The sequence below is a fragment of the Heteronotia binoei genome, chromosome 11, assembly GCF_032191835.1.
Source record: "Heteronotia binoei isolate CCM8104 ecotype False Entrance Well chromosome 11, APGP_CSIRO_Hbin_v1, whole genome shotgun sequence".
Classification (NCBI taxonomy): domain Eukaryota; kingdom Metazoa; phylum Chordata; class Lepidosauria; order Squamata; family Gekkonidae; genus Heteronotia; species Heteronotia binoei.
Window position 1 is genome coordinate 67376375 of NC_083233.1, and position 144179 is coordinate 67520553.

The following is a 144179-nucleotide window of genomic DNA, read 5'->3' on the forward strand; positions in this document are numbered from 1 at the left end:
CTCTGGACATTTAGCTATCAATAGGGTTGCCAGCCTCCAGGTGGGGCCTGGAGATCTCTGGTTTTTACAACAGATCTCCAGCAGGCAAAGATCAGCTCCCCTGGAGAAAATGGCTGCTTTGAAGGGTAGACTTTACAGCATTGTACCCAGCTGAGGCCCCTCTCCTCTCCTCTCCTCTCCTCCCCTCCCCAAACCCCACCCTCTCCCAGCTCCGCCCCCAAAGTCTCCAGATATTTCCAAACACAGACCTGGCAACCCTAGCTATCAAGGAGTTCAATGGACCTACCGAATCCACTTCCAGATTGATTATAGAGTACCTTGCCTCAGAGAGTTTGTTATTCCTGTCGTTCTCTAGTTCTGTAATCCGAGTCCTGTTGCATCGTTTGTGGGTTGTTTTATGCTGTCCGATTGCACTGCTTCTATATTCTGCACACTGCCTTGAGTCTCAGTGAGAAAGGCAGACTCGAAATAAAGTAAATACAAATAAATACTCAAACTGAGGGGCCATTGCCATGTCAGGTGTGACAAAGCATGAATTAGCATTGTGTGAAGAAGGTGCTTCCCACATCACTACCTCAATTTTTTTTCTGTTTGCAGAGCATTTAAAAAGTTAGAACGGCAAAATACATAGAACCAAGGAAACACATGCATATAAACTTGCCTGCTATATTATATGCCTGATCAGTGCCGGATTAAACCCTGTGGAGGCCCCTAGACAGAATTTTGGGGGCCCCCTTGTGAATTATCTCAGAGTCAGAGCACCTATCCATTGCCCATGGCCCCTGCTGCAGTCTGCAAGCACCTTCTCAACAGCCCCTTGGACAAAGCTGTGGGGGAGAGGCAGAGAGAGGCAAACTTGGCGACAACGCCAGCAGCAGCTGCACAAGGCAAGTTGGGCAAAGAGCGGCTCAGTTGCTGGCTGCATGTGCAGGCTCCGAGGGCTGCAAGCAGGGGGGGAAGCCATCCCAGGGTCCCTAAAGGCTTGGGGGCCTATAGGCCAGTGCCTACTTAGTCTAATTGTTAATTTGGCTCTGTGCATGAATGCATGAAGCTGCCTTGGTCCATCAAGGTCAGTATTGTCTACATAAACTGGAAGCTGCTCTCCAGGGTCTCGGGCAGAGATCTTTCACATCACCTCCTGCCTGGTCCTTTTTAATTGGAGATGGCAGGGACTGAAGCTGGGACCTTCTGCATGCTACGCAGATGCTTTGCCACGGAGTCACAGCTCCTCCCCCAGTCCTATCCCATCCTGATCACAACTTTTGTGCATGTGGAATAAGGCATCCCTTCATTCCAAAATGTTCAGGGGTCACATGCAATGTTCCCTCTAAGCTGCAGAGCCTTGTGAGCAAAAATTTTTACTTTGTGAGCTGCTGGCATTAAAGTTGTGAGCTACTGCATAAATGAGTGTGCTCTGGGGTCATCCTTCCTGAGCGAAGACAAAAATGTGTGAGCTGGAAGTTAAAAATCTGTGAGCTAGCTCACTCTTAACTCAGCTTAGAGGGAACACTGGTCGTGTGTAATAGAGACTTCCAGCTACGGCTGATATTTATCTGATATGCATCTCGCCTCTTGCTGATACACATCTCACCTCTTGTTGGTGAGAGATTTGCTGTAACCTTCCACCTGCATCCTCACCTTTGGGTGCATTGTAATTCAGTTTCTTCAGCTTCAGACACTGCTAATCCTTCTCCTAGATCAGATACATGGTAATCCTTCTTTGCAAGCGAAAACACAATAGCTATCCTCCGCCAAGGTGCTGTAATTCTGCTGTGTCTGTCTGGGTCCTTGCAAACATCGAGCCGGTGCTCTGACTTTACTCTGACTAGTGCTGGTCCAGGAATCCTTTCCCATAGTTAAAGCCCACAACTGCCCTGGAATTTGTGTACAGTTCTTCCCTTTTTATCACCTGCTCCACACTGACCCATCAGTTGTAGTGGTGGTGGTGAAAAGTGTCTTCAATTCACTGTCAACTTATTGTGAAAATGTCATCAATTCACCATCAATTTATGGTGAAAGTGTCATCGATTCACCGTCAACTTATGGTGAAAATGTCATTGATTCACCCGCAACTTATGGTGAAAACCATAAGGTTTTCAAGGCAAGAGATGAATGAAGGTGGCTTGCTAGTGATTGCCTCTGTGTAGCAACCCTGGACTTCCCTGGTGGTCTCCCATCCATCCAATCACTAACCAGAGCTGACCCTGCTTAGCTTCTGAGATCTGATAAGATCAGTCTATCTTGGGCTATCCTGGTCAGGGTGATCCATCAATAGCGTTACCAAATTTTGCCCAGAGCCAAGAAGCTTTATGCATGCATTTGTATGCATAAATGCATTTTTAAAGTGTGACTACTGCATTTTCAGCTTTATAACAAAGATTATGAATAGTTTAATAGGGGCATCGAAATCATTTGTTAGGAGGGCCAGATCTGACACAAATGGGACTGTGGGGCTGTGCCATGTGTGTCATAAAATGTAATGCCAGGTAGTAGAGATATAAACTTTATAAAAAACACAGACAAACACAAAGATTTTTTTAAAAACTTAAAAGATGCTTAACAGATTAGCACTCTTGCAATATTTTGTTTATTTAACAGTTTCTGATAACTGAAACCTCTTGCTCTGAATTATTGCATCAAAATCTGGAGACAATGTCTGGGGTGTAGCAATCTTGAGTATGCTGTTCAGGTGTGTATGTGTGCAAGCTGCAAACCTTTTGATTTATTGACATTCATTACAGATATATCATGGCTGGGCATTGTGAGCTTAAGCCTAAGACCCAGGGGAAGACATGAAATGGCTGGGCATTGTGAGCTTTTGTGCATAAGTTGCTTCATGTGCTGGTCAGCCAAAGGAGAAAATAGAGGTTTTGCTCTGTAGCTCCTGTGCAATTGAGCAAACCTGGCAAAGCAAGCTGTGATGCAAAAGGAAGCAAGAGAGAGAAAAGGAAGCAGATGACAGTGAGTTGCTCATGGGCCTGATAGGAGCTCTTTGGGGGCCTGATCCAGCCCTCGGACTGCATGATTGACACCTCTGGTCTACAAAAATAAAAAAGTCAAAGTCAAATAACAACGTCTGCATCTAAGACCAATGGCTCTTTAAAGACTAACACAACTTATTCCTGCATCAGCATCCTCTGATTCTTCCCCACCTTTGTTCTTGCTGTCCATGCTAGGATTAGGTACGAAGCAAACGACAGATGATGCAGAAGTGAAGGGGCTCGGTTTGTGCAATTAGCAAACTATTTGCATGATGTGCAAATTAGCTGGCTTGGATTTGGGGCTGGAACATGCCTGCCCTGCTGCTGTGGAAGGCCACACCAGGCTGCTTCTCATTCCCAGGAGCCTGGCCCTTCTTGGTTTGGCTCACAGCTTGGTATTGACAGATGCACAGAGTGGCGCATGAAGACACAGGGGAGCTGCCTTATACTGGATCAGACCACTGGCCCATCAAGTTCAGACCGGCAGCAGCTCTTCAGAGTCTCAGGTAGAGGTTTTTCATATCTTCTACTGCCTGGTACTTTTAACTGGAGATGCCAGGGATTGAACCTGGGACCTTCTACACTGCAAAACAGAGGCACCTCAACAGAGCTGCACCCCCTTCCACTGAATCAAACCGATAATCCAGTCCTGCTGGGAAAACTATTGTCACTACCTGACTTAGTCCTAAGGCAGCAGGAAAAGCTTAAAACACAAGCTAGCATCTGACCTTCGTATCTGCATGAGTTTGAAAGAGTGGCGATGCATTCTTCCTGATTCAATATCTTCTCCTCATTCAGTCTCTGGCTTCCGTTGCTCATTCATAAACAGACTAATCTGCTGTATCGCAGCGTACCTCAGGAGAAAACAAAGAAGAAGAGAGAGAACTCTTTAACTCAACTGTGGACTAGCCTGCTTTCCATCACATGCTATTTAAATATGCGCTCTGTGTGCCTGTCGTTGGCAAATACAATTCCAGTGGTGCAAGGAATTAATTGAGGGCATTCCAGAAGAGCTGCAGGCTGTGTGGCAAATGAAAGTGGTAATTAACAAATGCTTTCCCGGGAGGTGTGATTGGGGAGCTGATCGAACCTGCTGTTACTCTTCGATTGCATCCGTCCTATGGGCCAGAGGAGTCACTGATGCAGACTGGAACAGCCAGCAGCCTCCCCAGTTCACACAGGCTGCGGCAACTCCCAATTTCTGCTGTGTGGAAGTCCTCCAGCTGGCATATCCACTGCATGCTTTGAGAGAGCCAATGAGACAGAGAATGTAAAAAGGTGAACTTGATAACAACAAAGTAACTGTGTGCCGTCAGGTTTTGTTGCGTTAGTTTTATAACTGCTGTGTAAGCCACTTTGGGAATCCATGTTTGGAGGAAATGTAGGATAAAAAGACAAAGAATGGTAAGTTAGACTGTGATAGGCCCAAACTTTAGTGAGCCATGTCTGATCATTTCCCGTCCTATCAGGGAAGGGTTGTGGCTCAGTGGAAGAGCATCTGCTTGGCATGCAGAAGGTCTCAGGTTCAATCTCCAGCATTTCCAATTGAAAGGATCAGGTAGTAGGTGACCTCTGTCTGAGACCCTGCAGAGGTGCGGCTAGTCTTAGAAGACCAGGGCTTTTTTTGTAGCAGGAACTCCTATGCATATTAGGCCATATCTCCCTGATGTAGCCAATCCTCCAAGAGTTTACAGGGCTCTTAGTACAGGGCCTACCGTAAGCTCCTGGAGGATTGGCTACATCAGTGGTGTGTGGTCTAATATGCAAAGGAGTTCCTGCTACAAAAAAAGCCCTGTAGAAGACAATATTGAGTTCAATGAACCAAGGATCAGATTCCGTCTAAGGCGGCATCCTTTGATCACGTGTTCAACCCGGCTTACTCAGCTTTGGGTCTGGCACATCCTGGTTTACTCAGTTTTGAGTCTGTCTACCCATCTCATGCTGTGTCTCCGTTTCCTGCTGCCTTCATCTTTTCCTTGCATTATTGTCTTTTTCTGTGGCTCTTGTCTTCTCATAATGTGACCCAAGTAAGATAGCCTCAGTTTAGTCATGTTACCTTCTAGGGAGAGCCCCGGCTTGATTCAATCTAGAACCCACTAGTTTGTCTTTTTTTGGTGGCCCAAAATATCCATAAAACTCTCCTGCAACACCACATTTCTTTTTTTTTTTTTCCACTTATAGTTGTTTATTCAAGAAAAAACAATACAAACAAAAACCAAAAACACTACCAACAATTAACATTACAATAGAGAAGAGAAGAAAAGAAAAAACACATGTCCCACCCCCACCCATTTTCCACCACCACCTGTGAAAGGAGCTTTAGGAGCATATAAGAATATTAATCTACTGTCTCATGTCATATCCCATACCTTTTGCCCATGTGTATACTGGCTCCCAAGTCTTTATACATTCTTGCCAGTTTCCATCTCTCAACCTTATAGTTAAAACATCCATTTCGGCAGACTCCAGTAATTTAAACAAAAATTCTTCCTTACACGGAATTTGGGGGATTTCCAATATTTTGCAAAGAGAATTCTGGCTGTTGTAATCATATATATTACTAGTTTTTTCTCACCCTGTGTTAAGTTTTCTCTGCATATACTCAACAGATAAAGTTCGGGTGAGTGTTTTAACCTTTTCTTTAATACCTTTTGAATCCATATACTTATTTGTATCCAAATTTTTTTTGCAATCTCACAGTTCCACCAAATGTGGTAGAGTGATCCTCTAGCTTTTTTACATTTCCAACATTTATCATTATAGGTTGGGTTTATTCTGGCTAATCTCGCTGGGGTCAAATACCACCTATACATCATTTTATATAGGTTTTCCTTGAAGACTACCGATTTAGTCATTTTAATATTAAATTTCCACACCTTTTCCCATTCTTCCAATCCGATCGAATAGCCAAAGTCCTGTAACCATTTTATCCAGCTCTCTTTGACTGTTTCCGACTGCATTTCCATCTCCAATAACCAGCTGTACATTTTTGAAATAAGGTTTTTGGGTTCATGTATCATTGTGTCAAATTCATTTACTTTGTTCTCTTTAGGAAAGCCCACGCTTTTGTCAGATTGATATATTGACTTAATTTGGCATCTAACCCACCAATCCGGGATTACATTTCCTTCCAAATCTAGATTATTTTTAGTATCTAACAAAATTGAATAGTTTTGAGGATTTCTCCAATCATATAAATTAGGGTGGGTAGTTGCTTCCACTGGCGAGACCCACAATGGAGTATATGTATAAATTTTCTTTTTAATCTCAAACCAAGTCTTATAAATTGCTTTCCGGACTTCATGTGCCTGGAAGTTGGTGTTTTTTGTGGAGGTCTGATACCAAATGTATGCGTGCCAGCCTTTAGTTAGTCCTGCCCCCTCTAGAACTAGCAATCTTTTATTTTCTAACAAGCACCAATCTCTGGCCCAGGCTAAACAAGAGGCTTTATAATATAAGCGCCAGTTTGGTAAGGCCATACCCCCTCTTAGTTTACTCTCTTGAAGGATTTTTAACTTAATCCTTGGTTTCTTGTTTTGCCATATGAAAGTCAAGATCATCTTATTAAGTTTTTGAAAAAACGAATTGGGTAGTTGAACTGGGGTCATCTGGAATAGGAATAGGATTCTAGGCAGAATGTTCATCTTTATTGTAGCTACCCTTCCCAAAAGGGAAATTTGCAAGACTCGCCATTTCTCCAAATCTGTTTCCACTTCCTTTAAAATTTTTTCGTAATTATCACGATAGAGAGATTTCACATCATTTGTTAAATAAATTCCCAAATATCTAATTTTCTTCTCTTTTTTAAAGCCCGATTTATCTTCTAATTGTTTAATTTGTTCTTTATTCATATTTTTAGTTAGAAATTTGGTTTTCTGTATATTAACTTTGAATCCAGAAACTTCTCCAAACTGTTGCAGATTCAATTTTAGTTTATCAATCGAAGAGATCGGATCCTCCAAGAAAATCAACAGGTCATCTGCGAATGCTTGAATCTTGAATTCTTCATTCTTTATCTTCAGGCCTCTAATTTCAGTATCTTCTCTTATTTTTTGAATCAAAAATTCTATTGTAGTTACAAAAAGGAGAGGGGAAAGAGGACACCCTTGTCTGGTCCCCTGTTCTATTTCCACAAATCCAGAGTTGTTCCCATTTATATTAATTCTTGCCTTTTGCTTAGTGTATATAGCCTCAATCAGTTTCTTAAAGTTCTTACCGCAACCAATAGCTTCCAATACTTTGTTCATAAAGTTCCAATTCACGTTATCGAACGCTTTTTCAGCATCCAATGAAATTCCTGCAAATTGCTTGTCCGGATGGTCTCTATAGTATTCCAGGATGCTCAAGAAGTATCTTAAATTCTGCCGCATCATTCTTCCCGGTATAAAACCCGTTTGATCTTCTTGCACTATATTGGTTACTATTTTCTTGAATCTGTTTGTCAGTATCGTTGCGAAAATTTTGTAGTCTGCATTTAGGAGAGAAATTGGCCTATAGTTCTTGATTTCCTTAGACACTGTTCCTTCTTTATGAATTAGTGTGATCAACGCCTCTCTCCAGGATGTTGGAATTATTGCTGACTCCTGAATTTTCTCCATCAATTTTTTATAGGGAATTAAAAGTATATCTTCAAAGGTTTTATATACTTCCACCGGAAGACCATCCAGGCCAGGCGTTTTGTTAGGCTTCTGCTGCTTAATTGCTTCAATTATCTCATGGATTGTAATAGAACTATCCATTGCATCTTGTTGTTCTTTCGTAATTGGTTTCACATTAGTACTTTGAATATATTCTTCTTGCTGTTGTTCTTCAATTTCCTGTTTTTTGTATAGATTTTGATAAAAATTTTTGACTATTTGTTCCATTTGATCTTCTTTTGTAGTCTCTTCACCTTCTTGGTTAATAAGCGATCTTATGATTTTTTTTTTCCTTTCCCTTTTTAAGTTTATATGCTAGCCATCTGCTTGTTTTATTTGCATTTTCGAAAAAATTTTGCTTGGTCCATTTCATTTTCCTTTCCAGTTCTTCTGTTAGCCATAAATTTATTCTGTGTTGCGTAGCTTGTATTTTTGTTTTTATCTCTTTTGTGTTTTTAATTTTCTGTTGTCTTTCTTGCTCCTTTAAGTCTTTCACTAATTCGTTGTATAACTTCATCCGTTCCCGATTCCTTTTTGCCGTGAAACTAATAGCCATCCCCCTAAAGAATGCCTTGAAAGTGTCCCAAATATTCTGAATGCTGGTATCTTCTTCCACATTACGCTGAAAAAATTCTTTTATTTCTTTTTTCGCCCCTTCCAAAAATGCTGTTTCTTTTAAAATTTGAGTATTCAAAGTCCAGCGACTATTCCTTGATGGGCAATATATCATCACTTGCAATGGATTATGGTCGGCAAATGTTTTCGGGAGAATATTGGCTTGAGTAACTTGCGGAATCAGGCCTATCGTCATCCAACACATATCGATTCTGGACCAGCACCTGTGAGCTTGTGAGAAATGTGTAAAATCTTCTGTTTGTGGGTTCTTCACTCTCCAGATATCGATAAGGCTTAACTCTTCTACCATCTTAAGAAAGGCCTTTGGCAAGACACTACGTGATAGATTTTTCTTTAACTTTTCAAATTTTTTATCTTTTTGAGGATCAAATACGGCATTAAAATCTCCTATGATACAACAAGCTTCTGTTTGTAGTTCCACTAATTTCTCATGTATCTTTTTATAAAAAATTTCTTGCTTGTCGTTCGGAGCGTATATGTTTACAAGCAGTATCTTTTTTTTGTTAATTGTTATTTCTATTATCAGGATCCTTCCCATTTCATCTTTATAAATCAGTTTAGAATCTATATTATGATGAACATAAATGGCTACTCCTCTTCTTTTCCCTTCATCACACGAACAATATAACTGTCCCAATCTTTTATTTTGTAGAAACTTCCTATCTCTTTCCTTTATATGTGTTTCCTGAAGGCAAATAACTTGAGCTTTAGTTTTCTGAAGTTGTAAAAAGGTTCTCCTTCTCTTCTTTGGTTCATTTAAACCGTTCACATTTACCGATACAATCTGTAATCCCGTCTTTTTATTCATCCTAATATCGTTTTACTTCCTTCTGTTGCTCTTTGGTCTCTTTTAGTGAATTGTCTTGTTCTGACTCCTTCTCTTCTGAGTTTATAGGTGTCCTCTACTTCCTTTCCACGCAGGTCTGTTTCTTCCTCTTGGTCTTCCCCTATATCAGAACTCTGGTTACTTGAAGCCACAAAGCTGCACCAAAAGTCTTCCATTTTCTCCAGAGTGGTAATATTATATCTCTTGGCCTGGTACGTAAAAAAGATTCCTTCTGGCACCAGCCATCTAAATTGAATTGCCTGCTTCAATAGCCAACTAGTCAACTTCTTATATCCTTGTCTTCTTTGACGAACTGACCAGGGAACATCTTTCAAAACTTTGATATTACTGTTTTGCCAGGATAAACCTTCCTCTCTTGCCTTTCTTTGAATCTTCTCACAGATTGTTCTTCTAACAAACCTTACTAAAACTTCCCTTGGCAGGTTGTGTCTTCTAGAATAGGAGGAAGATATTCTTCTTACCCAGTCAATCTCACTCTTTCCTCCCTCCAATAATTTCTCTTCCTCTGTATTTAGTATCTCCAACATTTTCTCCTCCAGGTTCTCTCCCCTATCTTCTGGAATATTCTGGAACCTTAATACATATGCCGCCTTTTCCATTTCTAATTTTGCTACTTTGTCTTCCAACTCCATTAATTCGTCTTGATTCTCTCGCACCGTCACTGTGGTGACCTTATTTTGATCTTCCAGTCTTTCTACTTTAGCAACCAAACTATGCACTTGCTGTGTGTTTGCTAATAATTGTTTTTGGAAATCGTCCATTTTGTCATTGGTTTTTTTAATCTCCCCCATCAGGTCCATTTTCATCGCTTCCAGGGTTTCTTGGCTTTGCTTAAAATTTGCCACCATTATTGCTTGTAGTTTTTCTATGGCTTCCTGATTATCTGTTGGTGGTAAAGTTCTTTGACCTCCTGGTGAGGTGCCCTGACCCACTTTTTTAATTTTGGCCTCCATCTGCCTTTCTTTTTTCTCTTTATCTCCCATATTCTTAGTCTTCCTGGTCACTGAAAAAACATAAAATGACTTTCTCCTAGTTTCATATAGCTTCTGTTTCAATTATTACTCATAGTACAGAACCCAAAGCTTCTGTTTCACTTCTCACTTGCAGTACAAAACAATTACTTCAGAATATTACTTCAGGATATTAATATATATTGGCCATTCAGCAGTTATGAGCCCCTTTAACTGCTGCTACTAAGTACATAAGTCAAGTCAAACCCCCACCATTTCCTTTTATCGTATCTTCCCCAAAATCAATAAATCAATTTCACTGGTAAATCAAATCCTCATTTCATCAATACCTAAGCAAGTAATAAATTGTAAATCAATACCTCTTCCCCTAACCTTTCTTCACATTAGCCATTCATTATTTAGCATATAGTATAATATTCAAAGTTTATCAAACACAACTCACACTTCAATATAATCCTGACAGCTAAGATCCACTGTTAATTTTGAGTTCAGTCTTATTAATTTTACTTTATTTTCTTTCTTCTTTCTTCTTATTTTTAGCTTCTTATCTTCTTCTTTCTTTCTTCTGTCTTCTGTCTTCCGGAAAGATGGCGTGGTGAGACGCAGTGCAATCGCTGAGCTCCGGCGTGCACTGTGATTTGGAGTGCTCCAGAGAGGTCCCTTTTCGCAGGGGGTCTCTTAAGAAGCGTCTGAAAGACGCATCGAAGCTTGGGGGAGCTGGTTGGGGGTTTGGGAGGAACGCGGAGGCGTCCCTACCACCCCAGCCTGTCCCTCGCCTGGAGCTCTCTAACGCGCGCGCTGCGCAACAACCAGGCCTCCGGGAATAGGAGCGGAGGGGGCAACTGAACTCAAGCGAGCTGCCCTGAGCTGAGATTAAATTCGAAAACTTCTAATTGTCAGCATAAACGGAATATCAAAAGAGAGACCATTGAAAGAAAAAGTACCGTCCGGCGGAGAGCGGGGAAGCGAAAGTCGGAGTAGAGGCGGCCGGCGGCGCGGTGCGGCAACGGAGAGGTGGAAGGGACCGTATAACAGGTCTGTCTGGGCGAGAGCGGCGGTGGCGGTGGCGGCTGAGTAGCTTGGGTGGAGCGGTTTAGCCAGCTACTGGAGTCCGAGGCGTTGGTGGCCCTGACCTAGACGGAGACGGCCATAGCAGAGTGTGGAGAAAGTGCCGAGACGTCGGGGCGAGTTGACGGGGAGGCGGAATGAAAGCGGGCGGTGAAGCGGCGAAGCGGAGAAACGGCAACGGCTTTGCTGAATAGAGGTGGTGAACGGAAAGTCGGGGAGTAATGGCTGGGCGCATGGACTGGAGCGAAGCAGCATGGTGAAAGATGGCGCAGAGTGGTGAGTGAAAGAGGAAGCGGCGGCGGAGAGCGGGTTAAGAGCTAAAGACTGGTGACGGGACTTTAGAAGGTTGCGGGAAAGAGAAAAACGACTAATAAAACTGAAAAAGAAAGAGAAGGAGAGACAGAGAGAGAGAGAAAGAGAGATAAAATCAAGGCTTATCAAGAGAGGGAGAGGCAGTTCTTAGCAGGGAACACTGCGGCTGTCCCTCCCTTGAAGAAAGGGTGAGAAATAAAAGGATATAAAAACCAGAGAAATAGAGACAGAGACTAAGACTATATATAATAACTCTCCCAGAGTAGATTGTAAACGGCTAAATAAAAGGGGAGAAAGAAGCAACACCACATTTCAAATGAATAAACTTTCTTCCTGTCTGCTTTCTTCATTGTACAACTTTCACACCCAGACATAATAATGGGGGAATGCAGTGGCATGAATTGATTTGATCTTGGCCACCAGGAACACATCCTTAAAGATCTTTAAAGGTGGATGTGGAAATCCAGATCTCCATCTCAAACGATGTGGAAGTCCAGATTTTCTCCCCCAAGATTCTACAACGCCTGTGATCCTGAGATTTCTCCCCTTTCTGGTTTCCTGGACTTTGATTCTCAATGGCACTTAGCTTTAATGAGTCACTCAGAATATGCTTGTTCCTCCTTATGTTGGGGTCTCTCCCCTCCAGTGTTAATTTGCAAAATTTCAGATCCAGGGTGTGTGTGTGTATTTTAAGCAACAGCACTAACACCTCTTATCCAAAATCTGGAATGCCTCTTTCTGAAATCAGAATCTGCATTCCAACTTCTTCACCCAAAGGGTGATTAACATGTGGAATTCACTGCCACAGGAGGTGGTGGCGGCCACAAGTATAGCCACCTTCAAGAAGGGTTTAGATAATAATATGGAGCACAGGTCCATCAGTGGCTATTAGCCACAGTGTATGTGTGTATATAAAAATTTTTGCCACTGTGTGACACAGAGTGTTGGACTTGATGGGCCACTGGCCTGATCCAACAGGGCTTCTCTTATGTTCTTATGGAGGTAGTCTCTGTGTCAGCACCTGGCAGTTCTGCAGCGGAGACATGGGTGGTATTGGGGAGTGTGGCTATGACAGGCTTTGTTTGTTGCAGTAGTGGTAACAATGGGGAGCTTGACACCCCTGAGCATTAAGCATACTTGCTTGACATTGCCTCCATGATACTTTCGAGAAAAGCAATATTTCCAGTGCAGTAACAGAAAAAGTTGCATTGAGCTCAGACCATAGGGTACTGTAGCACACACAAATCTGACCCATAAAATGTAAGAGCAGCCATAATGCATTAAGCCAATGATGTATCTAGTCCACTGGAAAGTCTACAAAGCCCTCTCCCCCCATCTGTACCCCACACCATGGGGTCATTTTCTTGGAACATGGAGATTCCATTAAATCATCATGGCTAATAGCTAGTTGTTTAATCCTCTTTTAAAGCCAACAAAATTGCTGTCTGTTACCAGTGAATTCCACAAGTTAATTACTTTTAGAGAGAGAGAGACGTTTCCTTTCATCAGTCCTGAATTTACTGCCCATCAACTTGATTAGGTGCCTGTGACAAGTTCTAGGATCATGTGGGGATGTTTGAACACCCACCCCGCTTTGGCTTGCATCCTGTTTGCTGGTTGTCATATGGAAGGGGATTATGGAGTTGGAGCACCTTCTCTATAAGGAAAGGCTGAAGAGTCTGGATCTTTTCAGTTTATAAAATTATGCGTGGGATGGAGAGAGTTGACAAAGAGAAAATTTTTCTCCCTCTTCCAAACTACTAGAACTCAAGGGCATCCAATGAAGCTGATGGGCTGTAGATTCAGGAGAGACAAAATTAAGTACTTATTTACAGAACAAGTAATTAAAATGTGGAATTTCCTGTCAGACCATGTAGTTATGGCCTCAAGGATAAACAGCTTCAAAGGGGATTAGATAGATTCATTGAGGATAGGTAGGTCTATCAGTGGCTACTAGCCATGGTGAGTGAGGGGAACCTCCACATTCAGAGGCACTAAACCTCTGAATCACAGAACTAGGAGGCAGCATCAGGGGGCTCTATGGCCCTGTTGTTGGCCCTCCAGAGGAACTGGTTGGTTGCTGTGTAAGGCAGGATACTGGACTAGATGGACCACTGATCTGATCCAGCAGGGTTCTTCTTATGTTCTTACACCATGTCACTCTCTATGGGGTATCCTGGAGTAACACCTGCCACTTGAGGAATTCATAGTAAATCCATTCACTATAAATGCCAATGTAGATAGATCCCAGTAGGCAGCCATGTTGGTCTGAAGCAACAGAACAAAGCAGTAGACAAGTGCACCTTTAAGACCAACTAAGTTTTATTCAGAATGTAAACTTTCGTATGCTCTCAAGCAGACTTCATCAGACAAGTGGGAATGGAAGCAGCAATTCTTAATATAAGTGGGCAGTGTGGAATCATGGGAATGTTTTTAGCAGATTAAAAGAATCACAAATAAGGATCTGTGTTTGTTAGTTAGGACAAAACAGGGTTGAAAAAACACTGGAGGGTGATAAAAAAGCAGACTGCTGTCGTAGGGGTGCCATAAATCTAGGTAACATTCTGGCTTTGTTAGTTTAAATAGAGAGCATGGTTTCTCAAGAGACTGTAACATCCATATAGTTTGCCATAGGATGGGTTGGTATATGCAATAAGACAAACAGCCAATATCCTTCATTTGAGTATGTTACCTAGATTTATGAAACCCCTACGACAGCAGTCTGCTTTTTATCACCCTCCAGTGTTTTTTCAACCCTGTTTTGTCCTACACTAACAAACACAGATCCCTATTTGTGATTCTTTTAATCTGCTAAAAACATTCCCATGATTCCACACTGCCCACTTATATTAAGAATTGCTGCTTCCATTCCCATTTGTCTGATGAAGTCTGCTTAAGAGCATACGAAAGTTTACATTCTGAATAAAACTTAGTTGGTCTTAAAGGTGCGCTTGTCTACTGCTTTGTTATAAATGCCAATGTCACTGCAAGGGATTCTGTTCTTTAAAAGATATGTGTGTCTCAGGCTGTGTCCCTTAACTCACACATCTCAATCTGGTCATATAAATAGATATGTAGTCAAGGCATTGTGAGGACAGATCTCATGTTGCAACTAGGGTTGCCAGGTCCAGTCCAAGAAATATCTGGGGACTTTGGGGGTGGAGCCAGGAGACATGGAGGTGGAGGCAGGAGCAAGGCTGTGACAAGCATAATTGAACTCCAAAGGGAATTCTGGCCACCACATCTAAAGGGACCACGCATCTTTTAAATTTCTTCCCTCCATTGGAAATAATGAAGGATATGGGCACCTTCTTTTGGGGCTCATAGAATTGAACCCCCTAGTCCAAATCCTGTTGAAACTTGGAGGGTGTTTTGAGGAGAGGCATCAGATGCTATGCTAAAAATTTGGTGCCTCTACCTCAAAAAACAGTCTCCTCTAGAGCCCCAAATACCTGCAGTTCAAGTCTCCATTTTACCCTATGGGAATTGGTCTCCATAGGGAATAATGGAGTTCCCAGCAGACATTTCCTCCCCCCCCCCCGTCCCCTGCTTTCTGATTACTCTGAAGCAGTGAGGGGGGGGGGGAGGGCCTGTGAACCAGAGAACCATTCATGCATACTGATAAGATATGACTGTGAGCTGTTGCCTAAGCCCGGGTTCTGGAGGGTAAAAATAGCGGCCAGAGAAAGTGTAAAGGAAACACGAACTTGACCCTAGGACTCGTGTCGCTTCTACTACACCTGTTGAATTACTCTTCACAGAGGAGCAGCCGGGGCTATCTGCGTCTCTCGACAGAAAGATAAGAAGACAGCAGATTTTCACACCTGGCAACATTTAAAGTTTGAGTTTCTACGAAGGACCTTTTATTTGCTTTAAAGGACATTTAAGAATTACAGTGATAAAGCGTTTGAGTAAAAGAGTGCTTTCGCACTTATATTGCAACATTTGGTGCGCGGTGTTTTTCTTGTTTTGCCTAAACTCCACACTGCAAGTTTCCTTATTTATCTCCCACCTGGGGACTGGCAACCCTAGTTACAGGAAACACAGGGCTGCTGCTCAAAATGGCAGCCCTGTGTCAGGCGCTTCCCCCCTCCCCCCCCGTAATGTGAGGAACATGTGTCTTGACCTCATCATGCTGAGCATTTCTCTGCCTCCACCAGCTTTAGAACAAAGCAGTAAACAAGTTCACCTTTAAGACCAACTAAGTTTTACTTAGAATGTAAGCTTCCGTATGCTCTTTAAGAGCATACGGAAGCTTACATTCTAAATAAAACTTAGTTGGTCTTAAAGGTGAACTTGTCTACTGCTTTGTTCTGTTGCTTCAGACCAACACAGCTGCCCACTGGGATCTATCCACCAGCTTTAGCCAGTGAAGTGGAACAGGGCTGGAGAAACGCACAGAATAAAAATGTGCAGTACAGTCAGCGGCGTCACTAGGGCGGGGCCAAGGGGGCCATCGGCCCTCCCCCAGAGCATTCTCATTGGCCCCAGGCACTGACCCATGACCCCCCCCCCCCCAACAGGAAGGGGCTGGCCCTGGGACTAGAACGCTGCTGCTGTGTGTAGGCTGGCCGGGATTCTGAAACCGGGGCCGCGCTGCCGCCGGCTCAGCTAAAAGCGTGTGGGTGAGTGGGGGAAACTTAAATGCTGCAAAACTGGTATCTTGGATTACGGGGGCTGGTCATGTGACCAGAGGGTGGATGAGGGAGGGGCCATGTGAAGTGGGCGGGGTTGTGTGCAGAGGGGGTGACGCAGCCCTCCAAAAGGGGTGAAGCCCAATGGGGGGGGGGTGACTTGAATCAGTTACACCCCAGGGTGCAACCCACCCTAGTGACGCCTCTGAGTACAGTGAAAGGGAGACAGGGAACATAACACAGGGTTGCTCTTTTCAGTGGAAGGCATGTGTTGCTTCTTATAATATATAACGCTGCCCTCGGTTGCCAGCCCTCACTCTTTCCTCCATGCTGTAACGCTCCCATCAGCTTGTGTTCAGAGCTACCTTCCAGCATTCATAGTCTCTTTAACACCTTTTAAACCTGTCAATTGTGTGGCGCTTTAAAAAAACAAAACAAAACAAAAAAGACCTGCTTCTACTCGGAGGACCATAAACAGCTTCCTAAAGCAAGAGGGAGAGTGTTATTAATTACATTGCCTAATGAACTCATTTGGCTCTTTTCCCAGCTTCCAAAAGAACACTCATACCAGCTTGGGATACTGTTGTTTCCTTGTAATTATGTTTATATGGAAAGTTAATTTTTGTTTTCATAAATTGATTTGAGGCTTCTGGAAGCCATTTGGAGATAATTAACTCTTGCCCACACAGACCTGTAGGAAAACGGCTGTTTGTTCAGCTTATGAGGTTGTACTCAATGCAAAGAATTGGGGGTGGGGGACAGAAGTAGGCAAATATTGATGCATGCTGTGGGTTTTCTCCTGCCACAGTCAAACCTATATGTGCTGCTTTAGGAGAAGGGCTTTGACTTGAGCCGATTTTAACACTGGTTTAGATTCAGGGCTTCAGTTCTGGAATGAATGGATTATAACATAAGAAAAAAAATGCTTAATTGTGAGCGTAACTCACAGTTAAATTTCATAGCTGGTATTGCATGAATCCATTCGGCAATGCCTGAAGCCATCGTCCAACCTGAAGAATCTTCCACCAATTCCACCGTTGGCAGTGTATGGAAGTACAAATGTACATCTATTCTTGTAGGTTTCCAAGTGAGCCTTTGGGTCATAGAATCATAGAGTTGGAAGGGACCTCCAGGGTTATCTAGTCCAAGCCCCTGCACAATGCAGGAAAGTCAAATACTTCCCCCTTAGGGTTGTCAAGTCCAATTCAAGAAATATCTGGGGATTTTGAGGGTGGAGCCAGGAGATATTGGGGTGGAGCCAGGAGCAAGGGTGTGACAAGCATAATTGAACTTCAAGGGAGTTCTGGCCATCACATTTAAAGGGACCACACATCTTTTAAATCCCTTCCCTCCATAGGAAATAATGAAGAATAGGGGCACCTTCTTTTGGGGCTCATAGAATTGGACCCCGTGGTCCAATCTTTTTGATACTTGAGGGGTATTTTGGGAAGAGGTACTGGATGCTATGCTGCAAGTCTAGTGCCTCTACCTCAAAAAACAGCCCCCCGCAAAGCCCCAGATACCCACAGATCAATTCTCCATTATTTCCTATGACAATGTCTCCATAGGGAATAATAGAGTTCCCTCCCGTCCCCCCGCTTTCTCTCTCTCTCACTCACACACACGCTTAACTGTCTCTGGTGCAAGTGGGCAGCCGTGTTGGTCTGAAGCAGTGGAACAAAGCAGGAGTCTCTGGTGCCTCCACAACCAAGTCTGGAAAGTACAGGGGCTACGCTGCTCTTTTACACACACACCCACTTGTACGAAATGAAAGCAAAACAAACAGAGGGGCTGCACTCTGACAAGGTCTGCTGTTGCTAACCCTTCCCCATGAAGTACTTCCTGCTCCAATTTAAAGGCACACACACATTTTAAAACCGGACCTGTTTGCAGGTTCTGCCCGAGATCTAGAGGTACATGGTGGCTGTGGGGGAGGGGCTTCCCCTGCTGGCCAGCTGACTGGGGGAGGGGGGAAGCCTGTAAAACCGGGGAACCCCCCACTGGAACCTGGGGATTGGGAAGCCTACTTCCCCTAAATTCACAGGATCTTCAGTGCTGTCAGATGGCCATCCAGCCTATGTTTAAAAACCTCCAAGGAAGGAGAGCCCACCTTTCATCCTTTAACAAAAAAAAACAGTCCACAATACCATAATATCACTCCTGAATATTCCCTGTGGTTGTGTTGTGAGACAACTCTGATTTGTAAGCACTGGTTCTTGAACTCTGCATTCTAGTTCTCTTTGGCTGAGAACAGATGGGCATTCTCGGGCAGCTGTGAGGCATCCCGAATCGGGACGGCTTAAAAAGAGCTGTCCTGGAACCTCCAGACCATCCCCAGTGACGTGGCCCCATCCCATCCGTGAGGCGGCTAAGTGCCTCTACATTGGAAGGCGCCCTAGAGGCCAGATTCCCTCCCCCCCCCTTGCGGGGCAAGTGCTTGTGCGCACAAGCGCAACAGCGCTCTGATTGGTTTCCTTAAAAACAAAACTAACCCGGAACAGCTTGGGGTGGCTTGGCAGCTCCAGACCGCCAAGTCGCCTCGCTTCCTCCCTCTCCCGTCCAGACAGTGGGGAGGCGACTGACAGCTGGCTCAAATATTTGCTACCACTTTGGAAGTGGTAGCTTTTTGAGCCGGTCAAAGGAGTCTGGAGGACGGGGTGAGGACGGGAGAAGGACGGCCGGCAGATGTTGCCGTCTGCACAGATTTTTTGGGACAACTTCCGAGGCATGTCTGAGTTGATCCAAAGTGCTGGTCTGTAAGCAGCCTTTCTGTCTTTTATTTACTGGGTTTCTGGACCATTATCATATGAAAGAGATTCAACTCAATCTACACAATACATTAAATTGAACAAGTCACATTGAAAACAATCAACACAGGCAATTCCTAAATAACAAAGGCAGCATAACAAAACAGCCCTCCTACCACAGAACCATATGGTTAAACTATCAAACGAACTAATAATACAAGGACACTAATCTTGTGCAAAATGCACCCCTTCCCAGCCAGCTCGTTCTTGTAGCCTCGTATTTACTGTGAACACAGTCAAGCTTATGATGAAAATAACTCATATTTGCTACATCGTACTCAAAGTATTAACAGCATGCAGATATGCAAATTTAAATATATGTCTCTGGATTCAGGAGTACACTTTTCCAGGCTGGCTGTCCTCACAGAGGATAAAAGGAAGGAGGGAAAAACCATGTACGCTGCCCTCCTTGGAGTACAAATGGGATACAAAAAAGGGTCATCCGGAGCTCTTTTTTTTAGCAGGAATGCACAGGAATTCCAGCTGGCTTGGCATAAGGGGTGTGGTCTAATATGCAAATGAGTTCCAGCTGGGCTTTTCCTACAAAAAGCCCTGTGTGAAACAATGGTGATGTCAGGGGTGTGTGGCCTAATATGCAAATGAGTTTCTGCTGGGCTTTTTCTACTACAAAAGCCCTGAGGTACAATATTGTACAATAGATCATGGGCATTCAATGAAATTGCTGAGCAGTCAGGTTAAAACGGATAAAGGGAAGTACTTCTTCACCCAAAGGGTGATTAACATGTGGAATTCACTGCCACAGGAGGTGGTGGCGGCTACAAGCATAGCCAGCTTCAAGAGGGGATTGGATAAAAATATGGAGCAGAGGTCCATCAGTGGCTATTAGCCACAGTATGTGTGTATGTGTGTATATATATATATATGTGTGTGTGTGTGTGTGTGTGTATACACACACACACATATATTGGCCACTGTGTGACATAGAGTGTTGGACTGGATGGGCCACCGGCCTGATCCAATATAGCTTCTCTTATGTTCTATGTTCTTATTGTAGATGTCCCTTCTGGTCCAGCTTTCTAAACTTGTATCTGCATTGTTTATTGCAGCATTTCCCAGCCTGTGGGTCTGGACCCCAAAGAGGGTCATTCCTCCCTAATGGCGGCTCCTGCCTTTTGAATTATTTCTCTCATCTTCCTACCTGCCTACTTCTCACATTCTGATCTCCCACTCCCTTCGCTGCAACCATGACAAGAGAGTGGGGAGTGGGAAACGATCCATCCAGCAGATAGATCCAGGTGGACAGCCATGTTGATCTGAAGCAAAGGAGCAAAGCTGGAGTCCATAGCACCTTTGAGACCTACAGAGTTTTATTCAGAACATAAGCTTTCATGTCCGACGAAGTGTACATGCACATGAAAACTTACATTCTGAATCAAACTTTGCTGGTCTTAAAGGTGTTATGGACTCCAACTTTGTTCTCATTCATCCAGCAATCAGTAAATATATGGTAGTAACTGGAAGAAGAGGGGGAAAGGTGAAGAGTGAACAGAAGCTGTTCAGTGCATGGGGAAAACAGGAGATAAAAATGGCAGATGCACACATGGGCTTGGTCTTGGTGCTGTGTCTTCAGCAGCCTAACCACCAAGGCTGGAGTGTAACCTCCATCTGCCAGGGCTGTGTACTTTAGAATGCCATTGGTTTTTAGGGAGCAGCTGCACCCTTTGTGCAACATTTGTTGGTTTGTCTAAAACATCTAGCTGGCTACAGTGGAAACAGGAATGGTGGATTTGATGGTTGCCAAAGCAACAGGAGCAAAAAAAACCCCTTGAGCCAACCTTGGATGGGCCACCATGCCAATTAAATTTGACATTGTGGGCTGCTGTACTTCCCCAATTGAAACCATTGGTTTAGTCTACGAGAGGCTGTAGACAATACTGTTCCTAACAGAGAAGCTATAGCTGGCCGTGGCTCTCTGAAACATGTACCTGTAGGAAGTACACATGCTTGCATCTACTGTTATATTGTCAGATGTGTGGTGAAAGCATCTGAGGTGTGCACCTGATCGTTGCAAATGTGTGATGTGACCCTATGAGATTTAATTGGTGGTTCTGTCCCTCTAGGAACTAGCAAGGGCAGCTTCACTCAGCTGGGCTGTCATTAGCTTTATTAAACATGAATGGAATTCCCACATGTCCTCCCCTACATTTCGGAGAGGTCACAGCTGAGCTCCTGAACAGATTATGGGCTGCCGGCCAAAAAATCAGAGGAGCTTGTGAGTGCCGGCTTGCTTTTCAGTGGGCTGCAAGCAAAGGTGCTGGTTGGTATCCCAAGGTTATCATACATTTCCCTAATGGCTCCCCATGCATAATGAATTTGCTCATTAACAGATTGATTGGAAGGCAAGTAGTTCACTGCACAGGCCCAGAGCCTGTTTTCAGGGGCCTCGAGAGACCTATGATTGATGAGTTAATGGTACCCAGATCTGCAATGTGGACCTCAGCAGGGGTGCTTGAATGAAACCACCTTCTGGTGCTTGGACTTCCCTTGGAAATTGCTTTTCCCCTATTCATGAATTTTTCTGTGCTGAGTTCAGAGATATATGGATTATTCTGCAGTTTAGATGTTTATACAACCTTGCTCACTCCAGCCATTTACAGTATGTCACAGAAGTGAGCACACCCCCCTCACATTTTGTAAATATTTAAGTATATCTTTTCATGTGACAACACTGAAGAAATGACACTTGGCTACAATGTAAAGTAGTGAGTCTACAGCTTGTATAACAGTGTAAATGTGCTGTCCCCTCAAAATTACGCAACACACAGTCATTGATGTCTAAACTGCTGGCAACAAATGTGAGTACACCTCTAAGTGATAATGTCCAAATGGGGCCCAAGTAGCCGTTTTCCCTCCCTGGTATCATGTGACTCATTAGCGGTACAAGGTATCAGGTGTGGAGGGGGAGCAGGTTATCGCTCTCACTCCCTCATACTGGTCACTGGAAGTTCCACATGACACCTCATGGCAATGAACTCTCTGAGGATCTGAAAAAACGAATTGTTGCTCGACATAAAGATGGCCTAGGCTATTAGAAGATTGCCAAGACCCTGAAACTGAGCTGCAGCATGGTGGCCAAGATCATACAGCGGTTTAACAGGACAGGTTCCACTCAGAACAGGCCTTGCCAGGGTCGACCAAAGAAGTTGAGTGCCCGTGCTCAGCGTCATATCCAGAGGTTGGCTTTGGGAAATAGACGTATGAGTGCTGCCAGCATTGCTACAGAGGTTGAAGGGGTGGGGGGTCAGCCTGTCAGTGCTCAGACCATACACTGCACACTGCATTAAATTGGTCTGCAGGGCTATCATCCCAGAAGGAATCCTCTTCTAAAGATGATGCACAAGAAAGCCCGCAAACGGTTTGTTGCAGACAAGCAAACCAAGGACATGGATTTCTGGAACCATGTCCTATGGTCTGATGAGACCAAGATAAACTTATTTGGTTCAGATGGTGTCAAGCGTGTGTGGCGGCAACCAGGTGAGGAGTACAAAGACAAGTGTGTCTTGCCTACAGTCAAGCATGGTGGTGGGAATGTCATGGTCTGGGGCTGCATGAATGCTGCCGGCACTGGGGAGCTGCAGTTCATTGAGAGAACCATGAATGCCAACATGTACTGTGATATACTGAAGCAGAGCATGATCCCCTCTCTTCGGAGACTAGGCTGCAGGGCAGTATTCCAACACGATAATGACCCCAAACACACCTCCAAAACGACCACTGCCTTGCTAAAGAAGCTGAGGGTAAAGGTGATGGACTGGCCAAGCATGTCTCTAGACCTAAACCCTATTGAGCATCTGTTGGGCATCCTGAAATGGAAGTGGAGGTGCGCAAGGTCTCTAACACCCACCAGCTACGTGACGTTGTCATGGAGGAGTGGAAGAGGACTCCAGTGGCAACCTGTGAAGCTCTGGTGAACTCTATGCCTAAGAGGGTTAAGGCAGTGCTGGAAAATAATGGTGGCCACAAAAAATATTGACACTTTGGGCCCTATTTGGACATTATCACGTAGGGGTGTACTCACTTTTGTTGCCAGCAGTTTAGACATTAATGGCTGTGTGTTGCGTAATTTTGAGGGGACAGCACATTTACACTGTTATACAAGCTGTAGACTCACTATTTACATTATAGTCAAGTGTCATTTCTTCAGTGTTGTCACATGAAAAGATATACTTAAATATTTACAAAATGTGAGGGGGTGTACTCACTTCTGTGACATACTGTAGGTAAGGTAAAAATTTCTCCACCCCAAAGCATCAGATAAATGCAAATGTTCACCTTTTCATATCTTCTTTGTGGTGATGGTTCTTCTGGGTCATTCCACCACCTTCCACTGCATTTGCTTCTTTCTTTCTTGATTAATGATTGTACAAATGAATATACTGGATATTATTGTATACACCTCTGTTGTAAGCTGCCCTGAGCCCTGCAAAAGAAGAAATTGGATTTATACTCCGCCCTACATTCTGAATCAGAGTCTCAGAGTGGCTTACAATCTCCTTTACCTCTCCCCCCATCAACAAAAGACACCCTGTGAGGTAGGTGGGGATGAGAGAGCTCTTACAGCAACTGGCCTTTCAAGAACAACTCTTCTGAGAACTATGACTGACCCAAGGTCATTCCAGCAGTTGCATGTGAAGTAGTGGGGAATCAAACCCAGTTCTCCCAGATAAGAGTCTGCGCACTTAACCACTTCACCAAATTGGCAGGGAGCACCTGAGTTGGGGCAGCCAACTGGAAGTCAGGGGGCAGGGCCCCCACAGGCCCCCCTGTAACTACAGGCCTGTTTACTCTTCTCTAGTCTTACTTTGCCCTGATTTGGATGGCCCAGACTTGCCTGATCTCCTCAGATCTCAGAAGCTAAGCTGGGTTGGCCCTAGCTATTGTTTGGATGGGAAACCTCCAAGCCATACAAGGGTCACAACACGGAGGCAGGCAGTGGCTAACCACCTCTGAACATCTCTTGGCTTGAAACCCCCACATGGTCACCATAAGTCAGCTGTGACTTGATAGCAGTTTCTACCGTCAGTCTCCCTTCAAATCTCTTTGCCACACAGAGCAAAAGACTCTGGTAGCAGCATCGTGCTCGGAGGCCAAGCCAAGCATCTTGCAACCAGCCCGCGTACCACTCATCAATTTTAGAGTTGTCGATTTGCATTTTTACACTCCCCGTCTTCTGGGCGAATTCCCAGGTTTACTGTTCCATGAGTTACATCGAGTGCTTCAGTCGGAAAGGGGAGGAAATTTTTTTGCATATCAAAAGCGAACGTGCTGGAACAACAGCCCTGGATGAGATCAGAAACTGAACTTCCAGCAGACACTTGTAGTGTTTCATCAGCAATTCATGTCACTATAAAGCGGCGGTGTATGTTATTCAGAATGGGGCTGCTTATTTCAAAGACTGATTTTTCATTAAACCCCCCCCCCTTTGCCTTTATTCAGACATGAATGTAATACATCTAGCTCCACGCAAATGTATGCATTTTTTTTGGCTAGACTGCAACTGTGAACTACAGCTAGGCTTCCAACTTCTGTTTACAAACAACACCATCTCTTCTGTATCCAGCCATGAGTCTCTGCACACAGACGAGTTCGCTGATCTGTGGAGGGCAGGGCAGGTATCAGCATACGCTGAGGGGGAGCAGCTTGCCAGAGCCCAAAACTTCTGGTGGAGCCCATTGCTGCTGACCTTCACACACACACTTCTCCTGTCACCTATCTGCACCTGTGCTTTCAGCTGCCTGGAGTTGCTGAAGGAAGAAGATGGTATTGGATTTATACCCTGCCCTGCACTCTGAATCTCAGAGTCTCAGAGCGGCTTACAATCTCTTTTACCTCCCCCCCCCTACACACACAATAGACACACCCTGTGAGGTAAGTGGGGCTGAGAGAGCTCTCACAGAAGCTGTCATTTTCAAGGAGAACTCTGCAAGAGCTATGACTAACCCAAGGCCATGCTAGCAGCTGCAAGTGGAGGAGTGGGGAATCAAACCCGGTTCTCTCAGATAAGAGTCTGCAGTTGTTGAAGGAAGAAGAAGATGATATTGGATTTATACCCTGCCCTATACTCTGAATCTCAGAGCGGCTTACAATCTCTTTTACCTCCCCCCCACACACAATAGACACACCCTGTGAGGTCAGTGGGGCTGAGAGAGCTCCCACAGAAGCTGTCATTTTTAAGGACAACTCTGCAAGAGCTATGGCTGTCCCAAGACCATTCCAGCATCTGCAAGTGGAGGAGTTGGGAATCAGACCCGGTTCTCTCAGATAAGAGTCTGCACCCTTAACCACTACACCAAACTGGTACAGTATTCAAATCTACACAATATTCAAAGAAACACAGTTTGGAATGAAAAGGTTCAACTAATAAAAAGAGGGAAGGAGTACATTTTAAAAGTTAGCTAAAAATATCAGTATGCCTACTACAAGAATTAGACTGATGTCCTCAGAATCCATCAGTCAAGACAGTTTCAGGACTTGGTCACAGAGGGTGTTTTCGCACTCACGTTTTACTGGCGCCACGACCCTCCTGACGCCGGCGAATCTGCATGGATTTCGCACCAGAAGCGCCGGCGCACCCAGAAGCGCCGGCTACTTCCGTCGCTAAGCCAGCGCAAACGTTTTCCTGCATCTTTGCGATTTCCATTTGCGCTGGCTTAGCGACGGAAGTAGCCGGCGCTTCTGGGTGCGCCGGCACTTCTGGTGCGAAATCCATGCAGATTCGCCGGCGTCAGGAGGGTCGTGGCGCCAGTAAAACGTGAGTGCGAAAACGGCCAGAGTTTTAATGCCTTTGAGATAAATTTTGCCATTGTTTCTCCAAGGAGGAAGTTCAGTTAGAAGAATGGCTAGAGATTATGGCTTCCACTGCGGCAGTTGGAATGGTAGATGTCAAAGCAATTCAAGGACATGAAGATGGAGCACAGCGGTGGCACTCCTGATGGCAAGGGAGGCAGCATTGCCAGCTGCATACATTGGCTGGCACCTGCGTACATTGACCAGCACCTCTCAGTACTTTCTCATCCCCACCTCCCTCGCAAGGTGACTGCTGTGGGGAAAGGAAGGGAAGGCAACTGAGTGTGGGAGGGCTGGCAAGCAGGAGAGCCAGTTTGGTGTAGTGGTTAAGTGTGTGGACTCTAATCTGGAGAACTGTGTTTGATTCCCCGCGCCTCTGCATGCAGCTGCAGGGTGACCTTGGGTCAGTCACCATTCTCTCAGAGCTGTTCAGCTCGAGAGCAGTTCTCTCAGCCCCACCTACCTTACAGAGTGTTTGAGGATGCTCCATCTAAGCTGTGGAGTCTTGTTGTCTTCTGCATTTGGGCTTCGTGTGTGTGTGTGTGTGTGCATATTTGCTTCCTGCAACGATTGGCTCCACCTTCTGCAGTGGTCATTTTATGGTTGGCTCCACCTTCTGCAGTGGTCATTTTGTGGTTGGCTCCACCTTCTGCTGTGGCCATCTTTTTGTCAAAATTCCAAAGGTTGTCAGAATTTCAAAGGTGTTCACAGGCTCAAAAAAGTTTGGGCCCCCCGATCTATGCAGTACTTAGTAAGTCTAATGGCCTGTGATCACTTTGAATTGGCGCAGACTTTGTGCATGTGCAGTTTTGGAAAACCCAATGCCAACTGGCTCAACAGGTGTTTGTGTCTGCTTGGTATAAGTTGAACACATCAAACAATTGGTCCACATTTGATCACCACTTTTGAACATGCTAAGTGTGACAGTTGTACCGTGGAACGTGTTCATGGTGAAATTTGCAGAATACCTAGAGAACGTTGGACAGATACAAGACAGATTTTCAAATTCTGCAGGGCAACAACACAACACAAAATGCTAGCGTGACGTTCTGTGTTAAGCAAGAGAACCCTAGAACCTATCTGCAAATTGTCTACAAAACAGAAGCATTTGAGTCACTGCTCTGTGGAAGACAAAGGAATACAGAAAACCTTTTGGAAGTGTAGGAAGTTTGCAAATTGCCGGCTTAAGATGTAGAGCTCTGATGCAGTTGGATACTGTTGTGGCATCTACAGTAGGCTTAGAAAAATCGTTATTTTTCTCTTTGGTAGTTCACTCTATACATTCTTCTATCTTTCATCGCCAAAACGAAAGAAGTTATTCTCTCTGAAAAACAGTCTTTGACATGCTGCACCGACCTTATTGACAGATCTGATACAACTCAAGCAGTTTCTTCCAGTGGGTAGGTAGGTGAATGATCCATCCCTCCTGAGCATTGATTTTTCTGTCCTTGTATTTTTGAAATTTATGGAACCCGATGCCTGAAAGGGCAGATTCGATTTCCAGGCCCTTGAAAGACTTAAGTGGTTAGTATTTTACATCCCTTCCATCCACTGTCCACCATTTAAAAATAAATGACACTGGGCTCGACAAGGCGGTGGTAGCAAGTGAAAACTCTGTGGCTGAACGTGTAAGCTCTGGAAAGCATTTGTTAAGTGTTTGTCTTCTCATTAAAGGATATTTCTGAGATTGTCCTTTTTCAAATTTATTGCCAGCTTTTCTGAATTCCCTTTTTTTCCCAAAGTGGAAGCAATGCTTTACAAATTTCAGGGCTCATTTTGTAACAGGAGCGCCTTTGGATATTAGGCCACACCCCCTGATGTAGCCAATCCTCCAAGAGCTTACAAGGCTAGGGTTGCCAAGTCCAATTCAAGAAATATCTGGGGACTTTGGGGGTGGAGCCAGGAGACTTTGGGGGTGGGGCTAGGAGACATGGGGGTGGAGCCAGGAGCAAGGGTGTGACAAGCATAATTGAACTCCAAGGGAGTTCTGGCCATCACATTTAAAGGGACAGCACACCTTTTAAAATGCCTTCCTTCCATAGAAAATAATGAAGGATAAGGGCACCTTCTTTTGGGGCTCATAGAATTGGACCCCCGGGTCCAAACTTTTTGAAACTTGGGAGGTATTTTGGGGAGAGGCACTAGATGCTATATTGAAAATTTGGCGCCTCTACCTCAAAAAACAGCCCCCCCCCAGAGCCCCCAATACCCGCAGATCAATTCCCCATCATTCCCTATGGGAATCGTTCCAGGAGGTGCATAATGGCTGTGGGGGTGGGGCTTCCCCCGCCGGCCAGCTGGCTGGGGGAGGGGGGAAAGCTGTAAAACCGGGGGATCCCCCGCTCGGACCTGGGGATTGGGAAGCCTATACAAGGCTCTTTTTTTTGTAAGCTCTTGGAGGCTTGGCTACATCAGGGGTGTGTGGCCTAATAGGCAAAGGAACTCCTGCTAGAATTCCACCCTTGGCTGTGTGCAATGTGTGATGACTTTTTATTTCAGTAACCCTTTTCCATTTGGGTTACGGGACCTTGCCTTCTTTTCTTTTCTGGAAGGCAGCTTCCACTGCCTTAGATAAGAAAATCTATCCTTGCCTGTCATTTCAAATCGTGTTCAGCAGAAGGACAGATAACAAATACTGATTGCACATAAACGACTCCAGATTGCGGCTCAAAATCCTGATGTTCCAAGAAGCCCTGAAACTTGTTCTCATCAATTAATCACTACTCCGTCAAGCAGCAAGCAAGCAAGCCCTAGACACTAAGACAGGCACCCTCTCCTCCTTCTCTGTGTTTTGGCCAAGAGGGAATACGCAGTTCTTCCAAACAGAGCACATGAACACCAAGCAACCCATTCCTGTCTTCCTCCCGTTCAGCTCTGTAATGGTAGAGTTTGTACAGAAAGAAGAAGGGGGGGGGAACCTGTATAAAATTGAATTCTGCTTCAAGACCAAGAAGCTATTGGATGTCAACTAATGTCATTTGGAGTAGATTGATTCTTTTTCGAGAAATGAACTCCCTCGGCTATCTCAACGTGAATATTCCTGGAAGGCTACTGAAGGAAACAATCTTACCGGGCACAGTTCCAGACAATGTTTAAAAATTGGCTGGACTCTCTCATGGAAATAAACAGGACTTAAAAGCGGTGAACTTTGCCTAAATTGTATCTGTCATGTCTCTCCCTGCCTTTTCAGTAGAGTTGCCAACCTCTAGGGGATGGCTGGAGATGGTTTGGGATTAGCACTCATCTCCAGGAAACAGAGTACAGTTCCCCTGGAGAACAGGGCTGTCTTGGAGGGTGAGTTCAATAGCATTAAACCCCATTGAAGTCCCTCCCTTCCTTAAACCCCATCCGTCTCATGCTCTGCCCCCCAAATCTCCAAGAATTTCTCACCTCAGAGCTGGCAACCCTACATTTCAGTGGCTGCATTAGGGTTGCTTGCAGCAGTTTAGAACACTTTGAGGCAGGAGAGACCATTTTCAGTCGCAGTCACATTTGTACAATCTTCTAAAGCACTGACTCCCAACCTTTTTGGCACCAGGGACCGATTTCATGGAAGACAATTTTTCTACAGATCGTGGGTGGGGGGCAACGCTGGGGGTTTTGCAGCCCCAGGCTGCACCCATACCATGTCTCTGCCCCCTATGGTGGTCTTTAAAGGGGGGAGACTGGGGCTATTTCTGCCACCTTCCCGCTAGGTGGCCAGGCTACAGAAGACCAATCCTCCTCCCATTTAGATGAGAGGAAAGCTAAGGCTGCAGCAAGGCTGCCCCTTCTGCCGACCTGGGGGACCTGGGCGGATGAAAGAGGCAATGCGGCCTCGCTCTGAAGCTGCCTCCCTATGGAAGGAGCAGTGGGGCTGCTCTGCCTCGCTCCGAGGCTGTCTCCCTGCCTCAGAGTGAGGCCGCACTGCCTCTTTTGTCTGCCCAGGTCCCAGGCAGGAGGGAGCAGTGCTGTGCCTCTGCCTTGCTCCATGGCCCGGTTGCTAGCAAGCAATGGACCAGTATCGGTCTGTGGCCATGGTTGGGAACCCCTGTTCTAAAGGACACAGGAGTTGAACTAGTCCTCCTTTCTCCCACAATCTAGAAGCAGATACGTGTTCATGAGTGCTTACACATTCTAAGTTTTGCCTGGAGCCTGCAGGCAGGATTTTTCTCTCTTTTTTGGTAACTTGATATTTTATAGAGAAGAGCCACACCGTCTTCTATGGTCTTTCCCCATCATGATTGTGCTCATTTAAATCAAATCAGTTCTTTTATGATATTTTGTGGTGCCAAACTTTCTAAAGCTGTGGTTGAAAAATCAACTGTATCCCAAAATAGGAGGGTGCTTTTTATAAGGGAACATTATAGTCTTTATTGTATTTTGCTTTTACTGCACTACTAACTTTGTAGTATGTTCCTTACATTGTTGATGATATGCCATGCCTTAGACAGTTTTCTGTTGGCATTGCTTTCAAAGTCTGGAATCCTAGCAATGTTGCATTGACTGGATGTCTTATGCAGTTTGATGGAATTTTAAAAACTATTTTGTAATCTGCCTTGAGTCTCAGTGAGAAGCGTGGGTAGTAAAATAAGTAAATAAATACAATGCAAGCAAAACTACAGTGCATGTCTCAAGATTGCTTTTGTAATGCACTATCGGTGCATTCCTAAGAGAAGTTCACTTCTTTAAATTTTAAATTTTCAAATTTTAATGGGATGCCAAAAAATAGGGAAATTGAGAAAAGCATTATTAAGGAAGATTTATTATAATTACACAATATATGGGCAGTTTTACAAATACGAAGGATACTTCTTAATCAGTGTTGACAGTGCATAATGTCTAATAGGAGTATATAGCAATTAGTTTAACAAATACATGACATAACATAATGTATTAGCATATTAACATAACAGTATTTCATATTGATAAATCTGTCTGTCTGTCTGTCTGTCTGTCTGTCTGTCTATCTATCATCATCATCATCATCATCATCATCATCATCATCTGTCTAATATATGGATAGCATAATGTGATTGTTTAGAGCAGGGATGGCCAAGTGCAGCTTGGAAGCCACATGTGGTTCTTTCACACATATTGTGTGACTCTCAAAGCCCTCACTGCCTCATCGGTCAGCTTGGAGAATGCATTTAAAGTTAAAGTTGCTTCCTTCCTTCCTTCCTTCCTTCCTTCCTTCCTTCCTTCCTTCCTTCCTTCCTTCCTTCCTTCCTTCCTTCCTTCCTTCCTTCCTTCCTTCCTTCCTTCCTTCCTTCCTTCCTTCCTTCCTTCCTCCCTCCCTCCCTCCCTCCCTCCCTCCCTCCCTTCCTTCCTTCCTTCCTTCCTTCCTTCCTTCCTTCCTCTTGTGACTCTCAAACATCTGACATTTATTCTATGTGGCTCTTAGGTTAAGCAGAACAAAATAGGAGTCAAGTTGCACCTTTAAGACCAACTTAGTTTTATTCAGAACGTAAGCTTTCGTGTGCTCTCTAAGCACACTTCATCAGATGAGGAATCCGGTACAGTGAGCAAAGCCACACATAGCTGGTAGTCCGTGGCTCAGAATGTAAATTGGTACAAATTTAAGATCCAATCACAGTATAGTAAAATTATCTGTTAGGGAGCGGTTTAGAATGCAAATTTAAGATTCAATGACAGAATAGTAAAATTAACAAATTGAGCAAACCTTTGATCTGAAAAGCATGATTAACATGATAGCATGATTAAGCAAGTTAGCCACCTCCGGTTTAGAGGTCCAGAATAGCCATTTTAGAGCCGCTATAATCCATCATATTCTCATGCTTCTAGTTTACTCTACTGTATGATGTAATATACATGGAAGAAAGACCATTATAAAATTGTCATGCTAAAATTTGTTATAATAAAGAAAAAACCTTTATTACTGAGCCCATTTTTGGGATGAGTGGGCTAGAAATCCAATAAATCAAATCAACCAAATCACAACTAGGGTTGCCAAGTCCAATTCAGGAACTATCTGGGGACTTCGGGGGTGGAACCAGAAACAAGGTTGTGATAAGCAAAGTTGAACTCCAAAGGGAGTGCTGGCCATCATGTTTAAAGGGACCACACACCTTTTAAATGCCTTCCCTCCATTGGGGGGAAGGCATTTCTTGGGGGGCTCATAGAATTGGACCCCCTGGTCCAATCCTTTTGAAACTTGGAAGGTGTTTTGAGGAGAGGCATCAGGTGCTATGCTGCAAATCTGGTGCCTCTACATCAAAAAACAGTCCCCCGAGCCCCAGATACCCACAGATCAATTCTCCATTATACCTAATGGGAATCAGTCTCCTTAGGGAATAATGGAGTGTCCAGCACACATTTCCCTCCTTCCCACATTTTCGAATAACCCTGAAGTGGGGGGAGGGCCTCTAAACCGGGGGGTTCCCTGCCCCCACCTAGGGATTGGCAACCCTAATCACAACCAATGCTCATACTGTCTTGTGTTAAGTCTATCTGATATCTATCATATAATATTATCATATAACAAGAAACCATTCAGATATTTTACTATAAGACTTGACTATAGTAATGAAGGCATTTTTTGAACAGGAACACATAGGAATGCAGTTCCGGCTGTCTTGGTATCAGAGGATGTGGCCTAAAATGCAAAGGGCTTTTCTACAACAAATCCCTCTGTGAAACAATGTTGCCATCAGGGGGTGTGGCCTAATATGCAAATGATTTCCTGCTGGGCCTTTTCTACCAAAAAAGCCCTGATAGTAATAATAAAAGACTCTGCAGTTCAAGAAGTTCACTCTTGAAAGACCACTTCAATGGAGTCAGGAGAATGTAGCTCAGCTTAGGTTTCACTGAGTGTCTGTATAATCATCAGCCTATGCAAGTTCTTACAGGCCTAAGTCCGGAACAGAATAACATAGGTTTTTTAAAGAAAAAAAAATCCTCATATTATGTGACTGCCAGATGACGCCTGCTATTTCCACAATGGCAAAGACTTATATTTTAAATGCTGCTGATAGATTGCTGGAACACCCATTTCTGCCGCATCCTCCAGAGATGAGTAAGCACACACCCCACCCCCTGCTTTTAATAGATACGTTGTTGTTACTATATTTGACCTGGACGGGCCTTTTAGGCCTTTGTCCTCATTGTGGATGTCTGTGGGAAGTACATTCCTTCCTCCACAGCTGGATTTCCTTCTCTGGCTGGAAATATTCCAGAAATTCTCCCTCTTCCCTGCTAGGGTTGCAAGGTCTGTGCTGGAAAATACCTGAAAACTTTGGAGGTGGAGCTGGGAGAAGGTGGGATTTGAGGTGGAGAGGGGCCTCAGCAGGGTACGATGCCATAGAGTCTGCCCTTCCAAGCAGCCATTTTCTCCAAGAGAGCTGATCTTTGCCAGCTGGAGATCAGTTGTAAAAGTGGGAGATCTCCAGGCCTCACCTGGAGGCTGGCAACTGTATTCACTGCTGGCACTTCAAAGACTGGTTTAGGGGAAATGGGGGGCACCAGTGCTTGTTAAATCATAGCATTTTGTGTAGAGTTGTCAACCCCCAGTTTGGGGCAGGGGATCCCCCATCTTGGAGCCCCTCCCCTTGCTTCAGGGTCATCAGAAAATAGGGAGGGGTTTAAATGCCCCCTGGGCACTCAATTATATCCTATGGAGACCAGCTCCCATAGAATATAATGGAGAATCAATTCATGAGTATCTGGGACTCTGGGGGGATGTTTTTTGAGGTAGAGACACCAAACTTTCAGCATAGTGTTTGGTGCCCCTCCTCAAAACACGCCCCCCCCCCAAATTTAAAAAAGATTGGACCAAAGGGTCCAATTCTATAAGCTCCAAAATAAGGTGCCTTCATTATTTCCAAATGGAGGGAAGCCATTTAAAAGGTGTGCGGTCCCTTTACATGTGATGGCCAGAACTCCCTATGGAGTTCCATTGTGCTTGTCACACCCTTGCTCCTGGCTCCACCCCCAAAGTCTGTTGACTCCACCCCCAAAGTTCCCAGATATTTCTTGAATTGGACCTGGCAATTCTAAGGTGTCACCTCCCAGGTCCCAACATCAGGATGCCACTTCCATTGCTTCACAGGAAGTGACATTGCCAACAATTTCCCACAACTGTAGTACAAAGCTAATGCATCAAGAATTTGGGGGGGGGGGGGGGCGCGGGATCCTGAAATAACCATGTTCTTAAAAAAATACAAAGGGAACCTATCAACCTTGGCATCTACTCTCTCAACACTCTCCAATGGTACAACCCAGGAAGGAATATAGCATGTGCTTTCCCTGCATATTTCTATCCCCGTTCTTGCAAAATCTGTTTTTTATTGTGGTATAACTTATTTATCATGCAGACTCCCCCACTAGCATTCTGCCAGGGACTTGAGCCAGAAACTCTGTAGTGGAACATTCAAATACAGCCTAGTGCTAGAGCCAGCTGCAGAATTTTATGGATCTTGGGTACCAGGTGTTTATTTGGTTGTAACTATATCACAATTCCCTGCTGTCATGGGAAATGTCCTAACGGTAACAGTGCTTTGACAATGGAAACAATTAACTAGTGGGGCGGGTTACCCCTTGCCAAGCGTTTTCAAAGAGAGGAGGGGCAGCCAACTGGCAGGCGTGTCCCAGCTTTGGATTTCCAATATTGAGCAGGAGGTTGGAATAGATAGCCCCAGGGGTGGAATTCTAGCAGGAGCTCCTTTGCATATTAGGCCACACTCCCTGATGTAGCCAATCCTCCAAGAGTTTACAAGGCTCTTTTTTGTAAGCTCTTGGAGGATTGGCTACATCAGGGGTGTGTGGCCTAATATTCAAAGGAGCTCCTGCTAGAATTCCACCCCTGGATAGTCCTATACAAATCTAGGGGTCTATAATCTTTTCGACTGTGGCTTGATTTCTCCCTGCAGTTATAGTCCCCTTTCTCTTCCCCAATGACAGACCTTGTCTCCCTCCTCCAATTATGATGTGGGGTGGGGAACGAGAAGAGAATCGTGACTTTCTTGAATTACTTTTGGTTTCTCAAGTGTTTCTAAAGGGAGCAAATAAGACTGGCAGCTGAGCTGCAGGAATCTCTGAGCTGATGGCAAAGGGGGCTTGGGAAAAGGAACAAAATACCCTTCTCTTGAGCTCTGTTTCCTCAAAAGCCTGGGGGGAGGAGTTCTCCTGTTGGGAAATGGGAGATCATCTTTAATCAGGAGTAATCTCTCTGCTAAACTGTGGGCCTTCACGGGTCCTCAACCATGCCAGCTCTGCAGTTAGGGTTGCCAGGTCTTTCTTGCTCCCTTTCTCACCATCAGCAAGGGATGGGAGGCTAGGGTCACCAGATCCAGGTTGGAAAACTCTTGGGGATTTGGGGATGGAGCCTGGAAAGGACAGAGACCTCAGTGGGGTACAAGACCTTAGAGTCCATCCTTGCATAAATTTTCTCCAGAGAACTGAACTCTGTAGTCTGGAGATGAGCTGTAATTCCAGGGGATCCCCAGGTCCCACCTGGAGACTGACAACCCTAACTGCAGTAAACTTCTGAAACCAGTGCAAGCAGGCAGCATCAGAGGAAGGGCTCAGCCTCTATGCCTTATCGTTGAACCTGCAGAGGAACTGATAGACCTGTGCATGAGACAGAGTGCTAGACTAGATGGACCACTGGTCTGATCCAGCAGGGTTCTTCTTATGTTCTTGTGTTCTTGGGCCATGTTTTTGTAAGGCTGAGATCCCTCATTAGGCACAAAATAGGGGTCTGCAGTATAATGCTTTGTGCGGTGATTAGTTCACAGGATGAAGGCTCTGGATTAGCCAGGGTTTAGAGCAATACTAAGAGGAGTTTGGCCTTCTGCCATGATTGAGCTAAATAGAGCAATACAAAAGTCCTCATAGATAGAAATGGGCCCAAACTGAACCACAAATGAATTTTGCCCTGTTTGTGGTTTGCAAACTGTTCATGACTGATCTATGGTCATGAATTTCCATGAATTTTTAAAGCAGGTCATGGTGGTTCATGGATAGAGCAGAAAGCAAGGGCTTAAAAGGACTTTGAGCCCCTTTAAATCCCTGCTTTCTGATCCCTGTGAAAGATGCAAAACTGTACCCTGCCACTCAGTTGTTTCAGGCTTTCTTGCGTAGTCTCTTTAAAAATTTAAAGGCGTGCACAAAAAAGCTTGAAAAACAGCTGAGGGAGTGCCTGGCTTTCTTGAGCACTCCCTTTAAACTAATGTTTAAGCTTGAAATAGCTGGGCGGTGGGAAGCAGGCTGCTTTTCATCACTCAGCTGTTTTTTGGCTTTTCTGCAAACATAATTTCAACAGGTGTTGTAGGGTCACAAACTGGTTTGGTTTGTGAATGAACCTTCAATTTGCGGTTTGGTTCTTGGTTCAGCCATGAACTGCAAATGGACATGAAACACATTTTTTCCAGTTTGGGCCCATCCTTACTCACAGACAGCCGCAGCCCTGGACCTGGCCAATTTGTTTTCTTGCTAAAGAAGAAAACATTGTGTTAGAACTGGCTCTCAAACTAGTCCGCATCATTCCAATGTAGAGACAAGACCAGCCATTTCAAATTACAAGGAAGGTCAAAGCCCTGATTAGCTGTTGCTGTTTTCTTCAACACATTTTTTAATATTTCGGAAACAAATATTGGGGGTGGGGGGGATCCCAGTATAATCCTGCAATTAGTCATGCAATGGAAGCAGGATTCTTTTGGTATTTGCTAATGTGTGTTTTGCCCCCCACCCCCTGCTGAGAGTGAAGTGATAATGTGAGTGTTATGATTAAATTACGTTAATGTGCAAATATGTACTGATTTCATCTAAAGAGCACTTTACGGCTTCCTCGGTAAAGCTGTATAAACACCAGTAATCTGTACCGCAGTGGGCCTCGTTAGTCATCGGCCCCGTTTAAATCTATCAAGCTGGGAAGCTGAACTCACTCTGACATCTACGCTTTCAAAGTAAAGCATTCACCCGTGGGAATATGAAACTTGGATATTAACGCTTAACACAGGCCGAATGTTCTGTTTTGTGGGAGAAATCAGATTCGTGGAATCTTCCCTCTCCACATCGGCATTTGCTTGCAAACAGAATAAGCTTGTCTGTCCCAGATGAAATCACAAAAGATGACCTTGATTGTCTCAGGATAAAGTTGGGGTTGTTCAGGATCAGAACCCGGGAGGTAAAAATATACTTTTTTCTATTTTCATATATTTCCATTCTAAGCCTTTTTGATTATCCTGTTCTCATTATGGTTGTTCCCCGGTGGTTCTTTTAAAACTCTTTCTATGTCATGTATGTGCAACTGACACAAAAATAATGATTAAAATAGCATAAATCTGATAAGAAATATGCAGTATGAGGAAACAGAATAGGAACCTGTTTAAAAATTTTGTTCTTTGTATCAAAGAAAACAATGCAGAGTCAGATAACTCAGTGTCCCAGTACTCAATACATAATATCCAATTATTTACAAATCTATTTGATTGGTTTTCCATTACTCCTTTTTATAATAAACAAATTTATTTGAGAGTGCCACAGTCCAGAGACTTTTAATTTATTTTATTTTGCTATTGGGTTACAGCTGACTTATGGTGACCCCATAGGTTTTCAAGGCAAGAGATGTTCAGAGATGGTTCGCCATTGCCTGCTTCTGCATAGCAAGCCTAGACTTACTTAGAGGTCTCCCATCCAAATACTAAACAGGGCTGATGCTTCTTACCTGCTGAAATCTGATGTGTTTGGGCTATCCCATTATACCAATTACTTATTGATGGTAGGGTCATTGACGTTGGGAGGGAAGGCAGTATGGTATAGCCCAGGGGCAGTCAAACGGCAGCTCGGGAGCCACATGTGGCTCATTCACACATATTGTGTGGCTCCCAAAGCCCCCATCACCCCATTGGCTGTCTTGGAGAAGGCATTTCTTTCTTTAACTCACTCTCCAAGCCAAGCCAGATGGCGTCTTGGAGAATGTATTTAAAGTTAAAGTTGTTTTCTTTCCACCTCCCTCCCCCTGTCTATTTTCCTTCCTTCCTTCCTTCCTTCCTTCCTTCCTTCCTTCCTTCCTTCCTTCCTTCCTTCCTTCCTTCCTTCCTTCCTTCCTTCCTTCCTTCCTTCCTTCCTGCCTGCCTGCCTGCCGTCTTGTGGCTCTCAAACATCTGACAATCATGTCTCTGGCTCTCAAACATCTGATGTTCATGTCTTGAGACTCTCAAACATCTGGCGTTTATTCTATGTGGCTCTTACGTTAAGCAAGTTTGGCCTCTCCTAATATAGCCTGATGTCATCAGAATTCTGAAGCTAAGCAAGGTCAGAATTTTGGATGAGAGACCCTGTAGGAATACTCTGCAGAGAAAAGGCAATAGAAAACACCTCTATTTCTCACCTGTACAGGTCCTTACCGTAGACACCGAAACCATAAGCTCTCTGTCATCAGATCCAGCAGGATTCTTCAAGAGTCCTTACAGCAACAACTTAAGTTCCACTGACATCGCACATCCTCGGACATCCTCAACCAATGTCCAAACTTGTTCTCAAAAGGGCGTAAAATTGTGGATAGTTCCAATATTTTCCAGCTTTTCCTGCCTCCGTCCAAAAGAAAGTAAGCAATTATGGCATCCCTGAACTTTCTACTAGTGTTACTTCTGGTGTTGATAACCTGCAGGTATTTTATAAAGGGGGTGAGGGTCAAAAAGCATGGTGTTCTGAACTCAGTTCTGAATTTAATCTACCGAGGGGGTCGTCCATTGCTCCTTCTTTTCCCATGGAGACTTGGTGCTGGTGGAAAGGGCTGTCATGTCACAGCTGACTTATGTGACTCAGTGGAGTATCAGGGCAAAAGCTGAACAGAGGAGGTTTCCCTTTGTCTGCCTCTACATAATGATCCTGGTATTCCGTGGTGGTCTTCCATCCAAATACTAACAAGGGCTGCCCCATCTTAGCTTCCCAGATCTGATGAGATCAATCTAGCCTGGGCCATCCAGGTCACAGAACATGGGGACATGAGGAAAGCCAAACACTATCCATGAAATAAAAATGAGAGAGAGCCAGTTTGGTGTGGTGGCTAAGTGTGCAGACTCTTATCTGGGAGAACTGGGTTTGATTCCCCACTCCTCCACTTGCACCTGCTGGAATGGCCTTGGGCCAGACATAGCTCTGGCAGAGGTTGTCCTTGGAAGGGCAGCTGCTGTGAGAGTCCTCTCAGCCCCACCCACCTCACAGGGTATCTGTTGTGGGGGAGGAAGATAAAGGAGATTGTGAGCCGCTCTGAGACTCTGAGTGGATGGTGGAATATAAATCCAATGTCTTCTTCTTCTAATTATGCCCCCAAACCTTTTCATTAGCATCTTTTGCTTCTGAGAGAGGAATTATCCAATTTAACCACCTTCCCTCCCCCCCAAATCAAAACATCGCATACAAGAACAAAATAAAAATTATGATAATGAAGATACATACACACCCATATGTAATCTGGGTTAACACGTACACACTCACACCCACACACCCATCCAACACTTTAAAGACCTTTTGGGAACGTTCCTAACCTGAACTACTCAGAAGTAGGTCTCACTGTAGTCAGTGGAGGTCATACCCTGGAGAACGTAGGGTTGTAATGTTTGCTTCACATCTCTCAATATGATTATCTTAATGCAGACAACGTAACTGCTTTCCAAACTTTTAAAAATAGTTTAATATTTTAAGTTTTACACCTTTGCTGCCAATTCTTAGCAGTCATGCTTAGGGCTGCTGTAAGAAGTTTGAAAGTCATATTCCTGTTCAGTTTTTAAAGAAACATTCAGTAAAATAACTGTTGTCTTTTATAACCCCAGACCCTTTAGTACTCTAATTAACTAAACAGTTGAGAACGAGCTACTAAGCAAATGCTCTTCTAAAGAATCTAACTCTCCAAGATTTGGCATTTCTATATCTCTATGCTGGATAATATCCTCAGTGGAACGACTGTATGACAGCCAGATTTCCTCTGAAGGGGAAAGCAGATCATGGATCTCTCCTCTCCAGAATAAACTGGCTGTCAAAATTCAGGGCTGGCTTGCCAAGATCTGCTCCTCTGAGGCTCTGCTGACTGTCATTGCTGATAGTCTCGAAGCTGCCTAAAGAGCTGTGTTGGGGAAACAAGGGGATGAATGGTTTGTCTTTGTCTGAAGGGGGAGAACAAGAGAATCCCGACTCGAAGGGGTTCCTCTGACATGCACATGGTGTTTTATAGCCTGACATGGGATCAGCTTGGCACAGGAGGCCCTGACAATCTATGGGTTCTGTGCAGACACCATGGTAATAGGTATACAAAGCATTCATCATGCCTGCTGTCGAGTTTGCTGCCTGGAGAGGGACATCCTTGGGAGTTAGAAACAGGAGTTTTAGGAGTGTAGCTATGTCACTGCAGTAGAAGAGCATGGTTTGCGTCTAGTAGCATTTAAAAGACCACAAGATTTGCATGCAGGGCTTTTTTTGTAGCAGGAACTCATTTGCATTTTAGGCAAAACCCTCTTCTGTAGTCAATCCTCCAAGAGCTTGCAGGGCTCTTAGTGCAGGGCCTCCTGTAAGCTCTTGGAGGACCAAGATCTGATGAGATCGGGTTAGTCTGTCCAATACAGGTCATGCTGAATTGCAACACAGGCAGGGTTGCCTGGTCCTCACTGCCCACCAGCAGAGGATAGGGGTGTAGGGTTGCCAGACACAGGTTTGGAAACTCCTGGAGATTTGGGGATGGAGCATGGGTGGGGGGGAAGGGACCTCAGTGGGATACAATGGCATTTAGTCCACTCTCCAAAGCAGCCATTTTCTCTAGGGGAATGGATCTGTAGGCTGGAGAAGAGCTGTAATTCCAGTGGATCCTCAGGTCCCACCTGGAGGCTGGCATCCCTAGTGCCCTGTGCCTCCTTATGCCTACTACTTTAGAAATTTGGGTATGCAGAAAAGCTATTGGAACGCAGCTGGGACTGATTTCTTAGGTCTCATCCTTAAAAATCCCTGTTTGGATTATACTTCTCCCCCGAGTGAATCTGCCCTGTGCCTCTTTATTTTCACTCCAGGCACTTTTTCCTCATGTCATAAGAGAAGCCATGTTGGATCAGGCCAATGGCCCACTCTGTGTCACACAGTGGCCTATATATATATATATATATATGTATGTATGTATGTATATATACACACACAAACTGTGGCTAATAGCCACTGATGGACCTCTGCTCCATTAAAGCTGGCTATGCTTGTAGCCGCCGCCACCTCCTGTGGCAGTGAATTCCATGCGTTAATCACCCTTTGGGTGAACTTCCTTTTACCCATTTTAACCGGACTGCTCAGCCATTTCATTGAATGCCCACAAGTTCTTGTATTGTGAGAAAGGGAGAAAATGACTTCTCTCTCTACCCTCTCCATCTCATGCATAATCTTGTAAACCTCTATCATGTCACCCCACAGTCGACGTTTCTCCAAGCTAAAGAGCCCCAAGCGTTTTAACCTTTCTTTATTGGGAAAGTGTTCCAAACCTTTAATCATTCTAGTTGCCCTTTTCTGCACTTTTTCCAATGCTATAATATCCTTTTTGAGGTGCGGTGACCAGAATTGTACACAGCATTCCAAATGAAACCGCACCATCGATTTATACAGGGGTATGATACTGGCTGATTTGTTTTCAATTCCCTTCCTAATAATACCCAGCATGGCGTTGGCCTTTTTTAATGCAATCGCACACTGTCTTGACATTTTCAGTGAGTCCACTTTTGTCCTGTTACATTTACATGCTTTTAAACATTATATTTGCATTATCTTTGTGTATCAGTGGTTCGTAAGTGACATGGGCATGCCAATGGCAAAAATGCTTGAAACAATCATTTTCTGATGTTTTATGGCAGCAAATCCACCCCCCTGCATACCCATCACAAAATATTGGCAATAAGCTGCTACAATGATTTCCGAATGGCTGTATAAATCTTGGAATCCAGCCGAAATGGCTAAATGCACTGACGTGATTAATTCAGAGAGTGATGGACATTCTGTTTAGTCCTTTCAACAAGTCCTCCACCCATCCATTAATTATTTGAATACATGTTACGATATGGATAAATTGGTTTTTTTTTTTAAAAATGTCTAACAAAATTCTCTTGTACTTTCTGGTTGCTTAGAAAAAAGGTGAATAAGGCAGAAGGAGGCATAGTAGAGGTTTGTAAAATTATGCATGTGATAGAGAGAACTTTTTCTCCCTCACTAGAACTCAGGGCAACTGATGAAGTTGATGTTCAGCAAGCTCAAGATGAGCAAATGGAAGTAATTTTTCATCCAACAAGAAACTGGTGATAATCATAGACCTCACCTAGAGTACTGTGTTTAGTTTTGGGGTCTACTGTTTAAGAAAGATACAGACAAGCTGGAGCATGTCCAGAGGAGGGCAATGACAATGGTGAGGGGTCTGGAGGCCAAGTCCTATGAGGGAAGTCTGAAGGAGCTGGGTATGCTTAGCCTGCTGAGAGGTGATATGATCACCATCTTTAAGTACTTGAAGGGCTGTCATATAGAGGATAGTGCAAAGTTGTTTTCTGTTCCCCAGAAGGTCAAACCAGAACCAATGGGTTGAAATTAAAAGAGTTTTTGACTAAACGTTAGGAAGAACTTCCTGAGCAGTTCCTAAGTGGAACAGGTTTCTCGAAGGGTGGTGGGCTCTCTTATCTTTTGAGGTTTTTAAAGAAAAGGCTAGATAGCCATCTGACTACAATGCTGTTTTTGTGAATTTAGGCAGATCATGAGAAGGAGGGCAGGGGGTTGGACCAGATGACCCTGGAGATGCCTTCCAGCTCTATGATTCTAATTATTTGGTGGAATTTACTGTCAGTGGAGATAACGATGGCCACTACCCTTAGAAAGCTTCAAAAGGGGGGTGAGGAGATTCAAGGAAGAGGTCACAGCCTTTGTGACTGCTCTGAGACTCTGAGATTCAGAATATGGGGTGGGATATAAATCCAATATCACAGGGGTGGCCAATGATAGCTCTCCAGGTGTTTTTTGCCTACAACTACCAGCATGGCCAATGGCTGGGGCTGATGGAAGTTGTAGGCAAAAAGCATCTGGAGGGCTACCGTTGGCCACCCCTGCAATATCATCTTCTTCTTCTCCTCCTCTTCCTTCTCCTCCAAAAAAGCAAAAGGAAATTTTAAAAATGCATACTTATACATTGCCAACAATCAATGGGAAATTGAAGAGCTTCCGTAACGTACAGTTAAAGAAAACAAATATGCATGAGGCACATGTGTCATATGAAACCCCTTATCAGTGAGCCGAGACTGCAGCTTGCTGTGGGGCAGACATGCTGCGATAACCTCTGCTTTTCTACCCCATAATGTGTGAAAGGCTCCTCCATTTCCCCCCTTGCTTACCACCCCCTGTGCATAGACTGCAATTCATTTCTTGACGATCAATTGAACAGTGGGGAACATGACAGGAGTCACTGTGTGGGGAAAAGGGAAGTCCCACACCCATCTACTGTAATGGAACAATTTGGAACGTTTTTGAGAGGGGAAGACGTACTCTCAGAACGTTGAAAGACTGATGATATGATTGGAAGAGAGACAAATTAAGATATGTTTCTCCCAGGAGGTCTTTTTCAAATAGCTCCGAGGTGCACATTTAATAATGCCACGGAGTCCCCAGCCGGAGCAGACAATCTCGTCACTTTGAGTTAGCCTGGAATCCTTAATGCAGTGATCCAGGAATGCAGAAATCCTCCTTTCATTGCTGAAAAGGAAAAAAAAAAAAAGGCAGAGATGGAGGATGGCTAAATTCAGGAGAGGAGCAATCTGTGGCCCAGCCCACTTCTCATGAGCTAATCCAGCTCCACCATCAGTTTGTCCTTATTTTAGGAAAAATGGTTTCTTCTTAGATTCCAAACCTCCTCAAAGTGCAAGAGACTACTGCAAGGACTGGGTTTCTTCTGGTCCGTTCCTTTCTTGTGTCAGAATGTCACTTGCAGGGAAAGTGATGCCTGACAGAGAAAAAGGTGCAATGAACTCTCCTGTTTGCTGTAGTGGTTAAGAGTGCAGACTCTTATTTGGGAGAACCGGGTTTGATTCCCCACTCCTCCAGTTGCAGCTGCTGGAATGGCCTTGGGTCAGCCAGAGCTCTCGTAAGAGTTGTCCTCGAAAGAGCAGCTTCTCTGTGAGAACTCTCTCAGCCCCACCTACCTCACAGGGTGTCTGTTGTGGGGGAAGAAGATAAAGGAGATTGTAAGCCGCTCTGAGACTCTGATTCAGGGAGAAGGGTGGGGTATAAATCCACAGTCTTCTTCTTCTTCATGTGGGAGCTTTGTTGCCAGTGCATGCACCTCTGGATTTGCAGCACAGGGAGAGTCTTAGCCAGTGGACAACAGGAGCAACTGTGGCTCAATCTGCTCGGCTTGCATAAAGTCCCAGTTTCAGTCCTTGGCATCTCCAGTTAAGGATCAGGTTGTGTGTGTGTGTAAAGTGCTGTCAAGTCACAGCTGACTTATGGTGACCCTGGTGGGACTTCAGGGCAAGAGACTATCAGAGGTGGTTTGCTATTGCTTGCTTCTGCATAGCAATCCTGGAATTCCTTGATGGTCCAAGTACTAGCCAGGGCCATGCTTCATTTTGAGCAGGAGCTCATAGGAGCAGAGCTCCAGAACCTCTCAATTTTATTGTGCTCTTTCTTTCTTACCCTCTTCCCCCAAATACTTGTTTCTGGGCTTCATTGTTCAACCCCCCTGTGAGAATTTTTCTGAACTCTTAGATTTGACCAACTTTCTAATATTTTCCCCCACAAAAAAAAACATGGGGAAATGATCAAAACCTATCAAGCAAACCGATGGAAATCATCATGCCACTGTGGCCACATAGGAGAAAGTAAGTTAAAACATATCATGGAAGGAAGGTTTTATTATGACAATTATAATTCAAGAACATAAGGGAAGCCATGTTGGATCAGGCCAATGGCCCATCCAGTCCAACACTCTGTCACACAGTGGTAAAAAAAAACCCAGGTGCCATCAGGAGGTCCATCAGTGGGGCCAGGACACCAGAAGCCCTCACCCGGTTGCCCCTCCCAAGCACCAAGAATACAGAGCATCACTTGCCCCAGACAGAGAGTTCCAACAATATGCTGTGGCTAATAGCCACTGATGGACCTCTGCTCTGCAAGAAGCATTTTAAGGTAGATGCTGAACTGCTATAACTTAGTACACCTTCCGGTGATGTCAGGAGTGTGTGACATATGCAAATGAGTTTTGCTAATGAGCTCCAGCACCTCTTTTTCTACAAAATGACCCTGGCCAGGGCCAACCCTGCTTAGCTTCCAAGATCTGAGAAGGGTGGACCAGCCTGGGCTATCCAGGTCCAGACAGGTGGTTTGTCATTGCCTGCTTCTGCATGGTAGCCCTGAACTTCCTTGGTGGTCCCCCATTCGAATACTAACCCTACTTAGCTTCCGAGATTGGGCTAGTAAGTGATATAAAAACCTTTACCTGAGACCCTGGAGAGCTGCTGTCAGTCTGAGTGCTGATGTTAATGAATCAAGGGTCTGATTCAGTATAGGGCAGCTTAATGTTGGGTCAGGTTTAGGATGGCTGGACTGATCAGGCAGCTGTCTTTACCTTAACTTAGCAGAGTGCTTCTTCTGAGTTTCAACACAGCAGCGTGTACGGTTGCCAAGTCCAATTTAAGAAATATCTGGCGACTTTGGGGGTGGAGCCAGGAGACTTTGGGGGTGGAGCCAAGATCAAGGCTGTGACAAGCATAATTGAACTCTAAGGGAGTTCTGGCCATCACATTTAAAGGGACGGCACACCTTTTCAATGCCTTCCTTCCATAGGAAATAATGAAGGATAGGGGCACCTTCTTTTGGGGCTCATAGAATTGGACCCCCTGGTCCAATCTTTTTGAAACTTGGAGGGTATTTTGGGGAGAGGCACTAGATGCTATACTGAAAATTTGGTGCCTCTACCTCAAAAAACAGTCCCCCCCAGAGCCCCAGATACCCGCGGATCAATTCTCCATTATTTTCTATGGGAATAAATCTCCCTAGGGAATAAAAGAGTTCCCAGCAGACATTTCCCTCCCCTCCCCCCGCTTTCTGACTACCCTGAAGCGGGGGGAGGGCCTCCAAACCGGGGGATCCCCTGCCCCCACCTGGGGATTGGCAACCCTAGCAGCGTGGCCTAGTTTAATGGTTACCATACTGCCACACAACCTGCAGAGAGCCTTTGCTTTACGTTAAGAAACAAATACTGGTGCATTTATTTACAGAAACTTAACATGTTAGTGTAGTGGAAAGAAAGAGTGTCTAAATTATTCTAGCTAACTTAGGCTTCCCAACCCTCCCGCTCTGGCGGGAGTCCCCTGGGTTTGCAGCCTCATCTCCCGGTCTTCAAGAAGTGAGAAGCGGGGGGTGGGGGTGGAGGGGGGGGAGAACATACCTGTAGGCTTCATTATAGAGCTCCTGAGCAGTTTGTAAAATGTCTGCCGCTTTAAGGCTGGGCAGGGAGCAGGAAGGGCTTGGGAGAACAGCCCCGCCCTTTCTTTTGCTTTCACTTTCACAGCAAGAGTTCTCCGGAAGAAGATCTGGTAAGTGTGTGTGTGTGTGTGTGTGTGTGTGTGTGAGGGAGGGGGCAGGGGATTCCCTGGTTTGGAGGCCCTCCCCCCTTTTAGAAAGCGTGGGGGGGGGAGGGAAATGTCTACTGAGCATTCTATTATTCCCTATGGAGAACGATTCCCATAGGGAATAATAGGGAATTCATCCGTTGGTATTGGGGGCTCTGGGGGGGCTATTTTTTGAGGTAGAGGCACCAAATTTTTCGTATAACATCTAGTGCCTCTCCCCAAAATACCCCCCAAGTTTCAAAATGATTGGACCAGAGGGTCCAATTCTATGAGCCCCAAAAGATGGTGCCCCTATACTTCATTATTTCCTATGGAAGAAAGGAATTTTAAAAGGTGTGCTGTCCCTTTAAATGTGATGGCCAGAACTCCCTTGGAGTTCAATTATGCTTGTCACATCCTTGTTCTTGGCTCCACCCCCAATGTCTCCTGGCTCCACCCCCAAAGTCTCCTGGCTCCACCCCCAAAGTCCCCAGATTTTTCTTTAATTGGACTTGGCAACCCTAAGCTAACTGGATGGCTTTGGATTGTAGTAGGCCATCTGCTTAGTTCTGTTCAGGGGGAGAGATATCAGGCTGTGATTTGAGGCCTCATCCTGGCCTTTTTGACCAGACTCCACAATCACCAAGATCACCCCTGTTGCAGCAGTGCTAAATGCAAAACTGAGACTCCTTGCTGTTTGGATGCTGCCCAGGGGCTTTTTGCAGCAAAGTTCATGCTCAGCCGCTGGGCCCATGGCTGTGCCTCAAATATACATTTTGTGCTGTATGACCTTGTGCTATTTAAGCTGCAAAAGTGATCAAATGCTTTGAGCATATACAGACCAAACTGTACCAGGCAGTCTATACCTTGGCTTGGCTTTCCCCAGCATGTAGAAGCCCCAGCATCTAAGAAGGGGTATCTCCATCTGTGCTAAACAAAGAAAAAGGGTTAATCAAATCTTCTTTTATCTTGCCCTTTGTGTAATTAAAACCACAACAAATGGCACCTCCGATGTTCTAAATCTAATTGTGCTTAATGAAACATTAAGGACAATTAAAGGCGTTACCGTGGCAGCGTTTCTCATACCCTCTAGGGTTATTATGGTCTGACGAAGTGTTCTTATTGGCTTGCTTGGCAGGGGTTGGTTAATTGCATTAGAAACTGATAGCTGCTTTGCATTGGATACTTAAGTTTCCATCTTGTTATCTCCCTTCGCTCCACACACGGGATCAGTAGTTAAGACCAAGAGCTGAGGTAACCGGCTGTCTTTCTCTAAGGCCAAGGTTGTAGCTCAAAGGCTGGCTGGTGTAAGCTTACTTAGCTTGGGAATCCGATCAGCTCCTAGGAATGGATGATTATTCTTCAAAAGTGTCCAGAGGACAGGTTTCCCAGAGATGGACATATCAAAACTCTTGAACAAGCAGTGTAACTTTTCTCACTATGCCTTTCTGGTCATGGAGGAGGGGTGCAATTGGTTGCCATTTTCTTCTTCAAAGAGCCATTTTCTAGGGTTGCCATCCTCCAAGTGGGTGAATAAACACACAACCACAAATGGTTCTAGTGACCAACAATTACTAAGACCATATAGCAATACAGTAATGTGATAAGGGTGAGAATACACAAATACATACATAGACAAAACTCTCGAAGAGTGCATTCATGGAAGATAGTAGCACACCAAAATACAGGGTGATCTCTCTCTGTTGTAAATAATCCTCCAGGTAGGGCCTGGAGATTTCCTGGAGAACATGGCTGCTCTGAAGGGTGGACTCTATGGCACTGTACCATGCTGAGGCCCCTCCCCTCTCCAAAACCCGCCTTTTCCTGGATCCACTCCCATCATCTCCAGGTATTTTCCAACAGACCTGGCAACCCTATTTCCAACTCTGCTGGATGGCTCTGCTGCCTCTGATGTCAGCACTGAGTAGAAGCCTCCAATAGAGATGAGGCTAAAATGGTAAGTCCTGGGCCAGTTTCCTTCCTTTCTCTTCCTCCTAGGGTTTCCATGTCCCTCCTGACAACTGGTGGGGGATGGTGGGAGACTTACAAGGCAAAAGTGAAAGACTTACCTGGCCAACTTAATTGTGTTGCGCAGGAAGTGACATCATGCCAGTGGTTTTTGGGTGATGCTCTGGTATTTGGGCAAAATCTCTACGGTAAAACTGGTTTCTGCCATAGAATGTTTGCCCAAATAACAGAGCATCACCAGGAAGTAGCTTGATGTGATGGCATCACTTATTGTGTGGTCTAGGCCTTCTTTCCACTACTAAGTCCCTGCAATGTTCAGCTGATTGGTGGCTGGGGGGCAGGGCCTGGCACCAGGGGAGCCTTGCCTCCACTGGGGGCATCTGACAACTGTACTTCCTCCTCGGCCAGTCTAGTGTAGTGGTTAAGTGCGCAGGTTCTTATCTGGGAGAACCGGGTTTGATTCCCCACTCCTCCACTTGCAGCTGCTGGAATGGCTTGGGTCAGTCATAGCTCTTGTAGGAGTTGTCCTTGAAAGGGCAGCTTCCGGGAGAGCTCACTCAGCCCCACGTACCTCACAGGGTGTCTGTTGTGTGTGTGTGTGTGGGGGGGGAAGGTAAAGGAGACTGTAAACCGTTTCAAGACTCTGAGATTCAGAGTGTAGGGCAGGGTGTAAATCCAATATCTTCTTCTTCTCAGTCCTGGTGTCTCTGGGGTGGGAGAATTGGAGCAAAAGGACTAAAATAACTACTCTGGAAAAAATCCCAAACCAGATCATGGAGATCTGGGATAGAGCAGAGTTTGGAGAGTGAAAGGAACTCAGCAGGAGTCTGATGTTGCAGAATCCACTCCCCAAAGCTGCCATTCCTTTCAGGCGAATTGAGCTCTGTAGTCTGAAGATGAATTCTTTAGTCAGAAAATTCTCAGAGAACTTCAGGCACCAGCTGGGAAGCTGACAAACCCTGGCATTTCCTGTTAAAGTTTGCAGGTTTCAGGGTGTTGGTGTCCATTCTTTTTAGATGCTGATGCCCAGGGCTTTTTGAGTAGCAGGATCTCCTTTGCCTATTAGGCCACACACCCCTGATGTAGCCAATCCTCCAAGAGCTTACAGGGCTCTTAGTACACGGCCTGCTGTAAGCTCTTGGAGGATTGGCTACATCAGTGGGGTGTGGCCTAACATGCAAGGAGTTCCCACTACAAAAAAAAAAAAATCCTGCTGATGCCAAAGTCTCCTGTCTCGTGGACACTTGGAACTCACCTTTCCTCTGTATTTGCTTTAAGAATTGTCCTTAGGATTAGAACAGTTGGGCTCCAAGCATGTCAGGTGGGGGAGCAGGGATCTTGTAAGTCAGGGGTGGCCAACGGTAGCTCTCCAGATGTTTCTTTGCCTACAACTCCCATCAGCCCCAGCCAGCATGGCCAATGGCTGGGGCTGATGAGAGTTGTAGGCAAAAAACATCTGGAGAGCTACCGTTGGCTACCCCTGCTGTAAGTGACTGAGGTTTCCAAAAAAGAGATGCATGCCAGAAAAAAAAAAGACAGAGAGAGATGCCAATGGAACCAATTAATTAATCCCTGCTGTGTTATGTCGAAGATCTTTTGGGGATGACAGGGAAAGCTGCCCTTGTTCTGAGGCCCTTTCTCTCTCTTCTTCAACATCAGGACCGATGGTGACTCACAGCCAACCCCCTCCTGAGCCCACTGCCGATGTTTTGACAAATCCTTTTAATGGCATCCAGTCGGCTCTCCCATCTCTGACAGAATGGCTGTTGTTTAAATCTTTGTAAAGGATGTCACCATTAGATGGCTTCCCTGGAGATGGTGGGGAGAAAAAGAGAATGATAAACGAGCGGATTGGGTCTCGAGAGCTTTTCTATCTAATTTTTCAGCTCTTAGGAAAACCGTTGCCACTTGAACTGTCTCCATTCATCACCAAGTAAATATGAAGAGGAAGTTTAAAGTTGCTCTTTTAAAAAAATCTTGTTTCTCCCTCTGTTTGAAATCAAAAGGTTATCCATTGTCATCAGCCAGAGGGGCTTGGTTCTGGCATGCAGCAAAGCTATGTGGGAATGGGGTGGTAGACTTTGGAGGCAGTGGTCTGGAACCTACTCTTGGCCTAATTTTGGACTGCTTTGTGGCCGTTTTGACTGTGGCCCCAGTTTTGTGGAAGACAGGCACTCTCCGGTAGCAGAGACTTGTGCATGCATGAGTTGATCCGTGATTGAAATCAGTGCACTGTGGCTCCCGTTAAAGCAGCGTTGAGAGAAGACTGATGAAGGGTAATACCAACGAAACCGTAAAAAATCCAGGATCTTTTGTTCTCTCTATGAGAAGTTGTACAGAATGATGCCCCCAAGTCCGCTCGAGTTCCGGACTGTAAGAAGTGGCAGAAGGCAGTGCCTCTTAGACTTCATTTTGAAAAAATGGACTAGGGGAGCGGTGAGAGGGTGTGCGTTCTATTGATTTGCTGCATGTATTTCTTATTTATATTGCACTAAATGTTTATTTACACACTTTTTGTGTGAGAGTGTTATTGAACCGGTGCAGTTTTGAATTTCGTATTGTATTTCATTCAACCATAGGGCTGTGGCAAGGATAAAAGGGAAGGGAGAACTATGTATGTGTAGGGTTGCCAACTCTGGATTGAGAAATAGCTGGAGATTTATTTTTTTTGGGGGGGGGGGTGAAGCCTGGGAAGGGCAGGGTTTGGGAGGGGAGGGACCTCAACAGGGTACAGTGCCATAGAGTCCACCCTCCAAAGCAACCATTTTCTCCAGGGAACTGATATTTGTAGCCTGGAGATCAACTGTACTTTCAGATCTCCAGCCAACACCCGGAGGTTGGCAGCTATAAAACCTGTCACCTTGACTCTGAACTTACACCATTTTTGTTTGCATTCAATTTCTTCAATTAAGAAATTAAAAGAGCCAGTTTGGTGTAGTGGTTAAGTGCACAGACTCTTATCTGGGAGAACCAGGTTTGATTCCTCACTCCTCCACATGCACCTCCTGGAGTGACTTTGGGTCAGAGCTGGTCTGCTCAAAGAGCAGTTTCTGGGAGAGCTCCCTCAGCCCCAACTACCTCACATGGTGTCTGTTGTGAGGAGGGGAAGGGAAAGGAGATTGTAAGCTGCTCTGAGACTCCTTCGGGTAATGACGGGTGGGGTATAAATCCAATCTCCTCCTGCAAAAAACTAGATTGCGATTTTTAAAAAAATCAATCATACTATTCTTCTTCTGAAACAGATTTGTTTCCATAGTTGGAACGAGTCCTCAGAGCTCGGAATCCGCCACTTTCCCCTTCCTTCTTGCATTTGTGCTGAAACCAATTAGTGAACTATTTAGTGGTTTCTTAACCCTTGCTTATTATGCCTCACACTGTGATCTGGGCCTGGGGGTTTCGTTCTCATCCATCAGGGAGAGACACCAACCAGCCATAAAGCCGCTGCCCCTGAAATTGCGGAGCTGGTTTGATTTAATTTTGTCCAAACAAAACCTATTAAAGAAGCAATGTTGACTCCTTGGCCAGACCTGCCAGAGCGAGCATCCCCTCCCCCTGGAGCATTTTTTATTTCTCAGCTCACTAGGCCTTTGGAAACAGTAGACAAAACACTCTGCCGCTGCGAGGGCAACCTCTTTTTGCGGCTACCGGGCCAATTATCTCCTTTCCAGCCGGGCTGAGCATCCTGCGGGGAGGGAAAGGGAAGGAAGGCAGGAGGGAGGGAGGCTGGGCCAGGGCAGAGAGGCAGCAGTGCCTGTTCCGTTTATCACACAGTTCGGCAGAGCAGATAGGCTTAATGGAGATTTCAATAATTCAGCGCTCTCGGCCTGGCAAAAACTGCGTCACAGTGTGTGGTGGGCAACAGCACAGCTGAGTTTCTAGCAAAAGAGGGGCTGTGTGGTTAGGGTTGCCAGGTCCAATTCGATAAATATCTGGGGACTTTGGGGGTGGAGCCAGGAAACTAGGGTTGCCAAGTCCAATTCTAGAAATATCTGGGGACTTTGGGGTGGAGCCAGGAGACTTTGGGGGTGGAGCCAGGAGACACTGGGGTGGAGCTAGGGAGGAGGGGGGAAACGGCGCCGAGGAGCGTGGCGAGCCGCCCCATCTCAGAGCGGGCGACGCTGCTTCGCGGCTGCCGCCTCTTCTCCGCTCACCGTAGCTGCTCCTCCGAGATGGGCTCAGGCTGATTTACAACTAGAGAGCTCCAAATTTGCAACTGATCTCCAGATTATAAATATCACTTCCTCTGGAGAAAATGGCAGCTTTGGAGAGCAGGTTCTTTGGCATTACATCCTGCCATGGTCTCGCCCCTCCCCAAACACCACCCTCCCCTGATTTCACCCCCAAATCTCCACGAATTTCCCAACCCTGAGCTGGCAACTCCCTATGTACCCCTGAACCCGAGCACGCAATAAAGCTTCACCTCAAACAGCCTCTTCATTAGTTTCACAAACTAGGGAGAGTGAAAAAGGAGAACAGCACGTGAGAACATGCAAGTTGAGCTAAAAGGGTGGGAAGCCGTTGCTCGACTCCACGTCGCTCCCTTTCTACTCACATCCAGTTCCCGCCATGGGAGCCACAGGGGCAGAGCTCCAGCAGCAGCGCGGCCGACAGTATGCACAGGCGAGGCAGTCCAAAGGGCGCCCCTTTCTCCATAAACGGGGCATTGAGGACCCTTACGAGCGAGCTTCCTGCCCGGCTTTGCCTTCCGGCACCCGCCTGCAACTCTCCCCAGCTGAGGCTTGGATAGTGAATAAGGCTCGAAGGAGCGTGGCGAGCCGCCCCATCTTGGAGCGGGCGACGCTGCTGCGCTGCGGCCACCTCTTCTCCGCTCACCGTAGCTGCTCCACCGAGATGGGCTCAGGCTGAGCCCATCTTGGAGGAGCAGCTAAGATGAAGCGGAGAAGAGGCGGCGGCTGTGCAGCAGCGTCGCCCGCTGCGAGATGGGGCAGCTCGCCACGCTCCTTGGTGCCGTTTTCCCCTCCCCACGCTTCCATTTTTTGGGGGAGTGGGGGAAGAGGCTGGAAATCCTGGGGTCCCCCGCCAGGGCGGGAGGGTTGGGAAGCCTACAGGAAACGTTGGGGTAGAGCCAGGATAGGGTAGAGCCAGGTTGAGACAAGCATAATTGAACTCCCAAAGGGAGTTCTGGCCATCACAGTTAATGGGACCAGCCACCTTTTAAATGCATTCCCTCCAATGGAAATATTGAAGGATAGGGGCACCTTCTTTTGGAGCTCATAGAATTGGACCCCCTGGTCCAATCTTTTTGAAACCTGGAGGGTGTTTTCAGGCAAGGCACCGGATGCTATGTTGCAAATTTGGTGTATCTACCTCAAAAACAGCCTTGTCCAAGCCCCAGATACCCATAGATCAGTTCTCCATTATACCCAATGAGAATCGGTCTCCATAAGGAATAATGGAGTTCCTGGCAGCTATTTCCCTCTCCCCTCCACACTTTCTGATGACTCCAAAGTAGGGGGAGTGCCTTTAAACTGGGGGATCCCCTGCCCCCATTTGGGGATTGGCAACCCTATGTGTGATCAGGGCCAGCCCTAGACTGTCTGGCACCCTAGGCAATGCTAACTTCTGGTGCTGCCCCCACACTGAAAACTTCACTGAATCACATGGGGGCCCCCCCAGTTTGTCACCCCAGAAGGCTGGCACCCTAGGCAATTACCTACTTTGCCTAGTGACAGGGCCAGCCCCGTGTGTGGTCATTTTGTGCACAACGAAAGAGGTATTTTGAAAGTAGAGTTTCCAGCCTCCATGTGAGATGTGAAGATCCCCTACTTTCCCATCTGGTCTCCAGGCTAAAGAGATCAGTCCCCCTAGAGAAAAGAGCCACAGGTTCCCCCTCCAAGGTGAAGTTATAGCAAACACCGCTCTCGTCAGTGCGATGGTGAGGAAGAACTTAAAGAGGTGGCTTTTTGGTTGCCAGCTTTCAGGCGGGACCTGGAGATCTCCCGCTTTTGCAACTGCTCTCCAGCTGGCAGAGATCAGTTCTCTCCTGAAGAAAATGGCTGCTTTCAAGGGTGGACATGGTACAGTGTTGTAGCATGCTGACGCCCTTCCCCTCCCCAAACCCCACCCTCTCCTGGATCTACCCCCAAAGTCTCCAGACCCAGCAACTCCAGGTGGGGACGGGCGATCTCGCAGAATTGCACCTGATCCTCAGACTACATTGATTGCTTATTTATTATTTATTTAAAACATGTATTCCATTTCTCCTGGAGAAAATGGCTACTTTGGAAGACTGTATATCATTATAGCCTACCAAGGTCCCTCCCCTTTCCTCCCCAAACCCTATCCAGCCTGGCCCCATCTTCAGATCTCCAGGTATTTCCAAACCCAGACTTGGCAAAAGCTCTGTTCCCTGCACTACAGTGAAAGCACATACATCCTGCCTTTACATGTGTACATCTGTTTGTAAGAAAGAGTCAGTATGGATTCACTTTATGAATGGTGGTGGCTACAAGCATAGAAAGCTTCAAGAGGGGATTGGATAAGCATATGGAGCAGAGTATTTTTGGTGATGCTCTGTATTTTTGGTGCTTGGGGGGGGCACAGTGGGAGGGCTTCTAGCCCCACTGGTGAACCTCCTGATGGCACTTGGTTTTTTGGCTGCTATGTGACCCAGAGTGTTGGACTGGATGGGCCATTGGCCTGATCCAACATGGCTTCTCTTATGTTCTTATGAAACCAGGGACCAGCACCTAGATAAATGTGGGGTTTGTATCATATATTCAGCTGTGCATGTATAGACTGTACCATGGGACTAACTCAACATACAAAGAACAATCAGGCACACTATGCATGGATAATGCATACGAACAAGGCTATGAGTGTTAAGTGCCATCAAGTCACTTCCAACTTACAGTGACCCTATGAATTAATGCCTTTCAAAACGTCCTGTCATTAACAGCCTTGCTCAGATCTTGCAAACCGAGGATCGTGGCTTCCTTGATTGAGCCAATGGATCTCATGTTGGGTGGGTCTTCCTCTTTTCCTGCAGCCTTCAGCTTTTCCTAGGATTGTCTTTTCCAATGACTCTTTTGTCTTCTCAAATGTCTTCACAAATGCCGTTCTGGTCACTTTTGGAGGGTCCAAATTAGGTTGAAGAAGAAGATGACGACATTGGATTTATATTCCGTCCTCCACTCGAGTTTCAGAGCGGCTCACAATCTTCTTTATCTTCCACCCCCACAAAAGACACCCTGTGAGCTGGGTAGAGCTGAGAGGACTCTCACAGCAGCTGCCCTTTCAAGGACAACCTCTGCCAGAGCTGTGGCTGACCCAAGGTTATTCCAAGCAGGTGCAAGTGGAGGAGTGGGGAATCAAACCCGGTTCTCCCAGATAAGAGTCCACACACTTAACCACTACACCAAACTGACTCTCTGCTGAAAGCAGCAATAACAGCACTCTGCACAGTTGACTCTCGAATAGCCATGTTGATCTTCTATGCCACAGAAGATAATGAGCCACCCACTTGGAAAACCAGCCTACATGGCCCTTGATCTGCTTCTAGGAAGCTGGAAAAGGGTTAAACACACTTCCTCCCTATCCTTTTCTGCTCACAATTGCTCCTTCTCAAAGCAATTTTCACCTTTCTCCTAGTACATATACACATATGTGGAATATGCTCCTTCTTTTTATTCCCATCTCCCAAGCCCTACTGCATCCTAGCCAGTGTTGGTCTTCCAAAGAATCCATTTTGGCAGAGTTTCCCAGTCCTGTGGAACTGAAGGCTGGTTTGTGTTTTTAAAAATAGCACATCGTGCTAGGACTGGATATTCTTCAGCTGGAGCTGATGGGCTTCTCCTGTTAGAAACAGGGGCTAAAATATTTACTTACTGGAATTGCTCCAGTCTACTATGTAGGATTCCGCCATCGAGAAGTGGAATTCTATAGCACTAGAAAGTAAGAAAAGGAAGAGACAAAAATAATGCACATCTCACTTGCATTCCTCTTCCAGCCCTAAGACTCCCTAGTCCTTTGAATCAGACTTCCAGAAGTAAACACAGCAGAGAAGAAACACAGCCTACACCCATGATTGTCACTCCTGTGGCACAAGTACATCAGTCATCTGTCACCCACAGGGGGGGGCGGAAACCTCACACACAGCTCCCTGTAATGGAGAGATCCATCTTGGGTCTCTCAGTGCCATGTGCTCCATTTAGAAATTTCCAAACCACTTCTGGCAAATATCACTCTTCCCAGCCATCCTCTTTGCGTGGCTGATGAATGGCTTCTGGAATGAAGACGGAGCCCACCAATAACAGCTGGGGCTGCTGAAGGCAAGCCCCATCAGCCCAATCAGAGCTATTTATGAGCTTTGATTAACTGAGAGCACAATCTCTTGCAGCCTGCTGTAAATCCTAAATGGAGTTCCACAAATGCAATTGCTAGCGTTATATATATGTTCTCCAGAGGGTACTGCGATCTGGTTCTCAAAATTTATTGACAATCCCCGGGCCGAAGGAGGACAAACTGAAAGTTACTAGAGAAAGGGCCTTCTCAGTCTCAGCCCCCCCGCTGGTGGAACCAATTGCCAGAAGAGGCGCGAGCCTTGCGGAGCCTTGCTCAGTTCCGCAGGGCCTGCAAGACTGCTCTTTTTCAGCTGGCCTTTACTTAGTGATCTTACAGCATATTGTTGAATGAATACCGTCGCTCTCCACCGCTGTACGATGTATCACATCAAGATTTTAATATTAATCTAATCTTAGAATGCTTTTTAATTACAATGATGATTAATTTTATAAATGTTTGATTTTAATATGTATGTACGTATAATATGTGTTGTTTTAATTGTTGAAGTACCTGTGTTGTGAGCTGCCCTGAGCCTGCTTCAGCAGGGAGGGCGGGATACAAATTAAATATTATTATTACTAGTGCAGTATCAAATGGTGAGGAAAGGAGTGCCTACCCATGGGGTTCACCACCAAGCCATCTGGTGGCCCTGAATCTTGCCTGCATCCCAGCCTCAGATACCACATTCCTTCCCATGTTATATTTTGCACATGTATATGCTTGCGCATGAACAGTGAGGTTAACATGGCAGCTGAGACTGGGGTACTAGGGGCTATTACACTGGAGAGTGAGCCTTAAGCAGGGCTTTTTTTGTAGCAGGAACTCCTTTGCATATCAGGCCAAACCCCCCTGATGCAGCCAATCCTCCAAGAACTTACAGGGCTCTTAGTAGATGACTTACTATAAGCTCCAGGAGGATTGGCTACATCAGGGGGGTGTAGCCTAATATGCAAAGGAGTTCCTGCTACAAAAAAAAGCCCTGGCAGTAAGCATTCTTGCCATGTCTTAGAGAATGAATGAGAAGGCAAAGTGACAGTGAAACAAGGATTTTCCAGTACTGCCTTGTCACGGAGAGAAACTTTCAGAAGATTGACATTCACTTATAGAAGGAACTGCGTGAACTCTATCCTGGATGCTTTTTACATTGATTTGTTGCATGTACTTTTCAGTGGGGACTGTTCGTCCTTTAAGCGTTCTGGTCTGCATGTAGTTATTTTTGTATGGAAATTTTATATGAGTATGTTTTTGTAAGATTTAGTTTCTAGTTCTATGATACATGAATTGTTAATAGTTTCATTTTTGAGGCTGAATTGAAAGGGCGATTAACACATGGAATTCACTGCCACAGGAGGTGGTGGTGGCTACAAGCATAGCCAGCTTCAAGAGGGGATTCGATAAACATATGGAGCAGAGGTCCATCAGTGGCTATTAGCCACAGTGTATTGTTGGAACTTTCTGTCTGGGGCAAATGATGCTCTGTATTCTTGGTGCTTGGGAGGGGCAACAGTGTGAGGGCTTCTAGTGTCCTGGCCTGGGTCTGTAGCTAACCATTGGCCCACAGGGCCTGGCCCCCTGACAGTTTTGAAGGTCCCCTCACCCCGAGACTGCCCCTCTCCCTCCTACAGGATTGTAATCGCATGGGAGGGTCACCCAGGAGCAGCCGCTGCCCCTCCCATGCCATTCAAAGGTTCCCAAATCAGCTGATTGGTGGGGTCCAAATAAGGCAGGAGGGGCAGCAGGAGCAGTCACCAGCCTCCTGCATGATTTAAGAGGCCCCCTCCCCCATGGGCTCCCATGGCTGCCTCCCCCTGTGGCCTCTAGCTATGGGGCTGTCCTGGCCCCACTGATGGACCTCCTGATGGCACCTGTGGTTTTTGGCCACTGTCTGACACAGAGTTGGACTAGATGGGCCATTGGCCTGATCCAACATAGCTTCTCTCATGTTCTTGTGGAAACCAATTGGTTTAGTTAATTGAGACTGGGGTACTTGCAGTCACTGTGGACAGTAATGAAGGGCATTAGTGACAACATCAGCTACAAAAAGGTAGGGTTGCCAGTTCCCCTAGCCACTAGCAGGGGACAGAGGAATAGGATTGTTAGCTCCAGGTTGGGAAACCCCTGGACATTTGAGGATGGAGCTGGAGGAGGACAGGGACCCCAGTGGGATACAATTCCATGGAGTGCACCCTCTAGAGTCTAAAGCATCCATTTTCCCCAGGGGAACTGATCTCTAGGAATGGCATGAACAGAAAAAATGCAGTTTGTTTTGGTTCATGGCTTGTGGCCGAACGACAAACTGAACCATAAATTGAATCGAACTGAGAGGTTCATTATGAACTGAACCAATTTGTGGTTCATGGCCCTGGAAAACATGTTGGAAGAAACCTCAGTTCCTTTAAACGAGGTTTGCAAAAAGCCTGAGAAACTGTTGAGCGGTGGAGAGCAGGCTGGTCCTGCTGCTTAGCTGTTTTGGGGCTTTCTATAAGCTGTTTTTCTGGCTTTCTTAATGTTTAAAGGGATTGCACAAGAAAGCTGGAAACAACTGAGCAGCGGGGAGCAGGCGCTCCCTGCCAGTCAGCTGTTTTTTGGGCTTTCTTGTGCAGTTCCTTTTAAGTTTAAAGAGACTTAATAAGAAAGCCCCAAACAACTGAGCAGCAAAGAATGGGCTGCTTTCTGCTGGTCAGCTGTTGTTGCAGCTCTCACAAGGGACAGAAAGCAAGGATTTAAAGGGACTTGTGATCCCTTTAAGCGCCAGCTTTCTGCTCTATCCAGCTTTCTGCTCTATCATATCATACATTTAAAAGTCCATGGAAATTTGTGACAGTATACCCATCATGAAATCCATTTCGTGAACCACAAGCAGGGCAAAATTTGTGATGAATTTTGCTTTGTGGTTCAGTTTGTGCCGTCTGCACTGGTCTCTGTAGTCTGGAGATGAGATGTAATTCTAGAAGCAGGGCTGGCTTGCCCACTAGGCAAACTAGGCTGTTGCCTAGGGTGTCGGGAGGTGGGGGCACCAAATTGGAATCTCCCCCGGTGCTCATGGCAAACCCCTAGTTTGCCTGCCTTCCCCTGCCCATCCCCCATCAGAGCATGCAGCACCTGGTCTTACCGCCTTCAATGTGGCTGGTGGCGTGGCATCTACTCCTTTGAAGAGTCTGCCGAAGGAGACTTTACTCCCCCTCACTTCCGGTTCCTGGAAGAAGGGGGCAGAAGTCTCCTTCGGCGGGCTCTTCAAAGGATCAGATGCCGCGCCACCAACCGCATCCAAGGCAGTAAGCCTAGGTGCTGCATGTTCTGAGGGGGTGGCAGAGGGCATTGGGCATCCAGCCTGCCTGGGGCACCACATGCCCTTGGGCCGGTGCTGTCTAGGAGATCCACAGGCCCCTTCTGGAGGCTGGCATCCCTAGCGAAAGGGCCACACAGAGACACTGGAGGAAGGAGTGATATTTGTCAGAACTGGTTTGGAAATTTCTATATGGAGCAAACAGTATTGTCCACTTTGATTGACAGCAGCTTTTTAAGGTCTCAGGAAGAGGAAGGAATTTTGGCCTTTACCTGAAGATCCCAGGTGTGAACTTAGGTCTTTCTATATGCAAAGCACATCCTCTATCATATTCATACCATACATTTATAGCTACAGTCCCTGCCCATAGTATTTGTTTGTTCGTTCTGGTAATGTAGAAGTGAAAAAAAAAATTGCACTCCTGGTAGGTGGATTCTTTTGACATTTTTCAATTTTATTTCCTTCTGGGAACATATATTTGCTTTGGATCTGCAAACCACCTAAAAAAGAAGTGTGGCAAAACACACACACACACAAACTACAGTCACTCACTGATCAACATTCTTTAAAAAAAAAAATAATTGAAGGCTATTCTCTGGCTGACTCATGGAAATCCTTTGCCTCAGTAATGATATTAGAATAAATGGCTGAGCTAGCATTATCTGCCTAAAAAATTGCATTAGTGCATTAGCATGCTGGATCTCATCGTTTTATGAAACGGTGCATCTCTTTTACACACATACAATGTGCCTTCACTGTTTAACCTCATCTGTCTCCTCATGGCTCTTCAAATAGCAATGCCACCAGGGCTGGACTGAATATTCTTTAATATCATTACCTGCCTTGCAATAAGCACATTCACTACAGTTGCAGTGATGTCTTCCACACAGCAGTGTTTTTTCTGCCTTTGGCTCATTACCAAGGCCATTCCCAACAACATGCTTCAAGTAGGTGTTCTGCACATCAGGGAGCACTATGCACCTTCTCAATGGATGTCACAATGTTTTAATTATACACATGTTGACTCAATGCCTCCCCTGCAGGGCTTTTTTAATAGGAAAAAACCAGCAGGATCTTATTTGCATATTAAGCCACACACCCCTGACACCAAGCCAGCCAGAACTTCATTCCTCCTCAAAAAAAGCCCTGCTCCCCTGCCTTTTTGTGTGTGCTTTTAAAGTGATGCACTGGGACAGTATCAAGAAGGAATCCACCCAAAGGAACACCCCATCCCATCTTTCAAACAACACCCGTTCAGGTCACCTCTGATTGGCTCATTGGTCTGAAAACTTACCAGACAGCACAAGATTGGCCCATTGTCAACTAATAATCCTCCATTTCAAAATGGTCTTCTTCAAGAGGAAGGGGGTTGAGAAGAGCCCCAAACTCCAATGTATCTCAGAACTTCAACATCACAAGCACCCATTCCTTGGAGATTCAATCTCTCATCACAGCCAGCGTCATCAAGAACACCAGATGAAGTATCAGTGAGGGCAAAAAAGGGGCAAAAAAGGAAAATAGCTCTTAAACGGATAACATGAAAAAAGACCATCATATGTCCAAAACGTTGTGAAAACTGTGAAGGGCTTTTTACCATTCGTGAAGGGAAAGATCACAAGAGGCAAACATGATTCAGGATGGAGCATATATTGTCTTTAGGGGCATTTCAGGATGGAGCATATATTGGCGTTAGGAGCATTTAATTTAAGAAAAAACTCTATAGCTTGTCCATAAGGAAAGAACAAGAAAATAAAGGATTTTTGTGCATAGCGTTCCTCTAGCTGAATCCAGCTTGAAACAGGTTTTGATTCTAAGCATGTTTACTCAGAGTTTCATAATAGACCCTTCACCCCTGCGGGGCCATAACCAAGTGATACTGATCTAGCCCCCAGACAAGGCATTTCACATCCTGTAAAAACACCAAATGATACATACAGCCCTTGTTCTTTGAGAACTAGCAGAAGGACAGTTTGGACAATTATTCTGGTCTTGTGCATGCTGGGAAGAGGGAAGATGTTAGGGATATTCTTTACATCTCTGTCCAGACAGCCATAATTCCAAAGCCACAGGGCACCCACACATTGATGTCATGTGGATAGTCTCTGTACTTGAGGCTCAAATCTTACATTTGACACTGGGTTTAACTGTATATCACAGCTGAGGCTAGAGGATGTGGTCCCCAAATCAAGGCAGGAATCAGTAGGGGTGCAGAGAGCTCAGATGTTGTTCCAGCAAAAGTTGGAGTGAGTGAAATCCTCCTGCAAAAACATAGGGACTCAAGTCCTGCCTCTCTAGGAAGAGCCTACCAGCTGTTAAAGGCACAATGCTTGCTGATGGTGGTGATTACTCCAGTGGGATTGGGATGTCTCTTGACCAGGCCTTGAATTCAGCAGGAGCTCACAGCAGCACAGCTCCTGAACCTTTCTGAGGGTCGCCCCCCCTCACCTACCTATCTTGTCCATTGAATAGTAGGTGCAACTGCATAACAATCCCTGGAAGAGCTCCACCACCTATTTTTCTTCAAAACGACCCCTGCTCTTGACCTTCTGGAGTTTGAGTGGTCAGTTATGGAGAGATCTCAGGGGTCACACTGGACTCTGGGATGGAGGGTTCTGAGACTAAGGAGGAAGGCAAAGATGTATGCAAGAACTAGAGCAAGATGGGTTAGTCTGCCTGTAGCAGTAGAAAAGAGCAAGAACCCAGTAGCACCTTAAAGACTAGCAAAATTTGTGGCAGGGGAGGAGCGTCTGTGAGTCACTGCTCACTTCTTCATATACCAAATATCAGATACCAAGTATCTGAAGAAGTGCGTAATGACTCACAAAAGCCCATACCTTACCAGAAATTTTGTTAGTCTTTAAGATGCTCCCAGACTCTTGCTCTTTTCTAGTGTTAGGGCTGGTGGGCATTGCAGGCAGTGTCGCTCCGCTCACCGCCATAGAGGTATGTTGGTGCTCAGCTGTGGGGGCTGCAACGTTGCCCTGCGTAACCCCCCGGTTGCTTGTGGGTGGGGAGGGGGACTAGCGGGAGCAGGGGGGGAGCTCCACGTGGAGTCCCGGGCTGGGCGGGACAACCCATCATATTTCTTATGTTCTTATGGAGCAGAGGTCCTTCAGTGGCTATTAGCCACAGTTTATTGTTGGAACTCTGGCTGGGGCAGTGATGCTCTGTATTCTTGGTGCTTGGGGGGGGGGCACAGTGGGAGGGCTTCTAGTGTCCTGGCCCCACTGATGGACCTCCTGATGGCACCTGGTTTTTTTGGCCATTGTGTGACAGAGTGTTGGACAGGATGGGTCATTGGCCTGATCCAACATGGCTTCTCTTATCGTCTCTTATTCATAGCTGCTTGCCAAGAGGGTGACCTTCAACTTGTGGAACCATTTCCTTACTGTGCCTTGCAAGAATCAGGAGCTTGGCCATTTCAAAAAAAGGATTTAAAGGACTATTTTTAGGATCTATTTATTGTAATGAACACACAAATTTTATCCGGCTGAGGTTTTTTGGCTACTTATCATTGTTTTCTCCAGTGCTTGTTTGAACTAATTGAATTATCTTTTGCAGTTTTTGTTGTTGTATTCTACCTTGAGGATCCTTGTATTGAAACTCAGGATATAAATCTAGTATGTAATCTAATCTATATTGGCAGTTTACGTTTCTTACAAAGTACAAGGAGTGAGCATTTGCACTTAGGGCAGTGGCAAGAATAGTTCTTGTGTTCTCCCGTGCCAGAATCCAAATCCTCTTTCAATCAATGACAGGGTTCAAAAGGTCTGGGATATCATAAAAATGAGGGAGTTGAGCTGCTGAGTTAGGATGCAAGAAAGCAGCCCCGTAACTAGGGGTCATGGGGGGAGGGGCCTTTAAATCATGCAGGAGGCTGGTAACTGCTCTTGCCGCCCCTCCCTCATGATTTGGACCCCACCAATCAGTTGATTTGTGGACCCTTTAAATCGCATGGGAGGGGCAGTGGCTGCTTCTGGGTGCCCCTTCCATATGATTTAAATTGTGCAGGAGGGAGAGGGGCAGTCTGGGGCTGAGGGCCCCCCCAAAAAAATCATGTCGGGGGGCCAGGCCCCATGGGCCCCTGGTTAGCTATGGTCCCGCAAGAAAGTAGGGGGGAAATGAATTATTTTGAGACAAGCTGATCTCCAGTTCTTTCATACTGGGAAGTCAGAATGAAACAACAGGACACTAAAAAAAAAAATCCCGGATTGGTTATAACATAAATTTATCTTATTTTATGTGTCAGATATATTGAGTGACCATGGTTTATTTTAACAATGTGCACACTGGGAAACCAAGATTTGGCTTACAGGTAGGGTTGCTAAGCTGCAGATGGTAGCTGAAGATCTTCTAGGAGTATGACTGATCTCCAGGCAACAAAGATGGCTGCTCTGGAAGGTGGACTCTGTGGCATTATGCCCCAGTGAAGTCCCGTCCTCCCCAAACCCCACCCTCCTCAGTCTCTGCCCCCCAAATCTCTAAGTATTTCCTAACTTAGAACTGGTAACCCCACTCTCAGGCACAATCATTCAGATCTTGGTTTGTCTGCACTACTGCTGGTTTCTTCACATTCACTCTTCTTCCAACTGCCTACTAAGACTTGCTTAGTATTCTAGGATGTGTTGTGCCGGGGATCAAGCTGGGACATCAGTATCTTTCTATAAAATAACAAAAGCTCTTTTGTCTCAGCAAAACCGAGCAACAAGATTGGTTGGTACTGGGTGGGACTGCGGTACATCAAACTTTGGCCTGTCAGACTATCAATCAAGAATACTTGCATGCCCTTGGTTAAGTCTGCTCCTCTCTCCCACCCTAGTGGCTGTTGCTAGCCAGCAAAGCTGATTTTGTCAGTAAAGCTGATTCTGTCAGAGGCACTTGGTTGGCTGCCAGTGGAGGATGGGGTTGCAGGATTACCAGGTCTTATTGGGTTAAATGTAAAAAAAAAAATCAACTTGAGTTAGAAGCACAGAAGCTTCTCACAGAATCCCTAATCCTCCAGGTTTCCTGGTTCTAGTCCTTCATCACATCCTGTACTAGTGTCAGTCAAAATCTTGGAGGCCCCCTTGCAAATTATCTCAGAGTTAGAGTGCCTACCCTGTCGCCTGCCCGCTGCAGCCTGCAGGCACTTCCCCAAAAGCTCCTTTGACAACGCTGCGGGGGAGAGGCAAAGAGAGGCAAACTTGGCGACAACGCCAGCAGCAGCCGCACTAGGCAAGTTGGGCAAAGAGTGGCTCAGTTGCTGGTTGTGTGTGCAGGCTAGAAGGGCTGCAAGCATCCCAGGGCCCCTAAAGGCTTACTTGGTCTAACTGTTAATCCGGCCCTGCTTACAGAATGGGCTAAAACGAAGGCTAGGACAATGTCCTGACATTCAGGAAAAGTTTCCAGGTGGAACTTTGTTGTTGTTCAGTCGCACAGTCGAGTCTGACTCTTTGCAACCCCATGGACAAAGTCACTCCAGACCCTCTTGTCCTCCACCACCCTCCGAAGTCCACTCAAATTCGTGTTCGTTACATCACTAACGCTGTCCAGCCATCTCATCTTTTGCCGTCCCCTTCTTCTTTTGCCTCCTGTCTTTCCCAGCATCAGGATCTTTTCCAATGAGGGCTCCCTTCTCATTTGGTGACCAAAGTATTTGAGCTACACGTGGGCAATTTTGGTGGGGCTTGAATTGTGTTTCTTTTCATTGAGGGATTCTTTCCTGCTTCAGTCCTGCTGATTGCTTTATTGTATTTCTATTGAGCTCTTTATAAACTGCTGTGGGCCCCCTGCAAGGGAAAGAAAGAAATACTATACCCTGAATCCTTAAAGCACTGAAGCCTCCTGATACAATCCCCGTCACTGATGCTTCTAAGAATCAGGTTGCAATCCTGCACTCCCCCTTCCCGCCCCTTACAAACATATTAAAAATGTTAACCACTTTATCGATACTGCCCTACAATTCTTTAAAAGAAAGACAGCCAAACGGGTTAAAGAGAGAACCTGGGGTGCAAACAGCACCCACCCCTTCCTTTCTCATAACCCCTCATCTTGTTTGTTTCTTCCCGTCTTGCAAATACTGTTTTGTTACCTTGGCTTGAATACTCTCCCCCCCCTCCCCTTTTTCTGTATGGCTTTGATTCCCTCCCCTTCTCTTTCATCACTGTTGCTTGTAAATCTTTCCCCTGGTAGAGATTAGAGTAGAAATGAGTGATAGATGCTGTCAGTAACAGGAGCTAATTTTACCCCTGATAACAGCGCTGTGATTTATATAGGCTTCACGCTGCTGATACAGATGTACATCTAGAGGCCCTTCTTCCTGCTCATAGAAGAGCTGGAGATGCGTCTCTTTGGAGAAAATGGGATTTTAGTTATTGATGGAGGCGGGAACTAATGAGCATTAAACTGCTGCTCAGGAAAACAATGTACTGTTCTGCAGTTCCCCACTTCCCCGAGCAGAGGGAAGCTCCCGGAGTGTCCTTTTATGGGGGCCAGTTCATTTCCAAGGAGAGGGTAAGCCTGGAGCAGTAAAGGGAAGGCAAGAATTCTAGGAAACAGTGCTGGTCTTCAGAGTAGTGTCTAGGGTGGCAGGCTCTGGGTTGGGAAAGATTTTGGGGGTGGAGCCAAGGGAGGGTGGGGTTTGGGGAGGGGAGGGACCTCATCAGGGTACAGTGCCCTAGCATCCACCCTTAAAAAGCAGTGATTTTCTCAAGGGGAACTGATCTCTATTGTCTGAAGATCAACTGCAATAGTGGGAGATCTCCAGGCCCCACCTGGAAGTTGGAAACCCTAGCAGTGTGCCCAGGGCTCTTTTTTTAGTAGGAAAAAGCCCAACAGAAATTCGTTTGCATATTAGACCAAACCCCCTGACGATGTCACCGTTGTTTCACACAGGCCTTTCTTGTAGAAAAAGCCCAGCAGGGATTCATTTGAATATTAGGCCACACCCCTGATGCCAAGCCAGCTGGAACGGCGTTCCTGTGCATTCCTGCTTTTGTAAAAAAGCCCTGAGTGTGGCTAAACCAACAGCATCCCCGGGATGGACACCTTCATCCCCAGACCTAGGCAGTCTTGAAACTCGAACTTATGCCTTCCTTTGATGGTGACATTTTTTAAAGTATTGCTCTCCATCCCTAATTGAAAAAAAAAGTGAGGTTTTTCAGTAGCTGGTAGCCAGCAGCCATTAAAAGCCATAAGCTATTTTTTTTTTTTAAAAAGGAGACTATGATAGTGACATAAACGTTATCTGGCACACAAAGTGCATTCTCATTTGACATTTCCCCAAGAAGCTTGTACCTACGTGGTATTTGTGGTTCTTCCCTTTTCCTGATACCCAGTTTGGTGTAGTGGTTAAGTGCATGGACTGGGAAAACTGGGTTTCATTTCCCACTACTCCACATGAAGCTGCTGGGTGATCTTGGGTCAGTTGCAGTTCTCTCAGAGCTCCCTCAGCATCACCTGCCTCACAGGGTGTCTGTTGTAGGGAGAGGAAAGGAAGAATATTGTAAGACTCCAAGTGAAGGGCAGGGTATAAATCCTCCTCCTCTTCCTCTTCCTCCTCTCTTCTTCTTCTTCTTCTTCTTCTTCTTCTTCTTCTTCTTCTTCTTCTTCTTCTTCTTCTTCCTTCTCATGTTAGATGAACCTTAAGGAGTAGGCTAGGCTGGGGAAGAATAATTGGCCCCAGGCCACTCATTGACTTTAATGGAAAGCAGGTATTTGAACTTGCTTCTTCCTGGTTTCCAGTCTCTAGTGCTAGATCACTGAAGCACATGAGCTATGGATTTGCATATATATCGAGTCTAAAGCCAATGAAATGCAAGAGGTTCAGTCTGTGACATTGCTGCTATGCAAAGACCAAATGTACACTTGATAAGCACGGTTGCCCATTGACAACATCAGTTATAACCATTGTTGTAGGCTTGCAAAACTCATTGAAGATGTGAAGTATCAAAGGAACCCAGAATCCCTGGTGAGCCCTAATTGGGTAGTATCAAACCTCCTCCACTCCTTTCTTTGTATTCACCGAGACAGACGAACAAAGCATCTTTTACAAAAGCCTAGAGAAAAAGTCATCTCCTCACTTGTGGGCAAACAAGATCTACCGAACTGCTCTACAAGCGCTTCTCAGAAGGCAGCAGTTCAAAAGCAGGCTTCCTACTTGTCCGTGTGGTCCCTGTTGCAATAATAATCATGTAATTTAGTTCCCCTGATGGCATCACACTGAATGGTTTTTAATCAGACTTTTAGAAGTGTGGAGCCCACTGAAGCTTTCCAGAGAAGAGAATCCCGCAGCAAGGGTGCCACAACTGAAAAAGCCCTGCAATCTGCAGCCACCAAACTGGCCAATGAAAGCAAGAAAGAAGTAGAAAGAAACAGGACTTCATTCTGTACATGGGGAGTTTCATATGCAAATAGGAGATCCTTAAGCTATCCAGGACCACCCCAAAAGTCCAGGGTTGCCACACACATGCAGGAAATGTCAAACCATCTCTGGTTTCTTGACATTCTGAGTGTATGATTTGAACTGGAGTCTCTCCACTCCTGTGTCCAACATGCTAACCAGTATACCATGATGGCTCTCGATCCTCAATATCCAGTTGGTGAACACCATGTCTCTGTGCGTTCTGTTTCCCTGACCAGAAGATTCTTCTGTTGAGAACCGTCACTCTCCTCTCTGTCTTTTAACCTTCATTTCTATATTCCCCAAATTCTTTGTTTTTAAGAGAGACTTTCCTCCTGCTATTTACCGCATGAAAGCGCTTAGCTTTCATGCTGGTTCTTGCTCCTAACCACAATATTTTGACACCTGTTATTGGTGATTGAATGAATCCAGAAAGAGCCGCTTGCTTCGATGCTATCCACTTTCTGCTCCAAGCACAGCAGGAACTGGACCTTCTTTCCAGAGGTATTTCAGGCATGGCGAGGCTTGTTCTTCTTGGAGCTGTTATGATTTAGCGAGGCGAAGGGAGCATAATTGCGCCGAGATGGAGCGCAGCTGCTCCAGCCCTCTTTCATTATGGGTTCAGTGCAGCTGACTTCCTTTGATTGCAGATGATTTTCTCAATTACGGCCAGGGAAGAATAGTGGTCAAATCGAACTGGGCCTGAATTTTTTGTTGCTCCTGGAATATGGTGCATGTTGGACTTGGGAATGTAGGAATGAAGACTCGACATGTGTATTGAGGAAGTGAGGAAAAACTTGCTCTCTGCAAGTCCTGGTTTTATTTATACATCTCAGGCAGCTAATGAAACAGGAAGCATGCATGAGGTTATGTCTTCATAGCCCCCAAGATTCGATACAGCCAGTAATTTATCAAAAATACATGTGTCAGCAAAAGGAAGCGAGAATATGAGTGTAAGATGTCTGTGCCCTTTTAGCCTTTCAGACACAATGTGGGCGGCTCAGGCTGATATGCCAAGTGCGTCATCCACCCATATTTCTGTCTTCAGGCTTTGTGGGGTCTGGGGGCTCAAGCACGTGAGCCCCACATGGGAAGATGAACAGAGATAAAATATCATTTCTTCCCTGAAATGTGGTCGTTAGCTAGTTCAAGATGGATGTCCAGGACAGGTCTGGTTTTTGACTGGGCACATGTCATTTTTTGTAATTAACTCTTGTGAATAACTCCTTAAAGTTTGCAGGCAAGGATCTGACTGGTTGTGGGAACTTTGGCCTTTGGAGGCACTCCCCTCTGCCCATTCTCTGTCCTACTTTGCAACATATAAAGCTGTCTTATGATAACTCAGTTGCTCTATTGAAGTCAGTATTTACTCTTGAAGGTCTCAGACAGAGAAAGGTCTTTCCCAACATCTGCAACTTGAGATCCTTGAACCTGGGGTGCTATGGATAGAAACTAGACCTTCTGAAAACTACACATGTGGTCCACCACAGAGCCATGGCCCTTAATACACAAACCCAGGACTTTTTTCTGAGCAGGAATGCAGTTCCAGCTGGCTTGGGGTCAGGGGGTGTGGCTTAATATGCAGTTTGGTGTAGTGGTTAAGTGTGTGTAGAGCCAGTTTGGTGTAGTGGTTAAGTGTGCGAACTCTTATCTGGGAGAACCGGGTTTGATTCCCCACTCTTCCGCTTGCACCTGTTGGAATGGCCTTGGGTCAGCCATATCTCTGGCAGAGGTTGTCCTTGAAAGGGCAGCTGCTGTGAGAGCCTTCTCAGCCCCACCTATCTCACAGGGTGTCTGTTGCGGGGGAAGAAGATATAGGAGATTGTGAGCTGCTCTCTCTGATTCAGAGAGAAGGGCGGAGTATAAATCTGCAGTCTTCTTCTTGAGTGATTGCAAATCCACTAAAGACTCTTCTCCCCTCAAAATGATAGCATGAATGAGAGCTGGAATATATATTTGGCCAACCTTTTTTTTTTTTCCTCCTTGGCAGTAGCAAAACAGTATACAGTTCCCTTCTGCACTGTAACTTAATTTTGATCTTACAGTTGGCAGCATCCCAAACTAATTAGGACCAAGAGCCCATTTCCCCCACTTTGTCTTCTGTTTCCTTAATGTAGACAACATGCGTTCAGAGGAAGCCAAATCCCTGGTTGCACTTTGACTGCCATTAAGTTCCATTTGCCAGGCAACCTTCCCTGGGAAAATAATTAAATAGGCCCCAAGTTCTTTTAATTACCATTTTGCCCCTCGGTACATGTTCATGCACATAGGTGGCATGAAGGGCATGGAAATACTCACTGACACAGTGGACCAGCGCCTTGGCTTTAAAAAGTCAATGAGATGCACGAAAGGAGGACTTATGCTCAACAAAATAGTGGAATCTGTCCAAAGAGAACCACATTAGGGGAGGAGGAAATATCACTACATCCAGGGCTCTTTTTCTTGCAGGAGCTCCTCTGCATATTAGGCCATGCCCCCTGATGTAGCCAATCTTCCTGGAGTTTACAGTAGGCCCTGTACTAAGAGCCCTCTAATCTCTTGGAGGATTGGCTACATCTGGGGGCGTGGCCTAATATGCAGAGAAGCTCCTGAGAGAAAAAGAGCCCTGACTACATCACTCTAAGTGTGTATAGGTGTCATCTCCTTGAATGGGATGCCTCTCTTTGTATTTGCCTGGGAATTGTCCTCTGAATTTTCTTCCTCTGAATTTTCTTCTCACTCACTCAACATGGCCTTCCATGGAGACACATGTCTCTGCAGGTTTCTCCTATAAGCACTATGCCCCACCCCCCCACCCCTACTACCATACACATGATGCCAGACAAGCTGGCCATTTGTGACAGAGACAGTTCTCCTTAGATAGGTTTCTCTCTCTTATTTTGTCTTCAGCCTGGTATGTGAACTAGATCTATTTGAATAAATGTAAGTTTCCCTTTTTTGCAATATACGTCTTGGGAGATTTATTTCCTGCATTCAGTATCACGTTTCTATGACTGAGCAAAACTCTGCTATATGAACCAAATTTCCCGATATTTGTGTGTGTGTGTATTTTTTCTCTTTCTGTGATCCCTGATTAGCTTCAACAGCGAGTTGTGCTTGCAGTTTAATGGAAGAGGACTGTTAAATTGTTGATGCTGCTCATTTGTTTATTCCTGATTTTGTACTTGAAAACTGTTCTGGAAGTTGCCTCGGAAACGTGGTTGAAAAATTGTGGGATATCCAACTTCTATATAAGGGAAAGGAAAGGTCCCCTGTGCAAGCACCAGTCGTTTCTGGCTCTGGAGTGACGTTGCTTTCACAACGTTTTCACGGCAGACTTTTTACGAGGTGGTTTGCCATTGCCTTCCCCAATTTTCTACACTTTCTCCCCAGAAGCTGGGTACTCATTTTACCGACCCTAGAAGGATGGAAGGCTGAGTCGACCTGGAGCCGGCTATCTGAAAACTCAGCTTCCGCCGGGGGTCAAACTCAGGTCGTGAGCAGAGCTTAGGACTGCAGTGCTGCAGCTTTAACACTCTGCACCACGGGGCCCTTTTTACTTCTGTATAAATCAACCTATAAATAAATACACATATATATACACACACACACTGTGGCTAATAGCCACTGATGGACCTCTGCTCCATATTTGTATCTAAACCCCTCTTGAAGGTGGCTATGCTTGTGGCCGCCACCACCTCCTGTGGCAGTGAATTCCACATGTTAATCACCCTTTGGGTGAAGAAGTACTTCCTTTTATCCGTTTTAACCTGTCCGTTTTAACTTCTTTGTGTATTAGGCCGCACACCCCTGATGTAGCCAATCCTTCAAGAGCTTACAGTAGGCCCTGTACTAAGAGACCTGTAAGCTCTAGGAGGATTGGCTACATCAGGGGTGTGTGGCCTAATATGTAAAGGAGCTCCTGCTACAAAAAAAAAAAAAAGCCCTGGATAAATATAACTGACGGGCACAGGGAAATCCTTGAACAGTGCTCCCGGATGGACTGGGGAAGTGGGAAGGCAGGAGGCGACACAAGCTGGGTTGTTCTATGAAGTGGATGCCTGCTCAGTCTACAAGCTGACTGAAGAAATCTGTATTGGGTGTGTGTGTGTGTGTGCCTCCAATTTTAATCCAGGAAAAATACTGCTGTGCCGCTAGTCCTGAAAGCCTGGGAAATAGTGGTGGAGCTAATATGCAGATTTCCCTGTAGGCCAGAATCAGAGGTCAGTGAAATAAAAGAAGGCTGCTTACATTGCATGTCAATCTCTCCAGGCAGCATCTAAGTGAAAGGAGTCGATATCCCCGTTGCTTACATCTAATATAAAGTGATGTGGGAGGCTCTGTTGTCAACACGCCAGCTCGATTCAATCAGAAACGGGGAGAGTGGCAAACAGGGTCAAACTTCATAAGAGGATGAAGTGTGTGGTGCACTTCTTGGTGGGCTGTCCCCCCTTTAGCCTGTGTGTGAGTGTGTGTCTGTGTGCGTATTGGTAGAAGTTCGATTTAGATGCGATTGTTCATCTTTGGAGAAAATATCACTGCAGGTTTACCTGACTTGCTAGTTTTCTAAATGCAAGTAAGCTTTGGGGTACCAAACGGAGGGACTCTGCAGAAAGAGAAGCATACCACGTTCACTTCAGGACTAGGGTTGCCAACTCCAGGATGGGAAATTCCTGGAGATTTTGAAGGTGGAGGTTGGGGAGGGCAGGGTGTGGGAAAGGTGAGATGTAAATCCTGTATCCTCCTCCTCCTCTTCTTCTTCTCCTTCTGGAATTTCCCTAAGCCACTCGACCAAAACAAAACATCTCTTGTACAACAACGTAGGGTGGGATTGCTGGAAGCTCTTCAGGACCCACCAACTTGCCTCACCTTGTATTAACCCACCTGCCAAATTTCGGCTAGCTCCATAGCTTCTTTGGTTCATGCCTTTCTTCCTTTATTTCATTTTGGGGCAGCTCACTTTAAGACAAATGCCAGGGTCAGGATAAGAACATAAGAGAAGCCATGTTGATTCAGGCCAATGGCCCATGCAGTCCAACACTCTGTGTCACACAGTGGCCAAGATCCAGGTACCATCAGGAGGACTGCCAGTGGGGCCAGAACTCCAGAAGTCCTCCCACTGTTGCCCCCCCAGCACCAAGAATATAGAGCGTTACATTATTGCCCCAGACAAACAGTTCAGTCAATAAAAACATAAGAGAAGCCATGTTGGATCAGGCCAATGGCCTAGAAAGCACAAACACTCTGTGTTACACAGTGGCCAAAACCTAGGAGCCATCAGGAGGTCCACCAGGAGGGCCAAAATTCCAGAAGCTCTACCACTGTTGCATCTCCAAGCACCAAGAGTACAGAGCATCACTACACCAGACATAAGTTCCATCTATAAGAACATAAGAGAAGCTATGTTGGATCAGGCCAATGGCCCATCCCACTCAACACTCTATGCCACACAGTGGCTAAACCTCAGTTGCCATCATAGGATTGCCAGGTCCACCCTGACCATCACCAGGGGATGGGGGAAACAAGTTGCCAGATCCAGGAAACTCCTGGATATTTGGAGATGGATAGAGTCTTGGGAGGATAGGGACCGTGGTGGGGTGCAGTGCCATGGAACCCATCCTCCAAAGCACCCATTTTCTCCAGGGGAACTGACCTTTGTAGCCTGAGGATGAGTTGTAATTCCAGGAAGCCCCTAGGTCCCACCTGGAGGCTGGCATCCCTATGTGACAGTCTACCAGCTGGGCCAGATCTCCAGGGTCTTGGGTCTTGCAGTAGGGTTGCCAAGTCCCCCACATCTTCCGGTAGGGGACTTTTTTCACCTATTGTGCCATAGAGTTTTCCCTCCCAAATTGCTAGAGTGTCCAGGAAAACCATAGAGTTTTCCTGGAAACACCTAGAGCGGCCCACTGCGGGCCAGCGGGTTGGGAACCTCCAGGACGAGAGAACCCCCAGGGGCCTAGCAGCCCTATCTTGCAGTGACTATCCTCACCACTCAGCCATCTCATGACATCATGATGCAGTTTCTCTGGCTGCAAAACATAGCCAGGGTGGAGGAGGGGGGAGAGAGAGCCTCATAAAACCACACTACAGATGGCGTGGGGCATTTTTGCTTGTTTACTAACTGGCTCCAGTGCTTCTGGAATTGATGAATCATCCAGGGAATGGAAATTGGAATCCATGGAAGATTCCAAACATGCTCCCTTTTGAGCCAAACCAAGAAGTGGTGCCAGGAATTGGAGATGAGTTTAATTCTGCCATTGGGCTGCCAGCTTCAGAACCAGGCACTATAGCTGAGTCTTTAGAAGCAGCTTGATGTGCATTCATTAATAAGGGATGTAACAACTGTATTTGCCTTCGATCTAGGGGCTGTGGCTAGAGGAGTCAACCTTCAGGCAGTGGCTAGAGATCTCTAGGCAGCAGAAATCAGTTCACCAGAGAAAAACACAGAATGGGGGCTCTAAGGCATTATACCCCATTGAAGTCCCTTCCCTTCCCTTCCCAAACCACACCTTCCTTAGGATCCACTCCCCAAATCTCCAGGTGTTTCCCAACCCAGTGCTCAGTGCCAACTTTGCATCCAGAGGTTCCTAGGTGCGATCAAGGTCATCTTAATTTGGAGGAATGCTGGGAAAGATTCTTCTTTGCACAAGACTCTGGGGTGATACGGCCAGACCTCAGATTCAGCAGGAGCTCACCAGTGGCGAGGGTGAACCTGGCAACATTATCCCATTTGTATAGAAAGTACCCCACTAACTTGTGAGCTGTAGTCACATTTTTGTAGGTTACAGATTTTGTAGAGCAGGGGTGGACAAAATGTGACTCGGAAGCCACATGTGGCTCCTTCACACATATTGTGTGGCTCTCAAGGCCCCTCCCCCCATCAGCCAGCTTGGAGAAGGCATTTGTCTCTTGAAATTACTTCTCCAAGCCAAGCCAGCCAGTGGCTTGGAGAATGGAGTTAAAGTTTAAGTTGCTTTCTTTCCACCTCTCTCTCTGTTTCCCCATCTATTTGCCTTCCTTCCTTCCTTCCTTCCTTCCTTCCTTCCTTCCTTCCTTCCTTCCTTCCTTCCTTCCTTCCTTCCTTCCTTCCTTCCTTCCTTCCTTCCTTCCTTCCTTCCTTCCTTCCTTCCTTCCTCCCTCCCTCCCTCCCTCCCTCCCTTCCCTCCCTCCCTCCCTCCCTCCCTTTCTGTTGTGGCTCTCAAACATCTGACATTCATGTCTTACAGCTCTCAAACACCTGACATTTATTCTATGTGGCTCTTACATTAAGCAAAAGAGAATGACCTCAAAGTAGCTGTTTTACTGCAAAGGAACTTCAAGAACAGAATGGAGAGGAGAAAGAAATTGCTGAATTACAAATTATCATGAAACTTGGAACAAACACCTCCCCAGGACTGAACAGGGATATTGGTTTTTTTTTTATCTCATTACATATACTAAACCAACTCTCACTGAGTATAGCTGTGCATCCACAGTGCTCCAATGTATTTCTCTTTGGGCGTTTTCGCACTGACCTTCTAGTGGCGCGACCACCCTCTTCACACCGGAGGATCTGCCCGGATTTCGCACAAGAAGCGCCGGCGCACCCAAAAGAGCCGGCGACTTCCGTCGCGAAACCCGCTCAAATGGAAACCGCCAAGAAGCAGGAAAACGTTTGAGCGGGTTTCGCGACGGAAGTCGCCGGCTCTTTTGGGTGCGCCGGCGCTTCTTGTGCGAAATCCGGGCAGATCCTCCGGTGTGAAGAGGGTGGTCGCGCCACTAGAAGGTCAGTGCGAAAACGCCCTTTTAGAACAGTATCAGAATAATGTTTTTTTGTGTTGACATGCTCAAATGAGAGATGTGGGCTGTTTGTCTCATTACATATACTAACCAACCTTCCACTATACTTTAGTGCACCCTGTTTTTCTGAGGGCTAACTTATATTATTTCTCTTTTAGAACAGTGTATCAGAATATTTGGGGTTTTTTGGTTTTTTTGTATTGACATACCCAAATGGGGGATATTGGCTGTTTGTCTTATTGCATATACCAACCCATCCTATGGCAATCTATATGGATGTTATAATCTCTTGAGTAAACATGCCCTCTATTTAAACTAACAAAGCCAGAATGTCACCTAGATTTATGGCACCCGCACCTATGACAGCAGTCTGCTTTTTATCACCTAGTGTTTTTTCAGCCCTGTTTTGTCCTACACTAACAAACACAGATCCTATTTGTGATCCTTTTAATCTGCCTAAAAACATTCCCATGATTCCACACTGCACACTTATATTAAGAATTGCTGCGTCCATTCCCATTTTGTCTGATGAAGTCTGCTTATGAGCATATGAAAGCTTACATTCTGAATAAAACTTAGTTGGTCTTAAAGGTGCACTTGTCTACTGCTTTGTTCTATTGCTTCAGACCAACATGGCTGCCTACTGGGATCTATTTACATTAAGCAAGTTTGGCCATCCTTGGTGCAGGATGGCATCGGGACCTGTCTCTGGCACTTCTTTGTTTGTTTATTATATTTATATCCCGCCCTCTCCTAATGGGCTCAGGGCAGGATTGGTTGCAGAAGGTCCCAGGTCCAGCCCATAACATCTCCACTGAAGTAGAAGTCAAGTGGTCTGCTTGAGACCCAAGAGAGCTGTGGCCATTCCAAGCAGACCGTCTACTCAGCTAGACAGACAGCAGTGGTCTTTGTCAGAAGAAGGCAGCTCCAAGGTTTCTCTCTGCATCAAAGGCTTCACCTGCTGGTTGCTGCTGCAGCTCCCATGATTGCTAAGGGCCCCAAGAGCAGGCCAGAAGTTCGCCCTCTCGTTTTTATTACAGGCAGCGTTTCTCCTCTAGCCCCTTCCCTCCCCGCCTCTCTCCTCAGCTCTGCTCCTGTAGGGCCTCGCAAAGGCCACATGGGGTTAATAAAAGAGTGGAGGCTTTCATTTGATTGCCGGGTGGTTTATGGCCAGGAGGGACGTTTATTGACATGTGGGCTGTGCAAAAGCCCCCGGAATGAAGTAGAAATGAGCTGTGGACTGCAGTTTACCTGCTGCTGTGTCTGGGAGGGAAGAAAAGAAGCCGGGGAGGCATTCATCAGCTGGGCTTTCGGCGGGGTAATAAAAAGAAATAAGAAGTGGGATTAGAAGGCTTCTCCTGGCTTTGCGGGGGTCGTGCACCACAAGCCCAGAAATCCCCAAGCTTTGCATGCGCGTGCCTTAGCCTGGGTTGCCAACCTCCAGATATGTGGCTGGAGCTCTCTAGCTATTACAACTGAACTCCAGGTGACAGAGATGAGAGAAATTGACTGCTTTGGAAGCTAAACTCTGTGGCATTATACCCAATTGAAATCCCTCCCTTCCCCAAGCCCCGCCCTCCCCAAATTCCATCTCCAAAATCCCCAGGTATTTCCCAACACAGAGCTGGCAACTCTCACGTGTCTCTCAAACAGGGTTTATTTATTTATTTATTTATTTATTTATATTAAGATTTATACCCCGCCCTTCTCACCTAGGTGTCTCAGGGCGGCTTACAACACAATAATTAAAACAATTTCAGTTTAAACAATTAAAATACCATTAAACCATAATTTAGTAAAAACAAGATAGAGTAAAAACTGGCGGCCTATAGATACATTTTTTCATCCAGGATATTTTGCATTGTCAGTTAATATCATAGGCCTGCCGGAAGAGGACTGTCTTACAGGCCCTGCGGAATTGCCCTAGATCCCGCAGGGCCCGCACCTCTTCCGGCAGCTGGTTCCACCAATAAGGTGCCGTTATTGAGTAGGCCCGATCCCTGGTGGATTTTAGGCAGGCCTCCTTTGGCCCGGGGACTACCAACAGGTTTTGTGAACCTGAACGTAGTACTCTCTGGGGAACGTGTGGGAAGAGACGGTCCCTAAGGTAGGCAGGTCCTAGGCCATATAGGGCTTTAAAGGTCATAACCAACACCTTGTACCGGACTCGGAATATTACTGGCAGCCAGTGCAGACCCTGGAGCCCCGGTCGAATGTGCTCCCATCTTGGGAGCCCTAATAACAGCCGGGCAGCAGCGTTCTGCACCAACTGCAGTTTCCGGGTTCGGCACAGGGGTAGCCCCATGTAGAGGGCATTACAGTAGTCCAGCCTCGAGGTGACCGTAGCATGAATCACTGTTGCCAGGTCGTCACGTTCCAGGAAGGGGGCCAACTGCCTCGCCCGCCTAAGATGAAAAAAAGCGGACTTGGCAGTGGCTGCTATCTGAGCCTCCATCGTCAATGAAGGCTCCAACAGCACCCCCAGGCTCTTAACCCTGCCCGACGCTGTTAATGGAGCGCCGTCAAAAACTGGCAGGGGGAGTTCCCCTCCCGGGCCGCAGCGACCTAAGCAAAGGACCTCTGTCTTCGCCGGGTTCAGCTTCAGCCCACTCAGCCTAAGCCACCTAGCCACTGCCTGTAACGCCCGGTCCAGATTTTCTGGGGCGCAGGCGGGCCGGCCGTCCATAAGCAGATAGAGCTGGGTGTCATCAGCATACTGATGGCAACCCAGCCCATACCCTCGGGCCATCTGGGCAAGGGGGCGCATATAGATGTTAAATAACATCGGGGAAAGCACCGCCCCTTGAGGCACCCCGCACTCAAGCGTGTGTCTCCGGGACAGTTCCTCCCCAATCGCCACCCTTTGTCCCCGACCGTCAAGGAAAGAGGAAAGCCATTGCAAGGCCAACCCCTGAATCCCTGCGTCGGCAAGGCGGCACGCCAGGAGCCGATGGTCGACCATATCGAACGCTGCCGATAGGTCCAACAACATCAGCACCGCCGAGCCGCCTTGATCCAGATGTCGCCGAAGGTCATCCACCAGGGCGACCAGCACCGCCTCCGTCCCGTGGCCCGGGCGAAAACCAGACTGGTAGGGGTCGAGGACAGAAGCATCATCCAGGAAGCTCTGTAGCTGCAACGCCGCTGCCCTCTCTATAAGTTTGCCCAAAAAGGGCAAATTCGATACCGGCCGGTAGTGTGCCAATTCGGTCGGATCTAACGTTGTTTTCTTCAGGAGGGGACGGACCACCGCCTCTTTGAGCGCCGATGGAAAATGTCCCTCCAATAGGGATCTATTTATGATATCCCGTATAGGATATCTTAGCTCCCTCTGGCAGGTCTTAATAAGCCAGGAGGGGCATGGGTCCAATTTACAAGTTGTTGGGCGTGCAGATAGGAGGATCCTGTCAACTTCTTCCAGGCTGAGCGCGCCGAAACCGTCCAGGACACACTCCGAAGACAGGCACGGAGCCTCAGGTTCGCTAACTGTATCTAATGTGGCAGGGAAGTCGGAACGGAGCGATGCGATTTTATCCGCAAAAAAATTCGCAAAAGCCTCACAGCCAATTTCCAATTCATTAAAATTTGGTCTGCCCTGTGGCAGCGTTGTAAGAGTCCGAATTGTATTGAACAGTTGTGCCGGGCGCGAAATTGCGGACGCAATCTCTGCCGCAAAGTAAGTTTTCTTTGCGGCCTTGACTGCCACCTCATAGGACTTCATAACCTCTCTATAAGATGTTCGAGTCGCTTCATCTCGGGTACGCCGCCATTGCCTCTCTAGTCGTCTGAGTCCTCGTTTCAACTGCCGCAACCCCTGGTTATACCAGGGTGTCGGCCTTGAACGAGGGCGCAGAGGACGCCTAGGCGCGATCTCATCGATGGCCCCGGTCCAACTCAGGAAATATCTGGGGACTTTGGGGGTGGAGCCAGGAGACTTGGGGGTTGGAGCCGGAAGCAAGGTTGAGACAAGTAGAACTGAACTCTGAAAGGAGTTTTGGTCATCTCATTTAAAGGAACCACACTCCTTTAAAATGTATTCCCTTCATTGGAAATAATGGAGGATGAGGGTGCCTTCTTTTGGGGCTCATAGAATTGAACCCCCTGGTCCAATCCTTTTGGAACTTGGGGCTTTTTTTTTAGGAGGTCCACCAGATGCTATGCTGAAAATTTGGTGCCTCTATCTCAAAAATGGCACACATGCCCTGAGTCCCATTTTACATTCCATTTGATCCAGAGTTTTAGCGTCTTCAAATTGCCTGCCACTGTTCCGCTTTAATTATTTTCCTTTGACATTTAAGCGTTTCAATTTGGGGGGTGGGGTGTCTCTGATCAGAGGACAGCCGGAATACCAGTGCTTAGTTAAATGTATAGGATTGCTTGGAAACTGTGTCAACACTGCAAAAACAATACAAATTTAAATCACTAGATGAGGCAAGCAATGATATGTAAAAATTTCAAGTCCTGTCAGTTCTCATGCAAATTACTGCACCTTGTGGTGGCTTTTGGAGGAGTCTTTTGAAACGCAGGAAAACTTTTACAATACAAGTTTGAAACGCCGGTAGAGAAAAGACCAGACCAAAACTAATCTTGAGAAAAACGCTTTTGTGGCGACGTCGAAACCCATCTCACTTAAACAAATGTAAATGCCTTGGAAAGCAACGATATGAAACAATTATGAGAACGTTATGTAATATAAAAGGTGAGTTTACAATGCGGAGATAGAGAGTCACAAACCGCCAGTGTAAAAACACCCCCAGATACCCCCAGATTGATTTGAGTGCCCAGTGAAAATTCACTCCCCCCTGCCCACTTTCTGAGGACCCTAAAGCAGGGGGAGGGCCTCCAAACCAGGGCGCTGGCAACTCTACTCTCAAAGCCTGGGAGGTGGCGGAGCTCAGCGGTAGGTAGATTTCCAGGTATTTCCAGAAAATACCTGGAGATGTTAGGGGTGTGTGGAGTTTGGAGAGGAGGGTCCTCAGCCAGGTATAATGCCACAGAGACGACTCTTCAAAGCGGCCATTTTCTCCAGGGGAACTGATCTTGCTTGATGCTCAATTGTAATAGTGGGAGGTCTCCAGGTGCCACCTGGAGGCTGGCAACCGTTGCACCTGGCTAACATGCTGAAGGGTCTTGCTGCAATCTTCAGCTTCTCCAGTTGGAGGTGGGAAAGACCTTGGAGTGCCTGAGACCTGTTCAGGCCATGCTAGGATTGCCAGCCTCTAGTTGGGGCCTGGAGATCTGCCACAATGTTAAGGGATCTACAGAGATCAAGTTGGAAAACGTGCTTTGGAGGGTGGACTATATGGTATTATACCATACTGAGGTTCTTCCCATCTCTAAATCCCGCCCTTCCCAGGCTCCGCCCCCAAATCTCCAGGAATTTCCCAACCAGGAGCTGGCAACCCTAGGCAATGCTAAACTTGATGGGTCAGTGGTCTGGTTTAGTTATAAGTTGGTGGCATTGTTCAGCTGTTCCAGGCTTTAGTTCTGGTCTGTCATGCTTCATCCCTTAATTCCGGTTGAAAGACTAGGCCGGGTTTGCTAGGCTCTGCCTGGAAAACCTGCCAGCAACAGCTGCAGCTGAGATGCGGAGAGGGGAATCAGTGGGGAATGTAGCTTTGCTGGAAGGACGATTTCCATTTTCTCCTCCTCGCTGTTTCAAGTTGAAAATCTCCATTTCGATTTGACGGCACGTGCAGCTTTCTGCAGTTCTCAGTCCTTTCAATTTATTCACATCACTTCGCTCTTGCCGTGCCACTGATGCGCACATGTATGATTGTATCAAGACAGCATTTTTTTTTTAAAAAAAGATGCCTTTTCATCTATTGCACACCAGTTGATGTTTGCATCAGTAAAGCATCGCATCAATAGCATCCTGATGTGGTTGTGGGTACGATCACATCTCTGCATGCATCTGCCTGCAGAAGTTACAAAATTCCGACACGATGGGACTTTATCTCAGGAGATGAAGTTATGATTCGAGCTGTCCAAGTACTTGCTTGCGCTTATTCATTTCTTTCATTTGCCATTGCCAATGTGTTGTCGTCGTTTAAAAAAAATGTTGGTCGTACATCAGATACAAATTTGGATATAAACCGTAGTCACGGAAAGTACTATGGAAATGCAGATTACAACATGGCTCCAACAAAATATGTATAAAAAACATTTGTCCTGACTTGGATGGTCCTGGCTAGCCTGATCTCACCAGGTCTCAGAAGTTAATTAGGCTCAACTGTGGTTAATGCTTGGAGGGGAGACCACCAAAAAAGTCCAGGGTCAACCCATAGGGGCAGGCAAAGGCAAACAAACCTCTGTCGGTCTCTATCCTTGAAAACCCTACAAGGTCACCATAAGTTGGCTTCTGCTTGATGCTGCTTTCCATCATCAAAATATGATTCAAAATGTCAGAAATTCCCAGGGGGATTTTTGGAAGGATGAGGAATGGTGCATTTGATGCAACAAAATTACAGAACAAGTTACAAGAAGAATACATGACATTTGTCTAACCTGGGTGGTGTCGTAAGTCAGTCTGTGCTCAGTGACAGCCTGGATTCCTCAGGCAAAGAGCTGCCCGCAGCTAGCTCTCAGTCAGTAACTGAACATCCAGCTGCAGCTGGCTCTGAGCCAGAAGGGGAACAACAAGAGATGGTTACTGGCTGATCAGGAGTCATAACCTGGAGTCATAACCTGCTGCTGAAACTGAACCAACACCCTGTAGCTCTGAAGCAGTAGACAAGTCTTCAAAAAACACTCCCAGCCCACCTAACTCACCCACACCCTTGCAGTGCTGACGCTGTCAGAGTTGCAAGAAAGGAGAAGTGCGAGACTCCTCGTTCATCATCAGCTGTCAACTGAATAGAAGAATTAGTAGTTTTGGGATAACTGCTAAGGAATTGGCAGGGAGTTTAACTTGTTAAGACTTGGCTATGAATTCATCCTGAAGAAGCAGCAGTTTGTAGATGCAACAAGTACACTATGTTCAGGGCTATTTTTTGTAGCAGGAACTCCTTTGCATATTAATCTACACCACCCTGATGTATCCAATCCTCCAAGAGCTTACAGGGCTTTTCTTACAGGGCCTATTGTAAGCTCTTGGAGGACTGACTACATCAAAGCTTAATATGCAAAGGAATTCCTGCTACAAAAAAAGCCCTGACTGTGCTACTGAGCCACCAACCTTGCTGCTACTGGACCTCTGCAACCTTGAACTGGACCTGACAGCTGGGTTTTCTGGAATCCCTGTCCTTGGACAGGGCTTTGGTACATTTACTCTCTGAAACCCCTGATCTTAGACTTGACTTTGGACTTGCTGCCTGGAACTCCTTGACCCTAGACTGAACTTTGGTAAATCTGCTCTCTGCAACCCCTGACTTTTAGACTGGACTTTGGTTATTCTCTGCAACCTTGCCTGCGACCTGCCCTGCTGAACCCCAGCACTCCTATCAAGGGGCCTGGCACCGAGATCTGGGCACCGAGCTAACTAAGGAGCAGTGGCAGGTTATTTGGGGCTCCTCCATATATAAAACGAAGGCACTAAATGTGCAACTTCAAGCCATTAAAGTTCTCACGCGCTGGTATATGACTCCAGCACAATTATCACACTCTTCCTCTACTTCACCTCTTTGTTTTAAGAACTGCGGCCAGAGAGGCACATTTTTCCACTCCTGGTGGCTCTGCCCCGTCATACAAAGCTTTTGGAGGCTAATTTACCAAGAAGTGCATGCCCTCACCTCATACTCTCCACCATTCACGCCAGAGTACGCTCTTCTGAACCTTGCAGGCGCCTCACACGCTCCTGACCACACAGAAGAACTAGTTTCACACATGTTCGTAGCAGCTAAATTCGCGATTGCCCTGGTTTGGAAGCAACAAACTCCTCCTTTGAGACAGGCATGGTGGCTGAAATTGTGGGATTATTTTGTCTTAGAAAAGCTCACCTATGATTTGGATTCTCGTTGCTCCTCCCAAACCGCTTCCCTAGACTTTATGTGCAAATGGCGTCCCTTTCTTGATAAAGTCTCGAAGGACAGCAGGAACCCTAATGACTCATACCATGCTATTTTGATGTCATGTCAACTAATGTTGTAATTAGCCTTTAATAGCTAACGTTGTATGTTTCCATTTCCCTATTTTATATTGGTACATGCTACACATCTGTTGATGTCTCATCACTATTGTACCTTGAACTTTATATTAATAAAGCTTTTCAAAATTAAAAAAAAAAAAAACCCAGTCCATGCCTCCTGGGGAAGCTGCACCAGTACAGGTGGTTTAATGGAGGTATGGTCTAAACTTAAGCTTAGGGGAGGGACGGTGGCTCAAGGGGAGGGACGGTGGCTCAGTGGTAGAGCATCTGCTTGGGAAGCAGAAGGTCCCAGGTTCAATCCCTGGCATCTCCAAAAAAGGGTCCAGGCAAATAGGCGTGAAAAACCTCAGCTTGAGACCCTGGAGAGCCACTAAAGGGAAGGGACGGTGGCTCAGTGGTAGAGCATCTGCTTGGGAAGCAGAAGGTCCCAGGTTCAATCCCTGGCATCTCCAAAAAAGGGTCCAGGCAAATAGGCATGAAAAACCTCAGCTTGAGACCCTGGAGAGCTGCTGCCAGTCTGAGAAGACAATACTGACTTTGATGGACCAAAGGTCTGATTCAGTATAAGGCAGCTTCATATGTTCATAAGCTATCAGATTTCCGTCACGATATGAGAAGATGACTCACTAGAAAAGACAATAATGCTAGGAAAAGCTGAAGACAGCAGGAAGAGAGGAAGACCCAACACGAGATGAATGGACTCAAACAAGGAAGTCAGGGCCCTCCATTCATAAGATCTGAGTGAGGCTGTTAACAAAGTTTGGGTGCACATTAATTCATATGGGTGCTCTAAGTTGTAAGATGCTCGATGGCACTTAACAACACACACACAGCCTAGGAAAGGTTATGCCTGGTTATATCATTCCCTCCTTAATCAGATTTGTTTGGAACCTAAGTTATCATCTTTTGGGGAATCTGGAAATATTCAGCTTCAGACGGAGGGCAGGCCTTGGTGCTTTTACACACACCAAGTAACGCACTTTCAATCCACTTGGCAACTGGTTTTTATTGTGTGAAATAGCAAAATCCACTTGCAAACAGTCATAGAATCATAGAGCTGGAAGGGACCTCCAGGGTCATCTAGTCCAACCCCCTGCACAATGCAGGAAACTCACAAATACCTCCCCCTAAATTCACAGGATCTGCATTGCTGTCAGATGGCTATCTAGCCTCTGTTTAAAAACCTCCGAGGAAGGAGAGCCCACCACCTCCTGAGGAAGCCTGTTCCACTGAGGAACCACTCTAACGGTCAGGAAGTTCTTCCTAATGTGGAGCCGGAAACTCTTTTGATTTAATTTCAACCCATTGGTTCTTGTCCTACCTTCTGGGGACACTGAAAACAATTCCACAGCATCCTCTGTATGACAGCCCTTCGAGTACTTGAAGATAGTGATCATATCACCTCTCAGCTGTCTCCTCTCCAGGCTAAACATGCCCAGCTCCTTCAACCTTTCTTCATAGGACTTGGTCTCCAGACTCCTTACCATCTTCGTCGCCCTCCTCTGGACCCATTGTTGAAGTGGATTGAAATGGATTGAAACTGCATTATTTAGCATATGTTAAAAAAACCCCAACAACAACCAGGCAGGGATGGCCCTAGACTGTCATGCACCCTAGGCAAGGCTAACTGCTGGCACCACCCCCTGACTGATAACATCACCAAGTCACATGGGGGGCACCCAATTTTTCACCCCCAGCAGGCCAGTGCTCTAGGCAATTGGCTAGTTTGCCTGCTCCCAAGGTCATTGAAACTCTAAAACCTGGGGAGCACTTTGGATAGGGATGTATCCCATGTGTTGAAGACATTCCATATGTAATTAGCAATCCGACAAGATGTGCCAGCTTTCCGTTACATTTAAGATTAAAAAAACTGGGCTTAGCAAGAGCAACTGTATTCACTTTATTTGCAAGCGAGAAAAAGGGTGAAAAATATCTGTGTCAGTGCTGTTGGGTGTGACATTTGTATTATGACCCATCGAAGGACTGCGCTACGATATGCGTGACACATTCCTTGGAGATATGATTTATAATCTGATATCTGTATATTCTACGCTCCCGTCTCTCCCTCTTGAAAATAACACAGCACTCTCAGAAAGAGGTTATTTTCAGAAGCTGGTTGTTATTTGGCTCCGCTCCCTCGGGGCAAAGAAGTTAGCTGAAGTGGATTTTTATCAGTGCTTTATTTCTTCATAAAACATCCGTCGTTGCCCTTTTTATAGATAACAGTGTCGCTATCGGACGACCAACCATCACCTCTCTCAACAGGCAATGTTGCGTGGGGAAAGGAAGGCGAGGGTTATGATCGAGGGGAGAGAGGGAAAGCTGTATCGCATCCTGAAGCTGGTTGGAGGGCAGTTTTGTTTGTTTCTCTTTTTATGTATTTCAAAGTTTTCTCTTTCACATGTCTACCACTTAAGGCTTCAGCGGGGCTTCTTTTGACAAGCTTGTTTTCATTCCAAGCTGGCCTGGGCATCCTATGTAGATCTTCCATCCTGAAAGCAAACTAGCAAGCTTGTGTTAGGCCTGGCGTCTGTGCCAGAGGGACATACCAGAAGGTGGATGTCCTTTGATATTGCCTTCCAGCCCTTTGATGCACCACAGAGGGTTATTTTTGGATACATGGTGTGGAGAAACGCCATTTTAGTCAGTGGTGGTGCTTCATTTGGCAGGGATCAGTAAATCCCTCAGCAGGCTTTGTAGCCTTCCCCTCACTCCCCCCCTCCCTTCCAGAGCCAAACCAACAACGCTAGGGGGAAAATCTCCTAGAGAGGCAGGAAGTGCTGTTGTTCCTTGCATGTGTTAGGCAGGAAGAGAAGGCAGATTTGAACTGAGGCTCGAGCGAGCATGTGGTGAGCAATGGAGGCTCCTGCCTGGGAGGGCCCAGGCAGGCAGACTAAGTAAGTAATTCACAAGACAGGGCAAGTTTAGATCAGGGCCAGCAGGACGCGTTTATAACACATTTTGTTTGTCAGGCTGTTTGCTGTGCTGTGCTGTGCTGTGCTAATTTTGTAGATGCAACTGTTTTTGTTTGGTTTTTCTTTTCCTATCGTTTTCTCTTTTTAAATAAATAGTTTTTCTGTTTTAAATGCTGGCAGTCAAACTCTGTACCACATAGATCCCCAAACCGCTTTAGACCACGCTGTTTTTGAGAAGGGGGCCCCGGGGAAGGGGGAAGGCATGCAGTTGGATAAGGTGCCAATCCTCCAGGGGTGCCCCAAAGAAGCGCTGAGGTCTCTGTGAAACCCAAGTGCAGGGTGGCAGAGGACCTGGAGGCCTGGCCTCACAGCTGGAGAGGGGGATTGGGAGTCCTGTTCCTCTCAATCTGAACCCCGGGACTGAGCAGGTGGTGGCAGCGAGCCCAAGGGGCAGGAGGAGAAATAGCTCCCTCCAGGAGTTGGCGACTCAATAGGGAGCTGACGGGACCGGGTCTGAAGGCAGAATCGGGCCGGTTCCGCCACACATGGTGATCAGAATTCTCCCAGGAGTGGAACTGTATAGAATTGCACTCCTTCCACACTGATGTCATTCCTTTACGAGTCAAAAGCAGGGGTGGCCAAACTTGCTTAATGTAAGAGCCACATAGAATAAACATCAGATGTTTGAGAGCTGCAAGACATGAATGTCAGATGTTTGTGAGCTGGGAAGGAAGGAAGGAAGGAAGGAAGGAAGGAAGGAAGGAAGGAAGGAAGGAAGGAAGGAAGGAAGGAAGGAAGGAAGGAAGGAAGGAAGGAAGGAAGGAAGGAAGGAAGGAAGGAAGGAAAATAGATGGGAAAGGAGAGGTGGAAAGAAAGCAGCTTTAACCTTAAATGCCTTTTCCAAGCTGCTATCTGACTTGGCTTGGAGAAGAGATTTAAAGAGACAAATGCCTTCTCCAAGCTGGCCAATGGGGTGGTGGGGGCCTTGAGAGCCACATAATATGTATGAAAGAGCCACATGTGACTCCCCAGCCAGTTTGCCACCCCTGGTCAAAAGCATTCTGCTTATGGTCATAGTCACACATTCACAAAGTTGAGTTGCAGCAAGATGGCTTGCAATGATGAGTAAAAATGGATACCAGGATACGTGGGACCAGATGTTTGTTTTTCCTTTGCTCCTGATCCCCTCCTCCCTGTGGTCCCACCTACTCTTGAAGCAAATTCCTCACTGCAAAAAATGGAGGCAAACCCAGATGGTGGCTGGACATCTCCTGGGATTACAGCTGATATCTGTGCTGTTCCCTTGGAGAAAATGGATGCTTCTGAAGATGGGTTGTGTGGTATTATATCTCACTGAAGTCCTCCAAACACTGCTCTCCTCAGACTCTGCCCCTCCCCCCCAATCCCCAGGAATTTCCTGACCCATAAATGGCAACCCTAGCAAAATAGGGTTTTTCACATTTGCCACTATGGACATTCAAAGGGGAGAAACAAGTAAGAACCAAAAAGCCAAGGAAGAAAAGGTGATATAGAGCAGATAAGAATGAATTTGGATATGAAGGGGTTCTGCTCCAGCCATTTTACATCTTCCCGGCAATCCAATTTGGATTTTAAAAGTGCTTGCGTATTTCCCTTTAGATCTTCACAATGTCAAGGGCTAGAGATTTAGTGGCTGATATCCTCTAACTCCTCTTTGTAAAGTCTGAAGCCTTTCTCCAGTCTAATCTTCTATCAGAACTGCTTCAATCAGTGGAAGGCTCCTTAGCCTGGTGGAAACATCAGAGTGGATAGGTGGCATTTTTTGGTGAAGCATTGACCCATAGGCATACAGGTTCCAAAATACCAATCCCGATAGGGTATAAAGGAAAATTGGTCTGTAAGTATCTGAGGCTTGGGGGGGGGGGGGGGGGTGCTGTTTCTTGAGGTAGAGGCACCAAATTTTCAGCATAGCATCTGGTGCCTCTCTTCAAAGTACCCCCCACATTTCAAAATGATTGAACCAAAGGGTCCCGTTCTATGAGCCCCCAAAGAAGGTGCCTCTATCCTTCATTATTTCAAATGAAGGGAAGGCATTTAAAAGGTGTGCGGTCCCTTGAAATATGATGGCCAGAACTCCCTTCGGAGTTCAGTGGTGCTTGTCACACCCTTGCTCCTGGCTCCACCCCCAAAGTCTCCTGGCTCCACTCCCAAAGACCCAAGGTATTTCTTGAGTCGGACTCAACCCTACTAGTTACGGAGAGGAGTAACACCAGTTTGGCCATTATATCCTGTTTGTAGATATCTCAAGGGCATCCAATTAGACCCTGTGAGACACAGGCCTCTGACCCACATGGATCATTATTTCTGATTCAGAAGGGTTCTTACATTCTTCTGTCTATTTTGTACAAAGTTATCTGTTATAGTAGAGAGCAATTTTCTAAATACTTAAAAGCCAAGGTCTTTCTGAGACCTGCTGCTTAGTTCCTTCAGCTGGAGAAGCCAAGAACCAAACTTTAAATGTTAAAGCTCTACGCTACCACTAATTCCTCCTCTGTTTTGTGCATCGTTATACCTGTACTAATGTTTTGAAAAGCTGTTTTCGGTGACAGCAGCCAAAGGAAGGTTTGTTCTTGCTTCTGGGTTCTGTGGCATCAAAAATACTTGTCAGTTTTGAGAGTTTTAGCTATTTAGTCTGGAATGGGAAACCAAACGATGAATCACCTTTGAGTGTTTAAACTGTGACTCATTCCATCTGCCCACCCTAACCTCTCCAGTTCATGTTCTATTTTGGATTGATATGTGTATATTGAAATGAGAAATCCAAACTGTCCCTTTTGCCCATTAATATTGATGGATTTACTAGTAAGGCTGAGCCCCCCCCCCCCAAAAAAAAAAGAGTTTGAGTAGACAAAAATATCCTCTAAAACAAGGGTGGCCAAATTGTGGCTCTTTCACACACATTGTGTGGCTCTCAAAGCCTCCACCACCCCATCAGCTACTATGAGAAGGCATCTGTCTCTTTAAATCATTTATCCAAGCCAAGTCAGCTGGCAGCTTGGAGAATGCATTCAAAGTTAAAGTTGCTTTCTTTCCACCTCTCCCTCCCTTCCCATCTATTTTCCTTCCTGCCTTTTTGCCTGTCTGCTCTCAAACATCTGATGTTCATGTCTTGCAGCTCTCAAACACCTGACATTTATTCTATGTGGCTCTTAAGTTAAGCACCCCTGCTCTAAAACCTTATCCTTTGGGGTACCATTCTTGTCATTTTTACTCTGTTGTCCCTCCCTACAGCTCTTTTGGTGACTTCAAAAATAAAGAAAGGTTTCTTTTCCTTGCTGGTGGAACACTCCAGCCACTTGGGGATTGCAGGGCTATGTTACATAGATAACCAGAGTTTGTATAGTGATCACATCACAAAGTAATATCAGAGTGAGGCCAATACCCTGCTGAGACCAAAAGAGGGGAGAATAGCAGGCTCATCAGTTGTATAAATCAGTTGTATCAGGGGTATAAATCTGCAGTTCTTCTTCTTCTTTGTCAGTTGGTGTACTAATTTATTTTATTTATTTACTTTAAATTTCTATCCCGCCCTCTCCGCAAGCGGGCTCAGGGCGGCTAACAACATTCATATTTACAAGTTAAAACTAATAAAATATAGTTACAATTTAAAACCATTACATGGGGCTGTACCACTGCAATATAAGCAAGTTCTTCTTTTCTGATGGTGATCACATAGTAGCTCTATAATGATGTGGGGTGGCAGTCCTCTCCCAGCTAGATATCAAAGGCCTGTTGGAACAGTTCAGTCTTGCAGGCCCTGCGGAAAGTAGAAAGATCCCGCAGGGCCCTTATGGCCTCCGGGAGAGCATTCCACAGTTCTGGTGCTGCCACCGAGAAGGCCCTAGCCCGTGTCGAACGCAACCTAGCCTCCTTTGGTCCACGGATGAACAGTAGATTTTTTGTCCCTGAATGCAGTGCTCTCTGGGGAACATGCGGAGAAAGGCAGCCCCATAGATAGACAGGCCCCTGACCATAGAGGGCTTTAAAGGTCAATACCAACACCTTGAAACGGACTCGGAACACAATAGGTAGCCAGTGCAGCTCTTTTCAGCACTGGCTGAATGTGCTCCCGTCGAGAGAGCTCCATTAACAGCTGTGCTGCAGCGTTCTGCACTAGCTGTAGTTTCCGAGTCAGCGTCAAGGGTAGTCCCATGTAGAGAGCGTTACAGTGATCTATTCTTGAAGTGACCGTAGCATAGGGTTGCCAAGTCCAATTCAAGAAATATCTGGGAACTTTGGGGGTGGAGCCAGGAGACATTGGGGGCAGAGCCAGGAACAAGGATATGACAAGCATAATTGAACTCCAAGGGAGTTCTGGCCATCGTCCTGAGCCTGCTTCGGTGGGGAGGGTGAGATATAAATTAAAAAATTATTATTAAAAAAATTATTATTATTATCACATATAAAGGGACAGCACACCTTTTTAAATGTCTTCCTTCCATAGGAAATCATAAAGGATGGGGCACCTTCTTTTGGGGCTCATAGAATTGGGCCCCCTGGTTCCATCTTTTTTAAACTTGGGGGATACTTTGGGGAAAGACACTAGATACTATACTGAAAATTTGGTGCATCTACCTCAAAAAACAGCTCCCCCAGAGCCCCCGAAACCTCCAGATCAATTCCCCATTATACCCAAGATAATCGATTTCCACTTAGGGAATAATGAAGTGCTCAGCAGATGTTTCCCTCTCCCCCCCCCCTTTTCTGGCGACTCTGAAGCAAGGGATTGGCCTCTCTACTCATGAGTTGCTGCCAACTTCTTCAAAGTAACACAGACATACCATCCTAAGAGGAAGCTTTTCAATCGGAGACTGAAGCCTCCAGAGGTTGAAAGGCACATGGTCCTCTGAAGCCGGGGCTTCCCCCTGCCGGCCAGCTGACTGGAGGCGGGAAGGAGTCTGGGAAAGCAGAAGAACCCCCGCTGGGACCTGGGGATTGGCAAGCCTACCGTAGCATGGATCACCATTGCTAAGTCGTCATGCTCCAGGAAAAGGGCCAACTGTCACACCAGCCGAAGATGAAAAAAGGCGGATCTGGTAGTGGCTGCTACCTGGGCCTCCATTGTAACAGAGGACTCCAGGAGCTCACCTAAGCTCTTGACCTTAGAGCCGGTACTAATGGCACCCCATCAAGAGCTAGCAGAGGGATCTTCCCCCCCCCCCGCCCCCCGGGACCACCCCGGCTCAGATAGAGAACCTCCGTCTTCGTTGGATTCAGCTTCAACTGACTCAGCCTGAGCCAAGATGCTACGGCTTGAAGAAGTGAAGAGGATATTTTTGTCTACTAACAAGAAATCTTTTTTATGAGCAGCTCAGGTGACCCTCCCTAATCTCTGTGGAAACCTCTGAGTTCGGTTTGCTCACTGGCCTTATAGAGCACAATAGTCTTCATGCTGCCATTTGGGGGTCTCCTTTCACAGCTGCCATGATTCCTTTCTGCCCCACCTTGTTTGCCACATTCCTATTTGGCTGCCTCTGAATCTGACAAACAAGCATGCTGAAGGTGCATTTGCCACATTCACTTCTAGATATACACTTAAGAACATAAGAGAAGCCATGTTGGATCAGGCCAATGGCCCATCCAGTCCAACACTCTGTGTCACACAGTGGCCAAAAAAACCCAAGTGCCACCAGGAGGTCCATCAGTGGGGCCAAGACACTAGAAGCCCTCCCACTGTGACCCCCCTCCAAGCACCAAGGATACAAAACATCACTGCCCCAGTCAGAGAGTTCCAACAATACACTGCATCTTCTGCTTCATATATCTATATCCAATCCCCTCTTGAAGCTGTCTATGCTTGTAGCCACCGCCACCTGCTGTGGCAGTGAATTCATGTGTTAATCACCCTTTGGGTGAAGAAGTACTTAAAAACCCTCTAGATGCTTCAGTGCATAGCCTGAGACTCAGGGGGTGGGGGACTTGATGGATCAGATAGATCTTCAGGAGGCATCTTTTAGAACAAGGTGGTGAAAACGAGTAACCCTTGAGAAAGGTAGACAGAGAGATCTCAAGCTTGCCTTTTTGTCGAAGTCACCTCTGGTAGACCATCACTTCCTTCTCTTGCATGTATTTTCAATACATTCTTCTTTCCTACTTATACTAGAGATGCAGAGAAAGGGCAGGTATGTTTCTGAAGAGCTCCTTATCTAAATTTCTTCAGAGATCCTGGAGTTCTATAATTCCTGGCCCTATTTCTTTTTTTTTCTCTTTTAAAACAGTTTTATTAATAGCTTATGGTAACAATATCCATTTATATCATCTCTATCCCTAACCCATATGATATTTTCTAATTCCCCCTCCCTCCGTTTCTAGACTCCCACCGAAGTTATATACTTCAAGTTCACTTATAAAGGTACCTTTAACTATAACAATCTAAATTCATATTCTACCTTTTTCTAATACTCATTATTAAAAAATTGTCCAATGTCTTTTAATGTTCCATTCTTTCTCTACATAACCTCTAAATTTCTTCCAGTCCCTTTTAAACACTTCTAAATCATAGTCTCTTAGAATTCTTGTTAGTTTATCCATCTCACTCCAAGATAAAACTTTCACAATCCAATCCCATTTCTCTGGTATTTTTTCTTGCTTCCACAACTGCACATACATTGTCCTAGCAGCTGAGAGCAAGTGCGAAATTAAAGTTCTATCTTCTTTTGGAAATTTTTCCATTTGTAATCCCAACAGAAAAGTCTCTGCTACTTTCTTGAAGTCATATCCCAGTATCTTAGATATTTCTTGTTATATCATCTGCCAGAACTTTTTCGCTCTTTCACATGTCCACCACATATGATAAAGAGAACCTTCATGTTTCTTACATTTCCAACATCTATCCAACATCTTTTTACTCATCTTTGCCAGTTTTTTAGGAGTCATATACCACCTATACATCATCTTAAAACAATTCTCTTTGATATTCTCATAGAGTTCTTCCAAAGATACTCCCATGTATCCATCTGTATTTCCTTGTTTACATTAATTGCCCATTTAATCATTTGAGATTTTACTACTTCTTCTGTAGACCATTTCAACAATAACTTATATATTTTCGATATTAATTTTTTGTTATCTCCAAGCAGAACTTTTTCCATTTCTGTTTGTTCCTTCAGATTTAATATCATTTTCCATCAAACTTTTTATTTGTTGCATTTGAAACCAGTCATACTTATTGTTCAGCTCTTCAGCTGATTTTAATTCTACTTTATCACCTTGGATCTTTAGTAATTGATTATATGACAACCCTCTCTCTTCATCAGATTCAGCCGTTATTGTTATTACTTCTGCTGGTACTATCCATAACGGCTTGTACTTCTGCTGGTACTATCCATATTTCTTGTACTTTATCCATGTATTTAACAAATTATTTCTGATATAATGGTGAGAAAAAAAAACACATCCATCCTTTTTTTCCCCATAGTACATATAAGCATGCCAGCCGAATTTGTTTCCATGAGCTTCTAGCAATAAGAGTTTTTTATTTAACAACATCATCCAATCCTTTATCCACGCCAAACAAACTGCATCATGATATAATCTTAGATCTGGAAGCTGAAATCCTCCCCTCTCTTTAGCATCTGTTAAAATTTTTATCTTGATCCTTGGTTTTTTTCCCCTGCCCATACAAATTCTGAGATCTTCCTTTGCCATTTATTAAATTGTTTACTATCTTTCACAATCAGAATAGTTTGAAATAAATACATTATTTTTGGCAAAATGTTCATCTTAATTGCAGCAATCCTACCCAACAAAGACAGATTAAATCTATTCCATTTCACCATGTCTTCATCCATCTTACGCCATAACTTTTCATAATTATTTTTGTACAAATCAATATTCTTCATTGTTATTTCTAAACCTGGCCCTATTTCTGAAGCAGAACCAATGTATTCAGTAGGGTTGCCAGCCTGAAGTACCTGCAAAAAGATGAAGGGCAAATGCTCCGTTCTGGCCTTATTCCCCATTTTCTCCTCCTCCTCAGACCTCTGGAAGGAAATGGGAAAAATCTAGAGATCAGAACTGCAACAGGAACATACGAAGAGTTCTGCATGTTCAAGAGAATGCACATGCCAGAAAAAGCCAACCATGCTATGTTGTACTGTTAGGAAGGAATAAGAATATAACACATACGAATGAGAACATAATGCCTTGACCTGGGTAGCCCAGGCAAGCCTGACCTCATCAGATTGTGGAGGCTTAAGCAAGGTTGACTCTGGCAAGTACTTGGATGGGAGACCTCCTTGGAATACCAGAAGTGGAGGACCACCTCTCTAAATATCCTCCAGGTCCCCAGTAGGGGTCAGTCACCAGAAGTCGCCATGACACATGCACACACATACACATAAAAATACAGAACATAAGAAGAGCCCTTCTGACTCAGGCCAGTCATCCATGTAGTCCAGCATCCTATTTCACACAGTGGCCAACCAGTTCCTCTGTACAGCCAACAACAGGGCATACAGAAGAAGAAGAAGACTGGGATTCAGAAGAAGAAGAAGACTGCAGATTTATACCCTGCCCTTCTCTCTGAATCAAAGACGCAGAGCAGCTTACAATCTCCTATATCTTTTCCCCCGACAGCAGACACCCTGTGAGGTGGGTGGGGCTGAGAGAGCTCTAACAGCAGCTGCCCTTTCAAGGACAACTCGTGCGATAGCTATGGCTAACCCAAGGCCATTCCAGCAGCTGCAAGTGGAGGAGTGGGGAATCAAACCCGGTTCTCCCAGATAAGAGTCCGCACACTTAACCACTACACCAAACTGGCTGTATCAGAGGATTAAAAATACCTTTCTGTTCACCTTGAACTGTACAATGCTGGAAGCCCTGGGAAGGCGTCTTCAGCCCAGATCAGCCCCTGCAACTCATCAGCCCTTGTTATCCCTCCCCTCAGAACAGGCTTTTGCTTGATGCAGCAAGATTATTAGAGGCAGCAAATTGTTCACTGACTTCTGTTGTCACAGTTGTACAAAGCAGATGTTTGTAAGTTCCCCAGAGGCGAGGAAGTTCTGTTTTATGTCACACAATACTGTGTCAACTGTGTATCCAGCAAGCAGGGGTGGGGAGCTGTTACGGAGAAGAGCTGCTTTCCAAGTGAAAATGCTTGCTCTTAGAAAAAGCTGCTTTCTAAAGCATGTTGACAGGGCTTTTTTTGAGCAGGAAAACACAGGAACGCAATTCTGGCTGGCTTGGTGTCAGCGGGTGTGGCCTAATACGCAAATGAGTCCCTGCTGGGCTGTTTCGACAAGAAAAGCCCTGTGCAAAACAATGGTGATGTCAAGGGTGTGTGGCCTAATATGCAAATGATTTCCTGCTTGGCTTTTTCTACAAAAAAAAGGGGGGGGGAAGCCCTGCATGTTGGACTGGTGAAAAAAAGTATTGAATTGCAATTTTTCGTAAATATTTAATTTCCAAAAAAAGCTTAACTTATCAGAATTAAAGACAAGGGATTGGTGGCTTGTGGGGGAGAGTTCAGAAAAATGGGGTGGGACTAAGGATTGCCAGCTGCAGCTTTGAAACTACTTGGAGATTTTGGGGGTGGAGTCTGAAGAGGACAAAGTTTGGGGAGGGGCTTCGGTGAGGTAAAATGCCTTAAGAGTCCACCTCCCAAAGCAGCAATTTTCTCTAGGCAAACTGATCTTGTCACCTGGAGACCAGTTTCTAATAGCAGGAGATCCCCAGCTGCCACCGGGTCGGAAACTCCAAATGGGGCTTATCCAAATGCTTGCGGTGTGTGTGTGTGTGTGTGGGGGGGGAGATCTGCCCCCCTGTTTGAGATAAGCCCCATGGAGTGTTTGAGCTCTGAGCCTTGAACGTTTGGGTTTAAATCTCTGTTCTGCCAGAAACCTCACCACATCGTTTAATGGGTCATGTTAAGACCTGCGCTGAGCTTCAGTTCTATTTTTAAATTTCTGGTTGGTTCTGCAACTCTAATCCTACTGCATTGTTTATTGAATGTCCCATCTGTCCATCATATTGACTCCCTCTGAGTAATCGACCTAGAGTCCATGTGAGAAAGGCAGACCTTAAATAACACAAATAAATAAACCAATAAACAAATAAAACAGACTTACTCCCTAGTTAAATACAGCCATGACTTAGCTTCATCTTGGGAGAGATACTGTGTTCATGATGCATTTGCATGCCCCTCCGCTGGAACCTGAGTATGTTATCAATATAAATGTGCATGCAGTAGTAGGGTTGCCAAGTCCAATTTAAGAAATATCTGGGGACTTTGGGGATGGAGCCAGGAGACTTTGGGGGTGGAGCCAAGATCAAGGCTGTGACAAGCATAATTGAACTCCAAAGGGAGTTCTGGCCATCACATTTAAAGGGACGGCACACCTTTTCAATGCCTTCCCTCCATAGGAAATAATGAAGGATACGGGCACCTTCTTTTGGGGCTCATAGAATTGCACCCCCTGGTCCAATTGTTTTGAAACTTGGGGGGTATTCTGGGGAGAGACACTAAATGCTATACTGAAAATTTGGTGCCTCTACCTCAAAAAACAGCCCCCCTCAGAGCCCCAGATACCCGCAGATCAACTCTCCATGATTTTCTATGGGAATAAATCTCCATAGGCAATAACAGAATTCCCAGCAGACATTTCCCTCCCCTCCCCCCGCTTTCTGATGACCCTGAAGCGGGGGAAGGGCCTCCACACCGGGGGATCCCCTGCCCCCACCTGGGGATTGGCAACCCTATGCAGTAGTGATAAAACCGAGTCCTGAAAATGTGAATGCTCTCTGTTTGAGGATTGGGGGCAGACAGCACTCAGTAGGGAAGGAGGCATCCCAGGAACTTCTTGAACGCTTGTGACTTAGTGGCCCATTTATTTATTGTGGTTTATGGCAGAAGAACAACTCTTTGCATTCTCTCTTATTTGTAATGTAGGGGAATGGAGGCCTCAGATCAGCTTTTTTTTTTTTTTTAAAGGAAGCCATGCCAGCTTTGCTAGGAAGTCATAAAATATGTCTGGCAGGGCCTCCGTCTCTTTCATGACTCCAGGAAGGCCATGCATCAGTGTAACAAAACCCTTCCTGGCTATGCGGGTTATGGTATTTTGAAAAGCAAAGAAGATACCATCTTTCCCGACTGACTGCTTTGAACAAATGATCATGATGACAAATCTCATACCCGTGCTATTTTAATTGCCATAATTGCTACTGACTAGGAATAGTCCTAACCTTACAACCCAAAAGAGGACATTTTCATCAGTTTTTTTAAAAAAAAAGAGCCCAAAAGAGAAGACACACACAAAGAGAAGATCTCTAAACCCTAAACTATGGTATTCCAAAAGGGCACCCACGCAACCATGCTTTGAAAATGTTGAGCATGAGGTGACTCATTGAATGTTCTGAGTGGTCTTTGCTAATTAAAACTCAAATTGTATAATCTACAACTGAGAACTAATGCATTGTCTTGGAGCTGTGTATAGGCTTGCCAGCCCGTATCCCAGCAGGGGATTCCCCCCCACCTCGCCCCAGTTTTGCAGGTTCCTCCCTGCCGCCAACTAGCTTTCTGGTAGTGGGAAGCCCCACCCCAACAGCCACCATGTGCCTTTAAATCTGTGCAGGTTTAAAACAAGCCTGCAAACTGCCTGTGTTTTTGACTGTGTGTGTGCCTTTAAATATAAGAAAGAGGAAAGCTGAATGGGTGGGGCGAGTAGGCAGAGCCATGTGGGTCATCCTTGTGAGTTTGTGAAGCATGTGAGAAAGGAAGAGAAGTGAGCAGAGCCCCTGGTTTGTTTGGAGGAAAACTCCACCCCCTAGGCTGCTCTGTTTTCATTTTTCTGTTAGTCTGAAGAAGTTGGTTGAAATACAGCAGATGGTTACATTCAGCAACTGTGAGATCATAAAAGTCTGTGTGTGCTGTATTTTGGCTGTTTTGTGAGAGTGTGTGGGGGCACATGTTCACTTTCATTTAGTGGAGCTTCAGTTGCTGGGGAATGAGGAAATGAAAATTGTATTCTGGGGAACTGCACTGCTGTAGTTTAGTTTATTTATTTGAGGGAATGTGAAAGTCTCCTGCTCCACCCCCAAAGTCCCCAGATAGTTTTTGAGTTGGACCTAGCAACCCTAGCTGTGTGGCTTATTGCCTGACTCATAGTGAGGCTTTTTGCCTTACTGGAATACTGAGGTGTTTTGCCCTACTGAAATTTGCAATTGCATGCCCAATAATTTACCTGCGCCGAGGAAGAAGATTCATATCTTTGAAATGTGAGACAGCTACTCCAGACTCCCCATTCCTTGCCGAGTCAATTTATTCTTTTATTAAGACAACTTGAATTATATATTGGACTATGGACGTCTTGTTGGATAACCTTGGGCCATACTCTGCATCACAGAGGATAAAATGGATGGAGGAGAATGATGTGAGACACACACACACATGATGATAGATAGATAGATAGATAGATAGATAGATAGATAGATAGATAGATAGATAGATAGATAGATAGATAGATAGATAGATAGATAGATAGATAGATTTCCTGTGTTTCTTTCTGTGGTCATCACCTGGATGGCCCAGGCTGGCCTGATCTTGTCAGATCTTGGAAGTTGAGCAGGATTGGTCCTGGTTATTATTTGGATGGGAGACCACCAACAAGTCTAGGATCGCAGAGGCAGGCAACGGCCAACCACCTCTGAACATCTCTTGCCTTGAAAATCCTCCAGGGTCACAATAAGTCAGCTGGGACTTGACAGCACTTTCCACCACCATTGAGGAATGAGTACATGCACATTGGTCACAAAGAGAGAAGATTGATGCAAATGAAAGTTATGGCAAATTGCATGTGTGCAGTCAGGGCTTTTTTTTTTTTTAGCAGGAACACAGTTCCGGCTGGCTTGATGTAAGGGGCTGTGGCCTAACATACAAATGAGTTCCTGCTGGGCTTTTCCCACAAAAAAAGCCCTGTGTGAAATGGTGATGTCGGGGTGTGTGGCCTAACATGCGAATAAGTTCCTGCACTTCGTGCAGTACTCTGTGCAATAGCTGAAACTTTGCTTAATTGAAGGATTCCCAGGAAGAAATTCAGAGGCAGAAAATTCTGGAAGAGTCCCTGGTGAACGTGCGCAGGCTTGGTCTGCATCGCCCGTGAAAAATGATACACATAAATGATTCATAGCCGTGCATGCTTCTTACGCGCAGCTTTTTATACAGTCTATATTTTAGCCTTCGCTTCCCTGCAAAGATGGCTCTGACGGCTTTGACGGCAGCATCTTACCTTTCTGTATCTCCCTAGAGAACCTCCTCTGTTTTTTCTCCCTTCTGATGAGTCAGAGTCCTGCTGCCACACACTCCATGTTAGTGGGATCATTAAGTTGAAAAAGAAAGGAAGGAAGGGGGGAGCAGAAAGCCCTGGCATGGCTGTGCCGCTCTGCCATGGAGGAGCGAGTGCCTGAAGAGGATTTGGCACGCTGGCAGGCCCTTCACTAAATCCGTGCCCTTGTTTAAGTGGATCAACTGGTTTGTCAGCAGGAACAGTGCACTTTAGCCTACGAGGGGGAGGCTGCCAAGGCGTCTTTCAGGATCATTAAGCGTGTCTGTAGTGGCGAGAAGCACAGCCAGGGATGCCCTGGTGACTCTCAATACTGCCATTCAAGCTGTCTAAGGACGAGACAGTATGTCAGGGCTCTTCAAGCCCTTTATCGGGGAGGAAAGAAGGAAGGAAGGGAGATTTTCGAGGCTGGGCTAGTTTTCTGCTCATGGAGGCTTTCTGCTGATCACGGCTGGCCCTGCTGCTAGGCAAACTAGGCAATTGCCTAGGGTGGCAGCCTTCTGGGGGCACCAGATTGTGACTTGGAGATGTTATGAGTGTGGGGGATGGGGTGCAATGTTCCCTCTAAGCTGCAAAGTAGGGTTGCCAATCCCCAGGTGGGGGCAGGGGATCCCCCGGTTTGGAGGCCCTCCCTCTGCTTCAGGGTCGTCAGAAAGTGGGGGGAGGGGAGGGAAATGTCCACTGGGAACTCCATTATTCCCTATGGAGATCTATTCCCATAGAAAATCATGGAGAATTGATCCGCGGGTATCTGGGGCTCTGGAGGGGGGGTTTCTGGGGGTAGAGGCACCAAATTTTCAGTACAGCATCTAGTGCCTCTCCCCAAAATACCCCCCAAGTTTCAAAAAGGTTGGACCAGGGGGTCCAATTCTATGAGCCCCAAAAGAAGGTGCCCCTATCCTTCATTATTTCCTATGGAAGGAAGGCATTGAAACGGTGTGCCGTCCCTTTAAATGTGAGGACCAGAACTCCCTTCGGAGTTCAATTATGCTTTTCACAGCCTTGATCTTGGCTCCACCCCCAATGTCTCCTGGCTCCGGCCCCAAAGTCTCCTGGCTCCGGCCCCAAAGTCTCCTGGCTCCGGCCCCAAAGTCTCCTGGCTCCACTCCCAAAGTTCCCAGATATTTCTTGAATTGGACTTGGTAACCCTACTGCAGAGTCTTCTGAGCAAAAATTCTACTTTGTGAGCTAGTGGCATTAAAGTTGTGAGCTACTGCACAAATTACTGTGCTCTGGGGTCATCCTTCCTGAGCTAAGACAAAAATGTGTGAGCTGGAGGATCACGCTAACTCAGCTTAGAGGGAACACTGGTGGGGTGTACCAAAAGTTAGCCTTGCCTAGGAAGCCAGGCGGTCTAGGGCCAGCCCTGCTGCTGATGTAACTTCATGTGTTAGGGCTGCCAAGTCCAAATCAAGAAATATCTGGGGACTTTGGGGGTGGAGCCAGGAGCAAGGTTGAGACAAGCATAATTGAACTTTAAGGGAGTTCTGGCCATCACATTGAAAGGGACAGCACCTTTTCAATGCCTTTTTTCCATAGGAAATCATAAAGGATAGGGGCACCTTCTTTGGGGGCTCATAGAACTCGACCCCCTGGTCCAATCTTTTTGAAACTTGGAGGGTACTTTGGGGAGAGGCACTAGATGCTATGCTGAAACTCTGGTGCCTCTACCTCAAAACACAGCTCTCCCAGAGCCCCAGATACCCGCTGATCAATTCTCCATTATTTTCTATGGGAATAAATCTCCATAGGGAATAATGGGGTTCCCAGCAGACATTTCCCTTCCCTCCCCCCGCTTTTTGATGACCCTGAAGCGGGAGGAGGGCTTCCAAACCGGGGGATCCTCTGCCCCAACCTGGGGGTTGGCAACCCTATCATGTGTGTAAAGTGCCATCCATCTGCAGCTGACATACAGCGACCCCAAAGCAAGAGGGGCTCAGTGGTGGCCTGCCATGGCCTGCCTCTGTGTAGTGACCCTGGGCTTCCTTGGTGGCCTCCCATCCAAGGGTTAGCCAGGTGCTTTGCTTCTGAGATCTGTGGAGATCAGGCTAGCCTGGGCCATCCAGATCAGGGCAAGAGATGTACAAAAGTAGTTTGCTATTGCCTGCTTCTGTGTAGCAACCCTAGACTTCCTGGGTGCTCTTGCATCCAAGTACTAACCACGGCCGCCCCAGCTTAGCTTCCAAGATCTGGCATGACCAGGCTAGCCTAGGCTATGCAATTATACAACTTTTCAGTTATAGAACTTTTTAAAAGAAGGAAGGCTTTCAAACGCTACCCAGACTCTTTGTACCTTTCATTCTACTCACCGCAGTTCATTCCATGGTAATTTGCATTACAACAACACAGCAAGAAGTACTGTGGATGGCCTGATTCTAGGAACAGAACATCTAGTTCTGACACTGGTGCTTATTCTTGGTGAATCAGGTAGGCAGGATTATGCCCAGGGCTTTTCTTGTAGCAGGAACTTATTTTCATATTAGGCCACACACCCCTGATGTAGCCAATCCTCCAAGAGCTTACAGGGCTCTTCTTACAGGGCCTACTGTAAGCTCTTGGAGGATTGGCTACAACAGGGGGGCATGGCTTAATATGCAAAGGAGTTCCTGCTACACAAAAAGCCCTGGTTATGACAGTTCTTGTAGGTCAATCATATTCTCCCTACTTCTGCTTTGATATTTTGTCCTCTTTATCTTTATCTGATTTTGATATGGGAGAGAAGTATCCTATACATTTTATAACCCCTCCAGAGTTGTAAACTAAGCTTAACCACAAGGGTTGCTGGCTCTTGCTTGGGAATATCTGGACATTTTTTGGGTGCAGCCTGAGGAGGGCAAGGTTTGTGGAGGAGAGAGACTTCAATGGAGTATAAGCCATAAAGTCCACCTTCCAAAGCAGCCATTTTTCCCCAGTTGGATTTCTCTGTTGTAGGCTTCCCAATCCCCAGGTCCCAGGTGGGGATCCCCCGTTTTTGCAGGCTTCTCCCCGCCCTCAGCCAGCTGGTCGGTGGGGGAAGCCCCGCCCCCCACAATCACCATGCAGTTTTAGAGCTCCTGCAGGTTCATTTTTAAAATATGTGCCTTTAAGGCTGAGCAAGAAGCAGGAAACAGGAAGGGCTTCCGAGAACGGCCTCTCCCTTTGTTTTGCTTTCGTTTTCAGATCAAGTAAAGTTCTGCAGGAACAAGACCCAGTAAGTATTTGTGTGTGAGAGAGAGGGGGGGGGGCAGGGGATTCCCTGGTTTGGAGACCCTCCCTCCCTTTAGAAAGCATGGGTGGGGGAGGGAAATGTCTACTGGGCACTCTATTATTCCCTATGGAGAACGATTCCCATAGGGAATGATGGGGAATTGATCTGCGGCTTTTTTGGGGGGGGGGCTATGTTTTGAGGTAGAGGCACCAAATTTTCAGTATAGCATCTAGTGCCTCTCCCCAAAATACCCCCCAAGTTTCAAAAAGATTGGACCAGGGGGTCCAATTCTATGAGCCCCAAAAGATGGTGCCCCTATCCTTCATTATTTCCTATGGAAGAAAGGCATTTTAAAAGGTGTGCTGTCCCTTTAAATGTGATGGTCAGAACTCCCTTGGAGTTCAATTATGCTTGTCACACCCTTGTTCCTGGCTCCACCCCCAAAGTCCCCAGATATTTCTTGAATTGGACTTGGCAACCCTACTCTGTTGCCTGGAGATCAGTTGTAGTCCCAGGAGATCGCCAGCCACCAACAGGAGGCTGGCAAACCTATTAACCACTGGTATTCCACTTTACCGGGCGGAGATGTTCCCCAAGGAATGGAAATCTCTTATCTGTTAGCCACCCTGAGCCCGTCAGGGGAGGGCAGGATATAAATTTGATAAAATAAATAAACAAATAAAATCTGATGGCTGCCGCTAACAATGATTCGAAGACGGCCATGTCTAGGCATGCAAGCTGTACCCCAGTTGTGTTTAGAATCTTGCATAAACTTTTCCCCACATTTAGATTCTGGCCAGCTAGAGCTTGAAAGTTCGTTTCCACCAGTTCGGAGAAGGACCATGAATTGTGCCAGAGACAGGACTTCATGTTATCAGACATACATGCCATCCTCTACACAACCTGCAAAAATGGGGACTACAGCTCACAAGTCAGAGGTGTATAATCTGTTCTAATAGGAGAAGCTTGCTGGGTCCCCCCTAACCACTGGTGGGGGATGGAGGAGTAAGATGGCCATTGAAGTCCCTCTCCCCCGCCGGGACCTGGGGGCTGGCAAGCCTACTTGGAGAAAATGGATGCTTAGGAGGGTGGACCCTGAAGCATCATACCCCGCTGAGGTCCCTGTCCTTCCTAGACTCTATCCCTAAATCTCTAGCATTTCCCAACCATGAGGGGAGCCTAATTTTTCCTCCATGACATTTTCCTAACCTGCTATTAATTGCTCCACAGTGGAAATACATAAGTCGAAAGCAATTCCTGAGGGCAGAGATTGTCCAAGATGAAAGTTCTAAATCAGGATCTCCCACAGCTGCTATTTACCCGTTAACCCTCCCCTCCCAATGCAAATCCATTCACAGATCTTCCAATGTTACACCTAGTTAGAATCTTACTAATTAAGTTTCCCAACATTGCCTCAGCAGATACTGGGAGATTTGGGGAGAGTGGGTCAGATTGGGGAAGGTGTGGTCATTTTTGGGCGATGCAATATGTTGCCTCCTCTACTCTCTGGTCTTTACTATAAAGAACAAGAGGAATTCCTAGAACATCCCTATGGGGAGGCCATTTTCTCTTCTCACCCGTGAAGCTGTTGGCTCACCCACAAAGCTGCCTTATCCTGAAATCAGATCTTTGATCCGACAAAGTATTGTCGGCTGAGGTTCTCTCCAGGTTCTCAGCCAGAGGTCTTTCACATCACCTACTACCTGGTCCTTTCAACTGAAGGTGCCGGGATTGAACCTGGGACCTTCTGCATGCAAAGCAAAGGCTCTTCCACTGAGCCACAGCCCCTCCCCTCCTGCTTCTCAGGCCTGCCTCTCATATTTGCGCTTTGGACTGCAGCCATAATTTATTAAATTATATAAAGATGACTGATAATTCAAACATTATTTAATCAGCTGGCCACCCTAATAAGATTTTTTTAAAAAAAACAGAGTGGGAAATGGCTTTCCACACTAATTTAAGAATGATGTATAACATGGGGGGGGGAGAGATAAAGAAAGGGGCAGTTCATTTGGCACTCCTTCTCTGACCTGCCAGGCAAGGCATGTGGGATTAATGAAAAAGGCCGAATGCTCATGTAGTCCGCCCAACAACTGCTCTCTGTGAACCTCTCAGCAATCACTGGGCAGCTGGCGGTCGTTATGCAACCGTTGACATCTGCTGTTGCAATGGCTAACAATGCGCCCAGTGGTAATGTTGACGGGCTCGCCACAGATTCTCTTTCTTGTTGAAGTTCAGCAGGGTGTGTGTGTGTGTGGGGGGGTGGAATTTGAAAGGAAGCCAGCACCTGCTTGGAGAAAAGTTCATGAACTTGCTTCAGTTTCAATGCTCCTTCAGCCCAGACAAAAGGCAGAGTGATTAGACATGACCGTGACTGAAGGATAAGGAGAAAAGCAAACCCACTGCAGGCCCACAAAAACCCCTTTCTCCTCGACTGCCTAATATTTGACTTTCAACAAAACCCACGGGTATGTTTCTTTCTGGCTCTCCATAAGCAACAAACCACATGCCCTCAACAATAATCTATTGGCTTCAAAAGCCTCCAAGGTTTGCTAAGGCGTTCATCACTGTTTTCTAGCCAGGCTCAGGCTAAAAGCAGCGGTGGGGCAGAACGGGAAACAATTCAGATATCAGCTCTTCAGTGGTGGCAGGAAGCAAGGATAGGGCTGCCACATCCCTCTGGTGGCCAGAGTATGTGGGGTATGGTTGTCAGTTGCAGGCTGAGAAATCTGTGGAGATTTGGGAATGGAGCCCGGGGAGGACTGGGTCCTTTGTGGGGTACAATGCATAGAGGCTACCCTCCAAAGCATCCTGATTCTCCAGGGAAACTGAGCTCTGTAACCTGGAGATGAGCTGTAATTTCAGGAGATCACCGGCCCCACCTGGAGGCGGGTGGTTGTTGGGAAATGTGTTTTAAAATTCAGAGGTGAGGAGGTTGCAATAAATGGAGAGGAGACTTAAGACTTATCTAAACAAATAAAGTTTACTATAAAACATTTTGTACTTGGGATAAAAAGAAATAAACTTAGCATTCGAGCATGGTTATCTATGGCTTATCCGCTACATGGCTACTCTTACAACCCTTTGTGAGCTGGCTTCTTGTTCTCAGAGAACTTTGAGACAGGAAAACAGGCAATTCACCTTGCATATGAGATCAAAAGAGTTTCACACACAAGGTGCCAACTGACCAATACAGCGTTTACATTTCCCCCTGGGTTTAGAAGATTGGGTTTAAGCTACAATACATCACTTCCTCTTTTAGGTAAACAACAACAGTTAACACTCTAACGGCTGGAATATAAATAACTTGTATTCCAACAGTGGTTTTTAAAAGCAGACCGAAAAGGTCTCTGTAGTCTCAAATCCTCTTTGAGAGAAAAGTGTAGGTGTGTGGATGTCAGAGTTTTTGAATAAATTGGTGAGTGGTGCACAACATACATACATATGAGCTATATATATATATATATATAAACTGTACAACATGCATAAATTGCCATGGGGAACATTTATTTTTATTTTGTTTTTATTTTATTGTATTTATATCCCGCCCTCCGCTACCGGGCTCAGGGCAGCTAGCAACAGTTAACAAATTGATAACAGATTTAAATTATTACAATAAAACATTATTAAAATATTAAAAGCAATTTTAAATACAGTTTCAGATGGCGTTCCGTCTGGTTCAAATAATTTATGTTAATGCTGTGGGATGGTGGGTACTGCACACCCCCGTAGATGTTAGGAGCACCTCCAGTTAGTTATTAAAAGCCTGCCTAAACAGGTATGTCTTACAGGCCCTGTGGAATTGTGGCAAATCCCGCAGGGCCCTGGTCTCTTCAGGGAGGGCATTCCAGAGGGCAAGCGAAGCCACGGAGGATCCTGCCCTTGTAGTAGTCAGACGGGCACCCTTTAGCCCGGGGATCTTTAACAGATTTAGCAGTGCTCTCTGGGGCTCGTGTGGGGAAAGGCGGTCCTGGAGGTAGGCAGGTCCCAAGCCATGTAGGGCTTTAAAGGTCATGACCAGCACTTTGAACCGGGCTCGGAACACCGCAAGCAACCAATGCAGTATCTCCAGTGAAAGGTGGGATATAAATCTTTCAAATAAGAGTTTATTGGAAAGGGTTGGTTTTTTTTTTTACATCCTCCTGATTCCAGCGATGGCCGTGAGTAAAGAAGAACCTGGCCAGGTCATTGAATCTGGGTGAGATGATGAACGCCTGTCAATTCCAATGGAATCACCGGAGAATCTCCATTATTGCTTCCCTGCCAGGGCTGCCAACCCAGCTTTTCTCCATTGGGGCGAGGCAGATTGACAATTAAACCCCCCTATTGAGATATTCCCGGGTGGTTCTCCTGGCATTTAAAGCATACATGAAACGTTTGATTGCTCAGCCTGATGCAGGGACCAGAATTTAAATATTAGATTATTAAAGCGATACTTAATTAGTTTGACTGAATGTTTGCCTTTTATCTGTGCTGACAGATCTTATTAATGTTTGCAAGGACTGTGAAAAAAGGTGTGGGGGGAGAGCAGCAGTTGGCAGCGCATTCCCCCAGGAATACTAAAGCATGTCAGAACTAGTTGCTACCTTTCCCTTCCCCCCCCCCACTCCCCCCTTCTCCTCTTTTTCTCTGTCAACCAAGTACCCAGAGAGGATGCATTCACATGAGCAAAGGGAATAGTGCTAGCTACAGATGTATGAATTAATTGGTATTGTGTTCTGGCTTCCTTCTGTTCCTGCATATTTCATGGAGAACAGTGCTTCTCAAACCGGGTACCAAAGTAGGGTTGACACATTCCAGTTCCCCAAATTGCAGCCTAATTGCACATTATGCATTTTTTGCTAATTATGTTCATCAAGCAGCATTCCCCCGCTGTTTGCTTTGTGCTTGCTGTTGGTTGTGGCAGATAAGTAGGATCAGGGGAAACATATTTTTTAGCTCGCCAGGATTTGCTCACGCGTTTGTTTTGAGATGTCTTTGGGAGATGTCATCATCATGCCAATTATTTCTATGGCTTTTCTAATTGGCTAGAGCAATGGAAGGTGGGAGCTGTCTGGTTTCTTGTGAAGTGATTGGTCAGAAACCTGCCTGCCCAATTTGCTTGGTGTTTCTGGGTCCACGGTGGATAGAGGCTTGGGTTTTTACATTGAAAGCTGTGGATCTGGCACACCTCATGCCCCAAATAGAAATCAGGTGGGACACTCAGAATTAAGGTTTCAGACTTCCAGGTGGGGCCTGGAGCTCTCCTGGAATTACAGCTGATCATTATAGAGACCAGTTCCCCTGGAGAAAATAGTTGCTGTGTGTGTGTGGACTCCATGGCATTATACCCTGCTCTTTTCCCTCTCCTCCTCAAACCCTGCTTTCTAGTCTTCACCCACAAATCTCCAGGAATTTCACAACTTAGTATTGGCAGCCCTACTCAGAGTCCAAATGAAACTTGAACAATCCTGGCCCTTCCAATTTTTGAGCTCATTAATAGCCAGCCAGTCTGCAGAAGAAGAGGAAGAATAAAGCTTCTTCTATTACTCATCTTGACCCAAATGCCACCTGGCCCCTTGTTACATTGTATCTCCAATGCACTGCCCATGGCTCCACCTCTTGCAGGAACCATTTTGTTGCTGTGCCCAACATGCCATGTTAGAATTCTAGGGGTCTCCAATGTGGTGTCTGTGGCTCCTCCTCCGGTGGCAGCCATTTTGTTGCTGTGCCCACCATGCCATGTTAGAATTGTAGGGGTCTCCAATGTGGTGTCTGTGGCTAGACCTCATGTGGCAGCCATTTTGTTGCTATGCCCACCATGCCATGTTAGAATTGTAGGGGTCTCTAATTTTGCTGCTGTACCCATCATGCCATATCAGAATTCTAGATGTGCCCACAGGCTCAAAAAGGTTGGGGAGCCCTGCCAGATAACCTGTCCTGGAACAAATGGTTGGGTGTAACATTTAGGATTAGTCAAATGTTCCTTATTTTGTTCACATTTGAATTTAATATGTTTCTCCATAGTTTTGGCTCTTTTCTTTTCACTGTTGATTTTGGAGATTAATTGTACTTTGTACATGTCTCTAGTCAGGGCTTTTTTTTGTAACAGGAACTCCTTTGCATATCAGGCCACACACCTCTGATGTTGCCAATCCTCCAGGAGCTTACAGTACTCTTAGTAGAGGGCCTACTGTAAACTCCAGGAGGATTGGCTATATCAGGGGTGTGTGGCCTAATATGCAGAAGAGTTCCTGCTACAAAAAAAGGCCTGTCTATAGTTTTTATGTCCATTCCCCACTCCTCCACATGTAGCTGCTGGTGTGACCTTGGGTTATTTGTCGTTCTCTCAGACCTGTTGTCTCAGCAGTTCTTTCAAGAGCTCTCTCAGCCCCACCTCCCTTAAAGGCTGTCCGTTGTGTGGAGAAGAAGGCAAAAGATATTGTAAACTGCTCTGAGATTCCAAGTGAAGGACGGGAATAAATCCAATCTCTTCTTCTTCTCTTTGAAAAATGTGAAAGGTAGCCTCTCTAGAATTTCTAATACAGATAGTATCAGGGCATAAGTGATGGTAGCAAGATCTTTCTGGCAGGGCTGGATTAACAATTAGGCCAACTAGGCACCGGCCTATGGGCTCCAACACCTTTAGGGGCCCTAGGCTGGCTCCCCCCCCATTCCCCCCCTGCTTGCAGCCCTCCCAACCTGTGCACGCAGCCAGCATCTGAACCACTCTTTGCCCAATTTGCCTGGTGTGGCTGATGCTGGTGTCATTGCCAAATTTGCCTCTCTCTGCCTCTCCCCTGCAGCATTGTCAAGGGGGCTTTTGAGAGGATGTCTGCAGGCTGCAGTGGGGGCTTCAGGTGGCCGCTCCAACTCTGAAATAATTTGCGAAGGGCCCCCTGAGATGTTGACTGCCTAGGGGCCTCCACAAGGTTTTATCTGGTCTTGCTTTCTGGCACGGTGCAGAGAAACTCACTGAAAATGTGCCGCTGCCACAAGCGCATTGATTCGTCAGACATCTGTTTCACTGCACATACTGAACGAATGTAATCTGGTCGACCGTTCAGACATTCACCCTCAGCACTCATGAGCATCTTCTTCCTTTCCTCGGGAGGGATGCAGCAATTTCACTGCCTGTGCTGCTTTCTTGACAAGTCATCCTTCCACATCAAATCTCAGAGAGTGACGGCAGCCAGAGGCGATTCATAATGGTGGCGCATCAGCATGTAGTAATCATAATTACATGAAATAATAACTATCTAAAGGGTACTCGGATGAGTGACAAGGTGGAGAATGCACCTTGACACCTGCCAAAGCCGTATTAAACATACGCGAGGAATTATCCCTGCCATTCTGTCACTTGGTCAGTGAACACAGCCGAGCCGGAGTTAATAAAATTAACCTGACAAAGTCAGGCAGGGGAGGTTGTATTCTTCACCTTGCTGTCAAAGACATGTTGCTGTAGAAATAGGTCCGGGAAGCCCTCTAGGGCATCCAATCAAATGCAGAAGGAAAGAGCTGGAGTATAGAGTGATAGGTGAGAGCTGAACTCATGGTGTGGGGAGGCTGGGTTCCAATCTCCAAGCTCAGTCAGGAAATCACAGATCAGAGAGAGTTTTAAGCAAGCTGTTCTCTCCATCTCTGCAGCACTTCCCCATCTGTTTACTCAGCGACAAGGACACTAGTCTAGCGAAGGGTGAAAAATTCCATGCTGAACTCAGATCTGCTCAAATTTCTGTTGAGCTTCCCTAGTGGATGCTCAGAAACCATGTAATGGGTAATGCGTACATCCATGCACATGCGAGGGATTGTGGCTCACTGGCAGAGCATCTGCTTGGCATGCAGGAGGTCCCAGGTTCAATTCCCGGCGTCTCCAGTTAAAAGGACCAGCTAGTAGGTGATGTGAAAGACTTCTGCCGGAGAGCTGCTGCCAGTCTGAGCAGACAATACAAATCCTGATGGACCAATGGACTACTTCAGTGCAAGACAGCTTCATGTGTGTTCCTGTCTGTTCGCACAATTATGGTGACCTTCCTTTCCTGTTGCACCCTCTACCCACCACCAACATTATCTTTTGGAAGGACAGACTATCCTTCTGGGAAGGGCTTTCTTGATAGAAAAAGATCAGCGGGAACTCATTTGCATATTAGGCCACACCAGCTGGAACTGTGTTCCTGCTCAAAAAAGGCCCTGCTTCTAGAGAACAGCTCTTCAGGAAGAGGATAGATCCTGCCCAGGATCTGTCTTTCCCAGGATGACTTCCTGCCAGGGTGGATGGGAATTTTTGCAGTCCCCCTCATCAATCAGAAGGGCAAGAAAACTACAATTCTTATCCATTCCAGCAATCCAGTTTCAAGCAGGTAGCCATGCTGTCAGATCTGGAAGAACTTCAATCGAGGCCCAGGACTTCGTTACAAAAGTATAGATGTTTATTGAGAACTACAGTACTGAAGGCACAGAATAACACTGATAACGAAGTTAGCATTGGTTACATTTTTATGTGGTTGTGGCAGCAACAATAAAACGATCTTTCACACGGCTAGAGACAACTGTCTGTTTCCCAGGGTCTGTTATCAGCAAGGGAGGATGGAGTCCTGCTGAGATGTCCTGGCCGGCCGGCTTCAAAGGGCACCTGCAGATGTTGGCCAGAGGCTATCTGCCACCCTTCAGTGATCACAGTTTGTTTGAAATGCATAGCGGTCTGGTTAGTGGCCTAGCTGAGAGCACATCGAGTTAGCATCTGGTTACAATATGGAGTCAGTTAGGCTAACAGCACATAGGAGAGTTACACGTTCTGACACATGCTGGCTTGCAGTAAGAGAGCAAGATTTGAGTCTAGGGGTGTCATAACAACCAAGAAGATTTTCCAGGCTGTAAATGTTTGAGAGTCAAAGTTCCCTTCGTCAGATACAGGAGCGTTGATTGTTGAAAGCTTCTACCTTGAAGATCTTGTTGGCCTACAAGGTGCTACCAGACTCGAATCTTGCTTTCCAGCAATCCAGCAGTTTCTCACCACACACCATAACTGGCTTGCTGCCTATGTCATGGTGAATTCCACCAATGGAACAGATGCAAAATCATCATGAAACACTTATAATGCTTATTTTCCAAGTCAATGAGTTGAGGGCATGGCGTGCTCAGAAGGAGCCCCTGCGCGGAGGCATTTGATTTTTCAGCATGCTGTTTATAAGGATTGCAATGCCATTCAACTGTGTGCTAGCCAGTGTGGTGTAGTGGTTAAGAGGGTCAGGCTAATCCCCACTCATGCCATGGAAGCTTGCTGGGTGACCTTGGACCAGTCACACCCTCTCAGCGTAACCTACCTCACAGGGTCGTTGTGAGGAAAGTTGTTTTGGGTCCCCATTGGGGAGAAAGGCAGGGTATGAATGAATCAAGCCACTTCTGATGACCCTATGAATTGACCTCCAACATGTCCTGTCACTAACAACCTCGCTGCACAGCTGAAGGCTGTGGCTTTTTTAAAAATTGAGTCAATCCATAACTCTTTTCCTGCTGCCTTCAGTATCTACCTTCAAGAAGTGTTGCAAGGATTATGGAGATGCAAGCAACATGTTCAGAACTGGTACAAAATCCCTTGGATGTTGCCAGTGAAAATGTGTTTGTGTGTTGGGGGGGGGGGGGATTTTCAAGTGTAATTAATGCTCCGGAGGGCCAATATTGTAATCCCTGTGTAGATCTATGGTGTGGCCTTGTGTGGAGTATTGTGCATAGTTTCCCATATGACTGAAAGGATATTATAGGGCTGGAAAAAGTACAGAAGAGGCCATCCAGCCTGATTTAAGGGGTCGGGGCACCTTCCCTATGAGGAAAGGCAGAAGAGTCTGGAACTTTTCAGGCTAGACAAAACGATGGCTAAAAAAAGCCCTGAGCTCCACTCTCCACAGCACTCAGTGAATAGTGCTAGCCAGGGCTTTTTTGTAGAAAAAGCCCAGCAGGAACTCATTTGCATATTAGGCCACACCCCCGATGCCAAGCCAGCTAGAGCTGCATTCCTGTGCATTCCCACTAAAAAAAAAAGCCCTGGCGCTAGCCACAAATACAGTTGGTTTTAAAAAAGAATCAGACCAAGGCATGGAAAGCCAGCACAGTGCAGTGGTTAAAGTGTCAGGGTAGGATCTGGGAAACCCAGGTTCCAATCTCCACTCTGCCATGGAAGCTTGCTGGGTGACCTTGGGTCAGCCACACATTCTCAGCCTAACCTACCTCACAGGGGTGTGGTGAGGATAAGGCAGGATATAAATAAAGTAAATAAATAAAATACATCGAGGAGAGGTCCATCAATGCTTAAGAGCCATGGTGACCAAAGGGAGTCTCCATCTTCAGATAGGGCTACCAATTCTGGGGAAATTTGTGTGTGTGTGGAAAGTGGGGAGGGTGAGGTTTGGGGTAGGGAGGGACCTCAGTGGGATGTAATGCCATAAGCTCCAGCATGGCTTTTTAATAGCAGGAACTCCTTTGCATATTAAGCCACACCTCCTGGTGTAGCCAATTCTCCAAGAGCTTACAGGGCTCTTAGTATGAGACTTACTGTAAGTTCCAGGAGGATTGGCTATATCAGGGGTGTGTGGCCTAATATGCAAAGGAGTTCCTGCCCCCCCCCCAAAAAAGCCCTGAGCTCCACTCTCCACAGCAGCCACTTTCTCTAGGGGTATTGATCACTGCAGTCTGGAGATCTGCAGGCTCTGCCTGGATCTCTCTGAATAACAGTGCTGGGAGACGGCAGCAGCTTAAAGCCACAGCCCCTCCACTCTGCATCTTGGTCCTCCAGGGTAACTGGCTTGTCACCGTGTGCTGGACTCGATGGACCACCGGTCAGATCCAGCAGGAGTCTTCTTATGCCCTTACAGGGAAAACTAACATCCCAGAGAGCAAGCTGGATTAGAGCCACCGTCTGATGTGCTCGCTTCCAAGTTTCTAGCGATTCTTCATGCTTATTATCTGGGGGGAGCATCTAATTCTCACCCTTGGTCTGAAATAGCACAGCCCAAAGAGGTTTGTATTGCACGGTATTTCCACTTGGTACTTCAGACTGAGAAACGTAAAACACAGAGGAGCCTTATTTTGCTCAGGGTCAACGACATAGTGGAAATAGATATATCTATAGAAAACATTAATTATTTTGCAGCAAAAAATGCTATGCCATATTGCTTCAGGGTTTTTTTATAAACAGATTCGTTCAGACTGATTCATGGCTGGAATTACCATGAACATAAAAACGTAAAGAGAACCCTGCTGGATCAGACCGGTGGCCTGGCTAGTTCAACAGCCTGTTCTCCTCAGCAGCCAACAAGAGGCACCAAAAAGCTCCTAAATAGGGCAGAGGGTACAAAGGGCAGCTTATGTAGGGTTGCCAGCTCTGAGTTGGGAAATTCCTGGAGTTTGAGGGGTGAAGCCTGGAGAGAAGTGGGTGGGAAGGGGAGAGACCTCAGATGGGTACAATGCCATAGAGCAGGGGTGGCCAATGGTAGCTCTCCAGATGTTTTTTGCCTACACCTCCCATCAGCCCCAGCCAGCATGGCCTGGAGAGCTACCGTTGGCCACCCCTGCCATAGAGTCCATCAGGGCTTTTTTTGGTATCAGGAATGCCTTTGCATATTAGGCCACACACCCCATGTAGCCAGTCATCCAAGACCTTACAGTAGTCCCTGTACCAAGAGCCTTGTAAGCTCTTGGAGGATTGGCTACATAAGAGGGGAGTGGCTTAATATGCAAAGGCCTTCCTGCTACAAAAAACGCCCTGGAGTCCACCCTCCAATGCAGCCATTTTCTCCAGGACAACTGATCTTCATAGTCCGGAGATCAGTTGTCATTCTGGGAGACTGGCAGGGGCCCATGCGGTGAACAAGGAAGCCCAAAAGGGGTGCCATTACCTATTATTTTATCTGTGCCCCCTTTTATTGAATGGTAATGGAACTACAGTCTCACAAGAGATCTCTGTTAGCTAATGGCTAAAACAAGCCCTGGTGATATGCCCAAAATCCATGCAACCCAGGGGTTTGGCAGGGGGGGGGGGTGCTTATTATTTTTTGCTGTCATCACAGCTTGTGGCGCCACCTGGTGGCTTCTTCAAGACAAGAGACATCAGAGGTGGTTGGGCATTGCCTGCCTCTGCAAAGCAGCCCTGGATTTCCTTGGTGGTCTCCCTTCTAAATACTGACCAAGGCCAACCTTGCATAGTTTCCACAATCTGACCAGATCAGGCTATCATGGGCTGTCCAATGCAAGGTACTGCACAAAGCCCCCTCCCTTTTAGATGCAAAAGCCAACATTCATCTGATTAGCAAGCCTTGCTGCCCATAGAGTACTGGATCTGCTTCAAGGTGTTAGTTCTGACTTTCAAAGCCTTACACGGCCTGGGACCAGCATATCTATGGGACCGTCTCTTCCCGTATGTGCCCCGGAGGTCACTTTGCTCAGCCTCCCAAGATAAGCTGAGTGTCCCTGGCCCAAGAGATGCCCATCTTGCCTCTACCAGGGCCAGGTCTTTCTCAGTTCCGGCCCCAACCTGTTGGAATCAGCTCCCTATAGAGATCCGGGCCCTACCTGGCTTACCAGCCTTTCATAGGGCCTGTAAAACGGAGCTGTTCTGCCAGGTCTTCGGGTGAGGTACCCATTTGATCGGTTGGCCTCCCCTACTGTACTGTCTTGCTGTGCTGATTTGCTGCACTGTCCTGCTGCACCATCTCATCATATTGTTCTGATGGGCTGTTTTGTTCTATTGAATACTGAAATTGACTTTTATTATTACATGGCAGCAAGTATTGGAAGAACAGACAGGGGAGGATAGAGTGAAAGCCAGGTGAGGATAACTGGGAACAACTGTGAGGAGTATACTGCGAGCCCACTCCAAGTGAGTGCAGATGTTGGCCCAGGGGATTCCAGTGCTCCTGGGGAGGGGAAGATATGACGGTGGGAATAGACAATTATATAAGGGAAGGAGACAGAGACAAACCAGTGCTCGGCCACCTTCCAGTCTATTGCCCATCCCAACGGTGGCAGGTAGTGGGCCTAAGAGGAAATGCTCGTCTCGGTCACTGGTGTTATGCAACGCCAGGTCCATCAATAATAAGACCTCGACCCTTAAGGAGTTCCTGCTTAGGCAGGACGTGGACCTGGCTTGCGTGACCGAGACCTGGGTGCGGGACGGAGAGACAGTAGCTCTCTCCCAGATGACCCCCCCAGGTTACTCGGTCTTTCACCAGTCACGGAGTAACGGGCGGGGGGGAGGGGTGGCATTACTCATACGGGAGGCTTACTCCTTTAGGGCTCTCCCGGCCCCAAAGATCGATGGCATCGAGTGTGTCGGTCTGTGGTGGGATGTTGGAGAGGGGTTGGCGATCTGGCTGGTGTACCGTCCGCCTAACGCACCAGCCAGCGCCTTACCATCACTATTGGAGGCAGTGGCGGGCTGGGCATTGGAGAGCCCGGGACTTATGGTCCTGGGTGACTTCAATGTCCATGTCGACGACACGGCCTCCACTCAGGCGATGGACCTAGTGTCTTCCATGGCGACACTAGGACTCTCTCAATTTGTTACAACACCCACGCATCAGGCCGGACACACACTAGACTTGATCTTTGCGTCTGGGATTTTGGTGGACGATATCGCAGATGAAGCGGTCCCATGGTCGGATCACCTAGCCCTTAAGGCCCGTATGGAGATGCCGCCCCAACCCTGTATGGGCGGAGAGCCTATTTTGGCTCGCCCTCGGGGCCTGATGGACCCGGAACGGTTCCAAATAGCCCTGAGGGATCCCTGGCCCACTGGCGATTCCCTCAATGACCTGGTGGAAGTCTGGCAAGATCAGCTATCCAGGGCCATCGACGAAATCGCACCCCGGCGCCCTCTGCGCCCTCGTATGAAGCTGGCTCCATGGTATACCTTGGAGCTACGCCAGCTGAAGCAAGGGCTCAGACGGCTAGAGAGGCGGTGGAGGCATACTCGGGACGAAGTGACGAGAACATCCTATAGAACGTTTATGAAGTCATATGAGATGGCAGTCAAGACTGCAAAGAAACAATACTTTGCAGCCAAGATTGCATCTGCAAATTCGCGCCCAGCACAATTGTTTAGGGTAATTGGAGATCTTATAACACTGCCACAAGGCAAACCAAACGTTAGAGAATTGGAGATAGGCTGTGAGGCATTTGCGAAATATTTTGCAGATAAAATCTCATCACTCCGCCAAGACCTACCTACCACATTAGATACAGTAAGTCAGACTGAGGCTCCGCGCCTGTCTTCGGATTTACTGCTGGACCACTTCGACCCACTCAGCCTGGAAGAAGTTGATGGAATTCTCTCCACTGCTCGCCCAACAACATGCGATCTGGACCCTTGCCCCTCCTGGCTGATTAAATCTTGCCAGAGGGAGCTTAGATGTCCTTTACGGGACATCATAAATAGATCCCTCTTAGAGGGGCGTTTTCCAACGCCTCTGAAAGAGGCCTTGGTCCGCCCCCTCTTGAAAAAATCAACAGCAGACCCGGCCGAATTGGCGAACTATCGACCGGTGTCTAATTTACCATTTTTAGGTAAAATCATCGAGAGGGCAGTGGCGTTGCAGCTACAGAGATTTCTAGATGACGCTTCTGTCCTAGACCCGTGCCAGTCTGGCTTCCGACCGGGCCACGGGACGGAGACGGTCTTGGTCGCCTTGGCAGATGACCTCCAACGGCAACTGGATCGAGGCGGTGTAGCAGTGCTGATGTTATTAGATCTGTCGGCTGCATTTGATACGGTCGACCATCGGCTACTGATCCACCGCCTCGCCGACATTGGGGTTAAGGGGTCTGCTTTACAATGGCTCTCCTCTTTCCTCATGGGTCGGGGACAAAGGGTGGCGATCGGGGGTGAACGATCCCAGAGGCGCACACTAGATTGTGGGGTGCCTCAGGGAGCAGTCCTCTCCCCGATGTTATTTAACATCTATATGCGCCCCCTTGCCCAGATTGCCAGGAGGTTTGGGCTGGGCTGCCACCAATATGCAGATGACACCCAGCTCTATCTGCTAATGGACGGCCGGCCCGCCTCCCCCCCGGAAGACCTTGATCGGGCGTTACAGGCTATTGCAACGTGGCTTAGACTGAGTGGGCTGAAGCTGAATCCGGCAAAGACAGAGGTTCTCTGTGTGGGTCGCGGCGCTCCAGGGGGGGAAATATCCCTCCCGACCTTCGATGGTGTGCAGCTAAAGGCGGCGCAGCAGGTGAAGAGTCTGGGTGTCTTACTGGAGCCTTCATTATCAATGGAGGCCCAGATAACAGCCACTGCCAAGTCAGCTTTCTTCCATCTGAGGCGGGCAAAGCAGTTGGCCCCTTTCCTGGAGCGTCGGGACCTAGCAACGGTGATCCATGCGACGGTCACCTCACGATTGGACTACTGTAACGCCCTCTACATGGGGCTGCCTCTGTGCCGGACCCGGAAGTTACAGCTAGTGCAGAACGCGGCGGCCAGGCTGTTGCTTGGTCTCCCAAGATGGGAACATGTACGGCCGGGGCTACGCGAACTGCACTGGTTACCGATTGTATACCGGGTCCAGTACAAAGTGCTGGTTATCACCTTTAAAGCCCTATATGGCCGAGGACCAGCCTACCTGAAGGACCGTCTCTCCCCGTATGAACCCCAGAGAGCACTGAGGTCAGTAGGAAAGAACAGACTGACTACCCCTGGGCCAAGACAAATTAAACTACAGAACACTCGCTCTCGGGCCTTTTCGGCCGCAGCCCCACATCTCTGGAACCAACTCCCAGAGGAGGTGCGGGCCCTGCGGAACCTTGATCAGTTCCGCAGGGCCTGCAAGACCACCCTTTTTAAATTAGCTTATGAATAACTGGAAATCCGCCATCAGCATCAACTAGAAGAGTGTCAAGGATAGCGTTATAATATGTTTTAGTTAATTGTTTTAATTCAGGCTTTTAAGGTTAATTTAATGTTTAATTTAATGTTTCCAATGTAACTGTTTTATTGTTGGTGCACCATGGGGCACCGTATTGTTAGCCGCCCTGAGCCTGCTTCGGCAGGGGAGGGCGGGGTACAAATAAAATTATTTATTATTATTATTATTATTATTATTATTATTATTATTATTATTATTATATTATTATTATTATTATTATTATTATTATTATTATTACATGATTTTATTGTGATTTTATTATTATGTTGTGCTCCGCCCTGAGCCCCTAAGGGGGAATGGGCGGAATATAAATAAACTAATAATAATAATAATTAACAACATCAAAAGAACTCACCATATCGGTTGTCCAAAACATTTGCAGCTTACAATCTCTTTTCCCTTCCCCTCCCCCCACATCAGACATCCTGTGAGGTGGGTGGAGCTGAGAGAGCTCTGACAGAAACTACTCTTGAGCAGAACAGCTTTGTGAGAACTTGTGACTTACTCAAGGTCACATCAACAGCTGCAGGTGGAGGAGTGGGGAATCAACCCCAGTTCTCCCAGATAAGAGTCCATGCACTTAACCACTAAACCAAACTGGCCCTCTTAAGTCCTCACAGGATGCAGCCTCGAAACAACACTCTGGGCTGGGCTGCTTCCCTCTAGGGCTATTTAAACCTCAGTAGAGTTAAGAGTCTTGGTGTTTCATCTGCTTTGTATTGCTCGCCTTGTGCTTGCTAGCATTCTCAGCTCATGTAGGAGACCTTGACCCCAGCGCTGCCTCTGAGGAAAGTGCAGCTTGGTTGCCAGACCTCACATATGTGACTATAGAGGTGCTTCCTGGTTCAGTGGAGCCCATCTCTACCTCTAGTATTCTGCTAACTGCTAACAGAGGACAGAACAGTCTCTGAAGAGGTTGGAATGTTAAAACCATGTTGCAGAAATAATGGAATTTGTTTTCCTGTAGCTAGGCAATGCATCCTTTGGAAGGGTTGGAATGTAGCAGATTTCTAAATCCAGGCTGTCTGCTTCACATAGGAGGCAAATTATTTGCTAAGCGTGCAAATGAATTGCTGCCTTGTCTATCAATTGCTGTGTGCCTGCTCCTGATGGTAATTAATGCACAAAAGTTGGGGAAAGTACAGCAGAAGCATCTTCTTGCTTCTCTGTTCACCCATTCTCTTTCCCGGCAACAGCAAAGCTGTTAGTTGTACCTGTGACTTCCCTCCGTCGAAGGCAAGAGCAAGCTTGTTTCACACAAAAAGGCAGAAGACCCTGTAAGTCAGCAGTGTCAAACATGTGGCCCCGGGGGCCAAATTAGGCCCCCAGAGGGCTCCTATCAGCCCCCCCCCCTCGAGCAACTGGCTGTTGTTTGCTTCCTCCCCACCCTTGCTTCCTTCTGCATCACAGCTTGCTTTGCCAGGCTTGCTCAATTGCACAGGAGCTACAGAGCAAAACCTCTTATTTTTGCCATTGGCTGAGGCTTCTCCCTTGGGGAGGAAGGGCAGGGGAGGAAGCTTGCTTTGCCAGGCTCTCTCAATTGCACAACAGAGCTACTGAGCCAAGCCTCTCTTCTATTGGCTGAGGCTCCTCCCCCTCCTGGTCCCCTAAGGAAGGAAGGAAGGAAAGAGCCAGAGCTTCCTTTGCCCTGTTCTCTGGATCCCCTCGGAGAGATATCAAGAAAGCATCTTTAAGACTGAGTGCTAATGTTTTAAGCATGTTTTCTCTTTTTTCCCCAAAAAATCTTTAATTGTGTTTGTGTCCTTTATAAAGTTTATATCTCTATTAACTGGCATTACATTTTATGCCACATGTGGCCTAGCCCAAGAAGGTCTGTAGTGGAAATTAGATAAATGGTGAGCCATACAGCCCTTCTCCATGTGAATGGCAGTCCCAGAACAGCAAGGGGTTAAATCCTACACAGCATTGTAAATGAAGAACACCTGGGATGGGAGAGCTGTGTAGATAAGAAGCAGGCAACTGTGGAGAGAAGGCGGTGGCAGCTTTGGTGACAGATTTAGCGGCAGCTTTGGAAGACAGTGGCTTTGGATGCCAAAAGGGAGAACAGCTTCAAGCACAGAAGACAGCTCAGGAGTAAAGAGGCCTCGCAAGGGAGAGGGCAAACTTCTAAGCTGTGTGCAAGCTGTAGAAAAACCCTGCACTCCAGCCTGGTTTCCTGGACAGTCTGCTAGCCTTGTGAAGTAGACTTTTCTTTCTCCTTATAAGCTCACTTGGTGGGTGAGGGATATTTTCATTTGTTAAAGTTGAATAAAGCTGCATTTCTTTGGCCACAATTTATTGCTTGTAGGAATCTCTAGAACCATGGGTAATGCAAAGTCTCATGTGTGTCAAGTCAAGACAGCCTTTATTGGCATAAAAATAACAGGACACATTAAAACAGTATAAAACAGATCTGGCCCTAATAACAATTGAGATTGACACTCCTGCCATGTCTTGTGTTTCTGAATTCATGAGGACTAGAGACTGAACTTTTTTAAAAAGAAAAAGAAGCACTCTAGGAATCCCTGTTAGCTAATGGCTGAAACAAGCCCCTGGTGATATGCCCTAACCAGGCCATTTGGCTTCTTCATAATTTTGGAAATTTGAGTGTAAAAGTTTGGGAATAACTGTGGTTTTTTTCTTTGGCCCTCGAATGCCCTGGGAGAATTTCGAGCCTCATTCCTAAGAGGTTTCACCATTGTTTAGTTATGTAGAGAAATACAGGAAAAGAGCTTCTTTACTTGGCAAGCGCTTCCAAAACAAACACAGACTTCTGCTTGCTGCTTTATGCCAATGAGCCCTGAGAGATCTGAGCACCACATCTGTGACTGCTGTTGACTTGGAAAAACTTGACCCCATTTAAAGCTGCACAGAGGTCAGAAAAAGTGCCCCTTTGTTGTTGGCCAGCTGTGTAGAATCACTCAAAAAACCAAAACAGAACTAGGTCCTTTGCACATAATAAGCAGTCTCGCAAGTCTGAACAGAAGGCAGAAAGAGGAGGGATTCTGTTCCATATCCAGAATACTTTTTGAAGCCCAGCTGGGTTTCCAACTTGGACAGCCAACATTTCAGCAGATGTTGCTTCTGTGCCCTTGAAATTAGCTACAAATAGGCTTGCCAACCTCCAGGCGGGACCTGGCGATCTACTGGAACTACAACTGATGTCCAGACTGAGATCAGAGGAATTGGCAGCTCTAGAGGATGGACTCTATGGCATTATATCCAGCTGAGGCCACTCTCCTCCCCAGACACCACCCCCAAATCTCCAGGATTTTCCCAACCTGGAACCGGTGATGCTCCACATTTTTATTCACAACAACCCTGCAGAGTAGATAAGGCTGAAAAGTGATGAGCGACTGAAGGTCAACTAGTGAGCTACATGGCTGAGCAGAGACTGGAACCTGGATCTTCCCGATACTCTAAGCCAGGAGCTGCCAAACTCGCCACATAAAAGAGCCACGTAAAATAAACATCAGATGTTTGAGAGCCGCAAGACATGAATGTCAGATGTTTGAGGAAGGAAGGAAGGAAAACAGAGAGAGGAGGTGGAAAGAAAGCAACTTTAACTTTAAGTGCATTCTCTAAGCTGCTGACTGGCTTGGAGAAGTGATTTAAAGAGATGTTTGAGAAATGGAAAGAAGGAGGGAGGAAGGCAGGCAGGCAAATAGATGCAGAGAGGGAGAGGATGTTAGAAATTGAAAGAAAGCAACTTTAAATGTGTTCTCCAAGCCGCTGGCTGGCTTGGTTTGGAAAAATGATTTAAAGAGACTTTAAATGCCTTCTCCAAGTTGGCCAATGGGGTGGGGCTTCAAGAGCCACAGAAGATGTGTGAAAGAGCTCCCCCCCCCACTCTGATAGCATGAATTGCATGCAGCAATTCAGCTTTTCTCATCAGGCTTCCCCCTCCCCTCCTGCCAACCAAGGTTCTACCCACTCCGTTTTTGGCTAAAGATGTAAAAATTGGTCCTTGTTCAATTGCTTTGTTTTCATATGTTGTCCTTGCAAGCATTTTCGTTTCACCCGTTCTCATTTGCTGGCGTTTCCGATTCATGTGTTTATTTTATGCCACATTTGTGCTGTTTATTTCCCAAGTGATGCTTAATAACACTGAGAAATAAACAGCACCGTCTATTATCTAAACAGGAGCATTTATTATTATTCCTCGGCAGGACCGTCTCTCCCCGTATGCCCCCTTGAAGAGCTTTGGGCTCATTGGCCTTCAGATCAACATCCGCTGGTGTTTCCCGGCCCAAACGATATCCGCTTAGCCTCGACTAGAGCCTTTTCGGCCCTGGCTCTGGTGGAACACTCTCCCAAGAGAGACCTGGGCCCTGTGGGACCAATTATAGTTCCAAGGGGCCTGTAAAAAGGGAAATGTTCTGCCAGACCTTTGGTTCAGGTGGCGGGTGTTAATTATATCAGCCTCCCCGGCTCCACCCGGCTTTGTTGTGCTATTGATGGTGGTTTTGCCCACTTGGTCACACGTACAAATAGTAGTTTGGGCGCACTTGTCTAGCTCCTCCTGATTGCCATCTTGTGAATGGTGTCATTTGTTGACTTAGGTTTTAACCTTGTGGAACTACGTTGAATTTATAATTGTTTTCTAATCGTCTGTTGTAACCTGCCCTGAGCCTTGCTGCGCAGGGGAAGGCAGGACAGAAATCCAACAAACAAACAAAATAGCTTGTCAAAGCTTGGAAGCAGGGCGGGCCCTGGTTAGTACTTGGATGGACAATGACCAAGGAAGTTCAGGATTGTTATACAGAGGCAGGCAGTGGCAAGTGACCTCTGCTTGTCACTTGAAAACTCCAAGGGGATGGCCAAACTGTGGCTCGGGAGCCACATGTGGCTCTTTCATGCATACTGTGTGGCTCTCAAAGCCCCCACCACCCTGTTGGCTGGCTTGGGGAAGGTATTGGAGAAGGAGAGCCAGTTTGGTGTAGTGGTTAAGTGTGCGGACTCTCGTCTGGGAGAACGGGGTTTGATTCCCCACTCCTCCACTTGCAGCTGCTGGAATGGCCTTGGGTCAGCCATAGCTCTGGCAGAGGTTGTCCTTGAAAGGGCAGTTGTTGTGAGAGCTCTCTCAGCCCCATCCACCTCACAGGGTGTCTGCTGTGGGGGGAGAAGATATAAGAGATTGTAAGCCTCTCTGAGTCTCTGATTCAGAGAGAAGGGTGGGGTATAAATCTGCAGTCTTCTTCTATTTGTCTCTTTAAATCACTCCTCCAAGCCAAGCCAGCTGGTGACTTGGAGAATGAATTTAAAGTTGCTTTCTTTCCACCTCTCCCTCCCCATCTATTGTTTTCCTTCCTTCCTTCTTTCCTTCTGCTCTCAAACATCTGATGTTCACGTCTTGCAGTTGGCTCTCAAACATCTGACATTTATTTTATGTGGCTCTTTTGCTAATCAAGTTTGGCCACCACTGCTCTACAAGAAAAAAGAAAATGGTGTAAATATTAAAAAGCCAGTTTAGTGGTTAGAGGATCTGGAGGGACCCAAGCTGAAATCTACCTTCTGCCATGGAAGCTTGCTGAGTGACCTTGGGCCAGTCATGCACTCTCAGCTTAACTTTCCTCACAGGCTTGCTGTGAGGATAAAATGGAGCATACAAGGGAAGAGAGAAGGATGCCAGCTGCTTTGGGTTTTCTGGGGGGAGAAGGACAAAACTTTCTGGATGGATCTGTTCAAGAGCAATCAAAACAAGGATTTCTCAGTCAAGAGGCAGGGGTGGGGGTGAGAAACAAAATGGCCAGGCCTTGAATTCATCAGGAGCTCACAGGAGCACAGCTCCTGAACCTTTCTGATGCTTCCCTCCTCCCCACCTACCTTGTCCATTGAATAGTAGGTGCAGCTGCATAACAATCCCTGGATTAAGAGAGTGGGCAGCCAGCCACCAGGGGCTTTGCCATGCCCCCAGCAGCCCTCATTAACCCCCGGAGAAGCCCACATTCACCCTTTCTCCACTTCTGATGTGATTCTGGGTGGTGGGTGACTTGCTGGAATTTTTGACTGGGGAGGCGGCCAAGGAAAGTCCAGGGTGAGTGAGGCCTGCTTGGGCTAGCTCAGGGGTAGGGAACATTGGCTCTCCAGATGTTTTTTGTCTACAACTCCCATCAGCCCCAGCCATTGGCCATGCTGGTTGGGGCTGATGGGAGTTGTAGGCAGAAAACATCTGGAGAGCCAACATTCCCTACCCCTGGGCTAGCTGGATCTCTAGCCAGCCCAAGCAGGTCTTGCTCATCCAGGGATCTCCTTTCCTGCGTCGGGTTGCTTTTGGCTGGTGGAGGGCAGCATATGCTAATGAGTTATGCTAATGAGTTCCACCACTTATTTCTCTACAAAACAACCCCTGAAAATCACCCAATGGAGCTTGTGGGGCATGAGGTCATCAACACCAGCAGTTGGGGGTGGGGGGTGAGATTGTTAGGGTTTAGATATATGATTAGCAGAGTAACATGGAGAGAAGCACAAAATAACAGCCAGGCACACAGTTTAGCTTAAGAATAAAAGCAGTTTACTTTACTAATGAGGAAAGGGATGACTGGGATTTCTAGAAAACAAGAAAGGATTCAATATCCTATTTAGCGTCCAAGCTACATCTCGAATCTCTCGAGTCTTAACTTCAACTGCATTGCTTAACACAAAGGGCAATAAAAGTTACCATATGCTCTCCCTTAGACCACCACCCAAATCTATGGATTAGCCTATTAGGGCTCTCCCTCAATGGTCACTATGCATATTGACACCTAGCCTTGGCGGGAAATACATGCAAACATTCTCATTGGCTCTACCAACTCACTGGCTAAACATCAGTATGCATAAACAAACACTTAACTCATGACAACAGGAAGTGAAATTTCATCAAAAACCCAGCAATCCCCTTCTCAAGTTTACAAACTGAAGTCATGAAATTTCAGCTTCTCTCTCAGGTGCTCAAACTTCTTCTTGGTGAGCGGCTTGGTCAGGATGTCAGCAATCATTTCTTCCGAAGGACAATTTAATCATTCCTTGTTGCTGCAACACCCTCACCTTGAGGTATCGCACAGAAATGTGCTTGGTCTTGCCTTTGACACTTTCACTCTTGATCAAACTTAGGCAAGGTTTGTTATCCTCAAACAGGGTTACTGGAATAGGCTCTTCTATTCCAAAGTCTCTCAGCAGGTGTATGATCCATTCAAGTTCATTGCAGGCACCTGCTGCAGAATCAAACTCAGCTTCCATTGTGGACATAGCTGCTATACTCTGCTTGTGACTTGTCCAGTTGTTCAGGTTGCTTCCGTAGAAGAACAGATGCCCACTTACTGATTTACGGTCAGCCGTGTATTCGGCCCAGTCTGCGTCCATGTATCCAACCAGTTTTGGGTCTTCATCAGCTGTAATCTTCAGTTTCAGTTTTAAAACAATTTTATTGAGTAACATACAGTAACAATATCTATTTCTTGCATCATTAATAACTTCTTTTTATCTATCCCATATGCTACTTTCTAACCACAACCACCCTCCCCCGTTACTTGACCCCCGCCGGTGTAATTTATTTAAAATACTAATATTTAAAGGTACCCTTAAGAAATAAAAACAAATATTAATATCCTTCTTCCTTCTAATACTTAGTCATTATCAAAAATTGTCCAATATCCTTTTACTTTCCACTCTTTTTCTACATATCTTCTAAACTTTTTCCACTCCATCTTGAAAACTTCTAAATCATAGTCTCTTAAAATTCTTGTTAATTTGTCCATTTCACTCCATGTCATAACTTTTACAATCCAATCCCATTTCTGTGGTATTTTTTCTTGCTTCCACAACTGCGCATATAATGTCCTAGCAGCTGAAAGCAAGTACCAGATTATGGTTCTATCTTCTTTTGATCTTTCAATTTCATTAGAGATTAAATTCTGATCTGCTTCCTCAGAGTAAACACAGTCCTTCAACAACACATCAATTAGCTCTCCATACTTTGAATAAAGCCAGAACCTCACAGATCCCGTGCCGTTCATTTGCAAAATATCCCTATTAGCAAGTTTCAAAGTTCTCCTCTTGCTTTCATCCAAACAAACAAACCATTGGCAAAATCTACATATATGCACGCTCGACCCGGAGCCAAGCATAAAAGTCTTCTTTGCATCTACGTCACTCTCAACATTTAAGAGACCTCAACACGAGACGTTGCCTTTGTTTGTGAGTCAGCAGCTCCCTGCTGAGACATGGCCCCTTCTCCTATGTTAGAAGAACCGGGGTTCTTGCCCTTAGAGCTATTCTGCTTAGATCTACAGAACCTCGCTATGTGGCCATACTTAAGACTGAGATTGTTCCAAATCTTTTTCACACGATCACAATTGACCACGATGGCAGTTTCCTGAGATGAGATTGAATTTAGGACCAGCAGCTTAGCTTTAAGTTCATCTGCATCACACTTCTCCCTCTCCTCTTGGGACATATTATCTGGTATATCATAGTCCAACACATTAACCATTGAACTCCAAGAGCACACTCAATTGCCATTTTCCATAAAAGGAAGTTATCCCTGCTTAACTTTGGGATGCTTAGCTTGGGGGAGCTTTTCACATTACATACAACCTGTTCAGATGGCTGTAACGTCATGGTTTCCTCATGAGTTGCAGGCAAAGATGCTGTTCCAGAATCAGCAGGCGTGTGCCTCTCCCTGGGTCTTCTGGGTCTGTGCCTCCGAGGGGACATCAAAGAGAATCTGTTCCTGTGATTCCCAAGCAATCAGCCAGCGACTGCAAGTGATGGGGAAGGAGATTCCTTCAGATGCAAATTCGTGGAAAATCACCTCAGCACTTCTCTATGCCTTTCTTAGCTAATTACCGCCTTGGCTTTTGCTCGCAGCTATGAAGCTTACTGCGGCCCATAACCTATTGTTAGGGTTTAGATATACGATTAGCGGAGTAATGTGGAGAGAACCACAAAATAACAGCCTGGCACACGGTTTAGCTTAAGAATAAAAATAATTTACTTTACTAATGAAGAAAGGGATGACTGGGATTTCTAGAAAACAAGAAAGGATTCAGTATCCTATCTAACTTCTAAGCTACATTTCGACTCTCTCGAGTTTTAACTTCAACTGCATTGCTTAACACAAAGGGCAATAAAAGTTACCATATGGTCTCCCTTAGACCACCACCCAAATCTATGCATTAGCCTATTAGGGCTCTCCCTCAATGGTCATGATGCATATTGACACCTAGCCTTGGCGGGAAGTACATGCAAACATTCTCATTGGCTCTACCAATCTCACTGGCTAAACATCAGCATGCATATACAAACACTCATGACAACAGGAAGTGAAATTGCATCAAAAACCCAACAGAGATAAGAACGGATAGGTTTAGAAGTGCCTTCGAGTGGGAGCTGAGGCTGCTCTGTGGCTTCCCCTGTCGACCTCTCTCCAGCCCAGCCATTTCCTCTCTTCTCTCACTTGCTGGGGGTGAAGAGGCTGGTAGGACAGGTTATAAAATCAGAAAGGAGGGCAAGTAGCAGCAGAGGGGCCCAAGCTGCCTCCCCCCACTCCCCTCTTCCACTAGTGATTTAAAGGGGTTTGGATCTGGTATCTGGAGGAAGAGGGGGTCGTCGCTTGGCAAACCAATCCAAAGGTAGGCAGCTGTGTGCGTGGGGTTCTGGTTCTCTGGTTCTTCTGTGTAAGGCCGGGAACAGGCCAAGGGTAGAGCAGAGGCAGAATCAGACTGATCACCGATGGAGCTGCCCAAATCAGAAAAGACCTTTTTTTTTTCAAGCCCCAAGTCTCACTGTGTGCCAGCTGCACCCGGCTGCCCTGGCATCCAGACATTTTGAGGACTATAGTGGGCACCTCTGCATTGCAACTCGACAGTGCCGGTCTGGGTCCTCTCCTGCAGTTGGTCTCCAGGTGGTGCTCCAGGGACACCTCTGGTGTCCAGTTGCAATTCTAGCCTCTCTGCTCTCCTGGTTGTAATCTGGCAGTTTTAAACTTCCCCCTTCCCTGTGGCTGCCGGCTTCAGTATGGGAAATTCCTGGAGTCTGGAGACAGTGGGGTTTGGGAAGGGGAACCCCCAAGCAGGATTTAATGCCATAGAGTCCACCCTCCAAAGCATTCATCTCCTCCAGGGGACACACCTCTTGATGTCTGGAGAGCAGCTGTAATTCCTGGAGCTCTCCAGGCCCCACCTTGAGATTGGCAACCCTCCCCTGCAGCTAATCTCCAGCTTGCGACCGATTCTCCGATTGCAAGCCCACTCTACTCTGGGTCTCCCATTATCAACTCATATTCAGGACATGCAACCCAGCTGCGGTCGTAGTCCAGATCAAATGGGGCTCTCCCACTTCAGAAGGGACCGCCAACCATTCTGCGCGAGTATTTCGGCAAACTGCAGCCTGTGGTTAGTAGATGCCTTTTCAGAAGAGCTACTGCACTATATTTTAGAAGAGATTGGATTTATACCTCACCATTCACTCAGAGTCTCAGAGCGGCTTACAATCTCCTTCCCACCCACCCACCCCCCACAGACACCCTGTGATTTAGGTGGGGCCGAGAACTCCGGCAGAAATGCTCTCGAGAAGAACAGCTCTGAGAGAATTATGACTGACCCAAGGTCACACCAGCAGGTGCAGTGGAAGGAGTGGAGAATCAAACCTGGTTCTCCAGATTAGAGTCTGCAGATTTAACCACGACACCAAACTGTCCTCCTTACGGTGCTTTTAAGGGGCTTAATTTTTTTTTTCTCGAAGAAGCTTTTTCTTCTCTCAAATATGTTGATCCATTTTGTCTCATGTAGAGTGTCTTTTTTTAGCAGCCAAGAAAATCCTGGCTAGAGATGCATCTAAAGAGGGTAATAGTTTTATGTGATTAATATTTTTTGCTTAGATTCTTTAATGGGGATGTTTGCAATTATGTTCTATGTATTAGATTGTAATGGCTTTTGGCCATAAGCAATAAACTTTACTACTACAGTTTACTAGTAGATACCCAAACCGAGCTGTAGTTATGGTAAAGCTGCTTAAGGCTTTGATGGCAGGCCATGGGGTTTAGTCCCTTCTTTCTTGGGTTGCCAACCTCCAGGTGTGGCCTGGGGATCTTCCAGAATTATAACAGAGATCAGTGCCCCCAGAGCAAATATGCATGCACACAAAGGATTCAAACTTTGTTCTCCTGGGGAAAATGGCAGTTTTGGGGATATAGATTAATAAAATTTACAGAACCATATGTTCAAACACTGTATGAACACACTCATCTAACAACAACGAAGGATAAAGGTCCAGTGTCTTCGTCTGGACTGGACCAGTGGACTTCAGAACAGTTACATTTGGACTTTACAATGTTGCTGTAAGATTAATGTGTTCATAGTTATAAGGTAAAGGTAGTCCCCTGTGCAAGCACCAGTCATTTCCGACTCTGGGGCGACATCACATCACAACGTTTTCACGGCAGACTTTTTACAGGATGGTTTGCCATTGCCTTCCCCAGTCATCTACACTCTCCCCCCCCCCCCCGCAAGCTGGGTACTCATTTTACCGACCTCGGAAGGCCAGAAGCCTGAGTCAACCTTCAGCCAAGCTACCTTCTGCTGGGATCGAACTCAGGTCGTGAGCAGAACTTGGACTGCAGTACTGCAGCTTTATCACAATGCACCACAGAGCCAAACTTATACAGTTATAGCCAGGGCTTTATTTGTAGAACCCCCCCCCCCCCCAGCAGCAACTAATTTGCATGTCAGGCCACACCCCCTGAGGCCAAAGCAGCCAGATGTGTGTTCCTGTGCGTTTTTGCTAAAAAATAAATAACTGCCCCGGTTATCGTACAGTCACAGTTCTGTAAATCTTATTAATCTGTGTACATACTGTGACACTTTCTTTGATTTCTGTTTTGAAGATATGGCATTCTACCCCACGGGGGTCCTTCCCCTTCCCAAACCTAGAATTCCCCATTGAATTCCTAGAATCATTGGCAAATGGCAATAATGCTGGTTTAAATTTCTACTTAAAAAAAACAACAACCCAGCAGCAACCAACCAAACAAAAACCCCGTGAAGCCAGGAGCGCTAAAACCGCCGAATGAACTGCAGTCGTCATGTGTTGAACCGTGGAATTGCGACAGGCCAACTCCAGCGGGAGCGCCTTGAGAAGGAAACGTCCGACGATCTCCCGTCCCCTCCCAGTCCCCGAAGCAAGGCTGCGACGTTCCACGACGTTCCAAACGGCGAACATCAAAGCCGAAGCCAGCGCGCGCGCCTCTCGCTTCGCCTTTGATGTCTCGCCTCTAGAACCTCCAGCCCGGCCGTCTGTCCTCGCTCTCTCCCGCCGCCCAGCCGCGATCCGCTTGCAGCCAAAGGGCCTCCCGGCCAAGGCCTCCCTCGCTGCCGAAGCGCCGGGCCTGCCTCGCCTTTTGTGCGCTCAAGATGGTGTTGGCTGGAACAAGATCTCAATTACCCGGGCCTTTTGTCGCGACGGCGGGGATTTATGGCTGGCAGCGCCGCGGCGGTTCCCGCCAGGGCGAGAACCGCTTGCCGCAAGCGCCATCTACCGGGCGGAGAGAGCGCGCGTGGGGGGAAATCGACGGGGTAATGGAGGGAAAGGCTGGGCTGGGTCTTTGGAGCAAGCGAGCGCGATGTTAATAACCCGGGAGGTGGAGGGAAGCCGAGTCGAGGCCACGCTAGGAATGGGATTCCGACAAACACGGATGACAGTCATTTTGATTTGCAAATGTCTACCTTCTCGGAGGAAAACTGCCTGACATAATACTTAGCTGTCAACTGCTTCTGATGCGTCCGCCGTGGCGCTTCGATGGGGGGTCCGTGTTTTTCACAGTTCGTACACAGGGAAGCGGGCAATCTTCGCCCTGCAATGCTTTTGGCAGTTGTCGAGCGGTCGCCCCGCCTTCCTGTGTCTCTGGCAGTGGCTGCTGCTTTTTGGAACTGGAACCCTCGGCTTGCCAGTATCCAGGCGGGGCCTGGAGATCTCCTGCTTTTACAACTGATCTCTAGCTGGCTCGGTCCATCCTCTTTCACGGCCCAAAACGCCAAATCAGATAGTGCTAAAGTGGATCGGAAGATAAGATAATTGTCAGGGGCTCAACAACCAACAGTAAAAGATTGATTTAGCCACCGTTAAAAATCCGGGTAAGCCACAAAGTCTTGGATCCTGTGTAGCACTCAAAAAACATTTAGCCTTTGTGGCAGTGATCCATTCATGCAGTGCAGTTGCACAAGCCGAAACACTTGTGTTAGTGCTGACTTTTCATCTAACAATAGATCCAAGAGGGCAGCCGTATTGGTCTGAAGCAGTTGAACAAAGCAGGAGTCAAGTGGCACCTTTAAAACCAATTCAATTTTATTGAGAACGTAAACTTCCGTGGGCTCTCTAAGCCTATAACCTGATCCCCTCATCTGATGAAGTGTGCTTAGAGAGCACACGAAAACTTACGTTCTCAATAAAACTTGGTTGGTCTTCAAGGTGCAACTTGACTCCTGCTTTTTTCGTCTAACAGTTGATCTCCACTGTGTGATCAGCAAGAGGCCGGTGCTACTACCACAGTGTCTTGTGCACATAGAAACATACAGCAGACCCCGACCTGGAGAGGCCAGGCAAGCCTGATCTTCAGATCTTGGAAGCTAAGCAGGGTCAACTCTGGCAAGTACTTGTTTGGAAAAACCCCAAGGAATACCAGGACTGGGAGGCAGAGGCAGGCACCAAGCCACCTCTCTGAATGTCCTTGCTTCCCAGTCCCACTAGGGGTCACCAGGAGTCAGCTACGATTTCCAGGCATGCACGCACATGCAAAATTAAAAGAAACATACAGAAGGAGGCGTGATCTGCTAGGCTGTTGTGGGACGTGAACTACGAGGACCCGCTTGTACAGTGGTGGACACGCAGGCAGAATGATGTGGCTAAAGCTCGTTGCAACGCATACTCTGTGGTGGCGATGGCAAAGGAGCCATACTTTTCTGCCACCATTTTATCTGCATGCTGGAGCTGTTACAGGTGGTCAAGGCCTGTGAGGATCTGGCCTGCAGGAGGAGGTGAACGGCTTGGTGGACTTCTGTGACCATTTTGCTCAGCACTTTGCAGATAGAATGTCTTGTGTGTGTACCAGCTTGGGTTTTACATTTGCGGTGGCAGGGGCAGATGGTACCAGAAGGCCAACTTACCAAGATGGTTGGGATACTTTTTCAGATTTCCCCCCCCCCCCCAACCTGAGGATGCAGACAGGGTCCTTGGTGATTAAGAACATAAGAGAAGCCATGTTAGATCAGGCCAATGGCCCATCCAGTCCAACATTCTGTGTCACACAGCGGCCAAATATATATATATACACACACACACACACACATACACACTGTGGCTAATAGCCACCGATGGACCTCTGCTCCATATTTTTATCTAACCCCCTCTTGAAGGTGGCCATGCTTGTGGCCGCCACCACCTCCTGTGGCAGTGAATTCCACATGTTAATCACCCTTTGGGTGAAGAAGTACTTCCTTTTATCCGTTTTAACATGTCTGCTCAGCAATTTCATCGAATGCCCACGAGTTCTTGTATTGTGAGAAAGGGAGAAAAGTACTTCTTTCTCTACTTTCTCCATCCCATGCATTATCTTGTAAACCTCTATCATGTCACCCCTACTAGCTGCAGTACTGCAATGGAAGCTCTGCTCATGACCTGAGTTCGATCTTGCCAAAAGCTGGGTTCACGTAGCTGGTTCAAGGTTGACTCAGCCTGAGGTTGGTAAAATGAATACCTAGATTGCTGGGGGGTAAAGTGTAGATGATTGGGGAAGGCAATGGCAAACCACTCCATTAAAAGTCTGCCAAGAAAATGTCCGGATGTGACGTCACCCCATGGGTTGGTAATGACCCAGTGCTTGCAGAGGGAACTACCTTTACCTACCTTTACTTTACATGCTTCCAGGGCTTTTTTTGTAGCAGGAACTCCTTTACATATTAGGCCACACACTCTTGATGTAGCCAATCATCCAAGAGCTTACAGTAGGCCCTGCAGCAAGAGCCCTGTAAGCTCTTGGAGGATTGGTTACATAAGAGGGGTGTGGCTTAATGTGCAAAGGAGTTCCTGCTGCAAAAAAAGCCCTACGCGTTTCTACAACTTTTATTCTTCCTGGCTACTTAAATCTCCTGTGTGGGGATGGCTGACTGTCTCTGAGGCAGTTAATGCCTTCTGGGGAGAGGGGGTGTTTGCTCCAGCCTTGAAAAAGGCTGTGGTGCATCTACTTCTTAACAGGTTTGCCTTGAACCTATTGGGAGTTTGTAAGTTCATCCTTTAGTCATGAAAGAGTTAAACTTGTTTATGTATGCATGCTGCGATTAGCTATTTAGGGTTAAGAGCCATTAGCTTTATACACATAGTTCCCACCGGAGAGATGACAATAATCTTAATAAAGTAGGTTGTAGGATGTCTGTTGGCTAATGAGTTGTGTGTGTTTGTGCACATGGAGGACGGTAAGCAGTGGAGTGCCGCAGGGCTCAGTACTGGGCCCCATGCTCTTTAATTTGTTCATAAATGATTTGGAGTTGAGAGTAAGCAGTGAAGTGGCCAAGTTTGAAGATGACACTAAATTGTTCAGGGTGGTGAGAACTAGAGAGGATTGTGAGGCACTCCAAAGGGATCTGTTGAGGCTGCGTGAGTGGGTGTCAACATGGCAGATGAAGTTCAATGTGGCCAAGTGCAAAGTAATGCACATTGGGGCCAAGAATCCCAGCTATAAATACAAGTTGATGAGGTGTGAACTGGCAGAGACTGACCAAGAGAGAAATCTTGGGGTCGTGGTAGATAACTCACTGAAATGGTCAGGACAGTATGGGATTGCAATAAAAAAGGCCAACGCCATGCTGGGAATTATTAGGAAGGGAATTGAAAACAAATCAGCCAGTATCATAACGCCCCTGTATAAATTGATGGTGCGGTCTCATTTGGAATACTGTGTGCAATTTTGGTCACCGCACCTCAAAAAGGATATTATAGCATTTGAAAAAGTGCAGAAAAGGGCAACTAGAATGATTAAAGGGTTGGAACACTTTGGGCGTTTTCGCACTGACCTTAATCGGCAGCGACGACCCTCTTCACAGTGCAGGATCTGCACGGATTTCGCACCAATTGCCGCAGAGCACCCGGAAAAGCCGGAAAGTCCCGCGGCTTTTGCGGCGCAAATGGAAACCGCCAAAAACCAGTTTCCATTTGCGCCGCAAAAGCTGCGGGACTTTCCGGCTCTTCCGGGTGCTCCGGGGCAATTGGTGTGAAATCCGCGCAGATCCTGTGCGGTGAAGAGGGGCGTCGCTGCCGATTAAGGTCAGTGCGAAAACACCCTTTCTCTATGAAAAAAGGTTAAAACGCTTGGGGCTCTTTAGTTTGGAGAAACGTCGACTGCGGGGTGACATGATAGAGGTTTACAAGATTATGCATGGGATGGAGAAGGCAGAGAAAGAAGTACTTTTCTCCCTTTCTCACAATACAAGAACTCGTGGGCATTCAATGAAATTGCTCAGCAGTCGGGTTAGAATGGATAAAAGGAGGTACTTCTTCACTCAAAGGGCGATTAACATGTGGAATTCACTGCCACGGGAGGTGGTAGCAGCTACAAGCATAGCCAGCTTCAAGAGGGGGTTAGATAAAAATATGGAGCAGAGGTCCATCAGTGGCTATTAGCCACAGTGTGTATATATATATATATGTTTATATTTATATATATATAAATTTTTGGCCACTGTGTGACACAGATTGTTGAACTGGATGGGCCAATGGCCTGATCCAACATGGCTTCTCTTATGTTCTTTTCCCTGGGAAGTGGGGAACTCTTAGGAAAAGTTTATTGTCCTTTGTTCCCCACACACCAGGTTTAGCTTTCAAACAGTCAATATGGAACTTAGACTAAGACTGATTTCGCATTAGGCTTGTTCAGGGTGGAGATCTCTTTTACCCCTGGGGCTTCTTTCTGTTTCGCACGAGTTGCCCTGGAGCTGCAAGTTGGCGCGCTGCTATTCCGCAGCAAACAAGATCCTCTGACAAGCGGTTTCTGCTTGCTGCGGAAAAGTGGCGCGCCAACTCGCACCTCCGCGGCATCTTATGCAAAAATGGCGAGAAGCCCCGGGGGCAAAAGAGCTCTCTACTCGGAAAAAACCCTAGTGCGAAATTGGTCAAAATGTTATTTTCATCCCAAATGTAACCTTTCCCTCCTTTTATCTAGTAAAGCCTTTTCCTTCAGCAAATACACACGTGTGCTGCCTTTGTGACTCGGCTTGTATATCCCAACAGGACCAGATCTCAGTAACTATTGACCAGTTTCAAATGCTCCATCCTTGAGTGAGGTGGCTGAGCAGGTAGCGGCTGGACGAAAATCACTGGATGAAGCAGATTGTTTGGGCCCTTTCCAGTCTGGTGTCAGGCCTCAGGTCTTTGTCAATTCGTTGCCATCTCATTTTATTGCGTGTGTGAACCAGGCCTGAGGCCCTGGAAACCCTGCGTGGTATCCATTCATGGATGAAAGTGGATAAAGATGGGGCCAAGGGAGGCCAGGTTGTGAAACGGCTGGGGCTCATAGGCCTCCTGGAGGAAGCATAATTGAAGAACACATGGACACAGGCCTCATGCCCTCTCAGGCTTCTGGTCCGTCAAGGTCAATCTTGTCTACTCAAACCGGCAGTGGGTCTCCTTCTGCTCTCTGCAGCACCATCACTCACATGGCTAGCTATACCATAGAGAAGGGATGTCAAACTCATTTGTTATGAGGGCCAGATCTGACATAAATGAGACCTTGTCAGGCCGGGGCATGCATGCCATAAAATGTAATGCCAGGTAGCAGAGAGATAAACTTTTTAAGGGATACAGACAAACACAAAGATTTTTTAAAAGCTTAAAATAAAACATGCTTAAAACCTTAGCGCTCATTGGTCTTAAAAATGCTTTCTTTGTATCTCTCCCATGTGATCCAGGGAACTGGGCAAAAGAAGCTTTGGTTCTTTCCTTCCTTCACCAGGGAACCCGGAGGGGAAGGAGTTGCAGCCAATAGAAGGAAGAGAGGCTTGGCTCAGTAGCTCTGCTGTGCAATTGAGAGAGCCTGGTAAAGCAAGCTCTCCCCCACCGCTTCCTTCCCAAGGGAGGAGCCTCAGTCAGTGGAGAAAACAATGGCTTTGCTCTGTAGCTCCTGTGCAATGGGGCAAGCCTGGCAAAGCAAGCTGTGAAGCAGAAGGAAGAGAGAGGAAGACTTAAGCAGATGACTACCCAGTTCCTCAGGGGCCTGATAGGAGCCCTCCTGGGGCCCGATTCAGCCCCCAGGCTGCAAGTTTGACCCTCCTGCCTTAGAGACTATAATCTGTAGCCAAAGTTGCCAAGAGCTGTAGTGAGGCCTCCCACATAGATGCCCTCTGCTTCCCTTCCCATTTAGAAGAACACAAGTGAGATGCTTAACTAGAACTGGTATGCTGCCACTATGTTCCAGCAGTTATAGCGCAGATAAACTTGTTAAAGTTTATGTCGGGGTGGCCAAACTGCTGCTTGGGAGCCACATGAGGTTCATTCACACATATTGTGCGACTCTTGAAACCTCTACTGCCCCATTGGCCTGCTTGGAGAAGGCATTTCTGTCTTTAAAGCACTTCTCCAAGCCAAGCCAGCTGATGGCTTGGATAATGCATTTAAAGTTGCTTTCTTTCCACCTCTTATCTCCATTTGCTCTCCCTCCCTCCCTCCCTTCCTTCCTTCCTTGAACATATGAAGCTGCCTTATACTGAATCAGACCCTCGGTCCATCAAAGTCAGTATTGTCTTCTCAGACTGGCAGCGGCTCTCCAGGGTCTCAAGCTGAGGTTTTTCACACCTATTTGCCTGGACCCTTTTTTGGAGATGCCAGGGATTGAACCTGGGACCTTCTGCTTCCCAAGCAGATGCTCTACCACTGAGCCACTGAGCTTCCTTCCTTCCTTCCTTCCTTCCTTCCTTCCTTCCTTCCTTCCTTCCTTCCTTCCTTCCTTCCTTCCTTCCTTCCTTCCTTCCTTCCTTCCTTCCTTCCTTCCTTCCTTCCTTCCTTCCTTCTCTCAAATATCTTATGTTCAGCTCTCAAACATCTGACATTTATTCTATGTGGCTCTTATGTTAAGCAAGTTTGGCCACCCCTGGTTTAGATGCTAAGCGGGGCCAGTGTTTGATAGGAGACTGAGGCTACTGTGCAGAGGAAGGCAATGATTACAGGGATGGAACACCTTCCCTATGAAGAAAGGTTAAAGACATTGGGGCTCTTTAGCCTGGAAAAAGATGATTGGCAGGTGATATGATACAGGTTTACAAACTATGCATGGGATAGTGAAAGGTAGAGGGAAAAAGTACGTTTCTCCCTTTCTCCCAGTACAAGAACTCGTGGGCTCTCAATGAAATTAATCAGTAGGGTTTGAACAGATCAAAAGATGGACATCTTCACCCCAAGAGTAATTAACACGTGGCATTCAGCTTCAAGAGTGGATTGGAGAGACACATGGTGCAGAGGTCCATCAGTGGCTATTAACACTGTCCAGGGGCAGTGATGCTCTGTATTCTTGGTGCTTTGAGGGGGGGCAAGAGTGGGAGGGCTTCTGAAGTTCTACCCCACTCATGGACCTCCTGATGGAACCTGGGTTTTGGCCTCTGTGCGACACAAAGTGTTGGACTGGATAGGCCTTTGGCCTGATCCAACATGACTTCTCTTATGTTCTTTTGTCTGGGCGGGGCAGTGATGCTCTGTATCCTTGGTGCTTGGGAAGGGGGGGGGGTCAAAAGTGGGAGGGCTTCTGGAGTTCTGGCCCTGCTGGTGGACCTCCTGATGGCATCTGGGCTTTGGCCTCTGTGCGACATAAAGTGTTGGACTGGATGGACCATTGGCCTGATCCAACATGGCTTTGGTTATGTTCTTAATGGAAAATCACCTTTGCTGACCTCTTGCCTTGAAGACCCCATGAACTGGTATTTCATGTGGTTTCTTTGAGTCAGTTGCAACTCAGTAGCAAACTTCACCTTGGGAGCCCTGTCTGCAGTTAAATCTCAATGTTGTTTGAAATTTCCACTGACGTCGGAGTGTCCTGTTATGTCCAAGAGCACTACCTGTCCTCTGGATGCTGTGAAAACTGCTACTGTCTGTTCTGTCGTGGGTCAGGTTAATTAATCCCGGCATCAAACACAGCCACAGAGAAAGGTCACATTCTCCCTGGTTTATTGAAAAGCCGAATGAAAAAAAACGAGACAGGGTGTAGCAGGCCGAGTATGTCAATAATGGAGGCCCGTGGAGGAGACATTTCCACCGTCTTCTAGAGGGAGCTGGAGTCGACTTGCATCTTCCTTGTTTTCCTTAGGGCTTAGTGAGGACCTAGTAAATTTGCCACAGCTAAGATTACAGACCTTTGCTCTTCCCCCCCTCCCCAGCACTCCCTCTTCCCCCATGACTCTGTAGTTGGCTTGGCAACAGGGTTTATCCAGTCTCTTTGCTGAGACAACTTGAAAACACTTTAATCCAGAGGTGGCCAAACTGCGGGTTAGGAGCCACATGTGGTTCTTTCACACATCTTGTGTGGCTCTCAAAGCCCCCAGTGCCCCATCAGCTGGCTTGGAGAAGGCAATCCTCTCCTTAAATCACTTCTCCAAGCCAAGCTATTTAAAGTTCAATTGGCTTTCTTTCCATCTCTCCTTCCCTCCTCCCTCCCTCCTCCATCTATTTTCCTGATGCCACTACCAACCCATGGGATGAAGTCACATCATGACATTTTCTTGGCATACTTTTTACAGGGTGGTTTGCCGTTGCCTTCCCCAGTCATCTACGCTTTACCCCCAGCAAGCTGGGTACTCATTTTACCAACCTTGGAAGAATGGAAGGCTGAGTCAACCCTGAGCTAGTTACTGGAATCCAGCTTCTGCCAGGATTGAATTCAGGCCGTGAGCAGAGCTTAGACTGAAGTATTGCAGCTTACTATTCTGTACCACAAGGCTCCTAACAGTCAAATCAGAAGTTCATTAATTGCACTTAGGAATCTTTCCTTATTGAGTACTTTAGAAAGTCCGTTTATATCAGGTAGTAATCTTCCTTTTTAATCCCAATGTGTTTCCTAAATAAGAGAAGCCATGTTGGATCAGGCCAATGGCTCATCCAGTCCAACACTGTGTCAGGCAGTGGCCAAAAACCTTCTGAGCAAATTCCACAATTCTAAATCAATTCTTGTAAGATGTATATATAAATAATATTGGAAGGCAGAACCTTGTTTCTTTGTTTCTGAGGGGTTTATATGTTGAGTAAAACCTTGAACTTTTGTCTAATTTCATTATGGGATTATTATATAATCCATAACCATATATATTTTGACTGTTTATTCAAATTGCTGTTGTAATGCTGTCACAATCACAGGATATATTGTGGTTACTGAGCTTTGATTACCATGGCTGGTCGAGGTAACAGCTGAATAAGCAAGTAATTGATAAAGGTTTGGGCAACAGTGGGAGAGCTTCTAGTGTCCTGGCCCCACTGTTGGACCTCCTGATACCACCTCAGTTTTTTGGTCACTGTGTGACAGAGTGTTGGACTGGATGGGCCATTGATCTGATCCAGCATGGCTTCTCTTATGTTCTTATAGATGGAACTCTCTGTCTAAGGTAGTGATGCTTTGTTTACTTGGTGCTTGGTGGGGCAACAGTGGGAGGGCTTCTAGTGTCCTGGCCCCACTGTTGGACCTCCTGATACCACCTCAGTTTTTTGGCCACTGTGTGACAGAGTGTTGGACTGGATGGGCCACTGGGCTGATCCAACATGGCTTCTCTTATGTCCTTATGGCTCTATTTGACGTGCTGTCTTGGAAACCACTGCTTAGAAAGCAAGTCCGACCCTTGTTCTGCTTTGTTGTAGCTGCAGTCAGGATACTGAGTTTTGGCTGCTGGTGCCTTTGTTGCTGCCATCCTGCCTTGCTTCTTTTCTGGATATGTGATTATAGGAAGGCAATGAGGCTGGAAAGCAGCTGGGATGAGACAATCAGCCGATTCCCCCTGCGGTTCTCCTATCGGCGACGGCTCTTCAAACTCTGCTCCGAGGCCACTGCTGTGCTTATTAATAGCGGTCGTTTGCATTTCCCAGGACTGCACTCAGAGAGATCTTGAACGGCGAAGGCGACTGTTGGCTGTTCGGCAGCTCAGTCTGAGGGAAACCACTTCAGTAATTATCAGCCCCCTCGCTTTTTGTTTCTTGTCCCCCAAAGCTCTGCTGTTACCAGCATGGTTGCCTTCCTCAGGCATGCTGGTGATTCTGTTGTAATTATTTGGAGGCCGAGGAAACGCAGGGAGAGCCGCCCCTGAGAGCTGAGATGTGGTTCGGAAGAGAGAGCTGCAAATGAAATGGCTGAATTCCAAGAGAGGGGATGCTGGTTACTGCTTGTCATCGGGTATCACTTGTGCTCCTCCGGCATTCCAAAGCTTAGTGGGGGAACTCAGTGTGCAGCATCTTCGCCTTTCGCTAACACACAGTGGGCATTTGTGTGTGAAGTGCTGTCAGTTTGCAGCTGACTTAACAGCAACCCCAGCAAGGGGCTATCAAGGCAAATGAGAAGCAGAGGTGGCTTGCCATGACCTTCCTCTGCAGAGTCTTCCTTGGTGGTCTCCCTTCCAAGAACCAACCCTACTTTCAGCAACTCCAGCAAGGGGCTATCAAGGCAAGGGAGAAGCAGAGGTGGTTTGCCATGGTCTTCCTCTGCAGAGTCTTCCTTGGTGGTCTCCCATCTAAGAAGCAACCCCGCTTACAGCAACCCCAGCAAGGGGCTTTCAAGGCAAGTGGGAAGCAGAGGTGGTTTGTCATTGTCTTCCTCTGCAGAGCCTTCCTTGGTGGTTTCCCTTCCAAAAACCAACCCTGCTTACAGTAACCCCAAGGAAAGGCTTTCAAGGCAAGTGAGAAGCAGAGGTGATTTGCCATTGCCTTCCTCTGCAAAGCGTTCCTTGGTAGTCTCCCTTCCAAGAACCGATCCTGCTTACAACAACCCCAGTGAAGGGCTTTCAGGGTAAGTGAGAAGTAGAAGTGGTTAATCACTGCCTTCCTCTGCAGAGTCTTCCTTGGAGGTTGCCCTTCCAAGTGCCAACCCTTATTATTGCAACCCCAGCAAGGGGTTCAGGGCAAGTGAGAAGCAGGGATGGTTGACCATTGGCTTCCTTCGTGATCTCCCTTCCAAGTACCAACTCTGCTTAGCTTCTAAGAGCTGATGAGACTGGTCTATACTATGCCACCTTCCCTCCACAATACATGGTGGGTTGACCAAATGTCCCCTATTTCGTTTTTCTTTGGGTGGGTGTATTTATCAGTGGTTTCTGTTCTCTGCTTCCCCCACCATGGATTTTGTAGATTTGTTTATATTGCACATGCATATATGCAATATAACTGAGACTCTCAGGACAGATTAAACTGTGTAAATTGGTGTGATCAATAGAATGAGACACCTAATAAGCAATGCGAAAGGACTCAGATTATGAAAATTTGGAACAAAGCAAAAACTATTAGATGTGGTATGCCAAACAATGCACAAAATGTTGTTACTAAAACAGAAAGGGAAAGGGAAAGGGAAAGGTCCCTGTGCAAGCACCTGTTGTTTCTGACTCTGGGGTGACGTTGCTTTCACAACGTTTTCACAGCAGACTTTTTATGGGGTGGTTTGTCATTGCCTTTTCCAGTCATCTACACTTCCCCCCCAGCAAGCTGGGTACTCATTTTGCCCACCCCAGAAGGATGGAAGGCTGAGTCAACCTCGAGCTGGCTACCTGAACTCAGCTTCCACCGGGGATCGAACTCAGATCGTGAGCAGAGGGCTCCGATTGCAGTACTGCAGCTTTAACATTCTGCTAAAACAGAAAACAATGCAGTAAAAGAAGGACAAGAAGTGCTTTAAAAAATGCACAGCATACTGCAGATTTGCCAATCCACAGGTGGGCAACCAAACAGAGTAATGTGGAAATTGAAGGCACACAAGCCTCCGTGTAAAACCATCCTCTATTAAATACTAAAACCACTTACCACAGATTTTTATGCAAAAAAATTAGAAATTTTATTACATGGTTTTGAAGTTAATCACATTTAAATTACGCTGACCACACCCAGACCCAAAGTCCTTCAAATTGCAGTCAATGCAGAACTCTCCAAATCCGCAGGTCCAGTTGATAGTGTAAAAAGTCATTTTCCACAAAGTCCAACACTCCAAATTAATCCTTCCAAATGCAGCAGGTGTAATATTCAAATGCAGCAAGGCACAATTGAGACGCGACAGGGTTGTATGTGATGCCCTGTTTCACTTCAAAAAGCCATTATACAATTTTCATGAGAGACAAATGCTTCACAATATTTTCCAATATTTTTCAAGTTGAAGTTCTTTGTAAGACTTGAAAAATATTGTGAAGCATTTGTCTCTCATGAAAATGGTATAATGGCTTTTTGAAGCTTGTAGAAGCCAAGAGTGAAACAGGGCATCAAGTACAACCCTGTCGCATCTCAACTGTGCCTTGCTGCATTTGGAAAATACACCTGCTGTTGGAGACCAAATTGAGCCCAGTTGGAAACCTTGTGTTTTTAAGGATTTAATATTTTATTGAAGTTGATTGCTATTTATATCGATTTTACATGTTTATTTTATGTTGTTATCCACCCTGAGTTCGCTTGCAAGGAGGGTGGAATATAAATCTGAATTATAAATAAATAAGACAGAGACCACAATAATGCACACGTCCAGGCAGTGGTTCATTTTACAGTGGGCGTTGCATGCAATTTTCGTGTAAAATGGAGGTCATCGTTTTTAAGTCTGATATAGTGATGTACAAATAATGGTTAAAATGCCTCCATTTTTATGCATAATAATTC